Source organism: Schistocerca gregaria, chromosome 6 (genome assembly GCF_023897955.1).
Source record: "Schistocerca gregaria isolate iqSchGreg1 chromosome 6, iqSchGreg1.2, whole genome shotgun sequence".
NCBI lineage: Eukaryota > Metazoa > Arthropoda > Insecta > Orthoptera > Acrididae > Schistocerca > Schistocerca gregaria.
This window is the reverse complement of record NC_064925.1, coordinates 48,612,102-48,756,280: the sequence shown is the minus strand read 5'-3', so window position 1 is coordinate 48,756,280 and position 144,179 is coordinate 48,612,102. Positions and strand designations below refer to the sequence as shown.

Here is a 144,179-nt window from a genome sequence, read left to right as displayed (position 1 = left end):
TTTATATTTTAATATTAAATGTATAAATTGTGGGGAAAGTAAGTATATGAATTTTATAATGGACAAAGGCAAAGCTAACTGACATAATGCAAAGCTACAATTGTGTTGTATCGGCTCACATTGAATATGGCATCAGAGGTATGTAATTTTTTATTAACTACTTGTATTATGTTTCTTCAGGACTATGTTTGGTCTGTATCTGTTTAAGTGTACTGCACAAGTTTCTTGGAAAACTTTGTTTAGTACCTCTGCTTGGTCATTTAGAAATTCATTTGAAGATGCACATTTGTGAGAATAAATTTCAGTTTCTCAAAATAGGTACATTCTTTTACTCTTGTTGGCCAGGTGAATTTTTTGTAGGTTGTGTGCTATGGCACTTGATATTTATCTTGAGCTACATGTAAGGCAAATGTGGTTTTTGCTTAAGTTTTTGGGTAAGGCTTCAGACTGTCATCTGTGCTGCTACCTGTAGTTATGTCAGTATATCCTGCTGCGGTTGATTGTGAAAAGCTGAGTTGGTGGAGCAGATGATCTGTATGGCTAATAACAACAATGCTTTAGTTGAAATGATTGCAGAAATAAATATTATGTTTTGATATAGTATTTTCATAACAGTATTCATTGTGTGTACCTGTGTTCTGGAAAAATTCAGTTTCACTACATGAACACGTAATTGGTTTAACACACACTTTTACAAATAATATACTCCTGCAGATATGGTCTGACTATGCAAGTAAAGAATATAGTTTTTGTTTTCTGTTTAGTAATGAAATGTAGTTTATTATACAGGCAACTGACAATACATAGTAAACAAAAGGAAGAAAGTGCATATTGCATAAAAATAAACAGCCTTTCATTTAGTTGTGATGGTGGATCGCATCTTCAAGAAAAAATGATACAGTAGTGACTAAGGAATGCCAGACAATTTAAAAATAAACATGACACCAGAGTTTTCAAAACAAGGGATTACGTCTCAGCTTGAACACAGTTAAAATAGATTTAATGAAATGTATAAACCTCTCTGGATTTTTATTCTGTCTTCTGTGATGCTTGTACACATATCACTAACAATTTAAATGTAAGACTGTAAATCACAAAATTTAAATGAACTGAAATGGCCAGAAAACACAGTAGTTGCTGGAAGGATGTGTTCTTTCATAACTCTTAGTGGCACTTGCTTAATACACCTCAGAAAAATGTTAAAAAAACTTCTTGGTTTCATTTGTACTGTAAATAACCATTTTCCTTTTACATTATTTCCTCTGCCAAATTTGTTTTTCCGAAGACTCATTACACCAATTTCAACAAAACTGTCACCAAGTGGCTCGCTGCTCTTTGCATGGTTCGTGCTTGGCCAACGTGGGTCCTGTAGTCTTTGCAGCATAGTTCCTCTTCCATGCTGCACGTCTCTCCTCTTGATATTTATTTTCCCCTCCATTGGGGGACATGGCTGGGATGTTGCTGGAAATGTGTTCTGCATTTTCAGTGGACAATTTTGGAGCACTCCCTGCACTGTTTTTTGTTCCTTTTCTCCTTTCTTCATTCAACTTCTCCTGTCTTCCACCATTTCAGTGGTTGAGGTTCCTCTTTTCTCTTCTTCCTTTGTGTGCACTCCTGAAGGGCAGCCCACATGTCTGATGCATAGCAGGCCACTGGGTAACATGCAGCTCCCAGCCCTGGGTTGACAGGTAGGGTTTGCACGTACACGCTGGTACAGGCCAGACCCAGGGAGGGGTGTTTGTCTTAGCTGCTACCTTCCCAAATTCCCAATTGGTCCCTCTGTCAGGTGTTCAGGAGGTGTGACGTGAAGTGCGAAAAATCACCTAAGATGGATGTGCCCCCTAGTGAAGTGTACACTATGAGAGACACTGGCATTCGTGGGGATGAGCAATCATCTTCTTAAAAATCAAAATCTACTAAATGTCAACTGAATGAGGATGATGAATCAATGACCCTCCCAGCTGCACCTTGCTGCTCACGTGGGACTACCCACCTTAATGTTGTTGTAGTTAACACTATCCTTTCTCATTTGACCTTTTTCCTTTGTTCCATCTACATACCTACATCCCTCCACCACTCCATGGCACCAGGGCAAGACTTCCTCCAGCTTATTGGGAAGCTCTATCACACATTTCTGCTGCTCGGTGACTCGAATACACATCATCCACTTTGAAGTTCTCCCAGGACCTATCAGAAAGTTGGCCTCTTAGCTGACCTTCTCAGTTAACTTAATCTCCGGTACTTTAACACAGAAACACCCATCTTCTTTTCAAACTCCACGCACACCTATTCCCATTTCAACCTATCCCTCTGCACTGCCCAGCTTGCCCATTGTCTAGAGTGGTCTATTCTCTCTGATGCATACTCGAATGACAATTTCCCAGGTGCTCTCTGAATTCTGACTCCTACCTCACCTACAAACTCACCCAAACGACAGCTTTCTAAACCCAACTGGAGGCTTTCTCCTCCATGGTGACTTTTGATGAACATTTTCCCAGTTGCGGTGAGCAGGCAGAATATCTCACAAACATTAACTTTACTGCTGCAGAATGTTCCATTCCTCACACTTCCTCTTTACCATACCATGTTGCGTACCCATGGTGGACTAAGGCATTCCAGGATGCAATTCACGCATGGAGATGTACTCTCCGCATGTTTAACTATCATCCTGTGATGTCAAAATGTGTTCATTATAATTTGCATGCGCAGTGTTGCTATGTTCTTTGGGATAGCTAGATTTCATTCACATGGTCTTTTACAGTTCTGCTCCCTCTTCCATTGCGTGGGGAAACCTCTGATGGCTCTCTGGGACCAATACCCATTCCCCAATTTAGAGCCTGACAGGAGCAGATGATGTCATCATGGACCCGATTGCTATCTCCAATACCTGGGGCACCATTTTGCAGAGATTTCAAGCTCCTCGCAATATCACCCTGCCTTCCCACATTAAAATCAAGTGGAGGTGGCTTGGATGATACCCTCACCTTTTCAGAATCATGAGTGCTACAATGCCACTTTTGCTATGAGGTACCTACATCGTGCTCTCATTTTGTGATACTTCCAGGCCAAACAGTGTTCACATTCAGATGTTGCAACAGCTTTCTCAGATGGGCAAGCACTTTCTGCTTCATACATGAAACCACATCTGGGGAGCTTACACATTTCCCTGACACTGGTGTGAAGCCACTCATATGTACTCAAAGTAAGGACAAACGCCTTCCTTCTCCTTATTGCCCCATTTCCCTCAAAAGCTGTTTTTATGAGTTGGTGTAGCATATGATTCATACCTTGAGTAACACAATTTACCGATCGTTGCAACATGTGGATTTAGAGTGCACCATTCTGTAGTTGACCATCTTGTCACTTTGTCCATCAATGTCACAAATGGTTTTCTGTGGAAATCCTATACCCTGGCTGCATTTTTTGCTTCGGAGAAAGCGTAAGATACCTGCTGGTATCTTCTGTACTCCCTACATGTGTGGCTTTCATGGCCACGTGCACTGTTTCCTTCAGGAATGATTAAAAGACAGAGTTTACAAGGTAAGTGTGGGTTCTCAGACACCTTTATTCTTGCCTCAGAGATACATCCTCAGTGTTGTTCTCTTTGCTATTGCCATTAACCCTTTAATGGCCAGTCTGCTGCCAGGCATCTCTGGCTTCATTCTTGTTGACGATTTTGCAATCTGTTATAGTTCCCCACTGATCCATCTCATTGAGTGAGTGGAATCTACAGTGATGTGATGTTGTGGTCATCTTTACTAGGGGAACATTGACAATGGCTTTCGTTTGTCCACCGACAAAATCATTTGTATGACTTTCTGGTGGTGCAATTGGTTTTTTCCACTGTCTTTACATCTTGGGCCTGTTGCTCTTCTGTTCATTAAAACTACTAAATTCCTGAGGCTCAGGCTCAATAGGAAACTTTCTCGGTCCTCCCTCTTGTCTCACCTGGCAGCCTGCTATATGTGGTCCCTCAATGTCCCACATGTCGTCAGTGGTACTTCCTGGGTAGCAGATCGAAGACTAGACAGTGAGTGTTTCATTTATGAATCTCCGCATATGTCCCTCTTACACCATCTCAATACTGTCCACCATCGTGGCATCCACTTGACCACTGGCACCTTTTATACTACCCCAGTTGTGTCTGTATGGAGAAACTGACTAACTACTGCTGTCCTACCACCACGACTTTCTCCTTAGCTTATGAGCATTCTGTTTGTCTGTACATGTGGCCACCCATGCTATGCCTCCTCCTTCAACGACTCATTTGATCACCAGTATTGGGTGTGTCCATCTTCTCTTACCTCCTGGAGACTGCTTTTGTCCTAAGCTCTGAGAGTTGAACTTCACTTTACCTGAAACTTTCCCTGTGGGTGTAAACCCTTTGCCACCTCAGCTTCGTAAGGCAGTCCACATTCACCTCAGCCTTCAGTCACTTTTTAAGGACACTACTGCAGTCTTACTCTTACACATTCAGTTTCATGACTTCACAGAACTTCACAATAGTACTATTGTGTACACTGACGGCTCTGGCTGACTCTGGTGTTGGGTGTCCCTTTGTCATTGGCACTGACTTTTCTCTGTGTCAGCTTGTGGAACACTGCTCAGTATTGACAGAAGAGCTTTTCACCCTGTATCAGACCATGTAGTACATTCTGAGTCACAGGCTTTTCAACAGCATCATCTGCCCATTCTCTCTCAACGACCTTTAAAGCCTGTGTGATGCACACCATCTATCCCTTAGTGCAACAGTTCCAGGAAATCTGTCACCTGTTCACTCTTCACCTGTTCACTCTTCACAGAGCCCCTGTGACGTTTATGTAGGTTCCCAGTCACGTCGGTCTGACAGGAAACGAGACCACCGATGTTGTGCTGAGGCCACAGTCTTTGCCACGGCCCACTAGTTCCTCCATTCCCTCTGATGACCTCTGTGTTGCCATCTGTCAGCAGGTGGTGTCACTTTGGCATCACCACTGGTCCTCTCTTCATGGGAACAAGTTTCAGGTTTATTAAGCCTCTCGCAGCTCCTCAGCTGACTACCTCTCGGCCCTCTCACTGTGAGGAGATCATTTTAGCTAGGCTGCATATCGGGAAGCCTTTTTAGCCATCAACATTAAGTGGTGCTGCTCCACCACTTTGTACTCAAAGGGCACAACCACTGATGGTCCACAATTTCCATGCCAAATGCCCTTTTTAACCACTTACATTTTCATTCATGTTTGCTGTCTGAGTTACCGGCCATTTCAGTGAATGATGTGCGGGCTGTCAACTGTGTTTTACTTTTTATTCATCGTAGCAGTATGGCAAGAGCCATTTAATTTTTAATTAAAGTTCTCCATTTCTCTAAGGTGTATTTTATAGACCTTACTCAATGTCCCTGTTCCTTAGCTGTCTTCCCTTCCATTGATTGGAATTAAAGTGCAGTTGTTTTTAACTCCTTTCTTTGTCTTCATGTTCTACAGTTCTAATACAAGTACATAGGGCCCTAGTTGTTTTTGTGCCCTAAAACAAAACAAAACAATATAGTGTTCTTCACTTTGTATGAAACACATTTTTATACACTTAACAGTAAATTCTTTTTTGCTCTACTGCTGTTTCCTAGGTTACATGCAATCAAGCTGTGATAAAGTTGCTACACCCTTTTACCTCAGATATGTAATCTGCAATTCCTTTTACAAGACTCAACGTGCTTTCTGAAAGAAAAAGAGAAAAAAAGCTTTTATAAGTAGTGCAACTCCATCAATGCTCATCATTTGTGGAGCTCCACTGCACCTCATCTGCACCTGTCTTATGAACAATTGGAGACATAATCCAATCTTAATTCACACATTTTCTAGCACTAGCTATAAATTGTGTGACATAAACAACTTCACTTCTTCACTCTTGTAATCAGTAAGGACAAGATCATAGACGAAGTTGTTCACATACTGTAGCTAGCTCGTAATTGAAGGAAGTCTGTTGTTCTGCTCAAAATAGAGTGCTTTCTCAGGCTAATGTAATCTGTTCTGTATATCTTATTGGGTATTTACTGAAACACAATGTGCATTATTAACAAGTGTAGTTGCCTCCTCAGGTGTTCAGAGACAGAAAAAATAGAAAGATAATGTTCTAAAATATGAACTCCTTTACTAAAACTTCTCTTTGGTTTGTGGTACATGACTCCCATAATCCCTATTTGGATCTGCTCCATTCAGAGCAATCTATGCAACACATGTTAAATTACTACCTACGTCCTTCAGCCAATAATTAGCAGATCGGGAGATGTTAGTTACCTCAGGCTACAGTAGGGGTTTAAATAGAAATTGCAGCATTCTGCAGGCACATAAAATGGAAGGAAAGACCATTCACTGAAAATGATAATTTGTTAGTCTGTCACCAATACCAAAATTTAAAGTTTTATACATATTTTGTAATAATAATAATAATAATAATAATAATTCGTCGTCGTCGTCATAGACTGATTATGCCTTTCAGCATTCAGTCTGGAGCACAGTTCCCTCTTATAAAATACCTCCATGATCCCCTATTCAGTGCTAACATTGGTGAATCTTATAATGTTAAGCCTATTACTTCAAAATCATTCTTAACTGATTCCAGGTACTTTCCCCCTGGTCCACCGTGACTCCTCCTAAACTCTACTGCTGAACCCATGAGTCTCTTGGATAAACTTGCTTCTCCAAAGTAACAAAGTAGTCAGCTGGATGTATACATTAACTATTTTTAATTTTAATATTAAATTTATAGAATTTAGGTAAAATACATGACACATCGGAGTCACATGTAGAATGAATAAAACCAGAACAACTAACTGACATGATGCAAAGCTACAATGTATGGTGAATGGGCTCAGATGAAGTATGACAACAGAAACTTACAGTGTAACATGACCGCACCATCTAAGCCTGTTCATCCTGACTGCTACATCTATAGAGTTCATTCCCAGTTTTTTGATTTCCTCATTATGGACACCCTCCTGCCATTGTTCCCATTTACTAGTACCTGTAATCAACCTGGCTACTTTCATATCTGTAACCTCAACCTTATTGATAAGGTAACCTGAATCCACCCAGCTTTGCTCCCATACCACAAAGTTGGTCAAAAGATTGCACGGTGTACAGATAACTTAGTCTTGCTACTGACTTCCTCCTTGCAGAAGAGAGTAGATTGTAGCTGAGCGTTCACTGCATTAGCTTTGCTACACCTCGCTTCCACTTCTTTCACTATGTTGTCATCCTGTTAGAATATGCATCCTAAGTACTTTTTCGAGATGCTAATCTCCATTCCATAGTTCATACATTTCTGATCTAGCTCTGAAATGTTGCTTTGCAAACTTTCAATCGAATCTGCCATCACAACTAAGTCATCCGCATATGCGAGACTGCTTATTTTGTGTTCACATATCTTAATCTCACCCAGCCAGTCTATTGTTCTCAACATACGATCCATAAATAATATGAACAACAGTGGAGATAGGTTGCAGATTTGTCTTACCCCTGAAACTACTCTGACCCATGAACTAAATTTATCGTCAACTCTAACTGCTGCCTGACTATCTATGTAAAGACCTTTAATTGCCTGCAGAAGTTTGCCTCCTATTCCATAGATCAGACAATAACTTCCTCCTAGGAAGCCGGTAATATGCCTTTTCTAGATCTATAAAGTATAGATACAATTCCCTGTTGCACTCGTAACACTTCTCCATTATTTGCCGTAAGCAAAAGATCTGGTCCTAACAACCTCTAAGAGGCCTAAACCCACACTGATTTTCATCCAATTTGCCCTCAACTAATACTCACACTTTACTTTCAACATTACCTGAGAAGATTTTTCCCACAACACTGATAAAAGAGATACCTCTGTTGTTGTTACAGTATTTTCTGTTTCCATATTTAAAGATTGGTGTGATTACTGCTTTTGCCCAGGATGATGGAACCTGTCCTGTCTCCCACGCCATTTCAATTATCCTGTGTAACCATTTAAGACCTGACATTCCACTGTATTTGATGAGTTCTGATTTAATTTCATCCACCCAGTCGCTGTATTGTACTGCAGTCTATTAAACATTTTCTCCACTTCATCAAATGTCATCCTATTTCTATCATCATTCCCATCCTATTGTACACTGAAATGTGAAACATTACTGATCGTATTTTCATCTGCATTGAGCAACTCTTCAAAATATTCCCTCCATCTGCCCAAGGCATCAACAGGATTCACCAGCAGTCTTCCTGACCTGTCAAAAATACTTGTCATTTCCTTCTTACCTCCCTTTCGAAGACTGCTAATTACACTCCCGAATGGTTTTCAAGCAGTTTGACCCAAAGTCTCCAACTTGATTCCAAAGTCTTCCCAAGATTTCTTCTTGAATGCTGCAATTATCTGTTTGGATTTGTTTCTTTCTTCAACATAACTTTCTCTGTCTACCTGATTTCCAGTATGTAGCCATTTTTGATACGCCTTCTTTTACCTTTTACAGGCTGCCTTGACTGCTTGCTTCATCATACCTTTACACACTACTGTTCCAAGACATTCTTTAGCCACTTCTAGTACTGTGTCCCTGTACCTTGTCCATTTCTTTTCCAATGACTGTAATCAACTACATCCAACTAACTGGTACCTTTCTGAGATCATTGTTATGTCCTTGTGCCTGATTTCCTTATCCTGCAGTTTCTCCACTCTTATCCTCCTACATATGGACCTCACAATACCAATTTCACTGCGGATTAAATAGTGATCAGTGTCCTCAAAGAATCCCCTGAATACAAGTGTGTCCCTCAAAGCCTTCCTGAATTCCTGATCTGTTGTTTTTATATAGTCAATGACAGATCTGGTTCCCCTACATTCCCAAGTATAAAGGTGAATATTCTTACGTTTGAAAAAGGAGTTTGTGATTACTAAGACCATACTGGCACAGAAATCCAAGAGTTGTTTCCCGTCCCTGTTGGCCTTTATATCCTCTCCAAATTTACCTATAACCTTTTCATAGTCTACTGTTGGATTTTTAATCCTGGCATTAATATCACCCATGAGCAGAACACCATCCTTGTCCTTTACTCTAACAACTACATCACCAGGTGTGTCATAAAAACTATCCATCTTATCTTGATCTGTCCCTTCACAATGCAGATATTTTGACACAATCCTAATTTTCTTGCTAGACACTGTCAAATCAATCCACATCAGTCATTTTTTTACATACCTTATTGCAACTATTATGGGTTCAATTTCTTTCCTGATGTAAAGCCCTACACCCCATTGTGCTATTCCTGCTTTGACTCCTGACAGTTGGACCTTGTATTCTCCCACTTCCTCTTCTTTCTCACCCCTTACCTGAATATCACTAACAGCTAAAATGTCCAGCCCCATCTTACTTGCAGCCTCTGCCAGCTCTGCCTTCTTCCCAGAGTAGCCCCCACTGATATTAACAGCTCCCCATCTCATTACCATTTTTTTTGCCAAGTCGTATCTTAGGAGTCCCTGGTTTGTCAGTTAGAGGTGGGACTCTGTCACCTCCAAAGGTCCGAGGCATTTTGATCTGATTGTTGCCAGCATCGTATTGAAAGTACCAGGGAAGCAGGTTGCTAGCCTTTCTTGCCCCGGGTCCCATAGAGTTTTACCCCTAATGGTTGAGGGACTAAGCGGTGGATTTTGTATTCTGCCATCTAAGCACAAAGGTGACCACGACTCAGAATATGTCCAAGATGGCCAGCCTTATTCCAAAGTAACTGGTATCATGACTGTCAGGACCACTTCTTGGCAACTCATACATTGCCCATGGTTCATGAACTAGGACACGACAACAGGAAACCACACCATGAACCACTTATAGTTATAGAAAAAATTATCGTCTAAACCATTACCTTTGCAAAAGTACAAAAAGTTTTCATGGCATTGTTAAAGGCTGTCTAGAATGTACAATAGCAGTTCATTTAACAGGTAATCAGTTATTCTAAGTCTAATTCTTATATCTACTGAGAAATCAGGTAGTTAAGTGTGTAGGTGTTGATGTATCAGCATTTCAGGGAGGGTAAAAGTGTTTGCTTACAGTAGACACAGGATGCACAAAATGCAAGCAGAACTAATACAGAACTAGAAGTTGTTAAATTATTCAATATGATATGCTCTTTGCTCTTGCAATGTTGTTGTTGTTGCACATGTTGACGCATTTTTTCTGCCATGATAAGTTGTTTGTGTGATGCTTTGACTTCACGTAATAAAAGAAAGACATTGGTTTTAGGGTATTTCTTAGAAAAGTTAGATTCTGTGTTGGCAATGCATCTAGTTGTGTTTCTGGCTAATACAATGTAGGTTGTGTCTGATATATGTAAGTGGTACCCACGATGGTAGCTGCGGGACAGAATGTCGTGCCCTCTGTGTTATGGGTCATACTGTTGGCATTCTGCTGTTTCTTATTTCCATCCTTGTCATGCCCATTGATTCCCTTGCTTGTAACAGTTTACTGTTAGTACCTCCAGAGGAAATACTGGTAAACTCGGTGTGTGCCCACTTTCTGAAGTAAGTGTGTGGTTCACATCTGGCTGCTTCTGTCTGACCGAGGAAAAGTTGTACTTCACATGCCTGTGCAGTATTCTGCACCATCCTTAACAGGCCAACCATAAAACTGTATCCGTGTCATCATAATTCTTCCACACACATGATCACATAGATATTCTTCAGTTCCAGTGCTTGTAACACATCCTGTGTCTTCACTAGGACCAATTTTTCTATAACTGTTCACTTAACTGCACAGGATGTGTCATGGAGCATTGGTAGTATGCATCTACACTTGCTACTAGGTGTCACGGCAACACGTATAGCTAACATAGGTAAGGTGAGATTACAATTTTTCACGTGTGGTACAATACTTTCAAACTTTCTTCCTTCAGCTCTCCTACGTGCTGTAACTCTGCTGTTGAGACTTATCATGGTTTTTGTAGTCTGGCTAGGAACTGTTGAAGCTTTAGTGATGCAGAACTTAATTTCCATGTATTGCCTTATGAGCTGCTGTTTGTCATTTCCACCACAATGCTCACATCACTAAAACTGTTTGTTAACGAGCTCAGTTATCTGACTACAACCATTCTTTCATCCAACAAGTTCAACTCAGTTTGGACCCAATCCAAGCAGTTATTCAGTCAAAGTTACATGTTGCTTAGAGGTTCTGGAAGTAACAAAGTAGTCAGCTGGATGTATACATTAACTATTTTTTATTTTAATATTAAATTTATAGAATTTAGGTAAAATACATGACACATCGGAGTCACATGTAGAATGAATAAAACCAGAACAATTAACTGAAATGATGCAAAGCTACAATGTATGGTGAATGGGCTCAGATGAAGTATGACAACAGAAACTTACAGTCTTTAATTTATTATTCGTATTACTTGTTTTCAGGACTCTGTATGGTCTGTGATTGTATACATAAAGTATGGAAGTTTCTGATAAAAATTTTCTTTGGTAACTCCATCAGGTTATTTTGAATGTAATATGAAATGTATCCTTACAACTGTGAATCCTTAAATTTCTCCAAATAGATTCATTCTTTTACCTTTGTTAACCAGATGAACAACAAGTGACATATCATTCAACCTACAAATACTTCACCTTCAGCTGCAAATGTGGGTTTGCTTAAGTTCCTTGGTAACATTTTACAGTAACATCCATTCTCTTTCCTTAAACTGTATATTGGTAACACCTGCTGCAAGTGATTCATGGAGACATAAGATGACAGTGTAACTGCTTTTTATAGCCACAAACAATGATGTTTTAGTTTTGTTGGTGGGAAAGAGAAATATTGTGTGTAAGATGCCATCTGTTAACATAGCCAGTACCACTGTGTGTAAGTGTGTTATTCCATGAAAAGTCTGTTTAACCACACTAACATGTGGTAATCAGATGTTTCACTATGTTTCAGACATGTTTCTATACATGCTTCTCTGCAAAAGCTCTTCTGGTCCACTGCAGTCTTCTCTGTTACATGCAGTTCACATGTGATAAAGTTCCTACAACTTTTTAGTCAAAGATGCATTAATTATTTAATGCTTACAAGGCCCTGTTAGCTGCCTACAAATAAAGAGCTTTTATGACTGCTGTAAATCATTGTACAGTCACCCTTTTTTCACATCCACTGCACCACAACTGTAGCTTTCCTATGAATGATGAGGATAGTAACTGGACCTCATTCCCAACATTTTCCAGCACTGGCTCTAGATCAGTGTGATATTCACTGCATAATTTCACCCTCATAATCTACAAGGATGACATAACAGAAATAAAGCCATTTTTATGACTTATCATCACACTAGAAAGAAGTATTATCTATTCAAAATAAAGAACTTCCTCAGACTGTTGTCACCTGTTTTAGTATTTCTCATTTGCTACTTTGAAGAACACCAGGTGCAGCATTAACAAGTATGGCTGCCTCCTAAAATGTTTAAAGGCTGAGAAATATAACTCAGAAAACTGAAAGATAATATATCTAAAAATATAAATATTTTTGCTAAATTTTTTTTGGATTAGCAATATATGACCCCTATGACATCCCTGTGGGGCTGCTCCATCCAGATCAAACTGTGTAGCACATGTGAAAGCTATTGGTGATTCTTAAATTACTACCTACTTATCACACCCAGTACCTCTACAAGTTGGGAAATGTTACAGTTACATAGACCTTGGGCAGCAGTACAGATCAAAACAGAAAGGCCAGTACAGTGCAATAGCAGAAAATAAAGAAAGGGCCATCCAGTCAGCATGACAATGTGCGAGACTCTGTCATCAGTACCTTAAATTTGCATTTTAAACTTATTCTCCAGAAACATTTCTCTTCTAAACTATTACTTGTACAGTACTAAAATTGTTTTCCATGTACCACTTAAAAGCATTCTAGAATTCATTATCTCACTCACTTCTCCTTGATTAACAGGTAAACCAAATCAACCAATTCTTTACTTCCTCTGGTAAATAACTCTGCAGTTGTCATATGTACCTGCAGGTCTTTTCCTAGGGTAGGCTGCTAAAAATATGAGCTGAAGTAATACAGCACTAGAAGTTGTGACTATTTGTTGTAGAAATAGTAAACAACCAAGGAGTTCCCAGTTGGAAGGTTTGTAAAAACCCCTTTACCACAGTTTTAATATTGATAAAAACCTTTTCATTAGAAGGAAATACTGTCAACCTAACAAAGTTTATGTTACATGTGTGCCTGCACAGAGAGAGAGAGAGAGAGAGAGAGAGAGAGAGAGAGAGAGAGAGAGAGAGAAAGAGAAAAAGAGAAGAATTGTCTCATTAGCAAAACAGTGGCAAGAGACCGCTATTTGTTGTTACTTACACAGCTGCTTTCTTTGATAATGATCAACAAAAACCAATGAATAAACTGTGTATGATAGTAAATGTTCTGAACGAGTGTTAGACAAAAATTTTTCTCCATTTGAAAATCTTTGTGGCCGCTCCTTTAGCACATCAAATTTTGCACAGAAATTAGAGTCATCTTAGATTTAAAAATCTAGTCAGTTGCCGTATTTCTTTTCTGACTGTATCACTACTAGGCATAAGAATAATACAATTATAAACATGACACGATATGTATATTCTTCTGCATTTGCTGTTGTCTCACTTTAGCTTTGTAGTTTATTAGGCAGACAGGATTTAAATGAGATAGCAGCAACCATGAAAGAATACATGGCAAAATGTTTATATTCATATTATTCTTATGGTGAAGAGATTAATGCTTGTGATTCATATTTCATCAGGTTCCTAATAGCAACCACCTCTTCTCACAGGTAGGAAAAAATTCAGAATGTAGAGTTGGCCATATTGACAAACATCCAAACAGTCTTGCCAGCCGGATTTTTGTAGTACATTGAAATTCTGCTACATTTGAAGATGAGCAATACGGAATTTGTATTTACTTTGTTGGATAATTTATGAAAATGCAGTGGTCAAAACTCAGGGCAGAGGAAAAAAGCTAGTCTCTCACTTTTTTTTTTTAACTGACGCAGCGGTTTTGGCACCAGTATTTATCTTTGTGCCTACAAAGCATGCCTGTGTACTGCTACATGTATTCGATGGCAGTAGTTAGTTGTGGTGGCACCTATCAACATTTTTCAGAACTTCCGCTTGCTTTGCACTCAATTCTAAGCCACAGGAGGTTTTTTGGATTACAAAAACCAGAAAAAAAGTGTGGCTTATATTTGAGTAAATATGGTATGTATGGGATGGTTATAATTCAATTTGGCTACTTCAACCAATTTAGCTGGGAAAATTATTTAACATACAAGCCCCAATTTGGTAGGATTAATGTTCAGGCTGGGCAGTGCAGGATTTGAATTTTTAGAAGTGTTTGTGTCATGACTTGCACTAGGCAGTGATGCCAGTATGGTGGTTAGGGTTGAAATAAATGCATTGTTGTACATTACCGTCACAGATGGTTGATGTGAGGTCTGAGCAAGGTGAGTAATGCTTTACTCACAAAGCTGTCACATTGACACACCTCATTAAGAGTATTGATGCATTAAAGGAATGTGGAAAGGTCCTCTTTCTGCACCATATTGTGATTTTCAAGGATTCCATGAGCTGTGTCACAACAACCGAATTTTCCACAGTCCACTAGCTGAAAAGTGTTGCAAACAATTGTGATTTGATATCTCTGCTGTGAGTTCAGGCTGATGTGAATGCGAATGGTCATCACACTGAGCAAGATTTGTAAACTGAAAGATATACATGGTATGTAAGGAACAGATGTTACAGTCTTGCATTGAAATTAAAACGTGTTTCTTTCAGTGGAGTAGTTATTTCTCCTCTGCATGTCCTTGCAAGTGTTTCCACAAAGTTTGATTACCCTACAGTCGTTTTTATGAGGGTGCTCTGAAGTACTGAAATATAATTTATAACCATCCTTTATTACGTGATGACTTGCTGCTCGGAATGGTAATACTACAATACTCGCATCGATAAAGCTTCCTGCAGCGGAGAGTAGTAATTGTTATTTCATCCAGGAAATTGTCTAGTTTGCCCCCATGATATCTAACAGTACAGACCTTACTTTTGCAAATTTCTAACAGTCATTGCCTGTGATTCTGTATCATCACAGATTAGCATTACTGAGTGCAATCTAAATTTTTGTGATTTTTTTTTTCCTTTCTTTCTTTCTTTTTTTGGAAAAGTTATGTTTATACATCTAAAGGGAAGAGAATTTTTGATTTTGAAAATTTATGTCTGTTTCCAGATTTCTGGGAGTAATAATTTGGCTTTTCTGCTATGCAACAGATTTTTTTAAAAAAAATCTGAGATGATTCACCCACTTCAGATTTTTATCTTTCAGCAACAACCAACTTTTTTTGTTCATGAACAAAAGCTATTTGTGAACAACTCTTTAAAGTCTGTGGATTTCACCATCAGGAGGATGCAATTTCAGAAAATTGAATCAGAATAGTGGCATTCATATGAACTGTAACATTTATCCAGGGACAGATGTGGACAGTGGCCACAATTCATTGTTTATGGACTGTAGACTAAAACTGAGTAACTTGCAAAAAGGTAGGAAATTAAGGAGATGGGCCATGGGCAATTAGAGGTGAGCAGAGATACCCGAGAGCTTCAAAAGAAGCAATAGGCTATGGTTGACTGAAACTATAATACAGATGGAGACAAATGGGTAGCTTTCAGAGATGAAATAGTAAAGTCAGCAGAGGATGAAAAAGGTAAGCAGACAAGGCCTTTTAGAAATCGTTGTATATAACTGGAGATGTTCAGTTCAACTGATGAAAGGAGAAAGTTTAAAAAACTTGTAAATGAAGCAAACAGATGGGAATAAAATATCTAAAAGATGACATTAATAGAAAGTGCAAAATGACTTGGAATGGCTAGAGGACAAATTCAAGTCTTTAGGAACTAGGGGGAAGATGGGTTCTGCATGTAGGGAAATTTAGAATCCTTTGGAGAGAAGAGGAGAGCTGTATGAATGTCAGGAGCTCGGATGGCAAGCTGATACTAAGGAAAGATGGGAAAACAGAAAGTAAAGTGTGATATTTGGTGAGGCTATAGAAGAGAAATGAACTTGAAGGCTATATTATAGAATGGGGACAGGAAGAGATAGGAGTTAAGATGATGGGAGAAGAACTGAACACAATACTGAAAGTTTTTAGTAGAAACAAGGCTCCTGGAATAGAAACACATGGAATACCTTCAGAATTCAAGAACAACTAATAAATCCAAAGAAAGCAGCTGCTGACATATATGAATATTACTGAATTTCCAATTTAATAAGTTATGGTTGTGGAAGATTGGCCCAACTTCTAACATTTTGGATGACTTGAAGTGGTGAAGTATGTGTGCAAACTTATTTGAGATGGTCAGCTGTCTATCCTAGCTGGTTAGCCTGCTACTACAAACTCCCTTTCTCTTCTTCTGTGTGATATATTGCTGGGAAGAGGAATTTCTCAAGACTCTTTCTGCTAATAGAAATAAGTAGACATACACAGTTTCTTTTGCTTCTCTTAACAACGTATATTTAAACTTCAAACATTTAAAAGTTTCACTCTCCACATGAATAAATACTGTTAAGTAAGTCTCCTTGAATGTCCAAATGTTAGAAATGCAATTACATTTACAACAGAGTTGGCTTGCTAACCATGACTCTATTACACAGAAATCATACACCTGTCTTGCCTCTTGCAAGTTAAAGTTAAAAGTTACTCAATCTTTTTTCAGCTCAAATGTTTTTTTGTCACTAACAATAGTCACAGTTACAAAACAATACAGAATAACACAAAAGTTCCTTGGTTCTGCTGTGCTCTTTCATTACAACTTAGGTGGCACAATTGACGAGTACTTGATGGTGTCGTTCAACCACTGTATCTACAGTCTTCTCACAATAACCTTCTGACCTTCACATGCAGACAGGTGACACACAGTAGATAGGGTTCCTTTTTCCCCACTCACATCTAAAATATTGTGTGTTCAAGACAGTGGAAGGCCTAGCGGTTCTAGAATTAATGCTGAAATTCTCAAAGTACTACAAACTTATTTGCTGAAGGATAGAAAAGTGTGAAAAATCAGTTCAGGTTCTGAAGAAAGGTAGGAACTTCAGTCAATACTGACCTTATGGCGAAGTTTAGAAGATACATGAAGGAAAGGCAAACAGATGTTTATAGCATTTGTCCACTTTAAGAAAGTTATCGATTTTTTCTGAATGCAGCTCACATAAAAACTGAATGTCAGCTGAGGGGCATAAAAGGGAAGCAATGGTTGACTAATGCAGGGGACAGTTGACAACCCTGACTTACTTCCTTCTCAGTCTGCACATATGTATCTGGGGAGTAAAATAAATGATGTTGGAAGCAGACAGGTTAAAAAATGAAGATTTGGCAATGGCAAAAAAAGCATTGCTGAAGAAGATATACTTGTTAAATTCAAAAATAAATTTATTTGCTTAGAAGTATTTCCTGAAGGCATTTACGTGGAAAATAATTATAGACAATAAGCAGTTCAGACAAGTTAGACTGAGGTTTTTGAGATGTGGTCTGCAAAAGACTGCTGGAGTTAAGATGGACAGATTGCATAACTAATGAGTTAATGAATTGAAATGGATTGAACAGAAATTTGTGGCAGAACATACCTAAACCAAAGGATTAGTTGCTAGAACTCGTTCTGAGACATCAATAAATAATTATTTCAGTAACTGTTTGTAGTGTGATGGTAAAAACTGAAGGCATCAATACTATCTGCAGATTCATATGGCTGTAGATTTCAATAGTTATCAAGCTACAGAGATCTGCACAAAATTTTAAGATTCTTTTCCCCCTTTTAAAATGGTTTTCTCTCATTGCCTGTGCTTTACTCCCAATAGTATCCTTTATATTTCACATTAATTCCATAGTCAATTCCTGTACTACCTTGGTATTATTCAATATATCGTGTTTCAAATTTATCTGTTGTGTAGTATACCAGTCCACCATTGCCCTATTTGCATCCACTATTGCTTGTACATGCCTGAGCATGCTGTTAACTCCAGAATATTGGTGTAGCATGGTTTGTCACAGCTTTATATTTTCTTCCCTACAGGTAACAATGGAAGTACATAATACATTAGATGATGGCTGGTACCACCTTTTCTGTTGACGAATAATTCTGTACTGCATTATTTAACTGCCTCGATGCATATGCCACCAGTTGTTCCTTGGCATCCATATTCTGGCTGAGAATGCATCCAGTCACCAAATTGGTGATGTCTCATGATAAAATTATCTCTCAAAGTTTGGAAACACCAATACCAAAACTATTGTAAATGTTCCTTTTAAATTTCCAAACACAGTCTGCCATTTAGTACACCATTGAATTTTCACCCTCTTTCCTTAACAGAGGGTTTAAAGACCCAGGAACTTACACAAATTACATGACAAATTATATATAGTAATTGCAAAGTGTTAGAAATATTTGATGTACCTTTCCTGTCCGTTGTTGCTAGAAATAATACACAGCATAAATCAATTGCACTATGGTTTTTACCCCCTCTTAATGAATTACATAACCCAGATATTGCTCTCCTGTTGCTGCAAAGTGACATTTATCAACACTCACTGTTAAACATGCTTAACACACCGTATCGAATACTTTCTCCGAGCTTTGTACATGCTCTTCCATGTCGTTGGTAAAGACAATTGTATCACTAATATGAACCATGCATTGTTTCAGTTTGTCATTTGAGCACTCCATCTAAAGTAGCTGGAACATCCTTGACACCAAACAATACTGACAGCACACACTTGGGACTGAATGCATTTTTTTCCCAGTCTGTTGGAACTACTTAAAACTTGTAATAACCTCTTTTAAAGTCATCATCATAAAGCATTTATACTGTCCCAAACTGTCCAGATTCTCTCTTATAACTGGTTTAGAATATGCATTGGTTTGAGTTACTGCACTAAGATACCTGTAGTGACACCAAAACATATACTGTGTTGTACCATCTGATGATGACTTTTTGGGGAATAATCCAAACAGATGCTGACCACCCCCCCCAACCCCCCCCCCCCCCCCCCGACTGACACTATGTTTAATAATTAATAATGCCATCAGGCAACAGCTGGTGGAGGAACTCTTCCACTATTGGTTGTAGGTATCGTTGGTCCCTGTATGGTTTTCTGTAAACTGTAGTGTTATGACTTGTTTATTATATTTTTAGTGTTGCTGGTAATATTCCACCAGTAGTACACAAATATGTGAATCATAGGAATAAAGTCTTACACCATTGTTAATTCTTCCCATAAGTGATTAAAGTTTTCACATCCAGATGCACTGACGGTTTGCTTATGGCATATATCTCCACTTGATATACCTAACCCATTCTCCTCTGAAATGTCAGATTTGGTAGTAATTGGCAAACTCTTGGACAGACACATCCGTGCTGAAATAATCCCAACTCACTGGAACTAAATAACCTCCATCTTTTTCTCCTACATGTACTATACCACTGCACACAAAATAGTGCAGTGTATGCATTCTGTCATTATATTCAAATGTCTTTTTAGCACACATCATCTCACTCGGTGTGTCGGTATCCTCACTCACAAGGACTGTCTTTCCTATTCCTCCTGGGATCTTATAATGCAAAGTGAGCTTTAGTGGATACATCTGCAGTTTATTTGGTACTACCTTCACAACAGACAAAACTTGGAATGGTGTAACACTTTAGTGGTCATTGCCAGCTGTTACAATTCCTCACTTACTTTGATTGTAGATGCTGAAACATCAAATTTTTCGTAACACTAGGATGCACAAAGCCTTTTCTTATAACTTGGCTGCCTAAGGTGGAGGGGGAGGGGGGGGGGGGATGGGGGTGTTCATTGAGCCCTCAGGTATTAAATAAGTTTACTGATGAAAAATTACAACTTTCAAAATGGTTAATGTATTTGAACTAAGGCTTCGGTTTAATAATGTAGTTAATTGTTATTAGTATTGCATTGAGTGAATAAAAAATTGACAAATTACAATACAAAATACAGATGTGTTCATATACAATAGACTACTCTGAGTCCTCAACTTCAAGGCAATAGACACACTTCACAATTTTTTCTGAATGTGTGTTATGCACATGTTTATGACACTGCACCCAATACTGTTTTGGTTTACTTGGACTGTTGAACTTCTGCTATTTTAATTGTCTGGTCCTCAGTTGGCAGTGTTGATTTCCTGTGGTAGTGTGTCAATCTAGTGGTGGTGTGTTAGTCTTTTGGGGGTTCCATTCTCACCCTTCTCAGCAGGTCTTATGGAAATACATCCGGCACTCTATACTCTGTCTCCTGCAGAATGATTCAGTCTGCTTCAGCATTTGGTAGTAACTCGTAAGTCTGTCCATTGACTTTCATAGATCTATCCAGAAGTGCTTCTATTGCTTTATTCCATGTCTGCGACAAACTGGTAACCTGTTCTGTAATGAGCTCCTCTGTAAGTCATTCAAATGCCTGTGGCTCACTTTATCCCTCACAGTACACGAAGTACATCTCTTCATCATAATTTAATGTAAGAAATTGGCCAGATTGGACCTGACCTGCTTGCATAAGGCAAACTTAGTGTTAGCTTATAAATCACTAACAGATTCTGGCACACCCACAGTTAGTTAGCCCAAAACATCAGTCAGCAAATTAGATGTGAAAGGATCTGTAGGAGGGATAGGGACATCTGACAAGGATTTTACCTGTGCTGTCTCAGCCTGTCCATGCTCATTAATGGCTAGCAAGTTCCTAGTTGCTCCTATAATGCAGTATAACTTAGCCACAGCATTGCATTATTTTTGCGCATCTCAGTTTATTGCCCAAATAGAAATTCAGTCAATTTGTGTGTCAGTGCTATTCTTGATTCTGGCATTTGTGCAATCTCCACTTAATAATACAAAACATGAAGGATAATCACCATCAACATACCATGGGTGACACAGCAAGATTAAGCCTTGACTGATTCAGAGCTCTGCTGTTCACTGTGCGAAAACTTCTACAAGTACTGCACATAACTGGCCCTGTCTTTGTTAGCGCATCTTATACCCAGAAAAATTATGGCATTCATAAAAGCATTCTTTACAGTTTCTCCAACACCTTACAGACTGAAGCCTTTTTTAAGTTACAATGGATGTCCTGGCTACTACATACACCCGTAACGCTGAAAAAGGAGAGGCTGAGAGTGGGAATCACTCACCAAAATTGTAGGAAAGGTGAGACCAAACTTGTGATAATGGCTCACTGCACCTCCAGTGCAAGATGACTTCTGACACCAGACATAACATCTGTGGGGCTGGACATTATTTTAGGTGGCATGTGGGGACAGTAGGTGTCAGGAGGCTGTCAAACTGTCACCCCAGGTGTGGGAGGATAGTGGCTCAGTGAGTGGATTTCTCTCTGATGCCATTTGGCATTTGTAAAACAATTTTGAAACACTAAACTTTTGCCATTCAGAAACTACAATGGTTCATGTTTCGACACTCCATGGCCTTAGTATTGGTAGGTGCATTGGCTGAAGACATCTGCCCCACGGGCACTGACCGAGGTGAGGCTCGTGGGTGTGGCAGCATCACGAGGGCTGGTCACAGCACGAGTCTGTCAGCCCTCGCAGCAGACATGCAGTGTTGTCCGTACTGTCAAAGACACTTAGACACTTCAGAAATGCATGGACGTGGTGTACATTATCACTGTGGTCACCTCGTAGGTTGCACAGGGGTAGGGCAGCAACTTGAAGTGTCGTGTGCCCTCGGGAGCTGGAAACAGGCAGGCAGGCAGATGAGATAGCTCTCCCTTCATGATGATGGAAGAGCAGTGGGAGACCCTCAGCAATTGCAGTGGAGCCCTCCAATTAGTCTGCCAGTCAGTCTCAGATTTGGCATTGCCGGAGGTGTTGCGGAAATGGCATTTGAGTCTCCTAGATGGGAACTGATGCACCATAGAAGCTTGTAGACAGACAGACAGACGGGTTAATGGCGCACCAACGTATGTCCCTCCTCCGGAGAGGTGGGCTGCAGACGGAGCTAGTCACACTGTAAATCAACAGTATTTATGTGAGACTGGCCAGTGTTAGTCATGCTGTCATGATGCACTGAAGATGTCACTTGGCTAACGTTTCCTGTCTGGGCAGCTGTCCTGAACACTCCACCATGTCCTAAGTCTAAATTTTAGGCTCTCCAGTTCGTGTATTTTATAGTCTCAGTTCCCTGGATAGTTGCTTTTGTGTGTGACTTAGTTTTATACTTAATCGTGCACAGTCACAGGAATGATGATACTTACCTCCATGTGATTACCTTTGACTGTGTAGGCTTCTCAGATTGCCCAGCTCATACAGTACATAGCACAGAGTTCGGCAGGGCAGCTGTAATGTCTGCAATATCTTCATCTCTGTGAACTAAAATGTTGTTCGACTGCGTGACTTCACGTGCTTTGCCCCATTTGACAAATTACTGTTGAAGGTGTGTGTGTTCTTACTTCGTTGTACCAAAATATTATTTCATGTTGGAACACTTTGTACCAAAATGCAATCAGAACTTCTTAAAGAATAATGAGTTTCAAATGACATGCAATTGTTAATGTCATTAGACGATTTGATATTTCTTTCAGAGAATAGAAATGCCCCTGCTAATTCATCAAAAGAAATGAAGCTTTTCTTATTTTCCACAGGTGTCTGAATATGTACAATAGGTTTCTGATGTCTTACACGGGAAGGGAATGTGGCTGGATATGAGGCACTTTCTGCATTTGAGACACCCAGTGTTTGACATAAGTGATTAATCCTGGCCTTGACCTGCAGTTCATAATTAGTCTCTTGTTAAAGCAGGTGAATTATCATCATGGGAATGGCTAGTATCAATTGGCTATCTCTCAGTAATGCTGTGGAGACCATAATTCCCATTCTTTGTTTTGTAAGGAGGTGAACCATGACGAAATGTCACTGTTGGTTCTCCAAGTTTCCTCATAGTCCGTAGCTCATTCCCTTTGAAATTCCTCATTTGCGCTCTGCTGTTTTTTTGCCCTAGTCAGATTGTGCTTTGGCACTGCTGTGGCTGGCTGCCTGCCGAATTTGTGAGAGAGTTTTGGTCTGTAGGAGGAACTCTAATTGTGGACATCTGAGAGCATACGGGAGGCCACGCAATTTTGTTGATGTCTGGCGTGACTCTTGTCAGGTGTGATGCATTGTTAAGACTGTGATACCAGCCATGTTACTGTCTCAGTCACAGATGGATCAAAGGGGATGAGGCCTGGTTTTCCATTGAAACTCATATCCTGTGGCTGTCATCAAACTTACACTAAGACATTTTGACCATTATTTTGTGTTACCTGAAGCAACTGGGGATTCCACCATCTGCAGTAATTTGGCAAAGATTATTTGTTTTATTGGCATGTAAATGACTGAAGAAGGAGTAGTTTATTTAATGTTCATTTTATGCTTGTGTTCTGCTTGTACTGTTTATGAGTGTAAACTGGAATCTCACCTTTGTCTGTAAAATTTTGAGCACATAGTCAAATACTGAATCCAAGTAGTGACTTTCAATTAATTAACTGGATTCTTCCTTTCCTCATCACCATGTATGTTAAATGGCAAAGTAGAATTGTAGAACTTAACTTGCTACCTCTTTTGCATGGCTTCAATAATGGAGCCTGACCTGATAAATAATTAAGGCTTGTGGTAAACAAAGGTATTTAAGTATGTTGTTTTAAAATATTATCTGAAATTTGTCAAAGGGCATCACTTTGAGCATGAGATGTGAATGCTCTGTTTAGTATGTAGTGCTGGTATCACAGTGGAAGTTTCTATAATGGGCTATTTTACCCAGTGATGTTAAGAAACGCTTGTTTGCATCAATTTGTCAATTTGTTGGGCTAGTTGATTCTGGGGTGTGAATGGATGTGCTGGCTCATTTGTCATGTAAGGGAATACTGTGAGTTTTGATTACTTTCTGACCAGTGTTGTTGCTCAACACTTGTCTTTAAATATACCCCTATCCTAGTTAGCATATGTTGTGAATATTTTAAATTAATCACTGCTCAATAGCCCACAACAGTGTGTTGGCCATCAGAAGCTGTGTGTGTGTTACTTATTCCTTTATTGTAGTCAATCTACAAGTATGCTACTCTTAATTTGTTATTCTAGGTAGCCAATAAGTTGTCATTTTTGGGGTATTTAGGTGTGTGTGTGTGTGTGTGTGTGTGTGTGTGTGTGTGTGTGTTTGTTTTTGTGTCGGTGTTTTTGTGTGTCAGTGTTTCGGTGTGTCTATATTACCATTGAACTGTACTTAATGTCATATTGTAAATAAAATAACTTATTGGAGGTTGTCGCCGTAAGGTGTTGTGGATGGAGCACTTTCCTGATGTTCGTCTTGTTCTAGTCGATGTGTAAACATGCTAATTACTTTCTCTTTACATGGAGTGTGCCTGCCTTGATGTTATAAGTGACTAAATGTGCCTATGCATATATTTATATTTATGGGAGAACTTAAAGTGAGTTCCCCTGTTGAACTATAACTGTAGTGCAGAAAGATGTTTATTATTGTTCTAGTTCTATTAAATGTCAAGTGTAACATGTGACATTTCCTTGGTCTGTTATCAAATGCCATAATAAATGCAGATTGCTGTGAAGCAATGTGCTATTTCAGTTGTTCCCATGATTTCTTAACTCCGCATTTCTTAATCTAAACACATAATATTTAATTGTTTAAATATTGGAGGGAGACATGTGTCCCACGTGGACCACCATCTTTCTGCTATTAGGGTCAGTGTTACATTCATAAATTCACTGCATAGTGATCTGGTGGAGGCAGGTTGTTGTGTGTTTCAAATAATGTCTTGTAATTTTAATATCATAATTAAGGTCAGTCAGTCCATTCATAAAATAAGAATGTATTGCCAGAGTATCAGGTCTATGGTGAGGTAACTTTCCATGAGCTCCTGCTGTGTGAATTTTATGGACTCAATTGTGGATGGAAACATTTAGATGTGTATGCGTTGCGTAGGACTTTGATTAACACTGCTGGATACGCCTCACAATGGCATTCACACAATTGAGGTCGAAGTTCTCTCATAAGCAGCATTGACAAAAATTGTCTGAATAAGCTGTACATCAGGCATAATATATTTATAGCATTAGTTGCTCAGGGAGTTGGTGTGTGTCACCTGACTGAGTGATGTAGCAGTACAGTAATGTATAAACAGAAGATATTTTAGCAGAGTGGAGTTACCAGGAGGATATTGGCCACTATTATAAAGTGAAACAATCTGTTTGTTCTATCAAATGCTGTGAAGTTAAAATAAATAGAATTAAACACAAGTATCAGTGTCGTCATAACTGCCATGTGCGTCATGTCTACTGTGCAGCAATCCATGTTAATTTAAGTATTAACTGTATTTTTCTTACTTATCACTTCTTCTTCCATGTGTTTTTGCTTTTAGGACGCTTTAATTGGCGAGTGCTAGTAATAATGTACCATAGATTTCCTGTTTGTTTTGAATACAGTCAGAGAGAGTCCCTTTAGTCAGCCATAGTACCAGTAGTGCTAGTGTTTGTTTTGAATACAGTCCAGAGACAGGTAGTGCTATTTTCATTCTTTCTACAAAAAGTGTCTAGTAACCACAGTTCAGTCAACTATCAGCTGCCTTTAGTGAGTTAGCAGTGTAGTTAAAAGTTGATCAACTCTCTACAGTAAATTGATTTCTTAGGATGGATAGGATGTGTGAATGCTGTGTATGGACACTGGAGGAGCTGGCCACTGTTCGCGGACAGTTGAAAGTGTTGATTGGTGCAGTCAGCTGTCTTCAGGTTGCTGCCTCAGTGGAGCTGCAGTGGGGAGTCTGGTGTGTTGCATGGTACACGCCAGGTGTTACATGCTTCACCCACTGTCCCTGCTGTCGAGACATCTTCATGGGTACCAGGTGCGGTTGGGCCACCCTCTCCCCAAGGGGAGTGGCGGGTTCAGCAGCATTGGCAGTGCACGAGGTGGAGGGTCAATGTGGATGCTGACCATGTGGCATTGCCCGCTCTGCCTGTGAATGGACATGTGGCTGCTCCTTCAGCAAGGTCTGAGCAGGCACACGGGTGGAAGGGGTTTATTAGTGATTGGGAGCTCTGATGTTAGGCAGGTGATGGAGCCCCTTACAGAAATAGTGGAAAGCTCGGGGAAGAAGGCCAGTGTTCACTCTGTCTGCTTGCCAGGGGGTCTCATCCGAGATGTGGAGGAGGCCATGCCGGCAGAAATAGTGCACTAGGTGCACCCATGACTGCAAATTGTTGCTCATGTCGGCACCAATGACTCCTGCCGTCTGGTTTCAGAAGTCATCCTCAGTTCATACAGGCAGTTGGTGGAGTTGGTGAAGGTGGAAAGCCTCGCTCGCGGGGTGGAATCTGAGCTAACTATTTGTAGTATAATTCCCAGAACTGATCGCGGTCCTCTGGTTTGAAGCCAAGTGGAAAGCTTAAACCAGAGGTTCAGATGATTCTGCAGAGATGTGGAGAGCAAATTTCTTGACCTCTGCTATTGGGTGGAGAAATGTAGGGTCCCCCTGAATAGGTTAGGCACGCACTACACGCAGGAAGGGGCTACAAGGGTAGCGGAGTATGTGTGGAGTGCACATGTGGGCTTTTTAGGTTAGAGAATTCCCTCCCTAGACCCGACAAGATGCCTCCTGAGATGCGGCAAGGTAGGAGTAGGCAAAATGCAACAGGGAATAACAATATCAATGTGCTAATAGTAAACTGCAGGAGCATCTATAGAAAGGCCCCAGAATTCCTCTCACTAATAAACGGTCACAGTGCCCACATAGTACTAGGGACAGATAGTTGGCTGAAACCAGATGTAAACAGTAATGAAATCCTAAACTCAGATTGGAATGTATACCACAGAGACAGGCTGGACAGTGAAGGGGGAGGCAAGTTTATAGGGATAAGAAGTGTGATAGTATTGAAGGAAATTGATGGCGATCTGAAATGTGAAATAATTTGATCAAAGGTCATGGTTAAAGCAGGCTCAGACATGAATATTGGATGTCTCTGTAGGCCCTCTGGCTCAGCAGCTGTTGTGGCTGAGCACCCGAAGAATAATTTGGAAAATAATTAGAGTAGATTTCCCATCCATGTTATAGTTTTCGGTGGAGATTTTAATTTGCCGGATATAGACTGGGAGACTCAAATGTTCATAACGGGTGGCTGGGACAAAGAATACAGTGAAATTTTTTTTAAAATCTGTAACTGCTCCCTGTAGTTTTCAGATAAACAGAGAACCAACTTGTGGCAATAACATATTAGACCTTCGGTGACAAACAGACCCGATGCGTTTGAAACTGTTAATGCAGAACAGGGAAGCAGTGATCATAAAGTGCTTTCTGCATCGATGATTTCAGCTGTAAATAGAAATATTAAAAAAGGTAAGAAGATTTTTCCGTTCAGCGAAAGTGACAAAAAGCAGATTTCAGAGTACCTGATAGCTCAACACAAAAGTTTTGACTCAAGTACAGATAATTTTGAGAATCAGTGGACAAAGTTCAAAACCATCATCCAATATGCGTTACATGAGCATGTGCCAAGCAAGATCATAAGAGATGGAAAACAGCCACTGTGGTACAACAACCAAGTTAGAAAACTGCTGCAGAAGCAAAGGGAACTTCACAGCAACATAAACATAGCCAAAGCCTTGTAGACAAACAAAAATTATGCGAAGCAAAATGTAGTGTGAGGAGGGCTATGCAAGAGGTGTTCAATGAATTCGAAAGTAAAGTTCTACGTATTGACTTGGCAGAAAATCCTAAGAAATTTTGGTTTCATGTCAAAGTGGTAGGTGGATCAAAACAAAATGTCCAGACACTCTGTGATCAAAATGGTACTGAAACACAGGATGAGAGACTAAAGGCCGAAATGTTAAATGTCTTTTTCCAAAGCTGTTTCACAGAGGAAGACTGCACTGTAGTTCCTTCTCTAGATTGTCACACAGATGACAAAATGGTAGATATCGAAATAGATAACAGAGGGATAGAGAAACAATTAAAATAGCTCAAAAAAGGAAACGTCGCTAGACCTGATGGGATACAAATTCGATTTTACACAGAGTACGCGAAGGAACTTGCCCCTCTTCCTGCAGCGGTCTACCATAGGCCTCTAGAAGAGCAGAGCAATCCAAAGTATTGGAAAAGGGCACAGGTCAATCCCATTTTCAAGAAGGGACTTTGAACAGATGTGCAGAACTATAGATCTATATCTCTAATGTTGATCAGTTGTAGAATTTTGGAACACGTATTATGTTAGAGTATAATGACTTTTCTGGAGACTAGAAACTACTCTGTGGGAATCAGCATGGGTTTCGAAAAAGACGATCGTGTGAAATCCAGCTTGTGCTATTAATTCATGAGACTCGGAGGGCCATAGACATGGGTTCCCAGGTAGATGCCATGTTTCTAGACTTCTGCAAGGTGTTAGATACAGTTCCCCGCAATTGCATAAAGAACAAAGTAAGAGCATATGTACTATCAGATCAATTGTGTGATTGGATTGAAGAGTTTCTAGATAACAGAACACAGCATCCCATTCTCAATGGAGAGAAGTCTTCAGAAGTAAGAGTGATTTCAGGTGTGCCAAAGGGGAGTGTGATATGACTGTTACAATATACATGAATGACCTTGGGGATAACATTGGAAGTTCACTGAGGCTTTTTGTGGATGATGCTGTGGTATATTGTGAGGTTGTAACAATGGAAAATAGTAGTGAAATGCAGGAGGATCTGCCGCAAATTGACACGTTGTGCATGGAATGGCAATTGAATTTCAATGTAGACAAGTGCAATGTGCTGTGAATACATAGAAATAAAGATCCCTTTCCATTTACCTACAATATAGCAGATCAGCAACTGCAAGCAGTTAATTCCATAAATTATCTGGGAGTACGCATTAGGAGTGATTTAAAATTGAATAATCATATAACATTAGTCATCGGTAAAGCAGAGGCCAGACTGAGATTCATTGGAAGAATCCTAAAGAAATGCAATGCGAAAACAAAGGAAATAGGTTACAGTACACTTGTTTGCCCACTGCTTGAATACTGCTTAGCAGTGTGGGATCCATACCAGATAGGGTTGATAGAAGAGATAGAGAAGATCCAGTGGAGAGCATCGTGCTTCATTACAGGATCATTTAGTAATCACGAAAGCCTTACGGAAATGATAGATAAACTCCAGTGGAAGACTCTGCAGGAGAGCCACTCAGTAGCTCGTTACGGGCTTTTGTTGAAGTTTTCAGAACATACCTTCACCAAGGAGTCAAGCAGTATATTGCTCTCTTATGTGTATCTAAATAAGAGACCATGAGGATAAAAGCAGAGAGACTAGAGCCCACACAGAGGCATACCAACAATCCCTCTTTTTATTAACAATACAAGACTGGAATAGAAGGTAGCACCTATAGAGGTACTCAAGGTACCCTCCACCACACACTGTCAGGTGGCTTGTGAAGTATGGATGTAGATGTAGATGTAGATGTAGATGTAGAGCATCTCATAGAAAAAAACTTACAATCAATCTTGTTATACTCTAGAAGTTACTATAAATGACTTCAATCCTTTTTTCGGCTTTTGAAAAAGAAAAGAAAGATTTTACTGACATAGGGAAACCTTTTTAGAAATGCAACAGTCAGTCATTGACATGAGCTAGTGTAGTTGTACATGTACAACATTCTCTCTTTATTCTTGCGAGATGGATCCTAAATCTACTTTACAGAGGTGAACATACATTATTAAAGTGGACTGATGTCACCTTTCTTTCTGCCTTGATCTTTCAGTTAAAAGAAACTCCACCTCAGTAATGTGGAATGTTATTGATAGGTCACTGCTTAAAAAGATCCTTTATCAGATACTGTGCTACTTTCAAACCATTATATAGCATAATGCCTCTCATCCTCATTGGCATTCACCTTGCCTTCAGAGTGGCCTCTCACTTGGCTATGTCAGAGTGGCATCTCAGTTGGCTAAGCATGCAGTTTAACATAGGGAACCAAAATCTACAATGTAGTGAAAGAAAGATTACTGAATATCATAAAGAAGACACATTAAGCAGGAAATGGGCACAATTAAGACACTGGCACAGACCTTTTGGCCACAGCCTTCACAGGTAAACACACACACACACACACACACACACACACACACACACACACACACACACACACACACACACACACACAGCAAAGCCATTTGTGTGTCTTTTAATTGTGCCTGTCTGCAACTCTACAAGTTTTATTTGTGGTAAGTAGCAAACTGTCTTTTCCTACATTATTGATATTCCTAAGTGTAGTGTCTGTTTGAAATTAATATCTAAGTTGTTACATATTGGCAATAGTTAGCAATAATGAATATTTCACTACCCAGTGGAGATTAAGTTATTCCAATTTAATTTGACTGTATCTTGTGTGTTATACACAAGTTACAGGACAGTTTGGTTAAAATGGTCACAAAACACTGTCACATCCTCTCAGAACCATTTCTTTCTTTGCCTCCTTTACCATATGGTTTACAATTAAAATCTGTCCGCATCTGAAGAACCTTACATATTACGCACTTTGTCCCACACTGTTTTCAAGATGTAAGAAGATTGTTAATGAACAGAACATGACATCCTGACCTCATGTGTAGCTCGGTCGAAGGATCCTAGCTCAGTAAGTGAGCAAGAAATCTTGGGCGATGAGTTCAAATGTCTTTTCTCAAAACACAGTTTTCAAACCTTAACACCATAGAGCTACCAGTTACTCTCTGTAAGAAGTGGTGGACTACAAAGTGGTGCAGCAGCTGTTGTCATAGGAAATCTGGACAGGAACAGAAATGATTAACAAACAAGAAAACAAACAGAAGATTTACTTAACTTTAATTTCTCCAAGTGGCTTGTTACAAATAATGCAGTGAGAAATAGCGTCAATCACGGTGCCGTAGCCATGACTAGATGACGTCTATGTAGTATGGCGTAGCTAGGAGGCTCAGAGTGCAAGTGGGTCATGTCGTTGCCACTGGCTGTTGTATATTGTGGCAGCAGAGGGAGCCCAGACATGCTGGAGGTGTGCTTCAGTGAACGTGGACCGTCGGATCCAGCAGATTCTGCAAAATTGCAGTTGTTGTCTGACAGAAACTTAAATTCCATTGCAAACTTTATGATTCCTGTTGGGTGGTATAGATACATGATACCTCACAGGTGTCTCTCCTTTTGCACCACTGAGATTCATTACTGCCTTGATCAACCCTAAAATTGTGCACGTGACAGGACACAGTCACAATATTACCTGCCGACGTATAGTCTAGGTAAATGTAATCTGACATGGAAACTTCTTTCTCCACAGTGGTTTCTTCAACTTTCATTATCTGTCATGAGCGGATTGGTGAAGTTCCTTCATTGTTACACCCGCTGAACGTGACATCACTGATGACCACAACACTACTTCATGTGAGACAGAAAGACTTTATCAATAAAAATAATCAGAGTGAACAAAAGAGAATTTGTGTGTTCCAAAAGTGTTTCCCGTATGTCCTCATAAAATAGAAAATGGGTTCTGCTATGTCTGCTCTGTTCTACTCTCATCTGTTGCATCAACTACTGCTCATGTTGTTACTGCAGTGAGGAACTGTCTCCTCTAGGATTATTTTCTGGGTTCTCAAGCATAACCCTCCACCATCTTCATGCCTCTTTGTGGCACAAACCTACTCCCGTAACTGTTATAATGACTTTGTGAGTGCCAGGGCCTTTGTCTCTGAATGATACCCAGTTTTGACATCCTCTCTTCCATTACCTGTTATTTGGTGTGTTTGGCAGGGGGCAGACCTCTGGTAGCTTTGGTTCTTACTTGTGATTTGTCAGTTGCTAGTCGAGATTGTCAAGCTCTATCTTCTATATGGGACTTTGGAATGTTTAATCCTCATCGTTGCAATGACTTGAAAGTCTAATGTGCCTTATCCCTACAGATATCTTTGTCATATGTATGGTAATCAGCTATGCAGGAGTATATGCTTCTTCAGAAATAGTGATCTTTGTTTAATTGTATATCCAAAAAAATGGGCAGCACTTAAACAATGAGATGGTTTGAAATTTCTAATCCTGGTGTTGTGTTCGACATGAACTTGCATTGCTTGTTACCAGAAGGCAGAAAGCAAGTATTGACAAGAATCTTTACAGATGTAATGCTCATAAGCAAGAGGACGGATGCTTGTAGCTGTCAGTTTCTCTTACTGATACATGTGCGGCAACCTCAAGCTCGTGATCGATGTATCTTTGGGGAGCCTGTGGGCAGTATGACTATTAAAGAAAAGTATGAGGATGCGTATCATTATTGGCATTCCAAAACGCCTGATGCTTACAGACCAAGAGAGAGTGAGATTTCTGTAAAAACAAACAATCTTGCTCGTGCAAGTTTTCCTGATCTTTTGAATTGTATTATGAATATTTTGCTTCTGAAAATGATCCTAGTCGTGGGTATGCTTGTTCAAGATCTTGTAATTTTTTATGTCATATTAGAACTGTCACTAGCATGTCTACCTGTTGTTCTGGCTTTCTCTACTGATGTCTTGAAGGGCTAGTAAGTTCTGTCTTCAGCATCCAGCTCAGAGTTTTTGTTCCATCTCCTTTGTTTGGGTTGGAAAAATTCTGATGGTGGGAGGGGACTTGTACACATGGTGTCACAGGACTAGCATTCTCCTGGTATAGCTGCTGTCTGTCTTTAACCACCTCAGAATGCTGGGACACTTATAAGGCCTTATCTCAAACAGTTGTAGGAATTTGCAATGTCCTGCTGATTTTGTTTATTACCATGATATTGACTCGCAAAGTGAAGTCCAATCAAGAGGAAAGTCTTTCTATTATTCAATATTCCTCATGTTAATATATATATATATATATATATATCCCATGTGGAAGTTTCTTTCTATTTTATTTATATATATATATATATATATTGATGTTGACAGTAAGCTAATCACTCTCCAAAGCAAGGATGAATGTTCCAGTGTCAATCTCATTTCTTGTCCTGACATGCAAGATATGTGAAGTGGTTTCCTCATTCCTTTAATTTTTCATTGAGACCCAACAGTCTAGATAGATAATGAATTGAACTGCACAAAAAGGTAAACCTTGTGCTAAACACTGGCTTTTGTTGAGTGTTATGACCACACTTAGGTGTCAAAGCTTAAGAGTAATGCTTGAAACAGGGTAAGAGTTGCTGTTTTAATGAAGATAGAATAATCCTCTAAATTAATTTTTGATGTTGTCTTCAAAGGACATTGGCTTAATAGTGGGAAAGGAACCTCTGTCAGTTTGGGTGCATACAAGGAACACAGGGAGCAAGTTTCTGCAGTTATCTCAATTTTTCTTTCATCAGGTGCCATGCCAAAGAAAGGAAAGTCCTGCAGATCATCACAAAACATTCAGATTTGTTTTATATTATTTATTTAATTTTACGTGTCTAATACCATACGACCAAATTGAGGAGCAAATCTCAAAAGTTGTGGAATGTTTCAGTATATGAAATTACAATATTTAAAAACAATACTGGATAAAATAACATATTTATAACCCCAAAAAAGGCCAGCAATAAGGTCATGTAAACGCAGTCTACAAGATAACACAGGAATCAGCATAATTTTTCAAGGAACTGCTTGACAGAATAGGAGTGACTCGTGTGGAAACTTCACAGTTTTGATTTGAAAGTGCATGGATTACTACTAAGATCTTAAAACTCTTGTGGTAGCTTATCAAAAGTGGATGCAGTTGTATATTGCACACTTTTCTGCACTAGAGTCAAGCAAGTGCAATCCAAATGCAGATAGAATTTCAGCCCCGCGCCGCCCTTAACCCCGCGCCGCCCTTAACCCCGCGCCGCCCTTAACCCCGCGCCGCCCTTAACCCCGCGCCGCCCTTAACCCCGCGCCGCCCTTAACCCCGCGCCGCCCTTAACCCCGCGCCGCCCTTAACCCCGCGCCGCCCTTAACCCCGCGCCGCCCTTAACCCCGCGCCGCCCTTAACCCCGCGCCGCCCTTAACCCCGCGCCGCCCTTAACCCCGCGCCGCCCTTAACCCCGCGCCGCCCTTAACCCCGCGCCGCCCTTAACCCCGCGCCGCCCTTAACCCCGCGCCGCCCTTAACCCCACGCCGCCCTTAACCCCGCGCCGGTTTGCCTTCCCCCCCCCGTATTGTAATGATCTTTCAGATCAGGGTGTTAATGCTGATCATAGAGTTATGAAGAAGGAAACTGACACTTTGGTGCCCACACGCATGTTGTTCCTGACTTTCAATTGGTTAACATGTCCTACCAAGAAAAAGGCAGGCTATGAAGTCAGCTCTGTACACCCTTAAATTCACAATCAACTGTCTTCTAACAAATGTCACCAGTTCAATCATACTATCACATCATGTAAAAATGCAGCCAAATGTGTCACTTGCAGTGTGGATGCACATGAGGGTACCTGTACACCTCCTTCCTCCTGCTGTGTTAATTAACATGGTGAACATGTTGCTTCTTCTCTTTCTTGTCCCATCTATCAAGACAAGTGGGCAGTTGCCTGGAACTGTTGGCAAGCCATAAACTGAATGCCCCTTCGTCTGGAAGCTGCAGCACTGTGTTATCCTCTCCCTATCCGACAAAAAACATGCTCGGTCTGACCAAGGTCATGACTTCTCCACCGTCAACCCTTTCATTATTCAGAAAGGTGTTGACGCAATCGTAGGTCCTGTAAATTCTTGTTCCAGATTACAAAATGGCACCTTGTTGTTAAAAACAGTCAATGCCCTCCAGGCACAAATATTGCTGCACACTTCACTGCTACAAACATTCCCTGTCTGGGTGGAACTGCACCGCACTTCAACAATTCCTCACATGGGGTCGTTTATACACCCTCCCTCGGTGGATTGTATGACAAGGAAATTCAACACTTCCTGTCTGACCAGGGTGTCATGGCTGTTCATCGAGTCACAAAAAGGGTTTACAAGTACATCGTTCCAACCCGAACTGTCTTGTTGACATCTGACGGAGTTCAACTCCCATCCAACATAAAAGTGAGTTATGAGATAATTTCCGTTCGCCCTTACCTCCTGAGCCCTACACATTGCTATCAGAGTCAGTGGTTCAATCATACCAGCCACTCCTGCTCCAATCTGGCCAAATGCATTGTGTGGCAATGATGCCCATGAGGGTGCTTCTAAACCTCCATCCCCTCATTGCATCAACTGTATGGGTGACCATGCTGCTTCCTCTAGAGATTGCCATATTTTGTTAGACGAACACCTCCCTACTCTCACCTGCTCACTCTTCATTGGGTTCCGCTCAATCTCGAGCCCCAAAATCAGACACCGGGACTTCCAAAAAAGAGCCTAGTCTTGAAGATATTTTACGTACCCCAATTTCACAACCATTGATTCCTCCTTCATCTAATCATCCTGTTTCCAAGAAGGCTAATAAGAAACCCAGTTCCTCTCCTTCTCTGCCACAGCATGTCTCATCTACAGCACCACCTGGCGGTAACTGCCCCCGGCCGTCTTCTGTGTCGCCGAGGCGCACTGCTGCTGGCCAATCAACCAGCTGATCGCTGGTGGCAGGAGCTGCTCCCGAATAACCTATGGATCAAGATCTTCAGCCTTCGGCTGAAAGCCATTTCACGCTGTCGGTAGCAAGCTCTGAGTAGTCGTTGAGTTGAGGGCAATCTTGGTCACATTCTTCCATTTTCTGTCCACCCTATGTCCATTATCCATTGGAATATTTGTGGCATTCAAACCAATCGGGATGAATTGTCAATCCTCTTATGATCCTACTCACCGGTCATCTTCTGTCTTCAGGAAACAAAAATGCGTCCCCACGACCGCTTTGTTATTCCCATTCTCAGCAAGTCCAATTTGATCATCCCTCTGTTGAAGGCACTCCAGCACATGGAGGACTCATGATTCTTCTCCATGATACTGTCCATTATTACCCAATCCCCTTAAACTACTCCTGCCAAGCTGTCACTGTCCGTCTTTCACTTTCTGGATACATCTTCTCTCTTTGTACTGTCTACATTCCATCATCCACACCAATGGCATGAGGCCCCATCCCCCCAGTTCCTTCCTCTTCTTGATCAACTTCCACCCCCTATTTGCTGGTTGGGGACTTCAATGCCCACCACCCACTTCAGGGATCTTCACATCCTAGTCTGTGCGGATCACTATTGATAGACGCCTTCCACCAAGCGGATCTTGTTTGCCTCAACAATGGGATCCTACCTTTATATCTGCCTCCACGACAAATTTCTCTCACTTGCACCTTTCGGTCGGTATAGTTACGCTAGCCCAACGCTCAAATGGTTTGGTCATGTTGATACACACTTGAGTGACCACTTTCCATGTGTCCTTCGATTGAAACCACAACTGCCATATATGCGCCTGAGACACTGGAAGTTTGCCCAAGCCGATTGGACACTTTTTTCGTCTCTAGCAACATTCGATGACCATCACTTTGCTAGTGTCGACAATGAGGTCACTCGTATTTCAGAAGTTATTCTTACAGCTGTGGAATGTTCAGTACCTTGGACCTCTGAAATGCCCTGGTGCCCCCCACTTCCTTGGTGGAATGAGGCATGCCGTAACGCAATACATGAGCGGCGACATGCTCTTTGCATTTTCAGACACCATCCTACTTTGGCCAACTGTATCCACTAGAAGCAGTTCCATGCTTGATGTCGTCGTGTCATCCACGATAGCAAGAAGGCAAGCTGGGACTTCTTTACTAGCTTTTTTTACATGTTCACTCCCTCCTTGGAAGTTTGTAGTCAGATTCGGCGGTTATCTGGAGCTCCTAGTTTCTCCCCGGTCTGTGTGCTCAATGTAATGCAATATAAATTAGTGGACACTGTCACAATTTCTAATTCATTGGGTCAACACTTTGCTGAGTTTTCGAGCTCTTCAAATTACCCACCAGCATTTCTCCCGAAGAAACGTGCAGCGGAAGTGAAACCTCTTGCCTTCTCCTCTCAAAATTAGGAAATCTACAATACTGTTTCCTCCACGCAGGAACTGCAACATGCACTCTCTTATTCTCACTCTTCCACCCCAGGACCGGATGGTATCCACATCCAAATGTTTCTGCATTTATGATACCATTGTCTCCGCTACTTCCTTCACCTTTATAATCGAATTTGGACCGACAGTACTTTTCCCAGAGGATGGCAGGAAGCTATCATTGTTCCTGTTCCGAAACCTGGAAAGGGCAATATCTCCCCTCAAGCTATTGCCGCATTTCGCTCACAAGGAGTGTATGTAAGGTTTTAGAGCGTATGGTGAATTGCCGTTTAGCCTGGTGGCTGGAGTCTCACAGTCTTTTAACACCTGCCCACCTGCATCATTCTGCAGTTGACCATTTGTTGCTCTCTCCACGTATATCATGAACAATTTTCTCTGGAAACGCCAAACAGTAGCTGTATTTTTTGATCTGGAGAGAGCATACGATACCTGTTGGAGGACGGGCATCCTCCACACACTGTTCTCTTTGGGCTTTCGAGGTCGGCTGCCCCTTTTTGTCTGTGAATTTATGGCAGAGCACACATTTAGAGTGCGGGTGAACACTACTATCTCCCGTACTTTCTCCCAAGAAAACGGGTTACCCAGGGCTCGGTGCTAAGTGTTTTACTGTTTGCCATTGCCATAATTCTAATTATGGACTGTCTCCTTCCCGATGTCTCGGGCTCCCTCTTTGTGGACGATTTTGCAGTCTACTACAGCTCTCAACGGACCAGCCTTCTTGAACGACGTCTTCAAGGATGTCTCGATTGCCTCCACTCTTGGAGCATCATAACAGGCTTCCGCTTTTCTCCCAGTAAGACCATTTGTGTTAATTTTTGGCATCATATGGAGTTTCTTCTACCTTCCTTACATCTAGGACTTTCCAACCTTCCGTTTTTGGATGTCACTAAATTCTTGGGTCTTGCGTTTGACAGAAAGCTGTGCTGGTCCTCCCATATTTCCTATCTTTCGGCTCGCTGTCTGTGACCCTCAACACCCTCCATGTCCTGAATTGACCTCCTGGGGAGCGGACCAAGTGGTCCTTCTCTGCCTTGTTGGCAACACCCCAAATCAATTTCGGCTTCCTAACCAGTGTTCAGATTATACTGCGGAGCTTTACGCTGTTCTCCAGGCTGTCCAATACTTCCATCGCTATCAGCGGATACAGTATGATATGTGCTCAGACTCCCTCAGATCTCTCCTCAGTCTCCAAACTCTCAACCCCGTCCACCCTCTGGTCTACCAGATTCTGGACTGCCTCCACTTGCTCCACTTGTGGGGCATCTCTGTGGCATTCCTCTGTATCCCAGGATATGTTGGTATCTGCGGAAATAAGGCAGGCAATATAGCAGCCAAAGGATGCAGTCTCTCTTCATTGGCCAGCTATTTGCATGATTCACTTCACCGATCTACAGAGTGTTTTATGTCATCATGTTGCTCTTTCATGGCACCTGCATTGGTCGACATTTCCAATAATAAATTGCTGGACGAGATAGCTCTTCCTTGTGCTTGGACCTCTTCCTCCTGAACTCATCGTCGGGAGTTTTGTGCCCTAAAACCATAACAAAAGAAAACTTTCATTAACTTTAAATAGACAGTTTGGATGATGACTAGTCACCTAACACTTGTACACTGAAATGCCAAAGAAATTGGTTTAGGCATGTGTATTCATATATGGAGATACATAAACAGGAGAATATGGTGCTGCAGTCGGCAATGCCTATGTAAGACAAGAAGTGTCTGGCACAGTTTCTAAATCAGTTACTGCTATTACAATGGCACATTTTCAAGATTTGTGTGAGTCTGAATCTGGTGTTCTAGTTGGTGCACAAATGATGGAACACAGTATCTCCAAGGTAGCAATGAAGTGCAATTTTCCCATACGGCCATTTCTGAGTGTACTGTGAATATTAAGAATCTGCTAAAACATCATTTCTGTGGCTTGAAAAAGATTCTGGAAAAACAGGGCTAATGACATCTGAAGAGAATCTTTCAACATGACAGAAATGTGACCCTTCCACAAATTGCTGCAGATTTCAATGCTGGGCCATCAAGTGTCAGCTTGTGAGACATTCCTCAAAACATCATCAGTATGGGCTTTTGGAGCCAAAGGCCCACTCATGTAACGTTGATGAATGCACAACACAAAGTCTTACACAATGCCTGGGGTTGTCAACACTGACATTGGACTGTTGATGACTGGAGACATCGTGCCTGGTCAGACGAGCCTCAGTTCAAATTTTATCAAGCCGCTGGACATGTACGGGTATGGATGTAACCTCATGAATCCATTGACTGTGCATGTCATGAAGGGACTCTTCAAGCTGATGGGGGCTCTGTAATGGTGTGTGGTGGGTGATGTTGGAGTGATTTGGGACCCCTGATATGTCCAGATATGATCTGACAGGTTACACATACATAAGCATCCTGTCTGATTACCTGCATTCACCCATGTACATTGTGTGTTTTTACGGAATTGGGCAATTACAGGTGGACAACATGATGGCCCACATGTCTGAAATTGCTGTAGTGTGGCTCAAGAAATGCTCTGGCTGCCAAACTCCTCAGACATGAACATTATAGAGCATACCTGTGATGCCTTGCAATGTGCTGTTCACAAGTGTCTCCAACCCCTCATACTTTTACAAATTTATGGACAGCACTGCAGGATTCATGGTGTCAATTCCCTTGCATTGAGTCCATGCCATGTTGTGTTGTGGTATTTCTGCATGCTTGCATGAGGCCCTAAATGGTATAATGGTATAATGGTATTAGGCAGGTGTATCAGTTTGTCTCTTCAGTGCATTTGTAGATCAAAAGAACCAAGCTGGACCACCCATCCAGTGACAGTTTCAGTGAAAACATAAGTCACCTCATAATTTACTTTCTGTAGAAAAACTAAATTGAACACTGTTCATTACTACAGTTACTATAAACATTTAATGTTGCACTAATTCTCAAAACACATCCACTAATTGTAAGTAGGTAAACACTGTTTATGTTCTCACAGATACATCATAAGACATTTTGTTGGCCAGAAAAATGACACTGGAATACTAAATTGTGCCAAAAATTGTAGTGGTCAGTGTTTTATATTCTTTTTGCCTAAATTGATCTGTTAGAACAGAAACTTGCATCATCATCTTAATTGTGTACTCTCTAGGTATGAATGTTACTATATAACAACATATACTCACAAAATGACTGGAGACTCAATACATAGATGTTGCAAGTGTTACTGATGATGGCAAACTGAAGATTATTTTTTTTTTAGGAAAGACATATTTATAAACTCACGTAAAGATATTTTGTGTAATTATGTCTTTGTTTATAAAATAACTAGGTTGAAATTTGTGGAATTTGAGGGTTTATATGTTTAGGCAATGATTTGGTTTATGTAATGAATGCATAGTTAGCAAAGTAATAAGGTTATGTAACTAATTTGTACATGTAAACTGTGAATTATCTGTGTACAAGTTCCTTAATTTGGGTTTAATTAGAACAGAAAATAAAGTTTTCAGTGGGAATTGTCTAAATACTGCACTACAACTGCGAAATCTCAAGTACATGATTTTCAGCTCATCTTATATCAGTGTTTTGCAATGATGAAAATTCTCTACCAGAACTCTTCCTTAAATTTAAATCTAAACTGTGTTCATAATCACAGCAGGATCAGGGACTATTTGGAAACACAGAGTATTTTTAATAATATTTGCATTTAAAATATGTGTTGAGGTGAATTGAAACACATTAAACACATCTAAGAGCATTTTACTAAGAAAAATACATTTATATTAATTCATCTGTTAGCCAATTACCGTTTTATTATTCCCAAAATGCTTTATTAATATTCAACCTCTGAATGTATTAATGCTTTATTAATACAGTACGATGTTCCTCAAAACAAATCTCGATACTCGTTATTGAATACCATATGTTAGTTCATGAGGTGTCGGTGCCATAGAGTTTTAAATATCATCCTCACTCATCTAAAAACATCTTTTTTCAACTTCATTGTACGCTTGCTTGGTTTGGATGTATCTATGATTTTGTGTCAGTATTGACATGTGCTCTTGACCAACACTATGACATTGCCTAGGTCATCGGTGAAGTTGGCCATGGGACTCAGTGGAACAACTTTTACAGTCCCCTCCAAATATTTGAAATAGTCTGCCGTAACATCTCTGTTCACTTCAGCTTTCCTTTTTGACTCTATTTTACAGAAAGGTCATTGTTACTTGACAGCAGATTCTTTTTTTTACCGTCTCCTATCTAGGGCTATCGTCTACTGACCTCTCCTCTAATTTACCACTTTGGTTTAAGTAACACTTCACAATGCCCTTAACTTCACCATTTGTAATTAGCTGATATCATTCTGCACTTTTAAATAAGCCACTGATTTTTACCACAAAGCCAGTTTGCCCCTATATTTTCAAAGGATTTGTATTATATAACCTCCTTGCTAGTGTACAATTGGGTATTTGATGTAGTTTAGATGCATTCCTTAGAGAGATTTTACATGCCTTGACTTAATTAACTGCCTTCTGGGGATTTCCTCGCTGTATCGTTGATAGCCAACTGTCCAGATCTTATCCTAATACTATGATATTATCATCTATTGTCTTCATAATACTGTAAATTTTAGAAATTCTAAACTGTAGAACTGTCATCATACCTCATTACAAAAGTGTGTGACAATTTCATATAATCCTTTATCAGTCTATATACAACAGTTGTTCAACAAACAAATTGATATTCGTATCATGAATCTAACAGAGGTTCACTGGGCATAGGTTTAGATTCAAACTTGGCACATTGTTCAATATATAATAAGCTTTATAACTTAAACACACACTGTACTATCCAGATTTAGAATGCACACTCTGATTTGGACTTTGAACATTGATATCCCCCTTCCCCCCTCCTCCCCCCCCTTTAAAAAAAATCACTCCTCACTCTCTTTCTCTCTACTAGCGTCCAGTAATCAAGGTTGCATATCTGCCTATCTCCCAAACACTTTTGTCAGAGTCTATGGTTGTAATAAATTACAGTTTCAACTTATGGAAAATTTACAAAATGCTGTATATCAGCAAAACATAATGTAATCTTAACACAATATAAATTTATACTCCTCATTGATGGAATATTGGAATGGGAGCTATTCCTGAACTTTACTTTATTACTAAAGAACACATTCTTGTTGTTCTTCTTGATAGAATACTAAACATTTAATTCATTTGTTGGAAGTGATGAGTAATTAATTGCTTTTTGATGTTGGGTACTTGTGTCTTAACTGCATAAATAATTTGAGCATTACATTACTTTTAAAACAGTATGTGCAAGCAACAATATAAGTTTTGTTACCTGTTCAGTGAGTTATAATTTCGTTATATCTTTCACTTACACTACCACAAATAACATATATTACTCAAGTTACATAGGTGTTACATGTCAACAAACAACATAGTTGCATATATGTAGTTTTTTGTCAGCTACTTCATCAAATTCTTTCCATACAACCTTGTTAACTGTAGCAGTGCATCTGCAAAAGAAATAACTACAAAGATGGGTTTCTAAACATCACAACTTCATGTTACACTTCTCCTAATCCACATTATTAATTTTCTTACTACAGATTCATTTTACTCCAGTGCTTCATACTCCTCACTACATTTCGATGATTGTGATGCACAGACTCATTTAAAAAAGACTAGTATCACCCCACATACACAAAAAATACAATTATTAATACATCTATCTTATCATAAACATGACAAACATAACCGAATGTACTTCAGTGCTCTAGCAAGAATATTATTTTACTTTAAACCACATATTTTTCTCTAGTTTCTCTGACAGGAGTATCACATCACAAGTATAACTCTTCATTGACATCATTAAAGGCATCAGTATTTAAATTCCTTTTCCTCCCTTAACTCCAGCCTGAACAGCAATATGATAAAACCTTTTAAGGGAACTGTACATTACAGGTGCCATTAAAAACCCTGCCTCTGCAGCTGATTTACCAACTGCTCCAAATGTCTGCACAAATGGTGGGCCCAGTCCACTGCCTGACTGTTCCAACATACCACCACATCTCATGGGCCTGGCCAACTGCGCCCTCTCACTGCTGTACTGATGTAACTGGCTGACTGCTCGCCTCACAGCTCAACCTCTCATCCTCACTGCCGCACCTGATGTGAGTGGATTTATGCTGCAGTCCTCATTCAAAATTTCGGCTAAGTAGTGAAAAAAACTAGTAGAAACTCATAAATTTCTCTCAAGAAATGTGCCAGCAATTTAGAAGACAGAGTAATTGTTTTTTCTGTGTGTTGCATAGTTATCACTCATTCTTATGAAACCTGCACAATGGTGAAGGAGTCACCCAATTGCATCATATCCTTCAATCATTACTCAAGAACTGTGCACTCTGCAGACTGCGGTGAATCATATTTGTCACCCTGATACCAACTGAAACACAAGTTTGAAGCTTCTATACTCCACAAATCTCTATGCAAACCCATTAACTGATGAAGTCTTGTATACACCAAGGTAGTGAGTAGATTGATTGTTGCTTCCTCTGAAGATGACCGGTTAAGCTAGAGACACACACAACTAAACCACACTTGCACAAAAGCTTTCAGGGAAAGAAACAGAGATTTTTAAACCTTAGCTAGCATCTGTCTTAGTTGTGCATATGTGTAACATAACATGTCATCTTAATGGTAAGTAGCAAACTATCTTACCCATTACATTGTTGATTATATATATAATATTAAAAACAAAGATTCCAAGACTTACCAAGCGGGAAAGTGCCATTAGACAGGCAAAATACATAAAACACACACACACACACACACACACACAAACAATATTTCTAGCTTTTGCAACCGACAGTTGCTTCTTCAGGAAAGAGGGAAAGACAAAAACCTGGACGGTGTAACACTGTGCCAAGATGTGCTGGCCGTGCACCAAGGCATGTTTAGCCACAGGGTGATCCTCATTACCAACAAACACTGTCTGCATGTGTCCATTCATGCGAATGGACAGTTTGTTGCTCGTCATTCCCACATACAAAGCGTCACAGTGTAGGCAGGTCAGTTGGTAAATCACATGGGTGCTTTCACACGTGGCTCTGCTTTTGATCGTGTACATCTTCTGGGTTACAGGACTGGAGTAGGTGGTGGTGGGAGGGTGCATAGGACAGGTTTTACACTGGGTGCGGTTACAAGGGTAGGAGCCAGAGGGTAGGGAAGGTGGTTTGGGAATTTCATAGGGATGAAAAAAGAGGTTACGAAGGTTAGGTGGACGGCGGAAAGACACTCTTTGTGGAGTGGGGAGGATTTCGTGAAGGATGGATCTCATTTCGGGGAAGGATCCCTGCTGGAGATCCACATTCAGAGTCTGATCCAATCCCGAGATGTATCTGTGTCACAAGTGGGGCACTTTCAGGGTTCTTCTGTGAGAGGTTCTGGGTTTGAGGGGATGAGGAAGTGGCTCTGGTTATTTGCTTCTGTACCAGGTCGGGAGGGTAGTTGTGGGATGCAAAAGCCGTTTTCAGGTTGTTGGTGTAATGATTCAGGGATTCAGGACTGGAGCAGATTCGTTTGCCACGAAGGTCTAGGCTGTAGGGAAGGGACCGTTTGATATGGAATGGGTGGCAGCTGCCATAATGGAGGTACTGTTGCTTGTTGGTGGGTTTCATGTGGATGGATGTGTGAAGCTGGCCATTGGATATATATATATATATATATATATATATATATATATATATATATATATATATACAATGGCCAGCTTCACACATCCGTGTGTATATATATATAATATAATATAATATGGGAATGACCAGCAACAAACTGTCCATTCGCATGAATGGACACAGGCAGACAGTGTTTGTTGGTAATGAGGATCACCCTGTGGCTAAACATGCCTTGGTGCATGGCCAGCACATCTTGGCACAGTGTTAAACCATCTGGGTTATCTGGATACTTCCCACTAACACCAACCTATCCAAACTCCGGAGATGGGAACTTGCCCTTCAATATATCCTCTCTTCCCGTTATCCACCAGGCCTCAATCTCTGCTAATTTCAAGTTGCCGCCACTCATACCTCACCTGTCATTCAACATCATCTTTGCCTCTGCACTTCCGCATCTACTGACATCTCTGCCCAAACTCTTTGCCTTGAAATATGTCTGCTTGTGTCTGTATATATATATATATGTGTGTGTGTGTGTGTGTGTGTGTGTGTGTGTGTGTGTGTGTGTGTGTGTGTGTGTGTGTGTGTCTGCGAGTGTATACCTATCCTATTTTCCACTAAGGTAAGTCTTTCCGCTCCAAGGATTGGAAGGACTCCTTACCCTCTCCCTTAAAACCCACATCCTTTCATCTTTCCTTTTCCTTCCCTCTTTCCTGACGAAGCAGCCGCCGGTTGCAGAAGCTCAAAATTTTATGTGTAGTGTGTGTTTGTGTGTTATTTTATTGTGCCTGTCTACCATCTCTTTCCTGCTCAGTAAGTCTTGGAATCTTTGTTTTTATTATATACAATATCAGTGGAGTTCATTACAGTAAATTCAGTTGACAATAATTAACTTAGCTGATTTACAAAGATGTCTTGCAAGGAAATTGTGACATGTAAATAATCAATGTCCTTCAATACCTACAATTTCCATTGAAGCACATAATACAGTTGCCAAGTCATGGCTCATCTTCTAGTGTGACAGCAGTTATTTGAAGTGGTGCTTACATTCTCTTCATATTGGGGACACACCTGTTGTCGTATAATCCTAGTAAGCATACTAACTTCTCTGCTGTTACATTCTAGGCCGACAGGTTGTTGCTTGAAGTTACACTGGAAAACAGACGACCATTAATCACACCTGTGTTCGATAAAAACTAATAAGTGAGGCACTTTACTCAATTCTGGGGCTACTCTTCATGCAGCATTGGAAACTTATGTTGAGGTGCTCAAAAACATAACAAAAAAAGTGCTTTGCGATGAACATATGGTGAAGCTCAAGTGAAAATCATCCTTATTTCATTCGTGAACTATAAAAAACAATTCAGCCAGTTTAAAGAAAGGGCTTTTTGACAGAAATTCAATTTTTTTTTACAGGCTCAATGGGCCTGGCCAACCGCACCACATTGCTGCCGCACCTGATGTGCCTGGCTGACCAAACCACCTAGCAGCCACACCCTATGGGCATGGAAAACCGCACCGCCTCGCCTCCGCAACCGATGGGCCTGGCCGCCACACCGCTGGGCCTGGCCACCAGCACCGCCTCACAACAGCACGAGATAGGCCTGGACATCGGCGTGTCCTCACGACTACACTTGATGGGCCCTGCCGAACACACTGCCTCATTTCCCCAACCGAAACTGGTGGGCCTGCAAGACTGCAGTGCCTCGTCACCGCAAACCTGATGTGCCTGGCCTATCGCACCCTCAGGGCCTGGCTTGGCAGCACAGCCTCACAACTGCATAATATGGGCTTGGACATCTGCAATACCTCACGACCGCACCTGATGGGCCATGCCAACAGCGCTGACTTCTGACCGAATCAGGTTGGCCTGGCTTACCTTGCTGCCGCACCTGATCCTCCTGGCCGACCGGAGTGCCTCACTGACACACCTGATGGGCTTGCCTGATTGCAGTGCATCGCCGACTCACCAGAGGCGCTTGGCTGACTGCAGTGGAAAGCCGCTGCACACCTGATGGGCCTGGCCGACGGCAGTGCTTCACGACCGCACCTGATGGGCCTGGCCGTGACCAGCTGATGGACCTGGCCTACCTAACTGCCAGACTACCACACCCATTGCGCTTGACCTACCGCACTGCCTTACGAGCACACCTCATGACTCTAGACCAACACATGGCCTTACGACCGTACCTGATGTGCCTGGCCGACAGGTCTTCCTCACGGGCCTGAGTGACATCGTTGCCTCACGACCCACCTAATGGGCATGGCCAACCTCACTACCTGACGACCACACCCCATGGGCTTGGCCGACCGCACTGCCTCAACCACACCTGATGAGTCTAGCCAATCACACTGCGTCCTGACCGCAATCGATGGGGATGGCCGAACGCACTAACAGAAGACCACACCTGAGGGAACTGGCCGAACGAACTAACAGAAGACCACACCCAAGGGAACTGGCTAACAGCACTGCCTCATGACCGCACCTGATGGCAGACACCACAGCCTCACGATTGCACACGTTGGGCGTGGCTGACAGCACTCCTTAGGATCGCACATGATGGGCGTGGCTGACAGCACAGTCTCATAACTGCACCTCATGCGGCTAGCCGACAGTACTGCCTCCATTCCGCACCTCATGGGCTTGGATGACCCCACTTCATTACGGCCACACCTCATTGGCCTGGACGACCACACGGAATCGTCTGATTGGCCTTTCTGACTGTACCTGATGGGGATGGCCGATCCAACCACACGACTACATATTATGGGCCTGGCCAACTCCACTGTGTCACTACCAGATCTGATTGTACTGGAAGAAAGCATTGCCTCATGACTGCACTTGATTGGCCTGGCCGACAACACTGCCTCACAACCGCACATGATGGGCCTGGCGGACCAAACTGCCTGATGGCAGCACACGATGGGCCTGGGCGACCACATTGCATCATGTCCGCACGTGATGTGCTTGGCCAACAGCTCTGCTTCAAGATTGAATGTGATGAGTCAGGGAGACAGCACTGCCTTGCCGACAGCACTGCCTCACAACTGAACCTGATGGGCCTTGCCGACAGCACTGCCTCACGACTGCACCTGATGGTCCTTGCTGACAGCACTGCCTCACAACTGAACCTGATGGGCCTTGCCGACAGCACTGCCTCACAACTGAAACTGATGGGCATTGCCGACAGCACTGCCTCACGACTGCACCTGATGTGCCTTGCCGATGCACTTAATGAAGAGAGCACACGATGGGGCTGGCCAACCACACAGCCTGAAGACAGCACACAAGGATTCTGGCAGACTGCACAACCTGATGAAGGCACACGAGGGGCCTACCTGACCACACTGACTTATGGATAGCACCTCATGGATCTGGACGACGCACTGCCACAAGATTGAATCTGATGGGATAGGGTGACAGCACAGCCTGACGACCTTAATGCCTCACGTCTGCACGTGATGGGCCTTGCCAACAGCACTACCTCACGTCTGCACCTGATGGGCCTTGATGACAGCACTGCCTCACGTCTGCAACTGATGTGTCTTGCCGGCCACACTGCCTAATGACTGCACCTGATGAGCCTTGCCGACAGCACTGCACCTGATGGGTCTTGACGACAGCACTGCCTCACGACTGCACCTGATGGGCCTTGCCGACAGCACTGCCTCACGACTGCACCTGATGGGCCTTGCCGACAGCACTGCCACACGACTGCACCTGATGGCCTTGCCGACAGCACTGCCACACGACTGCACCACATGAGGCTGGCCAACCGAACTGCCTCAAGGCCGCACCTGGTGGGCTAAGATGACCCCACATCATTACGACCACACGTCATTGGCCTGGATGACTACACCAAATCGCCTGATTGACCTTTCTGACTGTAACTGATGGGGCTGGCTTGTCCAACCACAAGACTACAACTAATGGGCCTGGCCAACCCCACTGTGTCACTACCGGATCTGATGGACCTGGCCGAAAGCATTGCCTCATCACTGCACTTGATGTTCATGGCCGACCTCAATGCCCCACAACTGCACTTGATGGGCCTGGCTGAAAGCACTGATCGCGACTGCACTTGACGGGCTGGCCGAAAGCACTACCTCTCGTCTGCACTTGATGGGCCTGGCTGAACGCACTGCCTCTCGTCTGCACTTGATGGGCCTGGCCGAATGCACTGCCTCCCGACTGCACTTGATGGGCCTGGCGGACCACACTGCCTGATGGCAGCAGACGATGGGCCTGGCCGACCACATTGCCTCATGTCCGCACATGATGTGCTTGGCCAACAACTCTGCTTCACGACTGAATGTGATGGGCCAGGGAGACAGCACTGCCTTGCCAACAGCACTGTCTTACAACTGAAGCTGATGGTCCATGCCAACAGCACTGCCTCGAGACAGCAACTGATTGGCCTTGCTGACAGCACTGTCTCACTACTGCACCTGATTGGTTTTTCTGACAGCACTGCCTCACTACTGCACGTGATGAGCCTTGCCGACAGCACTGCCTCATGACTGCACCTGATGGGCTTTGCCGACAGCACTGCCTCACATCTGCACCTGATATTCCTTGCCTGCAGCACTTCCTCACGACAGCACCTAATATTCCTTGCCTGCAGCACTGCCTCACGACAGCACCTGATGGGCCTTGCCGGCAGCACTGCCTCACGACAGCACCTGATGGGCCTTGCCGGCAGCACTGCCTAACGACAGCACCTGATGGGCCTTGCCGGCAGCACTGCCTAACGACAGCACCTGATGGGCCTTGCCGGCAGCACTGCCTAACGACAGCACCTGATGGGCCTTGCCGGCAGCACTGCCTAACGACAGCACCTGATGGGCCTTGCCGGCAGCACTGCCTAACGACAGCACCTGATGGGCCTTGCCGGCAGCACTGCCTAACGACAGCACCTGATGGGCCTTGCCGGCAGCACTGCCTAACGACAGCACCTGATGGGCCTTGCCGGCAGCACTGCCTAACGACAGCACCTGATGGGCCTTGCCGGCAGCACTGCCTAACGACAGCACCTGATGGGCCTTGCCGGCAGCACTGCCTAACGACAGCACCTGATGGGCCTTGCCGGCAGCACTGCCTAACGACAGCACCTGATGGGCCTTGCCGGCAGCACTGCCTAACGACAGCACCTGATGGGCCTTGCCGGCAGCACTGCCTAACGACAGCACCTGATGGGCCTTGCCGGCAGCACTGCCTAACGACAGCACCTGATGGGCCTTGCCGGCAGCACTGCCTAACGACAGCACCTGATGGGCCTTGCCGGCAGCACTGCCTAACGACAGCACCTGATGGGCCTTGCCGGCAGCACTGCCTAACGACAGCACCTGATGGGCCTTGCCGGCAGCACTGCCTAACGACAGCACCTGATGGGCCTTGCCGGCAGCACTGCCTAAAGACAGCACCTGATGGGCCTTGCCGGCAGCACTGCCTAACGACAGCACCTGATGGGCCTTGCCGGCAGCACTGCCTAACGACAGCACCTGATGGGCCTTGCCGGCAGCACTGCCTAACGACAGCACCTGATGGGCCTTGCCGGCAGCACTGCCTAACGACAGCACCTGATGGGCCTTGCCGGCAGCACTGCCTAACGACAGCACCTGATGGGCCTTGCCGGCAGCACTGCCTAACGACAGCACCTGATGGGCCATGCCGGCAGCACTGCCTAACGACAGCACCTGATGGGCCATGCCGGCAGCACTGCCTAACGACAGCACCTGATGGGCCATGCCGGCAGCACTGCCTAACGACAGCACCTGATGGGCCATGCCGGCAGCACTGCCTAACGACAGCACCTGATGGTCCTTGCCGGCAGCACTGCCTCACGACTGCACCTGATGGGCCATGTCGACAGCACTGCCTCACGACTGCACCTGATGGGCCTTGTCGACAGCACTGCCACACGACTGAACCTCATGCGGCTCGCCGACCGTACTGCCTCAAGGCCGCAACTGGTGGGCTAAGATGACCCCACTTCATTACGACCACACCTCATTGGCATGGATGACTACACCGAATCGCCGGATTGGCCTTTCTGACTGTAACTGATTGGTTGGCTTGTCCAACCACAGGATTACATCTAATGGGCCCGGCCAACTCCACTGTGTCACTACCGGATCTGATGGTCCTGGCCAAAAGAATTGCCTCGGGACTGCACTTGATGGGCATGGCCGACCACACTGCCCCACAACTGCACTAGATGGGGCTGGCCGAACGCACTGCCTCTCGCATGCACTAGATGGGGCTGGCCGAACGCACTGCCTCTCGTCTGCACTTGATGGGCCTGGCCGAACGCACTGCCTCTCGTCTGCACTTGATGGGCCTGGCCGAACGCACTGCCTCTCGTCTGCACTTGATGGGCCTGGCCGAACGCACTGCCTCTCGTCTGCACTTGATGGGCCTGGCCGAACGCACTGCCTCTCGTCTGCACTTGATGGGCCTGGCCGAATGCACTGCCATTCGTCTGCACTTGATGGGCCGGGCCGAACGCGCTGCCTCTCGTCTGCACTTGATGGGCCCCGCCGAACGCACTGCCTCTCGTCTGCACTTGATGGGCCTCGCCGAACGCACTGCCTCTCGACTGCACTTGATGGGCCTGTCCGACGCACTTAATGATGAGAGCACACGATGGGGCTGGCCAACCACACTGCCTGTAGACAGCACACAGGGTTTCTGGTAGACTTCACGACCTGATGAAGGCACATAAGGGGCCTACCCGACCCAACTGAGTCATGATCGCACCTCATGGATCTGGCCATCAGCACTGCCTCACGATTGAATCTGATGGGATGGGGTGACACCACAGCCTCACGAAATTAATGCCTCATGTCTGCACCTGATGTGCCTTGCCGACAGCACTGCCTCATGTCTGCACATGATGTGCCTTGCCGACAGCACTGCCTCACGTCTGAACCTGATGTGCCTTGCCGACAGCACTGCCTCACGACAGCACCTGATGGGCCTTGCCGGCAGCACTGCCTAACGACAGCACCTGATGGGCCTTGCCGGCAGCACTGCCTAACGACAGCACCTGATGGGCCTTGCCGGCAGCACTGCCCAACAACAGCCCCTGATGGGCCTTGCCGGCAGCACTGCCCAACGACAGCCCCTGATGGGCCTTGCCGGCAGCACTGCCTAACGACAGCACCTGATGGGCCTTGCCGGCAGCACTGCCTAACGACAGCACCTGATGGGCCTTGCCGGCAGCACTGCCTAACGACAGCACCTGATGGGCCTTGCCGGCAGCACTGCCTAACGACAGCACCTGATGGGCCTTGCTGGCAGCACTGCCTAACGACAGCACCTGAAGGGGCCTCCCCGGCAGCACTGCCTAACGACAGCACCTGATGGGACTTGACGGCAGCACTGCCTCACGACTGCACCTGATGGGCCTTGTCGACAGCACTGCCACAGGACTGAACCTCATGTAGCTAGCCGACCGTACTGCCTCACGTCCGCACCTGGTGTTCTAAGGTGACCCCACTTCATTACGACCACACCTCATTTGCCTGGATGACTACACGGAATCGCCTGATGGCCCTTTCTGTCTCTAACTGATGGGGCTGGCTTGTCCAACCACAGGACTACATCTAATGGGCCTAGCCAACTCCACTGTGTCACTACCGGATCTGATGGACCTGGCCGAAAGCATTGCCTCGGGACTGCACTTGATGGGCATGGCCGACCTCACTGCCCCACAACTGCACTAGATGGGTCTTTCCAAAAGTACTGATCGCGACTGCACTTGATGGGGCTTTCCAAAAGTACTGATCGCGACTGCACTTGATGGGGCTTTCCAAAAGTACTGATCGCGACTGCACTTGATGGGCCTGGCCGAACGCACTGCGTCTCGTCTGCACTTGATGGTCCTGGCCGAACGCACTGCCTCTCGTCTGCACTTGATGGGCCTGGCCGAACGCACTGCCTCTCGTCTGCACTTGATGGGCCTGGCCGAACGCACTGTCTCTCGTCTGCACTTGATGGGCCTGGCCGAACGCACTGCCTCTCGTCTGCACTTGATGGGCCTGGCCGAACGCACTGCCTCTCGTCTGCACTTGATGGGCCTGGCCGATCGCACTGCCTCTCGTCTGCACTTGATGGGCCTGGCCGATCGCACTGCCTCTCGTCTGCACTTGATGGGCCTGGCCGAACGCACTGCCTCTCGTCTGCACTTGATGGGCCTGGCCGAACGCACTGCCTCTCGTCTGCACTTGATGGGCCTGGCCGAATGCACTGCCTCTCGTCTGCACTTGATGGGCCTGGCCGAATGCACTGCCTCTCGTCTGCACTTGATGGGCCTGGCCGAACGCACTGCCTCTCGTCTGCACTTGATGGGCCTGGCCGAACGCACTGCCTCTCGTCTGCACTTGATGGGCCTGGCCGAATGCACTGCCATTCGTCTGCACTTGATGGGCCGGGCCGAACGCGCTGCCTCTCGTCTGCACTTGATGGGCCCCGCCGAACGCACTGCCTCTCATCTGCACTTGATGGGCCTCGCTGAACGCACTGCCTCTCGACTGCACTTGATGGGCCTGTCCGACGCACTTAATGATGAGAGCACACGATGGGGCTGGCCAACCACACTGCCTGTAGACAGCACACAGGGTTTCTGGTAGACTTCACGACCTGATGAATGCACATAAGGGGCCTACCCGACCCAACTGAGTCATGATCGCACCTCATGGATCTGGCCATCAGCACTGCCTCACGATTGAATCTGATGGGATGGGGTGACACCACAGCCTCACGAAATTAATGCCTCATGTCTGCACCTGATGTGCCTTGCCGACAGCATTGCCTCATGTCTGCACATGATGTGCCTTGCCGACAGCACTGCCTCACGTCTGAACCTGATGTGCCTTGCCGACAGCACTGCCTCACGACAGCACCTGATGGGCCTTGCCAGCAGCACTGCCTAACGACAGCACCTGATGGGCCTTGCCGGCAGCACTGCCTAACGACAGCACCTGATGGGCCTTGCCAGCAGCACTGCCCAACGACAGCCCCTGATGGGCCTTGCCGGCAGCACTGCCTAACGACAGCACCTGATGGGCCTTGCCGGCAGCACTGCCTAACGACAGCACCTGATGGGCCTTGCCGGCAGCACTGCCTAACGACAGCACCTGATGGGCCTTGCCGGCAGCACTGCCTAACGACAGCACCTGATGGGCCTTGCCGGCAGCACTGCCTAACGACAGCACCTGAAGGGGCCTCCCCGGCAGCACTGCCTAACGACAGCACCTGATGGGACTTGACGGCAGCACTGCCTCACGACTGCACCTGATGGGCCTTGTCGACAGCACTGCCACAGGACTGAACCTCATGCAGCTAGCCGACCGTACTGCCTCACGTCCGCACCTGGTGTTCTAAGGTGACCCCACTTCATTACGACATCACCTCATTTGCCTGGATGACTACACGGAATCGCCTGATGGCCCTTTCTGTCTCTAACTGATGGGGCTGGCTTGTCCAACCACAGGACTACATCTAATGGGCCTAGCCAACTCCACTGTGTCACTACCGGATCTGATGGACCTGGCCGAAAGCATTGCCTCGGGACTGCACTTGATGGGCATGGCCGACCTCACTGCCCCACAACTGCACTAGATGGGTCTTTCCAAAAGTACTGATCGCGACTGCACTAGATGGGTCTTTCCAAAAGTACTGATCGCGACTGCACTTGATGGGGCTTTCCAAAAGTACTGATCGCGACTGCACTTGATGGGCCTGGCCGAACGCACTGCCTCTCGTCTGCACTTGATGGGCCTGGCCGAACGCACTGCCTCTCGTCTGCACTTGATGGGCCTGGCCGAACGCACTGCCTCTCGTCTGCACTTGATGGGCCTGGCCGAACACACTGCCTCTCGTCTGCACTTGATGGGCCTGGCCGAACGCACTGCCTCTTGTCTGCACTTGATGGGCCTGGCCAAACGCACTGCCTCTCGTCTGCACTTGATGGGCCTGGCCAAACGCACTGCCTCTCGTCTGCACTTGATGGGCCTGGCCGAACGCACTGCCTCTCGTCTGCACTTGATGGGCCTGGCCGAACGCACTGCCTCTCGTCTGCACTTGATGGGCCTGGCCGAACGCACTGCCTCTCGTCTGCACTTGATGGGCCTGGCCGAACGCACTGCCTCTCGTCTGCACTTGATGGGCCTGGCCGAACGCACTGCCTCTCGTCTGCACTTGATGGGCCTGGCCGAACGCACTGCCTCTCGTCTGCACTTGATGGGCCTGGCCGAACGCACTGCCTCTCGTCTGCACTTGATGGGCCTGGCCGATCGCACTGCCTCTCGTCTGCACTTGATGGGCCTGGCCGATCGCACTGCCTCTCGTCTGCACTTGATGGGCCTGGCCGAACGCACTGCCTCTCGTCTGCACTTGATGGGCCTGGCCGAACGCACTGCCTCTCGTCTGCACTTGATGGGCCTGGCCGAACGCACTGCCTCTCGTCTGCACTTGATGGGCCTGGCCGAACGCACTGCCTCTCGTCTGCACTTGATGGGCCTGGCCGAACGCACTGCCTCTCGTCTGCACTTGATGGGCCTGGCCGAACGCACTGCCTCTCGTCTGCACTTGATGGGCCTGGCCGAACGCACTGCCTCTCGTCTGCACTTGATGGGCCTGGCCGAACGCACTGCCTCTCGTCTGCACTTGATGGGCCTGGCCGAACGCACTGCCTCTCGTCTGCACTTGATGGGCCTGGCCGAATGCACTGCCATTCGTCTGCACTTGATGGGCCGGGCCGAACGCGCTGCCTCTCGTCTGCACTTGATGGGCCCCGCCGAACGCACTGCCTCTCGTCTGCACTTGATGGGCCTCGCCGAACGCACTGCCTCTCGACTGCACTTGATGGGCCTGTCCGACGCACTTAATGATGAGAGCACACGATGGGGCTGGCCAACCACACTGCCTGTAGACAGCACACAGGGTTTCTGGTAGACTTCACGACCTGATGAAGGCACATAAGGGGCCTACCCGACCCAACTGAGTCATGATCGCACCTCATGAATCTGGCCATCAGCACTGCCTCACGATTGAATCTGATGGGATGGGGTGACACCACAGCCTCACGAAATTAATGCCTCATGTCTGCACCTGATGTGCCTTGCCGACAGCACTGCCTCATGTCTGCACATGATGTGCCTTGCCGACAGCACTGCCTCACGTCTGAACCTGATGTGCCTTGCCGACAGCACTGCCTCACGACAGCACCTGATGGGCCTTGCCGGCAGCACTGCCTAACGACAGCACCTGATGGGCCTTGCCGGCAGCACTGCCTAACGACAGCACCTGATGGGCCTTGCCGGCAGCACTGCCCAACGACAGCCCCTGATGGGCCTTGCCGGCAGCACTGCCCAACGACAGCCCCTGATGGGCCTTGCCGGCAGCACTGCCCAACGACAGCACCTGATGGGCCTTGCCGGCAGCACTGCCTAACGACAGCACCTGATGGGCCTTGCCGGCAGCACTGCCTAACGACAGCACCTGATGGGCCTTGCCGGCAGCACTGCCTAACGACAGCACCTGAAGGGGCCTCCCCGGCAGCACTGCCTAACGACAGCACCTGATGGGACTTGACGGCAGCACTGCCTCACGACTGCACCTGATGGGCCTTGTCGACAGCACTGCCACAGGACTGAACCTCATGTAGCTAGCCGACCGTACTGCCTCACGTCCGCACCTGGTGTTCTAAGGTGACCCCACTTCATTACGACCACACCTCATTTGCCTGGATGACTACACGGAATCGCCTGATGGCCCTTTCTGTCTCTAACTGATGGGGCTGGCTTGTCCAACCACAGGACTACATCTAATGGGCCTAGCCAACTCCACTGTGTCACTACCGGATCTGATGGACCTGGCCGAAAGCATTGCCTCGGGACTGCACTTGATGGGCATGGCCGACCTCACTGCCCCACAACTGCACTAGATGGGTCTTTCCAAAAGTACTGATCGCGACTGCACTTGATGGGGCTTTCCAAAAGTACTGATCGCGACTGCACTTGATGGGGCTTTCCAAAAGTACTGATCGCGACTGCACTTGATGGGCCTGGCCGAACGCACTGCGTCTCGTCTGCACTTGATGGTCCTGGCCGAACGCACTGCCTCTCGTCTGCACTTGATGGGCCTGGCCGAACGCACTGCCTCTCGTCTGCACTTGATGGGCCTGGCCGAACGCACTGTCTCTCGTCTGCACTTGATGGGCCTGGCCGAACGCACTGCCTCTCGTCTGCACTTGATGGGCCTGGCCGAACGCACTGCCTCTCGTCTGCACTTGATGGGCCTGGCCGATCGCACTGCCTCTCGTCTGCACTTGATGGGCCTGGCCGATCGCACTGCCTCTCGTCTGCACTTGATGGGCCTGGCCGAACGCACTGCCTCTCGTCTGCACTTGATGGGCCTGGCCGAACGCACTGCCTCTCGTCTGCACTTGATGGGCCTGGCCGAATGCACTGCCTCTCGTCTGCACTTGATGGGCCTGGCCGAATGCACTGCCTCTCGTCTGCACTTGATGGGCCTGGCCGAACGCACTGCCTCTCGTCTGCACTTGATGGGCCTGGCCGAACGCACTGCCTCTCGTCTGCACTTGATGGGCCTGGCCGAATGCACTGCCATTCGTCTGCACTTGATGGGCCGGGCCGAACGCGCTGCCTCTCGTCTGCACTTGATGGGCCCCGCCGAACGCACTGCCTCTCATCTGCACTTGATGGGCCTCGCTGAACGCACTGCCTCTCGACTGCACTTGATGGGCCTGTCCGACGCACTTAATGATGAGAGCACACGATGGGGCTGGCCAACCACACTGCCTGTAGACAGCACACAGGGTTTCTGGTAGACTTCACGACCTGATGAATGCACATAAGGGGCCTACCCGACCCAACTGAGTCATGATCGCACCTCATGGATCTGGCCATCAGCACTGCCTCACGATTGAATCTGATGGGATGGGGTGACACCACAGCCTCACGAAATTAATGCCTCATGTCTGCACCTGATGTGCCTTGCCGACAGCATTGCCTCATGTCTGCACATGATGTGCCTTGCCGACAGCACTGCCTCACGTCTGAACCTGATGTGCCTTGCCGACAGCACTGCCTCACGACAGCACCTGATGGGCCTTGCCAGCAGCACTGCCTAACGACAGCACCTGATGGGCCTTGCCGGCAGCACTGCCTAACGACAGCACCTGATGGGCCTTGCCGGCAGCACTGCCCAACGACAGCCCCTGATGGGCCTTGCCGGCAGCACTGCCCAACGACAGCACCTGATGGGCCTTGCCGGCAGCACTGCCTAACGACAGCACCTGATGGGCCTTGCCGGCAGCACTGCCTAACGACAGCACCTGATGGGCCTTGCCGGCAGCACTGCCTAACGACAGCACCTGATGGGCCTTGCCGGCAGCACTGCCTAACGACAGCACCTGAAGGGGCCTCCCCGGCAGCACTGCCTAACGACAGCACCTGATGGGACTTGACGGCAGCACTGCCTCACGACTGCACCTGATGGGCCTTGTCGACAGCACTGCCACAGGACTGAACCTCATGCAGCTAGCCGACCGTACTGCCTCACGTCCGCACCTGGTGTTCTAAGGTGACCCCACTTCATTACGACATCACCTCATTTGCCTGGATGACTACACGGAATCGCCTGATGGCCCTTTCTGTCTCTAACTGATGGGGCTGGCTTGTCCAACCACAGGACTACATCTAATGGGCCTAGCCAACTCCACTGTGTCACTACCGGATCTGATGGACCTGGCCGAAAGCATTGCCTCGGGACTGCACTTGATGGGCATGGCCGACCTCACTGCCCCACAACTGCACTAGATGGGTCTTTCCAAAAGTACTGATCGCGACTGCACTTGATGGGGCTTTCCAAAAGTACTGATCGCGACTGCACTTGATGGGCCTGGCCGAACGCACTGCCTCTCGTCTGCACTTGATGGGCCTGGCCGAACGCACTGCCTCTCGTCTGCACTTGATGGGCCTGGCCGAACGCACTGCCTCTCGTCTGCACTTGATGGGCCTGGCCGAACACACTGCCTCTCGTCTGCACTTGATGGGCCTGGCCGAACGCACTGCCTCTTGTCTGCACTTGATGGGCCAAGCCGAACGCACTGCCTCTCGTCTGCACTTGATGGGCCTGGCCGAACGCACTGCCTCTCGTCTGCACTTGATGGGCCTGGCCGAACGCACTGCCTCTCGTCTGCACTTGATGGGCCTGGCCGAACGCACTGCCTCTCGTCTGCACTTGATGGGCCTGGCCTAACGCACTGCCTCTCGTCTGCACTTGATGGGCCTGGCCTAACGCACTGCCTCTCGTCTGCACTTGATGGGCCTGGCCGAACGCACTGCCTCTCGTCTGCACTTGATGGGCCTGGCCGAACGCACTGCCTCTCGTCTGCACTTGATGGGCCTGGCCGAACGCACTGCCTCTCGTCTGCACTTGATGGGCCTGGCCGATCGCACTGCCTCTCGTCTGCACTTGATGGGCCTGGCCGATCGCACTGCCTCTCGTCTGCACTTGATGGGCCTGGCCGATCGCACTGCCTCTCGTCTGCACTTGATGGGCCTGGCCGAACGCACTGCCTCTCGTCTGCACTTGATGGGCCTGGCCGAACGCACTGCCTCTCGTCTGCACTTGATGGGCCTGGCCGAACGCACTGCCTCTCGTCTGCACTTGATGGGCCTGGCCGAACGCACTGCCTCTCGTCTGCACTTGATGGGCCTGGCCGAACGCACTGCCTCTCGTCTGCACTTGATGGGCCTGGCCGAACGCACTGCCTCTCGTCTGCACTTGATGGGCCTGGCCGAACGCACTGCCTCTCGTCTGCACTTGATGGGCCTGGCCGAACGCACTGCCTCTCGTCTGCACTTGATGGGCCTGGCCGAACGCACTGCCTCTCGTCTGCACTTGATGGGCCTGGCCGAACGCACTGCCTCTCGTCTGCACTTGATGGGCCTGGCCGAACGCACTGCCTCTCGTCTGCACTTGATGGGCCTGGCCGAACGCACTGCCTCTCGTCTGCACTTGATGGGCCTGGCCGAACGCACTGCCTCTCGTCTGCACTTGATGGGCCTGGCCGAACGCACTGCCTCTCGTCTGCACTTGATGGGCCTGGCCGAACGCACTGCCTCTCGTCTGCACTTGATGGGCCTGGCCGAACGCACTGCCTCTCGTCTGCACTTGATGGGCCTGGCCGAACGCACTGCCTCTCGTCTGCACTTGATGGGCCTGGCCGAACGCACTGCCTCTCGTCTGCACTTGATGGGCTTGGCCGAACGCACTGCCTCTCGTCTGCACTTGATGGGCCTGGCCGAACGCACTGCCTCTCGTCTGCACTTGATGGGCCTGGCCGAACGCACTGCCTCTCTACTGCACTTGATATGCCTGGCCGAACGCACTGCCTCTCTACTGCACTTGATATGCCTGGCCGAACTCCCTGCCACCATATTGCATTTAATGGGCCTGGCAGAACGCACTGCCTCTCGTCTGCACTTGATGGGCCTCGCCGAACGCACTGCCTCTCGGCTGCACTTGATGGGCCTGGCCGAACGCACCGCCTCCCCGCCGCACTCGATGGGCCTGGCCGAACGCACCGCCTCCCGGACGCACTCGATGGGCCTGGCCGAACGCACCGCCTCCCGGCCGCACTCGATGGGCCTGGCCGAACGCACCGCCTCCCGGCCGCACTCGATGGGCCTGGCGGAACGCACCGCCTCCCGGCCGCACTCGATGGGCCTGGCGGAACGCACCGCCTCCCGGCCGCACTCGGTGGGCCTGGCGGAACGCACCGCCTCCCGGCCGCACTCGGTGGGCCTGGCGGAACGCACCGCCTCCCGGCCGCACTCGGTGGGCCTGGCGGAACGCACCGCCTCCCGGCCGCACTCGGTGGGCCTGGCGGAACGCACCGCCTCCCGGGCGCACTCGGTGGGCCTGGCGGAACGCACCGCCTCCCGGCCGCACTCGGTGGGCCTGGCGGAACGCACCGCCTCCCGGCCGCACTCGGTGGGCCTGGCGGAACGCACCGCCTCCCGGCCGCACTCGGTGGGCCTGGCGGAACGCACCGCCTCCCGGCCGCACTCGGTGGGCCTGGCGGAACGCACCGCCTCCCGGCCGCACTCGGTGGGCCTGGCGGAACGCACCGCCTCCCGGCCGCACTCGGTGGGCCTGGCCGAACGCACCGCCTCCCGGCCGCACTCGGTGGGCCTGGCCGAACGCACCGCCTCCCGGCCGCACTCGGTGGGCCTGGCCGAACGCACCGCCTCCCGGCCGCACTCGGTGGGCCTGGCTGAACGCACCGCCTCCCGGCCGCACTCGGTGGGCCTGGCCGAACGCACCGCCTCCCGGCCGCACTCGGTGGGCCTGGCCGAACGCACCGCCTCCCGGCCGCACTCGGTGGGCCTGGCCGAACGCACCGCCTCCCGGCCGCACTCGGTGGGCCTGGCCGAACGCACCGCCTCCCGGCCGCACTCGGTGGGCCTGGCCGAACGCACCGCCTCCCGGCCGCACTCGGTGGGCCTGGCCGAACGCACCGCCTCCCGGCCGCTCTCGGTGGGCCTGGCCGAACGCACCGCCTCCCGGCCGCACTCGGTGGGCCTGGCCGAACGCACCGCCTCCCGGCCGCACTCGGTGGGCCTGGCCGAACGCACCGCCTCCCGGCCGCACTCGGTGGGCCTGGCCGAACGCACCGCCTCCCGGCCGCACTCGGTGGGCCTGGCCGAACGCACCGCCTCCCGGCCGCACTCGGTGGGCCTGGCCGAACGCACCGCCTCCCGGCCGCACTCGGTGGGCCTGGCCGAACGCACCGCCTCCCGGCCGCACTCGGTGGGCCTGGCCGAACGCACCGCCTCCCGGCCGCACTCGGTGGGCCTGGCCGAACGCACCGCCTCCCGGCCGCACTCGGTGGGCCTGGCCGAACGCACCGCCTCCCGGCCGCACTCGGTGGGCCTGGCCGAACGCACCGCCTCCCGGCCGCACTCGGTGGGCCTGGCCGAACGCACCGCCTCCCGGCCGCACTCGGTGGGCCTGGCCGAACGCACCGCCTCCCGGCCGCACTCGGTGGGCCTGGCCGAACGCACCGCCTCCCGGCCGCACTCGGTGGGCCTGGCCGAACGCACCGCCTCCCGGCCGCACTCGGTGGGCCTGGCCGAACGCACCGCCTCCCGGCCGCACTCGGTGGGCCTGGCCGAACGCACCGCCTCCCGGCCGCACTCGGTGGGCCTGGCCGAACGCACCGCCTCCCGGCCGCACTCGGTGGGCCTGGCCGAACGCACAGTGTCCCGGCCGCACTCGGTGGGCCTGGCCGAACGCACAGTGTCCCGGCCGCACTCGGTGGGCCTGGCCGAACGCACAGTGTCCCCTCCTCACTCGGTGGGCCTGCCCGAACGCACCGCCTCCCGGCCGCACTCGGTGGGCCTGGCCGAACGCACAGTGTTCCCTCCTCACTCGGTGGGCCTGCCCGAACGCACCGCCTCTCGGCCGCACTCGGTGGGCCTGGCCTAACGCACCGCCTCTCGGCCGCACTCGGTGGGCCTGGCCTAACGCACCGCCTCACGGCCGCACTCGGTGGGCCTGGCCTAACGCACCGCCTCACGGCCGCACTCGGTGGGCCTGGCCTAACGCACCGCCTCACGGCCGCACTCGGTGGGCCTGGCCTAACGCACCGCCTCACGGCCGCACTCGATGGGCCTGGCCGAACGCACCGCCTCCCGGCCGCACTCGATGGGCCTGGCCTAACGCACCGCCTCCCGGGCCTGGCTGACATTGTTGCCTTTCAACCGCACCTGATGGGCCTAGCGGACGGCACTGTATTATGACTGCACCTGATGGGCCTGGCGGACGGCACTGTATTATGACTGCACCAGATGGGCTTGGTGGACGGCACTGTATTATGACTGCACCAGATGGGCTTGGTGGACGGCACTGTATTATGACTGCACCAGATGGGCTTGGTGGACGGCACTGTATTATGACTGCACCAGATGGGCTTGGTGGACGGCACTGTATTATGACTGCACCAGATGGGCTTGGTGGACGGCACTGTATTATGACTGCACCAGATGGGCTTGGTGGACGGCACTGTATTATGACTGCATCAGATGGGCTTGGTGCACGGCACTGTATTATGACTGCATCAGATGGGCTTGGTGCACGGCACTGTATTATGACTGCATCAGATGGGCTTGGAGGACAGCACTGCATTACAATTTATCCTGTCCCACCGCAGGTTCGGGGGTAAGCATATACCCACGGTATTCCTGCCTGTCGTAAGAGACGACTAAAAGGAGTCTCAACTGTTTTAGCTTTTAATGTGATGGTCCCCATTGTGGTTTGACCTCCATTTTTCCAAATTCAGCAGAACTACAAATATTTTGAGGAAGGACACCTTACGTGGTGCACCTTGACACACTTTGTCTTGGTGTCGTCGCTGCACCCTCCATCCTTCATTTTGGACATACACACCTGTTGGGTTGTGTAAGTAACGCCCTTAGTGTCTCACCATCTGCACCCACGATCACTATGGACTACCCATGGCACCCAAAATCCAGCATGGTAACCAGTCCGTTTTGGTGTGGTCGTCATGTACCCTCTATGTTGTAGCCCCCTAACAACACAGGGATCGTACTGCCGATGCCTGAGCTGACACCTCCCCACAAAAGCCAAAGGGTAGATGCTCGTCTCCCTGGGGTATCAGTACTCCCGGCAACGGCCATCCTGCCAGGTGTCCTTTGCTGTGGCTGTGTGGCGCAAATGGGGAGAGCCCCTCGTCGCAGTGGGTGCCATCAGCACAGATGTCCCTCAATGAAGAGGATGAAGTTTCAGTCCAGTGAGGGAACGAACGCCAACGTCTCTAAACATTGTAAGAAAGAATTTAATGCTGTGACATATAACCCCAAATCGTTAGATTCCCTAGCCACGCCATGGGAGATATACAGGGCTGCGAACAGACATTAGCCAGATTCACCGCAATACCAATGGGGGTTCGTTTTTGGGACTAAGCCTCTCACCCCATGTTGGTTCGGGGGTAAGTATAGGCCCGCGGTATTCCTGCCTGTCATAAGAGGCGACTAAAAGGAGTCTCAAAAGTTTCATCCCTATGTGATGGTTCGTTCTCAGGTTTGACCTCCAATTTCAAAATTTCCATTAATAGTGCGTGCCATTTGGGAAGGACGCCTTTTCTATTGGTCCATCGTGCACCACAATCTTGCATGCTATCTGTTGTTGTGTGGTGGGATTTACACCTAGTGTCTTCTGGGTTGCCTCCTTCTCGTCTTGTGTGCAATCCCCTTCTTACCGCCCACGACAACTGTGGACCATTTCAACACCTAATATCCAGCACGGCAGCCAGTCCGTTGTGGTGGGGTCGTCATGTACCCTCTTGGTGGTAGCTCCCTGAGCACGGAGGGATCGCACTACAGATGCGAGAGCCGTTTCCTCTCCATGCATGCCCATTTTGTGAGGGCACGGGGACTCCTGTCAATGGGATATCATCCAGGTACCTGTTGCTTTGGCTGGGTGGCGTCCTTGGGGAGAGCCCTTGTTCGGAGTAGGTGGCATCTGGGTGGATGTGGCGCAATGAAGCGCAATAAATCACACTAAGCTGGTGGTCGCATGGTCACCAGCGTCTCTAAGCGATACAGAGTTGACTTTGATGCTGCACAATACGACCCTCAGTCGTTCCCCTCATTGGCTGCGCCGTGGGAGGGACGCAGATCTAGTGCCAAGCCGGAGCCTTACGTACCACAATACCTTGTCTGCAGCAGGACTGATGGAGACTCCTTTCTTATGACAAAGCCTCTGTTTTTTGTGGAACATGTGGAGGATAAGTTTGGGGAAGTGGCAGGGTTGTCTAAAATGAGGAATGGGTCCATCCTGCTCAAGACATCCTCCTCAGCCCAGTCACGGGCGTTGCTATTGTGTGATAAGCTGGGTGATGTCCCTGTTACCGTCACTCCCCACAGCAGCTTAAATATGGTCCAGGGGATTATTTACCATTGTGACCTATTGTTACAATCCGACGACGAGCTGAGAGCAGACTCGGAATGACGTGGTGTGCATTTTGTCCGTCGTGTACATAGAGGACCCAAGACTAACAGGGTGGGCACCGGTGCCTTTATCTTGGCCTTCGAGGGTGCTGTATTGCCAGAGAAAGTCAAGGTAATGGTTTACCGTTGTGATGTCAAGCCATACGTCCCTCCCGCGATGTGGCGCTTCCAGTGCTGGAAGTTTGGGCATATGTCCTCCTGTTGCCCATGCAGCGCCACATGTCGAGATTGACACCCCTCTCATCCAGATTCTCCATGTGTGCCTCCGCCTGTATGTGCCAACTGTGGGGAACACCACTCTCCATGCTCGGCGGACTGCCCTGTTCTTCATAAGGAGCGGAAAATAATGGAATTTAAGACCCTCGACCGGCTTACTTGGGGGTGTGGCAAAACTGAAATTTGAAAGGTTGCATACTGTCCCTCTTCGAACTTCTTATGCTGCAGCTACATTATCGTCGCCCTCGCAGGCGGCTGTTTTCGCCTCTTCTGTGCTGTCTTCAATGGGCCCTCGGGTCCGTGCATCTCTGTGTGCCCCCCCCCCCCCCCAGCGTCTGGGGACAAGCCTTCCTCTGTTGCCCCCTTAGCAGTTAGGGCAAACCGTCTTCTGTCACTCCCCCCGCACATACTTAGGGAGTGACATCTGCTCAAAAACTGGGGGGCTCGATCCCTCCCCCGACTTCTCCGAAGTCGTTGCCTCTGCTGGTTCCTCTCTTGCGGAAGGGGTCCCTCGGGGCTCTCCCTTCCTTCCCTTCTTCTCCTACCCTGCCGGATGTCAGCCAGTGGCTGAAGGTTTTGGCACCTGCTGGTCGTAGGGCTTCTGTGTCGTCGTCAGCCTCCGCCGCTCCTTCAGGGAAGCTCTCCCAGCCCTCTAACCCAAAGGACAGATGCGAGAAGAAGGAACGGAACGTGTCCAAGAAGAAGGACGTTCCGGCGGTTTCAGTACTGCCTTCTGTACATAGTTCTGGCTCTGGGGATGAGGTGGAGATCCTCGCCTCTGGCGCAGATCTCGCCCTCACAGAACCGTCGGGGGCCTTTCCTATGGACGCAGCTGACGCTCCCCCAGTGGCAGCCGTTGGCTCTGAGGCGCTGTCTGCCTCTTAGTCGCCTTCACGCCCTCCTAGTCCCTTCCTGCTTCCATTCTCCAGTGGAATTGTGGCGGTAATTTCCGCCACCTGCCTGAGCTCCGGATGCTTCTGAGTGTTTCCCCTGTTCTCTGCATTGCTCTGCAGGAAACTTGGTTTCCAGCAATGCGGACCCCTGCCCTTCGTGGTAATCGGGTATACTATAAAACCGCGCGGCCTGTCAACGAGCGTCAGGTGGAGTTTGCCTCATTGTTCACTACTCGGTCTGTAGCTCGCCCGTACCCCTTCTGACGCCTTTAGAGGCAGTCGCTGTCAGGGTAGAGCTCTCGCTGGCTATTACTGTTTGCTCTATTTTCATTCCTCTGTATGGGGAGCTCCCACGACATGGCTCAACTCCCAGCCACCATTGCTGCTTTTGGGCGATTTCAATGCCCACAATACTCCATGGGATGGGACTGTCTCCGATGACCGCGGTCGTGCCGTGGAGAATGTGTTGGCTCAGCTCGACCTTAGCTTCTTGAACACTGGTGCTCCCAGGCATTTCAGTATGGCCCATGGCTCATTCTTGGCCATTGATCTCTCTCTTTGCAGCCCCAAACTTATCCCATCCCTCCACTGGGGAGCGCATCCTGACCCGTGTGGTAGTGACCATTTTCCCTTCTATTTGTCACTGCCCCAATGTCATTCTTCTGGACACCTGCCCCGCTGGGCTCTCAACAGGGCTGACTGGCCGGCTTTCACTTCCACTGCCACCAATTCTTCTCCCCCACATGGTGACATTGATGAGGTGGTCCGTGTCTTGACCACGTCAATCATTTCTGTGGCTGTGGCTGCCATCCCCCGCTTTTCTGGACTCCTTCAGAGGATGGCTGTCCCGCGGTGGTCGCCGGAGATTTCTGAGGCTATTCACGACCGTAGGCAGGCTCTCCAGCGTCATAAGCGGCACCCATCTCTGGAGGCCCTCATCACCTTTAAGAGGCTACGTGCCTTGGCCCGTCGTCTTATTGCCTGGCGTAAGCAGGAGTGCAGGGAGAGGTATCTCTCATCCTTGGGCTCCTGTGTCTCCCCCTTGCTCGTGTGGTCCCGCATCCAGCCGATTTATGGCTACCAGACCCCTATTGGTGTCAATGGAATCTCCCTGGACGGCGCTGTCTGCACGAACTCTGCCGCCATTGCTGACCACCTTGCCGCACACTTTGCTACCAGCTCTGCGACTGCAACTTACCTCCCTGCCTTTCGCTCCTAAAGGAGCGAGCCGAGCGAACGCCATTATCCTTCTGCGCCTGTCGTTCTGAAAAATAAAATATTCCTTTCAGCGAGAGGGAATTCCTCGCTGCCCTCAACGATTGCCCTGATACAGCACCAGGACCAGATCGCATCTACGCGCAGATGCTGAAGCATCTCTCCAGGGACTGCCAGAAACACATCCTCACCATCTTTAACCGCATTTGGAGCGAGGGCGAGTTTCCGTCGCAATGGCGAGAGGGTGTTTTTGTCCCCATCTTGAAGCTCGGTGCAGACCCTCTGGCAGTGGACAGTTATTGTCCCATTACCCTCACCAACCTTTTGTGCAAATTGCTCGAACGTATGGTGGGGCAGCGTTTCTGCTGAGTCCTTGAGTCATGCGGTCTCCTCACTCCATCCCAGGGTGTCTTCCGTCGGGGCCGGTCTGCTGTGGACAATTTGGTGCAGCTGAAACCTGCTATCCGTATGGCCTTTGCCCGCCGTCAGCATCTCATTGCTGTATTTTTTATCAGTGGAAGGCATATGACACCGTATGGAGGCATTACATCCTTGCTACATTGCATGAGTGGGGTCTTCGTGGTCAGCTCCCAGCTTTTCTTCAAAACTTTTTATTGCGCCACTCTTTCCGGGTGCGAGTCAGTGCCGCCTCTAGTTCATCTTATATACAGGAAAATGGGTTCCATGGGTCCCGCAGGGCTCGGTGTTGAGTGTCTCCTTATTTCTAGTGGCTATTAATGGTCTGGCTGCAGCTGTGGGGTCGTCGGTGTCTCCTTCTTTGTATGCCAACGACTTCTGCATCTCATTTAGTTCAACGACTACAGGAGTCGCCAAACACGGGCTCCAAGTAGCCATTCGCAAGGCAGCATCATGGGCTCTGACTCATGGTTTTCAGTTCTCAGCAACCAAGACTCGAGTTATGAACGTCTGCAGGCGTTGGTCGGTCCACCCTCCTCCTGAACTTTACCTCGATGGCCACCTGTTTGAAGTGATGGACACTAGCCGCTTCTTAGGACTCGTCTTTGATGCCTGGCTCACATGGGTTCCTCATATTAATCAGCTGAAGCAAAAGTGCTGGCGGCACCTCAATGCCCTCCGCTGCCTGAGCCACGTATCTTGGGGTGCAGATTGCTGCACACTGTTGCGATTGTACAGAGCCCTTGAGCAGTCCAGGCTTGATTATGGGAGCCTGACCAATGGGTCTGCATCACCCTCAGTGTTGACGTTGTTGGACCATATACACCACTGTGGGGTTCGGATTGCAACTGGCGCTTTCCGTACGAGCCCAGTGGATAGTCTACTGGTGGAGGCCGGGGTTCCCCCACTACGTATTCGCCGCCATCGACTGCTCACTGACTATGCTGTCCACGTGAATTGCTCGCTGGGCCATCCCAATCATTGCCTGCTTTTCCCTACCATGGTCCTTCCTCAGCCCGAACGGCGACCTAGGTCTGGGCTTTCCATTGCTGTTAGCGTCCAGTCCATGCTGTCGGAACTGGGGTCATTCCCTCTTCTGCCTCCCTTCCGGGTCCATGCACCCACGCCTCCCTGGTGTATGCCCCTGCCGTCCGTCCGTCTGGACTTGGCAGGAGGACCCAAGGACTCGATCCCGCCTGTGGCCCTCCGTCGCCATTTTCTTGCGCTCCTCGCCTCATTTTCAGGCCGAGAGACTGCCTACACTGATGGTTCCCTGGTTGATGGTCGTACTGCCTACGCTTTTGCTCACGCTGCCCATGTTGAACAGCGCTCCTTGCCAGCTGGCTGCAGTATTTTTACTGCAGAGCTGGTGGCCATTTGCGCGCTCTTGAGCATATGCGTTCATGCTCAGGTAAGTCCATTGTCATCTGCAGTGACATTCTGAGCAGCATCCAGGCTATCGACTGCTGCTATCTCTCTTCTCCTCTGGTATCCATTATTCAGGAGTCTGTTTTGGCCATTACCCACTCTGGTCACTCGGTGGTCTTTGTTTGGACGCCAGGTCACGTTGGCATCCTGGGGAACGAATGTGTCGACAGGCTGGCCAAAAGGGGGATTGACGCCCCCGCTTTTGAGATCGGCCTCCCAGCTCGTGATCTGCAGCTGTTGTTGCGCCATAAGGTGGTTGGGATGTGGCATGATGAGTGGCGTAGCCTGACATCGCAGAATAAACTGCGTTCTGTTAAGGAGACGACCGATGTGTGGCGGTCCTCCCTGTGGGCTTTTCTCAGGGACTCTGTCGTCCTGTGTGGGCTCCGCATCGGACATACCTACCTGACGCACAGCTGTTTTTGCGTCAGGAGCATTTAGGAGGTTTTTGCACCTTTCCCTTTCTGTGTCTCTTGTCCTCGAGTCACTCATCATTGGTTGCAAACTTTAGTGTGTAGTCGGATGGTTGACTCTTTCCCTTTGTTTTGTTCTCGTGGTCAGTCAACCAGTCTCCGGCCCTCTTCTTTTCTTCTGTTTCTTACTGTGTGGTGTTCATCTGTCCTCTTCTTGTCTGTAGTGTTCTTTGCGGCATTTGTGATCTTTCAGTAACTGGGGGGGGGGGGGGGGGGGAGGGGAGGGGAATCTCCTATACCTTAGGGTTTTACCTGCTCTGCACATTTTCGTCTCGCATGTTTTTGGAATGGGGGACTGATGACCTTAGCTGTTTAGACCCCTTAAACATCCCAACAACCACCACCACAAAAACTAGGCCTCTCTTCTTTGTTCACCATCTTGAAGATAAGATTGGGAAAGTGCCATCTTTTTCCAATAAGAGGAATGGGACTATTCTGATACAAGACGTTTAATCTGCACAGTCAGAGGCGTTACTTGCCTGTGAGAAGCTCGGTGACATCCCCATTAACGTCACTCCCCATAAGTCCTTAAGTTTGGTCCAGGGGATTACCTTTCATAGAGATCTTCTGCTACAGTCTGATGATGAGCTGCGGGAGAACCTGGCACGACGAGGTGTGCACTTCGTCCGTAGTGTCTTTATGGGGCCAAGGATAATAGGGTGCCTTCATCCTGGCATTTTAGGGTGACTGCTTGCCTGAGAAGGTCAAGGTAATGATATACCGGTGCGATGTCAAGCCCTATGTCCTGCCCCCTATGCGATCCTTCCAGTGCTGGAAGTTAGGACATATGTCCTCCAGATGCACTGCCAGCCCCACGTGGCGTGATTGTGGACGATCTTCACATCCTAATGCTCCATGTGCTCCGCCTCCCACGTGCATTAACTGTGGGAAGCATCATTCTCACTGCTCGCCAGACTGTGCAGTCTACCAAAGAGAGCTGAAGATACAAGAAATTAAGACCCTGGACCATTTAACTTACCAAGAGGCAAGGAAGAAGCTAGAACGGCTCAACCCCACATCTCTGTTGAGGAGTTATGCTGCTGCAACTGTACCGCCACCAGTTACTGCAAGACTCCCTTCTCAGTTGCCCCACAGAACAGTAAAGTTACGCCTGCCCCACTGCTGGTAGGGGCAACGCTCTCTTCCACTGCTCCCAAAACACGCGATTTGGGAGCAGCGACCCCAAACAACTATGGACATTCATCCCCACCTCTCAGCTGGAGAGGCACCAGCCCCTCTAGCTGCTCGGCTGGAGAGGCACCAGCCCCCTCTAGCTGCTCGGCTGGAGAGGCACCAGCCCCCTCTGGCTGCTCGGCTGGAGAGGCACCAGCCCCCTCTGGCTGCTCGGCTGGAGAGGCACCAGCCCCCTCTGGCTGCTCGGCTGGAGAGTCACCAGCCCCCTGTGGCTGCTCCTCTGGAAAGGCACCAACCCCCTGTGGCTGCTCCTCTGGAGAGGCACCAGCCCCCTGTGGCTGCTCCTCTGTTGAGGCACCAGCCCCCTGTGGCTGCTCCTCTGGAGAGGCACCAGCCCCCTGTGGCTGCTCCTCTGGAGAGGCACCAGCCCCCTGTGGCTGCTCCTCTGGAGAGGCACCAGCCCCCTGTGGCTGCTCCTCTGGAGAGGCACCAGCCCCCTGTGGCTGCTCCTCTGGAGAGGCACCAGCCCCCTGTGGCTGCTCCTCTGGAGAGGCACCAGCCCCCTGTGGCTGCTCCTCTGGAGAGGCACCAGCCCCCTGTGGCTGCTCCTCTGGAGAGGCACCAGCCCCCTGTGGCTGCTCCTCTGGAGAGGCACCAGCCCCCTGTGGCTGCTCCTCTGGAGAGGCACCAGGCCCCTGTGGCTGCTCCTCTGGAGAGGCACCAGGCCCCTGTGGCTGCTCCTCTGGAGAGGCACCAGGCCCCTGTGGCTGCTCCTCTGGAGAGGCACCAGGCCCCTGTGGCTGCTCCTCTGGAGAGGCACCAGGCCCCTGTGGCTGCTCCTCTGGAGAGGCACCAGCCCCCTGTGGCTGCTCCTCTGGAGAGGCACCAGCCCCCTGTGGCTGCTCCTCTGGAGAGGCACCAGCCCCCTGTGGCTGCTCCTCTGGAGAGGCACCAGCCCCCTGTGGCTGCTCCTCAGGAGAGGCACCAGCCCCCTGTGGCTGCTCCTCTGGAGAGGCACCAGCCCCCTGTGGCTGCTCCTCTGGAGAGGCACCAGCCCCCTGTGGCTGCTCCTCTGGAGAGGCACCAGCCCCCTGTGGCTGCTCCTCTGGAGAGGCACCAGCCCCCTGTGGCTGCTCCTCTGGAGAGGCACCAGCCCCCTGTGGCTGCTCCTCTGGAGAGGCACCAGCCCCCTGTGGCTGCTCCTCTGGAGAGGCACCAGCCCCCTGTGGCTGCTCCTCTGGAGAGGCACCAGCCCCCTGTGGCTGCTCCTCTGGAGAGGCACCAGCCCCCTCTGGCTGCTCGGCTGGAGAGGCACCAGCCCCCTGTGGCTGCTCCTCTGGAAAGGCACCAACCCCCTGTGGCTGCTCCTCTGGAGAGGCACCAGCCCCCTGTGGCTGCTCCTCTGTTGAGGCACCAGCCCCCTGTGGCTGCTCCTCTGGAGAGGCACCAGCCCCCTGTGGCTGCTCCTCTGGAGAGGCACCAGCCCCCTGTGGCTGCTCCTCTGGAGAGGCACCAGGCCCCTGTGGCTGCTCCTCTGGAGAGGCACCAGGCCCCTGTGGCTGCTCCTCTGGAGAGGCACCAGGCCCCTGTGGCTGCTCCTCTGGAGAGGCACCAGGCCCCTGTGGCTGCTCCTCTGGAGAGGCACCAGGCCCCTGTGGCTGCTCCTCTGGAGAGGCACCAGGCCCCTGTGGCTGCTCCTCTGGAGAGGCACCAGGCCCCTGTGGCTGCTCCTCTGGAGAGGCACCAGGCCCCTGTGGCTGCTCCTCTGGAGAGGCACCAGGCCCCTGTGGCTGCTCCTCTGGAGAGGCACCAGCCCCCTGTGGCTGCTCCTCTGGAGAGGCACCAGCCCCCTGTGGCTGCTCCTCTGGAGAGGCACCAGCCCCCTGTGGCTGCTCCTCTGGAGAGACACCAGCCCCCTGTGGCTGCTCCTCTGGAGAGGCACCAGCCCCCTGTGGCTGCTCCTCTGGAGAGGCACCAGCCCCCTGTGGCTGCTCCTCTGGAGAGGCACCAGCCCCCTGTGGCTGCTCCTCTGGAGAGGCACCAGCCCCCTGTGGCTGCTCCTCTGGAGAGGCACCAGCCCCCTGTGGCTGCTCCTCTGGAGAGGCACCAGCCCCCTGTGGCTGCTCCTCTGGAGAGGCACCAGCCCCCTGTGGCTGCTCCTCTGGAGAGGCACCAGCCCCCTGTGGCTGCTCCTCTGGAGAGGCACCAGCCCCCTGTGGCTGCTCCTCTGGAGAGGCACCAGCCCCCTGTGGCTGCTCCTCTGGAGAGGCACCAGCCCCCTGTGGCTGCTCCTCTGGAGAGGCACCAGCCCCCTGTGGCTGCTCCTCTGGAGAGGCACCAGCCCCCTGTGGCTGCTCCTCTGGAGAGGCACCAGCCCCCTCTGGCTGCTCCTCTGGAGAGGCACCAGCCCCCTCTGGCTGCTCGGCTGGTGAGGCAACAGTCCACTCTGGCTGCTCGGCTGGGGAGGCACCAGCCCCCTCGGGCTGCTCGGCTGGAGAGGCACCAGCCTGCTCAGTCACTTAGTCACAGGCAACATGTGACTCTGTGAAGAAATTTGCTTTTTCTGTGCGTTGATGCCCCTACAGCACACGCTTGTACAATCCTCCAATGGAATTGTGGCGGTTATTTTAGCCATCTTTCTGAGCTATGTCAGCTTCTAAGCATGACACCTGCTTTCTGCATTGCCCTCAAGGAAACCTGGTTCCCAGCAATGCGGACCCCTGTCCTCGTGGATAAAGGGGTTATTACTGCAATCATAGCACTTACAATTGTGTGTCAGGTGGAGCCTGCATGTATGTCCTTACCTGGGTATATAGTGCTCCGGGGCCTTCGAAATATCATTGGAAGCTGTGGCCGTCCACGTAAAGACTACCCAGGACATAACCGTCTGCAGTGTCTATCTCCCTTCATGTGGTACAGTCTCCCTGACCGTATTGGCTGCACTTGTCGACCAACACCCCACGCATTTTCTTCTCCTGGGGGATTTTAATGCCCACAATCGCCTTTGGGGTGGAACAAAGGTTACTGGCCGAGGCAGAGAGGTTGAGAATCTCATCTCCCAACTCGACCTCCGCCTCTTAAAATCTGGCGCCGCCACACATTTCAGTGTGGCGCATGGCATGTTCTTGGCCATAGACCTGTCTTTGTGCAGCCCAGGGCTTGTACCATCGGTCCACTGGAGAGTCCATGACGACTTGTGTGGTAGTGACCTTTTTCCCAACTCCCTTCCACTACCCCAGCGTCGCTCCCATGAACGCTTGCCTAGATGGGTATTTAGCAAGGCAAACTGGGACACATTCTCCTCTACTGCCACTGTTGAATCTCTCCCCCAGGGTACCATCGATGTGGCGCTTGGGGCACTGACTGCAGCGATTGCGATTGTTTCCGCTGTGGAACATGCCATTCCTCGCTCATTAGGGTGCCCCCGGCGAAAGTCAGTGCCTTCGTGGTCTCCGGTGGTCGCTGCAGCCATTACAGAACGTCGGCAGGCTCTTCAGCAACATAAGCGGTAACCATCTTTGGAGAACCTCATTTTATTCAAACTTCTCCGTGCTCAGGCCCAGCAGCTGATCAAAAGGCCTCCCAGGTGTGGATGAATATTGGATGCATCTTTGAATTGCAGCACTCTACAGGTGTTCCAGGGCTTACCATCAACGGGGCGCTATCCACCAATGCCAATGCAATCGCTGAGCATTTTGCACAGCACTATTTTCGGGCCTCTGCATCGGGGCATTACCCACCTACATTTCACGCGCTAAAACGCCACACGATAGAAAGACGGCTTTCTTTTGCTTCTCGCCGCCCTGAGGCGTATAAGGCCCATTTAGTTTGTGGGAACTCCACAGCGCCCTGGCACAGTGCCACAATACAGCCTATGGGCCAGATGGCATCCACAATCAGATGCCCGACGGGCCTGGCCGACCTCACTGCATCAGGACACGGCCAGACGGGCCTCACTGACTGCACTGCGTCAGGACACGGGCCGACGGGCCTCGCCGACCGCACTGCGTCAGGACACGGCCAGACGGGCCTCGCTGACTGCACTGCGTCAGGACACGGGCCGACGGGCCTCGCCGACCGCACTGCGTCAGGACACGGCCCGCCGACCGTACAGCCTCCCAACTCATGGGATTTGACTGTCGGAACGGTTTGCCATACGGCCTTACCTGATGGACATTGCATACCACACTGCTGCACCTCCTCATGAGTGCATCTGTTGGGCCTGGCTGTCTATTCTGCTTCCTGACAGCAACTGTTGTTCCTGGCTGACTATTCTGCTTCCTGACAGCAACTGTTGGGCCTGGCTGACTATTCTGCTTCCTGACAGCAACTGTTGGGCCTGGCTGACCGCCATGTCTCCCAATCGTACTTGATTGGCCAGGCTGACTGGTCTGGATTGTGACAACATTTGATGAGCCTGGCTGACCACAATGCCTCTCGATCAGACTGGCTGAGTGCTCTGTCTCTCTGCCTCACCTGATGGGCATGGCTGATCTCTGTTACTTGCGACTGCTCCTGATGGTCCTGTAGGAGTGATCTGCCTTGGCGCACCTCCGGTTTTCCCTCGTTCACAGCAGCACATAAAGACAACACCTGATGGCCCTGTCACACCGCTCTGCTGCTCCACCTCAAGACCACAAACGATGGGTCTGACCGATTGCACTGCACCACTGACTCACTGCCCCACCTGATGGGTCTGGCCAAGCACACTGTGTCACCAGCTCACGACCACTCTTGATGGGTCTCCTGACTGCACTGCCATTCCATGTAACCACCCTATTTATTGGGCCGTGCTGACCACCCTGCCTCACGCCCCCCCCCCCCCCCCCCCCCCCTGGAGGGCTTGGCCAAATGCACGTCCTCGCAACCCCACCTGATGGTCTTTGCCGAACACTTTGCCTAGCGCCCACATCTCCTTTGCCTGGCCAACCGTTATGCCTAGTTCCCCCACTGGACCTGCCTGGCCCACTACTCTGCCACAGTACTGCACAGGGTTTGGCTTGCCAACCACTCAGTCGCACAACCCTACCTGATGGGCCTGGCCGACCACTGTGCCTCATGTCGCAATGATGTGCCTGCAGACCACACTGCCGTACTGCCCCACAACCATACCTGTTGGGCGATGCTGACTGCTCTGCCTCGTGTCCACACCTGATATGCCATGCCAACTCTTCACCTCACGACCCCACATGATTGGCCCAGCCATCCACACTGCCAGACCACATGAAGGGCCCAACTGATGGGCCTAGATGAGTGCAGTACTGCACCGCCTCATGACTTCATCTTATATACTTGTTTGATTTCAGTGCCGCACTGCCGCATGATGCCAATTGATGGGGCTGGCTGGTCACACTGCGTCACAACCCTTCCAGATGTGCCTCACCGACCACACTGCCTCTTGTCCCTACCTGATTTGCCTGGCCGACCGTGCCACCTCACGACCCCACCTAATGGGCCTGGACGACTGCACCTTGTCACGACCCCACCTGATGGACCTGGCCAATTGTGCATCATGATGTCCTTACCTGATGGGCCTCACCAAATGCCCCCCTCACAACCTCACTTTATGGGCTTGGCAGAGCCCACTGCTTCACAACCCCACTGCTCCACATTCTCACTTAATGGGCCGTGTTGGCTTCACCGCCTTAGACTCCACCAGATGGGCCATGCTGACTGCATTAACTCATACACCGCATGATGCGCTGTGCTGAGTGCACCATCTCACTGTGCTCCCCCACATGGGCCTAGCCTGACCACATGACCACACTGCCTCACGACCCCACCTGATGGGGCTGGTCGACTGCATCACCTCACAACCTCACCTGATGGGCCTGGCTGATCACACTGCCTCTTGACCGCACCTGAAGGGACTGGCGGACTCCACTGCCTCACAACCACACCTGAAGGGCATGGCCGTTGCACTGCCTTTGACCCCACCCCATTGTCTGGGCTGACCACACTGCCACAACCGCACCGGAAGGCCTTTCGACTGCACAGCGTCACGACCCACCCTGAATGTCCTGGCTGCCTGCACAGCGTCTCCACTGAATCTCTTGTGTCTGGCCGAGTACACTGCCTCACAACCACACCTGATGTTTCTGGCAAACTGCACTGCCTTGGGAGCGCAGTACCTCATGAGCACTGTGCCTTGTGAACACAGGTCCTTGCGAGTGAAATGCCTTGCGCCCAGCCAATTGCACGTGTTAGTGGCAGCTGCAGTCCTCATACATCAGCCCACTAGTTACTATATTCCCTCCGATGGTCTTTGTTGTCGTTTGTCAGGCAGTGGTGTCCGTTTTCCATCACCAATGGTGCTCGCTTCATGGGAACACTCTTCAGTTTATGAAGCCTCTCCCAGCATCATGGATGGTGTTTTCTCACCATCTCACCAGTGGGGATGAGATTATTGTAATTCAGCAGCATATCATTAATGCCTTTTTAGCCATCGTTGTTTGCGGGCTGTAACTGCCTTTTACGTTTTATCTGCAAAGCAATAAGTCGAAGACCATTTAATTTTTAGTTTATGACATACATTTCTGTATGGTGTTTTTTTTAGCCTTTTTTACATGTCCATTTCTAGTGGTCTCTTATTCTGACCATTTGGGGCTGACATATAGTTGTTCAACTCCTCTCTTTGTCTGTTTTTTGTAGTTCTGACTTGGATTAATATGACCCTAGCAGTTTTTTGCGCCCGATTGGCCTGGTCGATCGCACCTAGTACGGCTGACCCTGCAGCTTTGCCACCATATCCACCAGACCTTACCTGTGGCATGACTGTGGCACCCGATGATAACTTTTAGTGCACTGACATCTGTTGTTTAAGCTACATGTCATCTTAGGTAAGTTTGTCATTCCCTTTCGATCTAGTTTTTTGTGTTCCTCTATTTCATAGCAAATGTTTTACATGTAGCTTTGTTCCAGTGGAGTTCACTGGCATCATAAATCATATTTGAGTAATTTTGTGTGTGTGTGTGTGTGTGTCTGTGTGTGTGTGTGTGTGTGTGTGTGTGTGTGTGTGTGTATGTGTGTGTGTGTGTGTCATGCTTCGAAACAGGCAGAATCGTACCTCATTCTGTACAAACACATTTGTGTAATAAACACTTTATTTGTTTGAATCTGTTAGTTTTACATCCACAACCTGAAAACAAAACAATTTATTATGTTGTGTTAAAATAGTATGTTGCCAACAGTGATACACAGCGTTCAGTGTTATATATTGCCCTACTATATATAGTGTGCCAGTCACAAAAAAGGGAGTTCATTTATAGTAAATGTTAATGTACTATAATTTTTGTTATATATGTGTTTCAATTTGGATCAGTTTGAGAGAATCCTTGGAAATGATGTATAGAGTGATGACACTATGAACAGCATCAGGCAACTTTCACTAACAGCACTCTGTCTGGCTTATTCCTGAAATGGTGTGACTGGTGAGGATTCAGGTGATGAAACTATTGCAGATTTAGATAATTTTCAAGGGAAACAATTGAGAACTGGTAATGAAGATCAAGTAATTGAATGTGTTAAAAGAGAACAACTAGTTATCGAATGTGAACACACTGAGAATGAACGGAGCAAGAGGAGAAATGGTAAGTGCAAGGGAAAGCAGACAGAATGAAAATGGTGGTACTGGGAGAAAGGTAACTTGGCTGAGTTTAATTAAGATTGGTGTCAACAATATTATGTTCCCAACAATTCAAGACCTTTTCAAATGATCTGGTCATTTTTAATAATGACTGTTACAGTCACATACCAATATGTTTCCAGTTTATTAGACTTAGTGATGTGACTTCAATTGAAATTAGGTCATTTATTGAAGTAATTTCAGTTAGCAGTTATACTGAAGAATTGCGGCAGAACATGTTGCTGCATCTTTTTTCCCATTGTGGATTCAAAATCATAGTAACTAAAGTAGACTTATTACTTACGTGACAGTGATGATCTAAATAAGCCAAACAGGCTGACTGACATGAGGCAGTTATTTCACTTGCTTGCCAAATGATTCCAAAACAATCAATACACTCCATGAAGGAAATCAGAGCACTGATAAAAGAATGGTGCCATATTTCAGTAAAAATTGGTGCAGGCAGTTCATTGTAGAAAAAAAAGTATAGTATGGCTACAAAACTTGGACTGAAGCTGCGAGGACTTGATACTTTAAAAATATGTATCCTTGCCCAAATTAAAGTACCACCATACTGCAGAACTACAAACAATTGGGCTTAGGAGCAAGTATCATTCGTCAGTATTATTCAGTGTTGCTGAGTTTGGGGAAATACTATTTTCCCCTGGTTTTGACAATTGCATCACATCATTTTCCTTCCTTATTAAATTATATGATAAAGGAATCCAAGATGCATGGACAATTGAATGGAAGCTGATCTCAGATTCCCCTACTGAACAAGAAGAAGATGAAGAAATCTGCTCGGGAAACAATTAATTTCAAGAGTCACAAGCCAAGCAATATAGTAGTTACCAGATGAAATTGGAATAGCGTGGTCACAATTTTTCCAGCTCCACAACAGTAAAACCACTTCACATAGTGAAAAATATTTTTGAAGAGTGAAAAGAAAAAATAATGATCTAACAACCTCAAATGATTTATCTTTGCTATGAAAATGCAGGAGGAGTTAATTGTGCTGATGATAACATAAGCCTGTACAGAACATTTGTCAGAGGGAAAAAATGATACTTCACTTTAATAGTGCACTGCAGTCATACAGCTGAACAAAATGCGTGACATGTACATAGATAATGAGAAACTGGTGCATCTTGAATTTTGATGCCATATTGTAACATCCTCCCTGGAAACAAATGCCTAAATATGCATGTGTAAAAGGAAGCCATCAAAGACAGAGCATCAAGACTCCAGAATTCACAGAAGAGATCACTGTGTGATGGTCCAAGAGAAACAGTCTGACTGCAACCTTTCCCATGCAAAAACCAAAAGATATGTAAAGTGAAATGTGGTGTACATGTAAAAGTGTTCATGATGTATAATACTATGTGATTGCTGAAACGTTTGTTTGATGTAGCGCTAACTTCTATTAACTTTGAAATGTCATCAATTTCCCTAGAAGTGTGTCCCACAAATGTAATTATGATACACGACAGACAACCTACATATAGGACACCCTCTTAATCACATAATTAGTTCTTAAGCATTAAACTCGTTCTGACAGGTCATATGATACCTATGTAACACATTTCTGTAAGGAATACAGAAACATAAACTTCGCAAAGGAAGAGAAAACAAATTAAAAACTGTGATAGGTACATCACACCCTCGCTGTTATGGCATGAAGAAACAAATATTGTCCACTTGAAAATCATTTCAGTCCATAATATCCATTAATTTAATGTATGAGACTGCCACAAGGGACTGAGAGTTTTGGATGGAGACAAACTAACATAAGAATAATAAACATCCCTCAGAAAATTATACAATATAGAAACCCTACAAAGAAAAGAAATGGTATTGATGACCTCAGAAACTTGGTAGAACTACCCAACACCATAACACCACATGAAAAACTACACTATTCCAATTAAGTACTTAAATATATTCAGTTCACCTAAATACTTAGTAAAAATTATTCTATTCTCTATCTGCAGCAAAATATATTTGTATTGATGTCTTTAACTTACCTGCATAGCTACTTCCAAAAACTTTGGGGAAAGGTGTATTATGGAAAAAGAAATAAAAAAGGTTATGTATACACATTTCAAAAAACTGTTGTTTTTGAGTTACTAACGAAATTTTTGTAGCAAAATAGAGACTTATAATAAATGCTTAAAATATCATCTGCTTCTTTCTGAACACGTATGTACTCATCAAATAGTGAACTGTTGCACAATTTCAAATAGTTTTGAATGCTTTTGTGGTCTTCTGTGTCACATTGATGTATCATTTGTGCATTGTGATCAGGTGGATGAACCAGTTTTTAAGCTATCCCCAGAGATAATACTGCAAAAGATTACAGTTTGAAGAACGTGCAGGCCACAGAACTGGTTCTCTCCACCTGTCCATCCATTCAATACAATCAGAACACTGAGACTGGAATGTAATGGTGCTCCATCAGACATAAGTCACATGTTCCTCAATAGCCAGGGCCTGTCATAAAGTAGGCAGCAACTGTAAGCTGTACTAGGAAAACATACAGTCCTACCAGACCTAAGATTCCAGCCCACACATTAAACTGATATTGATGTCTAGTCTTCACTGCAGTATACCTATGATGTTGGTTGTGTAGGATGTAAGACAACACAGTGGATACTGGAAACTTCATCTTTGCTTTTGAAGTCGATTTGTTGCCTGAGAAAGTTGATGGTGTATCACTGCAGTGACAAGGTGTATGTTCCTCCTCCCACAAGGTGCTACAAATGTTTGCAATTTGAACAAATGTTTGCAATTTGAACAAATGTTTTTGTGTTGCAGTGGCAGTTCCATTTATACTGATCGTCGATGTAAGTTAGATTCGAGCATACTTTGTGCTATCACTGTGACTGTGTCACTTATGGGGAGCATGATTCCCTTTGTTCACTGGGCTCTATATTTGTCCAGTGGGAAAAGAAAATTCCAGAATACGAGCCCCTAGATTGACTTACAAACTGACAAGATGCCAAGAAGAAATATGGTGCTATACATCCTACATGTAAGACCGTGATTAGCTTGTAGGCTAGGGCTATAACTTCATCCTCTGTTATGCCCGTACTCTCACTCTCCATGTCTTCTACTTCGCCATGAGGCTCGAGGTCCTCCTCCTACAGCTGCCCACACAAAGTTTGGGAGTGCTGACTTCCTACCCACTGTGAACATCAGTCTCCAACCCTTGGCTGGATAAACAACACTCTCCTCCAGCATTCCCTGTAAGGGAGGGATCTCTTTGGATGCTCCCTTCCCAGGACTCTCCTGACCTGCAACCAGAAGCCAGTCAGTGGTTGAAGGAGCCACATGTTGCAGGATGTAGGACTTTGTGTTCCTCCTCTGTCCCATAAACTGGGGCATACAAGCCCTTGAAGAAGGCAAAACCATCTGAGAATGAGGAGGATGAGTAAAATGAGTACCATGAGGAGGATTAGGAGGGTGAGGACAAGGACAAGGACAATAAATAGTGGACATCCAGGTGGCTACCATGGAGCCAGACTGTGCATGTTCATAGCATCCATGGTGGACTATGTGTTTCTGGACACCTCTACAAACCATGATTCAAAACAAATGTGTATTGATGACATATCCTCGCAACCAGAGGGAGCAGGCAGCCCTGCAACATGACCTGTCTCCTTGGTCCCTTCATGCCTCCATGGAACACTGATAGCATAGTACTCCAGTGGATGTGTAGCACTTTTCTGCCACCTGGCTGAACTACAAACTCTCTTATGCATCTCCCCTGTCTTTTTCATTGCCCTCCTGGAGACATTTTTCTTGGCAATGTGGGTCAATTCCATCTGCAGCTATCAGAGCTATTTTAACTATTGCACTGACTATAAAAGAATGTTAGGTGTTGTTTGCACATATAATCTTGACTTGTGAGGTGGAACTATGATCACTGTCTATGGTAAAGCTGTTGAAAAATTCACTGTAGAGCTCAATCATTGCCTCTTGATTACTGGTGTTCCCACTCAATTTATTGTGGCATGTGGGCCTTAATCAACCTTTGATGGTTTCACTTCCTTCTCCTGTCCATCCACTGAAGAGACCATTAAGACTAATGTAACCAGCTGTTTTCTGACCTCCTTCACCCTACCACAGGGTCACACACCTGAGTGTCCACCCATACAGGCTCCCTCTAAAGCTTACTGTGATTCTTTCACCACTGCCATCGCTCTTTTCACCTTGCATTATTGCTGCAATTATGTATTACATAAAACATCAACAAAAGCAGTTGTTGTTCTACTTCTCACAAAATGGAACCCTGAGAGCACTCGCTATACAGTCATTACAGTACTATTCAGTCTGTTATTGCTGTCTGGAAAGTGCCTTTAGATGAAGTGTTTTCTTGCTTTCAGCAAAGTGCTAATGTCATGCACTGTAATGATGAATCACAAGAGTCGGTTCTTTTGGCATTATACGTTTTCTGTAATCAGAGCTGCATGTACGGGGAAGTAGAGGGTGGGGGGGCAGGTGGACTGGGGTATCTGCCGCATGCAGCAATTTCAGGGTGCGACATATTCATATTGTTGAAGGTAAAAAACCTTGTTTCATAAGGTTGACAGGGTGAGTGGATATCAGCATTGTTATAATTATTAGCAGAATCCATAGGACCAGATTATCAGAGTGGAAACAAATGCCTAACAGGTAGCAAAGGTTACATACCATATATACACAAATAATCCGCACCCTCGAATAATCTGCACACTCCAATTTTGAGGAAGAGTACAAAAAAATATTTTTTCCTTTAGTTTGTTTTATTTACAAGGAAAAAATTTGTTCCAAGGTTACGATGTGTTCAAAAGTGTGTAAAATAACTACTGGTTTGAAGCAACGCTGCCGTACAGGTTGATACATCGTTAAAATGCAGCTGGCCAGCCGGCAGGCGGGCGACAAGCAGAGTGTAGCTGGCCGGCTGGCCCATTGGATGATCAGGTGGCCGGGGAATATTATCACTGCCATCCAGGACTCTACGCATACCTACAATAGAAAAAAAAAGATTAATTATCTTGTTTAAGAATTTGTTAATAAGATATGTGCAATAACTTATTTTAGTCAATACCAGTACGTTTCCTCTCTTACCACACAATTCATCACTTTCATCGTCATCACTAGTGGGAGAACGATTGTCATCTTCACCATCTTTCCATAGAGTGTCTTCATCTGTTCCATCCAGTGAATTTGCGATTCCACATTTTTTGAAGGATTTTTCCACCAGTAGTTGCGAATGGACCCCATGCACTCTTCACCCATTCACAAATCTGGGACAAATCCGGCCATTTGAATTTTCCACTAGGCGTGAGTTTATGGTTTTCATCAGCCATCCGTTGCGTATATCACTGTTCAAGTGTAGCTTTGAATGGCGTGTTTATACACGCATCTAGTGATTGTAGGATGGATGATAGTCCTCCTGGGATAATGACCAAGTAAGTTTTCCCTTTTTGTAATTTATCTTGCACTTCCTTAGTTGTATGTCCGCAGAAGCTGTCCAGGACCAACATGTTGTGTAAATTCCGTAATGCACCAGAACGACATTGCCAAACATGTGTTACCCAGTCAATTATAAGTTCATTGTCCATCAACTGTTTTGGATTCACTCTCACTTATACCAGTATGACTTTTATTGATATTTTTGGAATAGTTTTCCTTTAAAATATCACGCAGGTGGTAGCTTTTGTCCATTGTCAGTTACACACAACATCACTGTACATCTTTGTTTCCCACTGCCGCCAGTTCATATTATGATGCTGGATTCTCCTTTCCCGTTCACTGTCTTGAGCGGCTATTCGAAATAGACTGGTCTAGGCTCCGCATTACCAATTTGCAATAATATATAGGACTGTTTATGGTCTAGATTTATCACATAACAATGAAAATTCACTTTTTTTCCTCTTGTAATCATCTGGAAGCCGCTGAGCAATAGTAGTTTTCATCCAGAATCCTAAACCATTTTGGTTGAAAAATCTTGATAGCCAGCCCTGGCTCGCTTTGAAACTGGTAATGCCTAGTTCTTTGGCTAAAGACTATGTTTTAAGTTGGTCCATTTCACTCATCGCTGCACATCCGTATTGTCACTTCTGATCTACATAATCGCAGAGCCTTTTCTCGATGTCCCGATGCTTTGCTTTTTGGCCGCAAAATACCCAGCAATTACTATTAGTTTCTTGAAGCTGTTTTATTTTTTCACCAGTTGCGAATACAACTCTCACTCATGTCGTACTTTCTTCCTGCTGCACGGTTTTCAGTATTCTTGGCTTCTTCAATAATTTCACTTCTTCTTCAGCAGTGTCTGAGCAAGAATGAGAACATGTAGCCATAATTAACAAGTTTGAAGATGTTAATGCTTCACTCCTAACGTGCTACTGATGCATCACGGGCTGAGGCCACAACAATGCAATAGTATAATGGGATGTATTGTTGGATGTGGAGCAGTACGAACAATGTGCACCCCGTGCACCCCAGTTTCTCAACCCAAAATTCAGGAAAAACATGCCCGGATTTTCGAGTATATATGGTATTATCTTTTCAGTGTATCCAAGAAAATGAAATTTTGGCAGAAAATTTTTGTCAGATCTCTACACTACTAAGAGTGAGTCCCTGGTTAGCAGAAGCTTAAGTTTTATTCTAGAAATAGTATGGAAAACTGGTCACATGATCACGCAATAATGCCTCACCAGAGAATAAAGGCAGGATAACTGAACCTGTGATTCTGTCAGGATTAATGAATTTAACAGGAGAATAAGTTTTGACAATGACAGGAATATTTAAGGGATTAGTGATGACACAGTTGGAATGAGGAAGGAGAAGAAACAGGAACATTAAACAAATAATATAGAAGAATAAAAAAATTCCACATTTATATAAAAATTTCATACTTCTACTTTTCAATCTCATGCATGAGAAACTGGAACACATAAATGAATTGTGAAACTATTTTCTAACATAAAACTTTTTGCTTGTAGTGAGTCTGATAGGGGTTTGATATTGGTATTTTGTGAATTATGGTCCGTCATGCTATTTATATGGTAAAGTATAAATAACGTGACAGACCAGAACATATGAATGAATTGTGAAACTATTTTCTAACATAAAACTTTTTGCTTGTAATTAGTCTGATAGGGGTTTGATATTGGTATTTTGTGAATTATGGTCCATCATGCTATTTATATGGTAAAGTATTAATAACGTGACAGACCAGAACATATGAATGAATTGTGAAACTATTTTCTAACATAAAACTTTTTGCTTGTAGTGAGTCTGATAGGGGTTTGATATTGGTATTTTGTGAATTATGGTCCGTCATGCTATTTATATGGTAAAGTATAAATAACGTGACAGACCAATAATTAGATTAGGAAATGAGACACTTAAAGTAGGAAAGGAGTTTTGCTATTTGGGATGTCCAACAGCCACACAAATTTTGATCAGTTTCTGGCATACAGAATTTCACAGATACCCTGCGTGAGCATGTTAAATAGCCACATAATATCAAGCATGAATTGAAAATGTAATTTATAAAGTGACATAGCATCAAGAAATATGCTGCATAGATTCTCAGTTATCATTGGAAGGGTGCTGGGAACCATGTGTTGTACTGAAGCAGATTCAGAATTTATCTGTAGGTAAATTCCAGTGAAATTAATGGTGTAAAATTACTTTTGAGTTACTTCAAACAATGGAAAATCCAGGATGGAATAAGAACAATATTATGGAAAGGATAGATTACTACTCACCATGCAGTGAAGATGGTGAGTTGCAGATAGGCATAACAAAGAGATCGTCAAAGCAGAAAGTTTTCAGCCAAAAGACCTTCATTGGAAACACACACCATTGTTGACTGAAAACTAGCTAGTTTGACAGACTCCTGCTTGTCTATCTGCAAGTCAGCACCTCCACTATTTGAGTTATTCAGTTTCACACAAGTAAATAACCAAAATTTTCCTGCCCCATAAAGTTCTTTTCATTAATCATGAGCCAGTGATAATGCAACACATAGTCTACAACAATGGCACTAAAGGGAAATGAGACAGTGATAGTGAAAAGATACAGCAGCAGTGGGAAGGAATGAAAGAAATAGCAGTAGTAAGAGAGAGCAAGAGGGATACAGTGACAGCAAGAGAAAACAGTAGTTTTAGGATAGAGTGAAGGAGGCTGTGATTGTAAGACAGGAGACATTGACATTTAGAGATACACACAGAGATAATAGACAGTGAGTTGGGTTGAATGAGTGAGAGAATGGGCAAGTGGGGGTGGATGGGCATGAGCAACTTGGAACATAGTGAATAGTGTTTTATTCATCTCATAACATACCATTTCTAATCATATAATTAGTGTACAGGAGACACATAAAAAAATGGATAACATAACTTAAAGAATAATTGGTACAAAGAATTTTAATATTAATATTAACTTTTATTTTTCTTTCCTCCCATTTTGAAGGACAGCTACATTTACACACTAGACTATGTGTAAATTTATTCTGCTCAAATGTTCAGTTCATCCTTCATGAACTCCTCAACAGTGTAGTAACAGCATTTGACAAGTATATCATATAGCTTTGTTTTCAGTGTCTCTAGGTTCATACTCAGAACATTCTTCCCTTTTAGCTTGTTATGAATTTTCATTGACATATACTGAGGAGACTGCGCATATAGGTTTAAGCGATGGGTGGGAAGCATAAAATTGTCTTTTTTTTTCTCATGTTATACATGTGATTGAAACAGTTTTTCTCTAATAACTCTAAATTGCTGTGTAGAAAGATGATAATATCATAGATGTATAAGGAGGGAACTGTTAATAACTGTTGTTTTTCAAATAGTGGGTGACATTATGTCCTTGGATGGCCAGTACACATGCTCCTTATTATTCTTTTCTGTAACTTTAGTATGCGCAATATATTGCTTGAATTTTCCCAAAAAATAATACCATACCTTATAACTGATTGAAAGTAGCTGTGGTATGCAATTTTCCTTGTATTCATGTCTGTTGCACCAGTTAACATTTGCATAGCAAATGCAAAGCTACATAATTTGTTTAACAGGTGGTCAACATGTTTATTCCAATTTAAATTTTTATCTAGGTTTAACGCTAAAAACATCACAGATTCCACTTCTTCTATATCCTGATTTTTATGGGTTATTTTAATTTCTTGGGGCTTTGGCTGTTTTGTTCTGAATTGGACCATGTGGGTTTTGGGGATGTTCAGTCTTAATCCATTCAGTTGGAATCATGTTTCTAGTTTGTTCATTGTGTTTATTATGTAAAGAGGGATGTTTTCTGGCTCCTGGTTTTCAATTAATATAGATGTGTCATCTGCATCCCTACAAAACCCCTGCTCCCAAACCCTTACCTGAAGGCTCTCATCACTAATAGACCTATATGCAAGGCCTGTCCTATACATCCTCCCACCACCACCTACTCCTATCTGGTCACAAGCATCACATATCCCATCAAAGGCAGGGCTACATGTGAAACCAGTCATGTGATCTACAAGGTAAATAGCAGCCTCTACCTGCAGTCTATGTGGACATGACAACAAGTTGTCTGTTCACAAAAAACTGTGACTAGATATTATCTGGGCCAGCCAGTTGTTGAGTATGCTGTCCAAAACCATGTTCTTCATTTCAGTGGCTGCAATACTTCACTGCCTGTGCCACCTGGATCCCTCCGACCACCACTAGCCTTTTTGAACAGCATCAGTTGGAACTCTCCCTACAATACATTCCATGTTGCTGCAAAACTCTGGGCTTAATCCACAGTCATTGTTCTTTGCACTTCTATTCACTTCCCTGTTCCAATTCCAGCCCCACACAGCCCTCTATTCCACTAACAGACCCATAGTCTTTATACTTCTGCCCTTTTGTGCTGCCTCCGCCCATCCCCCCCCCCCCCCCCCCCCCCCTCGATACATACACCCACACTTTCCCGCTGTCTAATCTCTTGACACCACCTAGCTGCCCAACTGTATCCTCACCTGGTACCTGAATGTTCCCACAAGCAGCACTTTAACATCCCCCACCACTACCCTGCTATCCCTCCCCCCCCCCCCCAGCCCCCCCCCCTTATACACATCACACAGTTTGCTTCTCCCACCATGCACTGTTGCAGTGTGTAGCAACACTCCTATTATAATATTGTCAAACTCTACAATTTGTTGATCAAGGTAGAAACCAAGAGTGAATTGTAGAAATGGCATCATTCATAATTATTAACATGCAGACAGCATGCAATGTACCAACAATAGCTACTAAGGAATGTGATTGGTCATAATCTGCCTTCAAAGAAAAGCTGCACAGTTGGGCACATGCTTGATGTGGCTTCTGGCTTTGAAACGTGGAAAATACTATGGATATCTATCATATTTCTGTTCTCTCTCTCTCTCTCTCTCTCTCTCTCTCTCTCTCTCTCTCTCTCTCTCTCTCTCTCTCTCTCTCTCTCTCTCTCTGTATATAATGCTAATGATGAAGAATGTTTATATAAGATTATTTTTCCTTTCGTCTGTGATCAAGTCCCATAATTTGCCAAAAATTTTCTTCTCTTCAGTTGTAATAAATATTGAATAATAGTAGCACTTCTAGCACTGCATTACATTAATACAAAATATTTGTTGTCAGCAACATTATCCTGCAAGGATTTTGTGTGTGATCTTTCAAACAGTCCCAAAGAGGGCTTCCCACTGTCAAGTTCATAGTCTTTTATTGCTTATTGCTGCAAGTTCAGATCACACTGAGCTATTGAGATGTCCAACATAAGGGTGATTGTAGGGGTTCACCCTGTTAGAGCAATAATGAAATGCGAACATTGTTGCGTATTAATCTTTTATTGGCTATTGATACTGTTGTCATATTTAGTTTGTACCAATATTTTATTTCTCAGAAGCAGCATCTCTTAAAATGTGCAGTTCTAATTTAAGCCTATGCACTGTGAATCATGGATTTGTGATTATTGGATCCACCTTGAATATTTAAAATTTGTTACTGAAAATTCTGTAATTTTTAATTTGGGTCTCTTGCCATTAACATTGGCATCAACTGAATCAGAAAAATTGGATGATAAAAATATGTCAACAGATCATGGAATTCACAGCAATTTGTCTATAACTGGCATTACAAATCTTGATTAAGTTAAACTTCAGATTATTAATACCTGTTAAGATAATTGAGTTTTTGCTAATGTAAATACGTTTCTGAAAAGTGTAAAAATAGCTCTTTAATTTTAAATTGGTCTGCACTGTACACTAATGCGATGATGAGATGCACAGCTGTCAATGTGGAACAGTCATTCACAGGCAACCTCAGGGGAACCTGCTGCACTTCACCTGTATAAGGCCTACTTAGGCATTCAAAGCTCTGTCTGAGTTTACCCTTATTTCTCTTGCACCTCGTGGGACAGAAATGGATTTTATGAAGTTTTCATTTCCTCCTCCCCAGTGGAAAGGGTGGGCCGCTGGAAGGTACAAACATCCAATGTCACAAGAGGGCTCACGTAGCCAGTGCTCCTGACTAAGGCGTTCATTCTGACAGTACAGTATCTGGTGACAGAATGCTTGCTACTCACTAGAATGTGTCCTTAACAGTGAAAAGGAAGGAGGGTAGGTTTGAGAAGTTTTCAGCTTTCTGGATACAAAATTGTTTCAAGGGAACCTGTTTCTCCTTACAGTTAGTAAACCATTCGTGCAATGCTACAATGCTGGTTGAAACTTCAAACTCCCAGCAAGTCACTAACCTGCAAAGAGCTAAATGCCTTAGGTAGTATGCAATAACCACTGAACAGCACAGCACCTCGAATTATGGCAAAGGTGTTGTGACATGCAGGAATCTAGTTGAGACTCCCGAGGTGAAATTGGAATGTGAGTAGTCTCCAGAAGGTATTGTCAATGTGCAAAATGTTCTGAAGAGGGTAGATGTTGATCTTACAAATCTGACTCCTTTACCCTGACATTCAGTAGCATGAAACTTCCCAAGCTTGTTGAGGCAGGTTTCCTTCATCTCAGCATGCAGGCTTATGTCCCCGACCGAATGCACTGTTTTAAATGCCAGAACTTTGGGCATACTTTCCTTTGATGCAAGGGAATTGCCACTTGTGGCAAAGATGGGAGGGCTGTCCATGAAGGATTCAGTTGTTCATCTCCTATGAAGCATGCTACACAAACAGAGGTGCCTAGTGACAGCACTAGTACCTGCATCTGGTGTTGCACTACTTCTGCTGCAGTTATTTCAAAGCCCACCGCTCCACTGAGGCTGAGGATGCCACTGTTGTGGAGCTCCCTGCCCCTACACAGGTCAGACATGGTCCACCATCCAGTGCTGATAGTCCCATAGTCACATTTGTGGTTCCAGTGCCCACTCAGAGCAAAAAACCTGAGAAAAAGCTTCAGCCAGTGTCAGAGCCAGGAAGTCAGCTGTCCGAGAGTGTGAAACTCATCCTGTCTTACATACCTCATGGTTATTCATCAGAGCTAACAGAACTCGATATCGGACTGGGGTGATCGTCTCACTACATAGCGGAGCCTCTTGAGACAGTAGGCTTCCCTCTGGGATGGAAAGACAGGGTGAAAGTGCAACCTCCATGTTAAATGGCTCCCATTTTCCAGTGGAACTTTAATGGGTTCAGGACACACATTGAAGAACTGAAGCTCCTAACAGAGGAATGACCAGTGTGGATGTGTTTACAAAAACTTAATTTTAAAGTTTCCAGTATCCCTGCTCTATGCACCATACAGTGTATAGCGAGGATGACCTGACTGGGAAAAGGGCCAAGGGAGTCATTTTTGTGTTTGTAAATAATGCACACCTCTCTTTACCCCCTCTCTGGCTACTGACTTGCAGGCAGTTGTGGTCGAAATTGGTACATGTCAGTGTATCACAGTTTGCTTTTTGTATTTGCATCTGTCTGATCCAGTAGATTCTACAGACCCTCACAGATCTTAGGGAACAACTCCCCCACCCTCTCTCCTCTCAGGAGACTTCTATCCTTGTCACATCTTGTGGGGTTTGACCTGTACTTGCCCCCAGGGTCAGCCTTTGGAGGGCCTTGTGACATCCTGAGAGCCTTGCATCCTAAACCCTGGTACTCACACTCATTTCTGTATTGCTACTGGGTCATTCTCAGCCGTTCACCTCTGTTCTGCTCTCCAGCCTCTCCAGTCTTTGCAGACTCTGTCCAGTTGTAAGCCATAGATGACCTTCATTCCAGTGACCATAGCTATTGCCATCAGTTGCAACATCTTAAAATTGCAGAGGGTAGAGGAGTGTGCTGAAAAGAAGAGCTTTTGGTTGTATTCTGAATTTACCTGATCTGCATGTGAGGGACACCATTCTACATTCTAGAGGCTCACTGATTTTAAGGGCATCATTTTCGACTCCAAATTGTCATGGTTGCCATACCTTAGAGGTCTGCAAGCTAGAACCCTCAAGGAACTGAACATCATTGAGTGCCTCAGCCAAAGTCTCAGAGAGTGGACAGGACAGATCTCCTCAAGATTTCTTTTACTTTCACATGATCATGGCCATACTGAGGGTGCACAGTGTATAGATTCTCTAGTTCTCCTCCTACAAAGATTATGGATGCTGTGCATCATTAGGCATTTTATGATGTCTTACATGAAGACCACAAGTATGTAGCTGCCTCTGGGAGTGGATCCAAGCAGGGGGACTTGTTAATTTGGTCATTTGCCCAGATCTGACTAACTTAAGATTTTACTGTTTTCAATACACAATTATACGTGCAATCTTATGCTATCTGGAGCAAATAAGTTCTTCCAGTGCCAAATTTCTTGTCTGTTCCAATTCTCTCAGTGCTCCACACTCTCTACACCATTTCTACACAGCAGATAAGGTAATGCAGAATATCCGGGATTCCATTATCAACAAAAACTGCTGGGAAAGAGGGATGACTCGCCTGGGTAGCATGGCATCTGCATATTGTGGGCAGGTCTAGCTGTGAGAGGTGTGCTGGTCGTGGTGTGCAGAACACCATGCACAATATTTTATGGGACTGAGTCTTATATTCTTACCAGTGGGCTGCAGCTGATTTGCAGACAGATCTGCCCTCTGTTTAAGTAACATTGAAATGAATGTGATTTAAGATTAAAAGTTTTATTAATTGTCAAACATTTTTTTCCAGTTGGCTTTAATCTGTTAACAGAGTGACTGACTCGCACAAGTTCTTTGTAAGTGGTCAGCCAGTCACATTCCCATGTGAGTTTCTGTCAGCTCTTCTGTATTTTGTTTTACCTAATTTTTAATTTTGTATGTAACTACTTTCCTTATTTTTAACCTGCTTTAGAGCATGCAAGATACAGTGACTCTGTGGCCATTGCAAGTGCAAGAGCATGCAACAGTTTCACAGTTTATCTCCACACGGTTCTGTTTTACTGAGTGAAAGTACCCACTGAGCACCTATAAGATTCTCTTATCTTCAGTTTTTTGTTTCTTCAGAGGAATCCTGAGTCAATCAGGCTGAGTATATGAATGAATATGGAGCATGTTTGCCATTGTGCATCAACAAATGACAAGAAGTTCTTTGAAGAGCTGTTGTGTAATTTGAAGATCAGGGCACAATATCTGATTGCACTGTAACACAATTCTTTAATAGCACTGTAAATTGTAATGGGTATGTTTAGAAAACTTTTAATCCATATGTAGATCAACTCTCACAAAATGAGTGACTAAATGGATGTATAACCAGGTTATTCCAACAGCACACACTGCTTCTCCAGACACCTCAAGTACTCTAGTCAATGACTGGTAGAGGCAGTGTGATCTCCTGGCCTTCACCGTCACCTGATCTTTTTTTCCTGTAAAAAAAATTAATGGGTCAGGTGTACTCAAATATCTAAAACAGAATGCCAAATACATAGTAGCTGCTGTTTCTCAGGCAGAGCTGCTTTAATTGACAAACTGTTTGACAATTTGAGCACAGCATTTTATTACCATCAGGTCAATCCTGTGGTACTTACAGTAAAAACTGTAAGTAAATCCCAGGCTAGTTTCATTTGGCTCAACCTGTAAACTTCTAGATGCAGTAATTCTTGCCAAGACATTGTGTTGCATACTGTCTGTGTCATTGCAGATGTAACAGCTTTTTTTTCACATTCCTGTCAATGTATTTGAAAGCCTCTATTTGTAAGCAATGGTTACCAGTTGGTCTGTTAATTGTGGGACAACTACTAAGTGGCAGACTGTTACTGTTTTGTGTCAAGAAGGTAGTCGAATGTTCCAATGCTGTAGCTGTGGTGTACACTAATTTGTTTTTCTGTTTCCCATGCTAACAATTCTTCTTGCCATAAAGGACTATCTGCATCTCTTCTGAGCTTGAAGTGATGTTCTAAGGCATGTTGACAGGCTGAATGGTGTGCACGAGCTTTTCACGGCTGGAGACACAGTCAATTCTGTGGAACTGCACTAAGACAGGGCATCTACTTTTACCTCCACTGTGCAGGTTACTCTGCATGTTGATTTATTGTAATTCAGAGGTGCAGGTGTGGTGCAAAACTATTCTGAGCCGGTTTTTTCTTTGTAATATAAATATTTTTACTATTTGGCTCACTTTTTTCGTATCAAAATATCTTTGTTGCTTCAACTAATAGTTCGTGTTAGGAGTGCAAAACATTGTGTACTGATGGTGGGTTGTCAGCATATGCTGTTGCAATTTCACCTCTCTTCATTAATTGTAACACCGAATTAAAAGTTGCAACCACTTTGTTTTTGCAGATGTCTTCACGGAACAGCCCGACAAGACATTTACGTCTTGTACACCGCCACTTATTAGCGCCACTTTTGCAAGCTTATGCAGGAATTGGTGCAGCTCAATCAAATTGGCAAAGTGGTGTGTACAGTCATGCAGAATAACAGGTTCACACAGGAATATGAGTTACTGACTTCACCTTAACTGTGCCAGATTGAAGTGATGATTGGTGATCATAAATTTATGAACTGGTTTCCTAGAGTACAGCAAAAACTGTTTCAGTTCAGTACCTCCTGCATTTCGAGAAACGGACCACTGTAAGTATTGAGTTCTGTAGATTACAGTGTCAAATGTCATGTGGTCATCACATTAAAATTTTTATTTGTGCAGACACATTTATCTAATTGGTATATTTCATCGACACTATTGTCAGTTATGTCAAAGTACCGCATATGAAAATATATGTAACATCTATTTCTTTTTATCATCCTTCATCTTTATTTTATTTTCTGAAGTCCCAACAGCAGTATTATTTACAGAAAAAAATGTGTGAATTGGATTTTTTTCTGTTTATGGAAACCAAAGGAATACCCATTAGTTTGTGCCAAACATATATCACCTAATTTTTGACACCACATTTGGGGTCATATCTTGTTGAGACATGAAAATCTAATACTTATAAAAAAATTGCACTAAGGATTGGACAAAACATTTTTTCTAGTGCAGTCTTTGACCACCCCTGTGTGTCACCTCCCCATTCATATCTGTCCCTCTATGTCCTCACAAAAGGTGAGCCACACTCATCCTCCCTTTCTAAACTTCCCCAACCTACCTCTCCTTGTGAATGTAATTAATAAATCCTAAAGCTAGGAATAGTTTTTTTCACTTTTAATACTTTGGCAGTATCTGAATGTCAGCTGTAGGTAATTAGTGACAACTGTTCTGTCTCTTTGTAATTTTGTTGTTTTGTTGAATGAGTTTTCCCTTTGATACAATTAATAGTGTTACAATTTCATAGTAATATATTTTACTCAATTGAGCTTGGTACCTCACAACACTAGCTTCCTTAAAACATTTAATTCATTGGTAAAATGTGCTTCCTCTTCTTCATATTATTATTATTATTCTTCCTTGCCTACTTTTTCTGTTGCTTTCTAATTTGCAGCCAGAGATTCCTCCCTTCAGCACTCCTCTTACAAATCATAATTTTAGGTAGGATTGTTTTAGTCATCTCCATATTTTCCTATCTGTATTTGTAAATGTTTCATAAACAAGTATCATATCTAATTAATTGTCTAGTGAGCTTTACTTTGTGTTGGGAACTTTCAGTAGTTCTTTCTTTCCTATGCTTTGTAGAACCATCCCCTTTGCTTTTTTCTCAGTCCAGCAAGTTCTTGTATTTCTCCATATAACAGCAGTGTCACAGCTTTTAAGCAAGCTTTCTTGTGCCTCGGTAATATCCAGGTTGTACATCTGTATGTTGGTACACTCTTCACATAGCTCTTTAGAAATCTTCTCATTGTTTGGAAGCTGTCTAAGTTGCACATTAGTATGCTGCATATTCTGTACAAGAGTCTTTGTACAAACAGAAATTGTGTTGTTATCTCTGTGTTAAGATCATCAAATCTTGTCATGGTTTGTAAGGTTTTAATTTTGGAATGATCAGTGCCTTCCTCACTTGTAGGTGCTATGTGGAGAGTGACCTCTTCAAAACTTGGTTTTCTGTATGGGGTCAGAAATGATGCACTTCCATAAAGTTTCACAGAGGAGAGATTACAGCTGTGGATCATATGTTTGTTACACAGGTAATCTCAACAATATCAATTCATCAATGAAAGTTTACAGCTATGGGTAGCAAAGAATGGCATGTAGATAGCTACAAATAATATCATTATATGTAGCCTCGCATTCTCAATAGTGCCGGTGACATTCCTTTCAGAGATACTGCACTAGTTTAACAGAAAACTCTGGTGCATCCTGAAAGGATATATTGTATATTCATCTTAAAGTTCTTATTAATTTCAAGCACTCTTCATACTTATGTAAATGACACAGTGTGGAGTGTTAAATAGGTACCTCAATAATGGTGCTTGGTATCCATTGTTAACAAGACAGGGGTGCTTCTGGAGAAATGAGAGCACAAGAAAGATTTTTTGCCTTATGGAGGAGCTCGTCCACCAGGAGATAGTGGAACAGTTGGCAGCCAGGTGAGGCTGCAGTGAAAATCCCAAATTTTTTTATGTTATCAGTGATCAAACTACTGTGGCTAGCATGTGGAGGATGCTCTAATATACCTCTAACTGATGAACTAAGATGTCAGTGCATCATTAGTGAGGCATGTGCTTCTATCCCAGTTCTATGAGGGTAATTAAACAAATAAAATAATCTCCCATGCCCCCCTGATGACTATATATATATATATAATAGAAAGAAACTTCCACATGGGAAAAATATATTAAAAACAAAGATTCCAAGACCGAGCTTTCGCAACCGGCGGCTGCTTCGTCAGGAAAGAGGGAAGGAAAAGGAAAAATGAAAGGATGTTGGTTTTAAGGGAGAGGGTAAGGAGTCATTCCAATCCTGGGAGCGGAAAGACTTCCCTTAGCAGAAAGACTTCCCTTAGGGGGAAAAAGGATAGGTATATACTCGCGCGTGTGCACGCACACACACACACACACACACACACACACACACACACACACACACACACACACACACACACACACACGCAGACATATTTAAAGACAATGAGTAAGGACAGAGATGTAAGTCAAGGTGGAAGTGTGGAGGCAAAGATGTTGTTGAAACACAATTGAGGTATGAGTGGCGGCAACTTGAAATTAGTGGAGACTGAGGCCTGGTGGACAACGAGAAGAGAGGATATATTGAAGGATGGGATGGGAGGAGAGGATATATTGAAGGGCAAGTTCCCATCTCAGGAGTTTGGATAGGTTGGTGTTGGTAGGAGGTATCCAGATAACTCGGACGGTGTAACACTGTGCCAAGATGTGCTGGCCGTGCACCAAGGCATGTTTAGCCACAGGGTAATCCTCATTACCAACAAACACTGTCTGCCTGTGTCCATTCATGCAAATGGACAGTTTGTTGCTGGTCATTCCCACATAGAAAGCGTCTAAGTGTAGGCACGTCAGTTTCTAAATCACGTGGGTGGTTTCACATGTGGCTCTGCCTTTGATTGTGTACATCTCCCGGGTTACAGGACTGGAGTAGGTGGTGGTGGGAGGGTGCATAGGACAGGTTTTACACTGGGGGCAGTTGCAAGGGCAGGAGCCAGAGGGTAGGGAAGGTGGTTTGGGGATTTCATAGGGATGAACCAAGAGGTTATGAAGGTTAGGTGGATGGCGGAAAGACACCCTTGGTGGAGTGGGGAGGATTTCATGAAGGATGGATCTCATTTCGGGGCAGGATTTTAGGAAGTCGTATCCCTGCTGGAGAGCCACATTCAGAGTCTGATCCAGTCCCGGGAAGTATCCTGTCACAAGTGGGGCACTTTTGGGTTTCTTCTGTGAGGTGTTCTGGGTTTGAGGGGATGAGGAAGTGGCTCTGGTTATCTGCTTCTGTACCAGGTCGGGAGGGTAGTTGCGGGATGCGAAAGCTGTTTTCAGGTTGTTGGTGTAATGGTCCTGGGATTCAGGATTGGAGCAGATTCGTTTGCCATCAAGGCCTAGGCTGTAGGGAAGGGACCATTTGATACGGAATGGGTGGCAGCTGCCATAATGGAGGTACTGTTGCTTGTTGGTGGGTTTGATGTGGACGGATGTGTGAAGCTGGCCATTGGACAGATGGAGGTCAACGTCAAGGAAAGTGGCATGGGATTTGGGGTAGGACCATGTGAATCTGATGGAACCAAAGGAGTTGAGGTTGGAGAGGAAATTCTGGAGTTGTTCTTCACTGTGAGTCCAGATCATGAAGATGTCATCAATAAATCTGTACCAAACTTTGGGTTGGCGGGCTTGGGTAACCAAGAAGGCTTCCTCTAAATGACCCATAAATAGGTTGGCATACGAGGGGGCCATCCTGGTACCCATGGCTGTTCCCTTTAATTGTTGGTATGTCTGCCCTTCAAAAGTGAAGAATTTGTGGGTCAGGGTGAAGCTGGCTAAGGTGATGAGGAAAGAGGTTTTAGGTAGGGTGGCAGGTGATCGGCGTGAAAGGAAGTGCTCCATTGCAGTGAGGCCCTGGATGTGCGGCATGTTTGTGTATAGGGAAGTGGCATCAATGCTTACATGGATGGTTTCCGGGGGTAACAGACTGGGTACGGATTCCAGGCATTCGAGAAAGTGGTTGGTGTCTTTGATGAAGGACGGGAGACTGCATGTAATGGGTTGAAGGTGTTGTTCTACATAGGCAGAGATACGTTTTGTGGGGTCTTGGTAACCAGCTACAATGGGGCGGTGAGGAAGTTTGGGTTTGTGAATTTTAGGAAGTAGGTAGAAGGTAGGAGTGCGAGGTGTCGGTGGGGTCAGGAGTTTGATGGAGTCAGGTGAAAGGTTTTGTAGGGGGCCTAAGGTTCTGAGGATTCCTTGAAGCTCCGCCTGGACATTAGGAATGGGATTACCTTGGCAAACTTTGTATGTAGAGTCATCTGAAAGCTGACGCAGTCCCTCAGCCACATACTCCCGATGATCAACTACCACGGTCATGGAACCCTTGTCAGCCAGAAGAATGATGATGGATCGGTCAGCTTTCAGATCACGGATAGCCTGGGCTTCGGCTGTGGTGATGTTGGGAGTAGGATTAAGGTTTTTCAAGAAAGATAGAGAGGCACGGCTGGAAGTGAGAAATTCCTGGAAGGTTTGGAGAGGGTGATTTTGAGGAAGAGGAGGTGTGTCCCACTGTGATGGAGGACGGAATTGTTCCAGGCAGGGTTCAATTTGGATAGTGTCTTGGGGAGTTGGATCATTAGGAGTGGGATCAGGATTATTTTTCTTCATGGCAAAGTGATATTTCCAGCAGAGAGTACGAGTGTAGGACAGTAAATCTTTGACAAGGGCAATTTGGCTGAACCTGGGAGTGGGGCTGAAGGTGGGGCCTTTGGATAGGACAGAGGTTTCGCATTGGGAGAGGGTTTTGGAGGAAAGGTTAATTACTGAATTGTGGTGTTGTGGTTCCAGATTGTGTTGACTACAATTTCGAGGTGTTGGGGGGAGTGGAGCTGGAAGTGGGAGATTTAGTAGATGGGAGACACTGGGTCTGTGTGCAATGAGAGGAGGTTGAGGTTTGTTGGAAAGGTTGTGGAGGGTGAGTGAGTTACGTTTCCGGAGGTGGGAAACCAGGAGATTGGATAGTTTTTTGAGGTGGAGGGTGGCATGCTGTTCTAATTTGCGGTTGGCCTGTAGGAGGATGCTATGTACAGCTGGTGTGGATGTGGGAGAAGTAAGATTGAGGACTTTGATTTGGGATAGGAGTTGAAGGGTGTGTTCATTGGCCGAGTCGATGTATAGGTGAAGGATTAGGCGGGTGAGGGTTTTGGATTGTGCTGTTTGGAACTGGTATAAGGACTGATGGAAAGGATTGCAGCCAGAGAAGGGAACTTTAAGTGTGAGGCCTTTGGGGGTAATGCCAAATGTCAGACAAGCCTGAGTAAATAAAATATGGGAGCGTAATCTGGCTAGGATGAAGGCATGTTTGCAGAGGGAATGTAAATAAAATTTAATGGGGTCGTTGTAGGGATGTTGTGAGGTTGACAACGTATTAGAAGGTGGAAAGGGTAACACGAGGTTAAAGTGAAAATAAGTTATATATATATATATATATATATATATATATATATATATATATATATATATATATATATATGACAAAGGTGTGAAAAAAGTCGAAAAAGTGTTGGTTTGAGATGAGCTATGTTGAACCTGTGCTGAACTTAGGTTGGTGAACAACAATGTGTGCAAAGGTTAGGTAGTTATGTAGTCTCCAGGTGGGGAAATTTAGGAAAATTTCGAAAAAAAAAATTCTCCAGAAATGTTTCGAAAGAAAAAAAAATTTCAAAAAAGGTTCGAATAAAATTTTTTCCGAAAAAATAAAATTCGAAAAATTTTTTCGAATAAAATCTCGAAAAATATGCGTGTAAATGTATTCAAAGGACTGGTTGTGTACTGGAAGGTTATGAGAATGAGGCTAACAATTGTTTGGTGAAAAAATAATAACGTTTAAACCTGTGGGAAGCTGCTAAAAAAATGATCGGTTATGTGGGAAAAACGGGAATGGAAATAAAACGAAAGTTGTTGGAAATAGCTGAGATGGTTGTTTAATGGGTGAAAGGAAGTGAAACGGTGAAATAGTATTCACGAGTTTACACGAAATGTTTGTAAACTTGGAACAGTGGATTTTATAGCAGCGGTTATGTTGAAAGCGTTAAAAAATTTTAGGTTAGGGTTTGGAAGTAAGTTACGTATTATTGAGTATAATTAGGCAGGATAAAATGTATGGTAGATTACGGAAAAAGGGAAGATGAATACAAAGTGGAACTACTTGTACAAACAAAAAGAGAAAGTAAGATGATAGAGAAGATTTCGAAATGCAACAGAGACAATAACAAACGTAATTGTTGGGTTCAAATTAATGATGAAGTAAATAAAATAGAAAGAAACTTCCACATGGGAAAAATATATTAAAAACAAAGATTCCAAGACTTACCAAGCGGGAAAGCGCCGGTAGATAGGCACAATGAATAAAACACACAAACACACACACAGAATTTCGAGCTTTTGCAACCGGCGGCTGCTTCGTCAGGAAAGAGGGAAGAAAAAAGAAAGATGAAAGGATGTGGGTTTTAAGGGAGAGGGTAAGGAGTCATTCCAATCCCGGGAGCGGAAAGCCTTCCCTTAGGGGGAAAAAAGGATTGGTATATACTCGCGCGCGCGCGCACACGCACACACACACACACACACACACACACACACACACACACACACACACACACACACACACACACACACACACATATCCATCCATACATACACAGACACAAGCAGACATATTTAAAGGCCACATACATGTATGTGCACATGGATATGTGTGTGTGTGTGTGTGTGTGTGTGTGTGTGTGCGCGATGTACACCTGTCCTTTTTTTCCCCTAAGGGAAGTCTTTCCATCCCGTGATTGGAATGACTCCTTACCCTCTCCCTTATAACCCACATCCTTTCGTCTTTAACTCTCCTTCCCTCTTTCCTGAAGAAGCAACTGCCAGTTGCTAAAGCTAGAAATTCTGTGTGTGTGTGTCTGTGTGTTTTATTTATTGTGCCTATCTACCGGCGCTTTCCTGCTTGGTTAGTCTTGGAATCTTTTCCATCCCTCACCCTCCCACTACCACCTCATCTCCTCCTCTCCCGTACTGCCACCATTATCACACATGTCTTAAAATTTTATATTTCTGCAGCACCTGTTTCCAGTTTGGAAGAATTCAGACATAAGGCAGAGTTCTAGAAAGTGGCATATTTAGAACATTCTGTTACTGTATCCTTGGTCATAGTGAAAGAAAGTATACCATCATCTATAAATGTTAGTGTACATTGCATAGTAATGAGCCAGGTGATAGCACTCATGGGTGACTAGTATGCACTCCCAAAGGATCAGGAAGCAGAGAAGCTGAGCCATGTAATCACACATTGAGGATGTTCTGTCACAGCCATGCTCATGACACTTGTGCACGTTGTTGAATCACTACATGACAGTCGGCTCTACAGAAATTGGTGGGCATTGGAAGATTGAGACCCTTGGATACTCAAAGCTGTGCTCAAGATATGTACCATAAATGTTAAGAAGAGATGGCAAAATTAAAGAGAAGCCATTTCATCTGAATTGTTTGAGCAGTTTGTGAGGCCAATGGAAAGGCCTTTCTGTCAAGGATTGTTGCTGGTGATGAATGCTACAAGCAAAGGACAATAGCTTTTACAATCTGGAAATACTTGGTCTTACAGAATACTGGTACAGGGCCTTAAAACATGATGACAAGCTATGTAGGAAAAATACATGTAAATGGAATGTTGACTAATAATGAAACTGAATTCAAACTCTTAACAATTGAACAAAAATGGTGGGGAAATTAGTTACTAGCTAGAGGTAGACACCACCAGGCATAACTGCCATCTCTGGCAGTTGAAGCCAGAATCCAGCTGTCATGCTGAATGAAAGCAGCAGTTGGGAGAGGGCAGGGAATGTGAAGTTGTAACACAACACAATTATGGAAGATATGAGCACTGTATGGAGGGGAGTAGAGAGACTAGATGGAGGTATGAAGACTGACAGGTGCAGCATAGGCTGACTGTGGGCACGGGAGGTGAGGTGGGAGGGAAGAGAAGCAAAGAAGGGAAAAGGCAGAGGATTGTGTTGGCACACGATGAAGGTGAGATGGTGTGAGTATGCAGCATGTGGTGGAAGAGGGTGTGAAAACTGTTGGGAGGAACCCGTGGGGAGGGTAGGTTATTTATTGTCCCTACACCCTCCCTCATACCCCCCCCCCCCCCCTCTGACCCACCAACAGTTTCCACCCCTTTCTCCTAATGCCTCCTTACAGTTTGTAATCTTTTACCCTCACTGTGTGTGTCCTATGCCATTACACCCACTCATGTTTCCCATTACCTGCTTTTCTCATTTTCCACTCACCATCCCCCCACCCTGCCCTGTAGTCTCTTCGGCACTGCACCTTCAATCTTCATGCCTCCCTCTAGTCCCTGCATGCTCCACCAGACAGAGCTCACCACTGCTTCCACCCGTATCTCGCTATCATTTTTTTATTCCCTGCCCCCTGCACATTACTGCTTCTGTTTGACATGAGAGTGGCATTGCAGTTCAAGCTTCCAGATATTGCTGTCATGTGTGTAAGGTGGGCATGCTGGTGTGAATGAAAGTGTGTCTTCATTTCTGTTGAATGTTTTGGGCAAAAGTAGAATCCTAACAATCTTTTCATTGTATTTGTCTGCAACTCATCATGTCATCTTTAAGATGAGTAGAAATGTATCCTTTGGCTTTTCCAACTTCCAGTTTCCGTTGTTTGACAGATGTAGAAGTGATAATTATTTTCTGCTGAAAATTACAGCTTGGTACTTGTATACCTAAAAACATTAACCCATGATAATTAATTGTAGAATTAAGGTTACTCTACACTGTTCCACTGTGGAAAGTGTTATTGGTGTGTATTTAAGGATAAGGGAAGCTAAGAAATGTTACAATGTTGAATGCAGAGCTTTTCCTCAAATTGTTGTAATTGAGTGTAGGATTAAGAAATGTCCTAACCATAATTGCCATAGTTATTGATTTAAATGGTGGTGTCTAGTGGAGATCAATTAAGCATTCCACAAAATGAATCTTAGTTACCATTTTTTCTTCATATCATTCAAGAAAGTGTCTTCATGACATTACCTTGTCAAAACAAATATTAATTCTCAGTTTCACTTACTAACTTAGATAGACACTATGAATGTGCCAACAAAACTGAAAAAGGCTGTATTTATCAGAGGCTACACAGCATCTTTCCTGGTGGCAAGCACAGGAGTGAGAGAAAAACTGCACAATGTGAGACTGTAGCAGGCATTTAAAACTGCATCATGTGTGTTAGCCTGTACTCCAGCACCCACAGTAGCCTTATCACTCAGCCATCTAATATTGTGACATTTCAGGTTTATTACTTGATAAACATTTCTACAAAGATAATAATTTAACCATTGAAAACAAATAAATAAATATTTTAACTGCTCATCAAAAAATTATTTGTTTGAAAGAAAAAATTAAAATTAACAAAATTTGCAGGCAGTCTCGTGAGTCTCTTAGCTCCCAGCAATAAAAGCCTATTCCAAAGAGGAAAGATTTGAAATAGTAGCAATATGTATTGAAGAAGTTATTCAGAACTTGCATTATTTGTGTGAATCATTGAATTAGTTTTTCTCAAATGAACAGCAAATTAAATATCAGATTAAATTGTGGATCAAGAACCCATAAATGGGCATCACATACCCTTTTACCATGTTGGCAAAAGGGTATGAAATTTCTGTTGAACTGGTGTCTGCTTCGTTCTTTGAAGAAAATGCTAGTTGGAAACCATTAACAGAATTCATGCACATATTATGTATCATCCCAGGGCTTGCAAATATTTTTTTGAGCATGTACTTGCTTTCCATGTATTGCCAGCCTTTGCAGCATTACTTCATTTCTGTGTTGTTTGATTTTACTTCCACTATCTTTTTCCCCCTCTTCCACTGCATTGGATTGTTTTCTCGTTACTGGTCCTGCTTGGACCTCATTTGTGATTTATCTTTGAATTACAACTTCTAGTATATTCTACAAAATATCATCAAATAAACATATGGCCCCATTCATGGGTTTCACCCACCACCTGTTTTCAAAATCTCCAGAACTCTGGATTGTGCAGCAAGAGACACTCAATGTGGAGGGTGAGTTTTGGTGGTGGTGTTGGTGTTGGTGGTAGTGGTGGTGGTGGTGGTGGTGGTGGCGGTGTGGTTGATCAGGGGGGGTATGTAATTAAGAACCTGCAAAGTGGTGGCCTCTTGACCCAGCAGGGGTCGCACTGTCTGTGCCTGAGCTGAAAGCTCCCCAAGGAGTATGTGGACAGCACAAATGGGCTACAGGACTTCGAGCAGGGATTACTGACCAGGTAGCCATTGCTGAGTCTGGTTGACAGCAGTGGGGATAAGCCCCGTTCAGAGATGGTGGCATCATGGCAGATCAGCCACAAATTAAGTGGGTGAGGTTATCACCCATAGGGCCCCAACAGTCTCTATGAAAGAACAGTCTTCTTTCAATGCAGAGAGGCGGAACCCTAAAATTTTCCCTTTGCTGGGTACACCTTGGGAGGAATAAAGGGCTAAGTGCTAGCAGAGCAATACTCCGTGCCATATTTTGATCTACAATGTTGTTTTAGACTCTGTGTATAACAAACTTGTATCTGTTAATACCTCTTTGGAGGTTGTTGCTTCTTGGTTAAGGGCATTTCAGATTATAGCCATCTGCAAAGTTTACCTCCGTTCCAGTGGTGAAGTGTTTCAGAACACATTGTTCGCATTGGTATCTCAGGTGCCCCACCTTTATTGGTCTTGGGTAATTCCAATGCCCACAACCGTTTGTGTGGTGGAACCATGGTAACTGGCCATCGTAAAGACTTCTGAAATTTACTTTCACAACTTGACCATTGCTCTCAACTTATGGCAGCCTAACACACTTCAGTGTGCCACACAAACCTTCTCAGCCATATACCTTTCCATTTGCATCTTTTGCCCTCTCCCATCCATCCACCGGAGAGTCAACAATGACCTATGTGGTGGTGACCACTTTCCAAACTTCCTGTCCCTCACTTAGTATCACTCACCCGGATGCCTGTACAGGTGGGCTCTCAACAGTACTGGCTGGGATGTTTTCACTTCTGCTGTCTACCTTCGCTCCCTACTGCACGGAGATATTGGTGGGGGAGTCTAACATACGACAACAGTCATTCTTTCAGCAGCTGATTTAGTGATCCACTGTTCCTTCGGCCTGCCACAAATGAATACAGTAAATCGGTAGTCCTGAGAAATTGCAGAACCCGTTAGAGATTTTATATGGATACACTCCTATGCCACAAGTGGCACCTGTTAATGGAGCACCGCATTTCCTCCAAGTGTCTCCATGCCTAGGTCCTCCACCTAATGAAAAGATGAAAGTGAGAATGCTATATTTCTATGGTCAGACCATGTACCTCTCCTTTGCAGGTCTGGGTTGAGATCAGACCTCTGGATACTAGACACCTGCAGGTATACCTGGTATTAATTTGAGTGGCACTGTCTATATTGACAAAGGTATCATCACTGAACATATTGCTCTGAACTGCTCTCGAGGGTCAGAGGCTGAGAATTACCAACCTGCCTTTAGTGTCCTAAAAGAGTGGTAGGAGCAGAAGCAAATATCTTTTACTACATGCCACCTGGAGTCATATAATGCTCCATTCAGAGCAGTAATTCGTCAGTGTCCTGGACTGCTGTCCTGATACAGCCCCAGGACTGGATCACATTTACACCCAAATGATCAGGCACATACCAAATGATCAAACACATATCCTCACCACTGTTAATCACATCTGGAGCGATTGAAATGGCGAGAGAGCATCATTGTCCCAGTACAGAACTGTGTAAGTGGCCTCTAGAGATTGACAGTTATCGCCTGATAAGTCTCACTGATGGTCTTTGTAAGTTGCTTGAACGTACGATGAGCTGGCAGCTGTGTTGGTTCATAGAGTTTCATGATCTTCCACCTCTTTTCTAGGGTGGTTTTTCCTGAGGCCATTCCAGTACAGATCATCTGATTTACCTGGGGTCAGTCATCTGAAGAGCTTAACAGCTTTTTCCCACTGTCAACATCTTACAGCTGTCTTCTTCAGTCTGCAAAAGGCCTATGACACCACACACCACATGGCAACACCACAGGCTTGGTACCATAAACGAGTAGGGTCTCCAGGATCCACCCCCAATTTTAATCCAGAACTTCCTGTCTTACCTTATGTTTTGGGTCTGAGTTGGTGCTTCAAACGGTATCCCCCGTACCCAAAGAATTGCATCATGCAGGGCTGTATACTGAGTCTCTGTCTCTTTCTAGTAGTAATCCATGATCTTTCAGCAGCTGTGAGTTGATCAGTATCCCTAACCTTGTATGCTGATGACTTTTGCCTCTACTGTGCCTCCTCTAGTCTGGATTTTGCTGATCGTTGACTGTAAATGCCATATGAAAGGTGAAGGCACTAGTCTTTTTAGGACTGGTCTTTGATTCTCGATTGACCTGGGTTCCCCATCTTTGCCAACTTATCAAAAATTGCTGGCTGCACCTCAACACCCTTTGTTGCCAGAGTAAAACCAGGTGAGTCACAGAACACTGTAGCCTTCTGCAACTTTATAAAGCCCTGATACAATTCCACCTTGTTTATGGGAGTCTGGCACACAGTTCAGCATCATTGTCAGCATTGTTCATAGTGGATTTGGTAAACCACTGGAGTTCGACATGCAACAGGAGCTTTGTCAAACTTGCCATGTGAACAACATATCTGTGGACCCTGGGGTTCATCCATTGTGGATCAGACACTGACAGCAGCTTGCTGATTACACTACCCACATCGGTAGTGGCCTTAAGCAATTGAGGTGTGACCACCTCTTTCCAAACACAGTAATCTATCTCCCACAACGGCAGCCCCAATCTGGGATTACGATTGCAATCTGCATCCAGTTTGTCCTCTCTGAACTTTAGTTATTTCCTCTCCCACTTCTCCTCTGGGCCCTCTCCAATATGCCTCCACACTGCATCCGTCAGCTACACATATCACAATGTGCAAAGACTCAGTTCATCTGGAGGCCCTCCACTGTAAACTTTTTTCCATTCTCAGTGCATCCCAGGACTCAGAAGTTGTCTACGCTGATGGCTTGATGGCTGCTGGTTATGTAGGCTTTGCTTATACTTGTGCAGGAGATGCTGAACTGCTGTCTTTGCCACACGGCTGTAGTATTTTCACTGTGATGTTGGTCTCTGCCTCTTGTGCTCTTGACCATATCCGATCCTGCACTTCCTGAACAGTTTGCACACTCGACCACTGCTACCTCACCATCCCTTGGTTATTGCTGTCCGCGATTCCCTGTATGCCCTTAAATGATATGGAAGCTCAGTGACCTTTGTCCAGATCCTGGGTCATGTTGGGACCTTGCTGGAAGCCTGAAAACAGACTTCTGGTAAACTGACTCTTGAGATGGGTTTTCTAGAGACAGACCTCTTATACGTATTACACCATCAAGTTGTAGGTTGCCGGGAATATGAAATGGCTCGCTCTGACTTAAGCAAACTAGCTACGGGTGATAAAGCAGACCATGAATCTGTGGAGGGCCTCCATGCTGGCATGTCACAAGGCCTCTACCTTTGCTGGCTCCATATTGGCCATACTTGTCTGACTGATAGTAACACCCTCCATAGTGAGGACCCATCCCTTTGTTGTTATGGCATCCGTATGACAGGGATCCAATTTTTTCTAAACTGTCCCAACCTAGCTGCCCGATGGAAGTCCCATAGTCTCCCTGACTCACTACCCCTGTGTTAGGAGACAATGCCCCAGTGTCTGATTTAGTTTTATGCTCTATTTGCAAAGTGAGCTTCTACCACTCTCTTTGAGAAGGGTCACTTGAGCTTACCAGCCCATTTAGGGTTTGGCAGCAAACTCTGTCTTTTCTTCTGCCGAGACCAAGCTGCAGCTATCTGGGCTTGGAGATCTGGCGCAGTCCTGACTTACCTGCTCTGACTCAGTTACTGCCGTTAGACCCATCCTCATGTGTTCTGTACAACTTGTTCATCTTTTGTCTCTCTGTGCTTTGCTGGCTGCAGTGGCTATGTAATTTGTTCACACCATAAACAACAGTGAGAGCCTCATTTTCTATTTGAGAATAATTGCACTGAGATTGAGTAAGCAACTTTGAGGCAGAAGCAATGGGTCTGTCTTGTGCACCAATTCTGTGTGAAATCACCGTGCTGATTCCTTAGCAACAAACATCGACTTTTAAAAGTACTGGCTTTGCAGCATCAAAATGCACTAAACATCTGTCACTAAGCAAGGGATTTTTGAGTTTCCAAAATCTGCCTTGACGGTTTTTTGGCCAAACAAAAGGTTCATATTTGTGATGCAAGCTATGCAATGAAGCCACAATTTGTGTGGCATTTGGTATGAACCGAATGTAGTATGTCTCTTGTCTAGTACTGACTGCGGTGCAGACACAATGTAAGGGACAGATAGGTCACAGATTGCAAGCAAATGATATTGGAGGGAGGTGCCCACCCTAATTTTTTTATCACAAAATCTAAGTACTGAAGCTCAGTCTGAAAAGTCACGCTTTTCGAGATGACACTTGAGAAAAAAAAAAGAGTACACAAATTGGCAATGTGTTCCTCTGGTGTATGACCTGAGATGACAATATCATCAGGGTAGTTCAAATAAAAAGGCACTTTTGCAGTCATCTTTCCAAGTAATATTGAAAAATAGTGGGTACAAAAGTGTTGCTAAAGGCCAAATGCAAAACTTTGAACAGTCCTAAGTGTGATTCTTCATCCAATGGAATCTGGGAGTAGACATCAATCTAATCTAGCCTAGAAAAGTAATGTCCTGCACCAGGCATGTTCACAGGTTCCTCAGGCTGAAGTAACAGACAAGTGTCAAATGCTGTCTGTAGTTTGATTGTAGACATAGTCATCACAAATGTGAATGCAGTCAGAAGGCTTAGGCAACAAAACGTGATGACTTGCCCATTGACTAGCTTGAATGGTAGCAGTTACATAATTATCCTCCAGTTCTTTCAATTCGCCAGCTGTTTCACCTCTAAAAGCAGTTGGAGCAGGGTGGCTCTGGAAAAACTTCAGCTGTGCCCTGTCTTTCAATGTATCATGTGCTACAAAGTTATTAGCTTTTCTTACTCCTTTTTAAAAAACAGTTCACGATATCCTTTAAGCAAGCTGGCAACACTGTCTTTTGGTGCAAAAGCAGTTACTGATAGTATGTTGTCTTGGATGGTAAGTCCAAGGATATCAAAGGCATCTAAATAGGAATAGACAATACAAATATTAAAGAAGAACCAAAAGAAAAAGATAGACAGAGACTGACAAAAATACTGAAAACAGAATTGACAGCAAGAAACAAGACGAAAGCTATAAATACTTATGCTATACCAATATTGATCTACTCATTTGGCGTAGTGAAATGGAGTACCACAGACCTAGAAGCACTCAATACACTTACACGATCACAATGCCACAAATACAGAATACATCACATACATTCAGCAACAGAAAGATTCACATTCAGCAGAAAGGAAGGAGGAAGGGAATTTATTGCCATAAAAACCCTACATTATGTACAGGTAGACAATTTAAGAAAATTCTTTCTAGAATGGGCATAAAGTAGCCAAATACACAAAGCAGTCACTCATATAAATACATCGGCTACACCACTGCAATTTCATAACCACTACTACAACCCTTTAGATCACATAACATCAGCAGATACAAAGAATGTAAATTGGAAAAAGAAAACACTACATGGAAAGCACCCGTATCGTCTAACACAGCCACACATTGATCAAGACGCACCCAACACATGGCTAAGAAAAGGCAGTATACACAGTGAGAGGAAAGGATTCATGATTGCAATACAGGATCAAACAATAAACACCAGATATTACAGCAAGCATATTATTAAAAATCCCAATACCACAACAGATAAATGCAGACTTTGCAAACAACGAATAGAAACAGTAGATCACATCACAAGCAGATGTGCAATACTAGCAAATACAGAATACCCGAAAGACATGACAATGTAGCAAAAATAATACATCAATGACTTACCATACAACATAAACTAATAAAACAACAAGTTCCCACGTACAAGTACACACTACAAAATGTACTGGAGAGTGATGAATACAAATTATACTGGAACAGAACCATTATAACAGATAAAACACCACCACTTAACAAACCTGACATCATACTCGCCAATAAAAAGAAGAAATTAACAACTGATCGAAATATCCATACCCAATACAACATATATACAGAAGAAAACACGAGAAAAAATTGAAAAACATATATATACAACTACAGAAATCTCTAATTATTGATACATGTTCAATTACCAGAAAGTTCCTAAATGCAATGTAACATATACTGTACAGTTAAAAGGAAGTTACGCTTAATCAAGGTCCACATCACTATACATTGTTAACCAGACATAACGTCTGAGACAGGAAAGAGAAATAATTATACGCAATGTTTAGCACACTGGACTCGCATTCAGGAGGATGACGGTTCAATCCCACATCCGGCCATCCTGATTTAGGTTTTCTCTGATTTCCCTAAATCACTCCAGGCAAATGCCTGGATGGTTTCTATGAAAGGGCATGGTTGACTTTCTCCCACGTCTCCAAATCCGATAAGACTGATGAACTTTCAGTTTGGTCTCTTCTCCCAAACAACCCAACCAACAATAATAATAATTGAAATTTTTGTTGTTCGTTAAAAAATGTTACGTTAAAAATGTATCATAGAAACACAGCAGAGCACCTATGATAAAAGTGGTCATTGAAAAGAATTGCACTTACAGAAAAGTCTTAGAAATGATGATGTAGATAACTCTCCAGTGTACCTTATATATATTTTTAAAAATTGAGTTAATTTCTTTGTCATGTTGTTATATGTATTCCTGTCACATTAATTAGAATGGAATTGATTCACCAGTACAATCAGAAATAGTAATTTGACTTTTCCATGCAGCAGGTACTGGAATTGTGCTCTGTGTGGTACAATATAATGCACTGGTGAATTGCAATACATGCTGATTTTTGGAAATGTTTTTAGTATGCACATCCCTTGAGACCTTCTTTCAGTGTCAAAACACACATTTCTGTGTTAACAGATTCAGTCACATGGTGAGCATGTGAGAGATGATGATGATGGGAAACCAGCACATGTCCCAGGACAGCATCAGATACAGCTCAACCACTGTAGAGAGGGCTACCATGAAGCCTGAGGGTATCAAAATTGCCATCTTCACATATTGAGAATGTGTCCAGGCCATTGTGTCTGTACTGCAGTAAATCGAAGCTGGAAAGTACCATGACTTTGACCACATCAGTGCCAGGTATAGAGCAATGAAATACTATCACTAATTTGATTTGACAAAATAAGAAATAATATATTTGGATAAACACATCCTGCACAGTACATGTTCCAGTGAATTATGATAAATATGAGGCTTAGGGGTATTGAAGTTCTGTTGGAAGTGTGTTTATTAATATTTTGCTGAAGAAAACTATAGCCAATCCATTCCAGCTGACTTCCTTCAGGTAGTAATGAAGAAGACAGCCAATACCAAGTCATGAGTGAATTGCAGTTACCTGTAGTTCAATTTTAGTTACATAGCAGAACAATGGTTTTTTATGGCCATTTCTTATGATACTTTCTCAACCACCTTCTAGGACTGGTAGCCATATCTGATGCCATATGCTGTATCTTTTTCAACCAGTATACATAGTATAAATTTAATTTATTTAATGCATATTAGTCATTTTCCAGATATTCAGTTTTTCTTATTACGTAACAGCCTTTAGTTAGAAAGCTACATATAATTACAGAGATTCAAAATCCCTGTGACTAGCATTTCCCAATTCTATTGCATTTGAATTGGAGTTCTTGTTACCACATTAGCTGTTTCCAGAAATCTGGTTCTCTTCTTAAGCTTTTCTTCTATTCTTCTCTTCTCGGGCAAAGAAGTACATTGACAGTATTGTCAGTAGATATGCTATGAACTACAATTATTAACCAGTATTGTGATGTAATATGTTCAGGATGTATTGGTTTCTTTGTCAAAATTTTCATTTAATAAAATTTACGTACACTATATTGCTTCTCTGTGCCAGTTGTCATCAAACTTAATGTTAATTAAGAAATAATGTGGATGGGGTGAAATTAAGAAGATAGATTCCCTGTACTTATTCATTTTTAAAATTGTGTAATGAATTTTGCAGTAATCTTTTAGTTGCAGATATAATATTCACAGATGGCACAGTTGGTAGTAATTACTAAATGAGAGCTTGAAGTTGTTAACAGGAAAGACAGTTACCTGTGAAATTACCTGCTGGAACTTCTTGCAGCTTGCTGTCTTCACTTGGAGCTTTCTCTCCAGTCAGCTGGATCTGCCCCATCTATCTAAAAGAACGGAAGGTACAGGAGATTAAAACATCTAAGCGCATCCCCTATGGTGAGGCCAAGAAGCTCTTTAAGGCCATGCAACCTCCTGTGTTATCAACATCTTTCGCTTCCGCTCTCAAAGAACCGGTACAACTGGCCGCTGTTGGTACACAAACGGAGGTTGCTAGTGTTAGCACTAAAACCTGCACTTGCCATTGCACTTGTGCTGCTGCGGTTGTTTTGCAATCTGCGGCTCTCCCCGCTACATCGGACAAGGCCGTGGTTGCTGACATTGAGGTACTTCCAGCCTCCCCCCATATGGCGCCTTCTGCCCAGGCGAGTCAACCTCCAACTGTTGACAAGGTTCTGCATTCCAAGCCCCCCAAGACAAAGCCTCAGAAGATGAAGGTTCTGCCACCTGAGGAGACTAGTCAGCGTCGGTCCGATGACGAGGCCACCGTACTGTCTGACAACTCACGTGGGTCGTCATCGGAGCTTATGGACATTGATGTCGACCGGGGGCGATCTTCTCGCCCCAGGAATAAATCTCCAGCCAGTACGGTCTCTCCTCCAAAGCACAGAGGCAGGGTGAAAGTTCAGCCACCCTGATCACTGGCTCCCCTATTACAGTGGAACCTGAATGGGTTCAGGACGCATGTGGCCGAATTACAACTCCTTATACGAGAGTGCCCCTTGTGCTTATGTCTCCAAGAGACACATTTTCGGGCCACTGATTCTCCTTCTTTACGCGGCTATACCGTATATCGAAAAGATGATCTGACGGGGCAAAGGGAAAGGGTGGTGTTGCGGTTTACGATAAAGCGCTTAGAGGCATGGACTGCAAAGACGGGTTTTACCTTTTCTGCAGACAAATCTGTGTCTGTTCATTTTAATAGTACTCGGCGTCTTTTTACCTCCCCTGAATTGCGTCTGAGGGACACCGTTCTTCCTTTCAGAGACATTGTGAGGTTCCTGGGCCTCACTTTTGATTCCAAGTTGTTGTGGTTGCCTCACGTTAAAGACCTCAAGGTGCGGGCCCTGAAGGCACTGAATATTTTGAAGTGTCTGAGCCATCGGTCCTGGGGAGCAGATCGGGCGCGTCTGCTGCAGTTTTATAGGGCTTTCGTCCGATCGCGTCTTGACTATGCTTGCACCGTGTATGGGTCAGCAAGGCCTTCGTATCTGAAGATCCTTGATGCAGTACACCATGAGGGTATCAGGCTGGCCACTGGTGCCTTCCGTACCAGTCCCATCCCCAGCCTGTGTGCTGAGGCAGGGGAACTGCCACTCGCCATCCAGCGGAAACTCCTCATGGTGCGACGGGTGTGTCATTTCCTTGCCTGTCCTACCTCCCCTGCGTACCCTACCATTTCCCAACTGCCTATGGAACGTCTCTTTTCCAGTCATCCCAGGGCAACAAGACCATTTGGGAATCGTGCCAAGCATTTGCTCGAGTCCCTTGGTGTGGAGCGTGTGGCCCCCCAACGACAAGGTTTTACTCGCCTGGCTCCCTGGTTGCTCCAGAGGCCCAGCATCCTTCTAGACTTGTCGGAGAACGGAGGAACTGCACTCCGGCGTTTGTTTTTACCTCCTTATTTTACGATATTTTAAACCAGCATCCGGACCATGTACCTGTATTCACAGATGGCTCTAAACAGGGGGACTCTGTTGGTTGTGCTGTTGTTTTCCCTGATCGAGTTGTCAAGTTATGGCTTCCTGCGGCGTTTACCATCCTCGATGCCGAATTGTTTGCAATCTTGCGGGCATTGGAGCAGATGAGATGTGTTACCAGTCTTAAGTTCCTCATCTTTTCTGACTCCCTGAGTGCCCTTCAGACCATGCATTACTTGTACCCAGCGGATACGGTCGTCCAGAACATTCATGATGCCCTACTCCACCTGCAACGGCAGGGGAAGGAGGTTTCTTTCTGCTGGGTGCTGGGGCACGTGGGTATTAGGGGAAACGAACTGGCGGATGTGGCTGCCAAAGATGCATGTTCCCTCCCTCACGTTGTTGAATGTGCTGTCCCCCTCCATGCTGTAACCTCCCTTTTGCGTTTTCGTGTTATGCATCAATGGGAAGAGGAGTAGTTGGCAGTTTCTGACAATAAGCTGCGTCTGGTAAAGGCCACTACGCGACCATGGCGTACGTCCTACCAGGCATACAGGCGGGATGAGGTTCTCCTCACTCACCTCCGCATTGGACACAGTCCCTTCACGCATGGTTTTTTACTCCGGCGGGAGGACCCCCCAATCTGCAATGCTTGTGGCGTCCAGATTACTGTCTGCCACATTTTACTTGACTGTCTTTTATTCTCTGACCAGAGGGCGGTGGTTTCTTTGCCACCAGATTTGCCTTCTATTTTGCAAGACGACGCAGCGACTGTGGTTAAGGTCTTACTGTTCTGTGTCCTGTCCAATCTGTTGCCTCGGGTTTTAGGGAGAAGGTTTTAATGTGCTGCTGGGTGACTGGCTCACCCAGGTTTTAGGTAAGAGGTCCACCAGTCACGATTACCTCCTTGTTTCCCTTCAGTATCTGTTCTCTTTTCCTTGTGTTTCCTTTCCCTTTTAGTGTGTTTCTTCTCCTCTTGTTTTGCCTCTGTATGTGCGCATTTGGAACTGCGTCTGGCCTGTGTCTTTTAGCCGTTCTCCTTGTTCGGCATCCGTCTTTGTCCCTTCACCGCTTGTGTTCCTGTTTCTATGCGTTTGGGCGCTGATGACCATGCTTTTTAGCACCCGTAAACCTCAAACACACACTCACACTTCTCTCCAGTTGCAGTAAAATTTCAAGTGGTGCTGCATCTATTGGACTCTACAGGAGAGTTCTAGGTGAATAATACAGCAATTTGCGTACTGTGGATGGAAAGGAGTTGGCAGTTCTTCTGCTACTGTGCTCTTACCACAGGGAAAGGGTTGGTTATCCTTACCAGTGGTATCCATGAAACTTAAACTTCAGTTCAGCAGCAACAGAAACATGTTTCTGAATAATTGGGCAGGAGCAGTGATAGATGTGAACTTATTGGCTTTAAGAACTTGGTTTTCTTTCACCTGATTGAAGGGAATGAGAATTTATACAGAAAATAATCCAGGGCTCTGTATAAATGGAACACACAGTACGCTTGTTGGAGAATGAAATCAACTAATGCTAACTGTTGTTGCATCCCATTGCATCCCATTTTCAAAAAAATTTGTTCTATGCTCCACCCTTACACCAGACTCTTTTTGTTGCTTTGCTAATGCTCATTTGCACCAACCCTTTTACGCCACCTACCAGGAGGAGAACATGGTTCTGAAAACTAACAACATAGTTTTCTTTTCACTGTTGGTGTTATTGCTGTTTACTAAACAGGTACTTCATGTTATCTATTTATCTACTGATAGTTTTTATTAAAGTGTACACATTCATGTGCCATAACATAATTGGGTAGAACAAGAGATCCAAAATTGTAGCTGTTGGTTGCCTCTTGCACTTAAGTTTGTGAATGGTATTGATTACTGCAGTTTGTTTAAGGTCGTTATAATTTCGAAGATGATGTAGTCATCTGCTGTTATTGGACTATGTGCAGATATACTTTGAAAGTTCTATCTAAAAAACCACTTGATGGTCAGTTTCAAAAACTACTGCATATGGGCAGCTGCTATCGTGGTCCCTGTAGAAGCTGCAGAAAGGTATCTCTTACTAAAATGACTGAATATTTGGTGTCCTGGAGTACACTACAGTTACAGGTCACATCTCGATGGTGTGTAATACTTTCATTTTGATATAAACTATGATTGTGGAGCTTGTATTGTAACAAGTAGTGATGGTCCAAAATACCAGAACATGGGCCATAGGCATCTAATATTACAATATTTAAAAATGTGGTACTACTAGTGGCTGAAGGGAATTACATTCACCAGAAAAAATTAAGGTACCATTCATTCAGATCTATCCCTTGACCTTATGATGGCACAATCTGTTTCATATTTCAGACTAGAAAAGTAGAAGAATTAACAGAAAGGAAAACAAAAGCTGAAATAAGATGATGGACAGTTAGCTATTTCTGGGAAGTTTTATTTTGAGGATTATTTCAGTTTCTAATGTGATGATAGCCTCAAGACACTGGTCACAAGCATGAAAACTGATTCAGTTTCCTAGTGTAAACACCTCTTGTATATCACAAGTATTAGATTGCAGACTCTCTCTTCTGACCGTAATGGCAGTACATATGTTTAGGTGTCAGTGCTTGTAGTTACATGATGAGAGCAATATGTTCAATTTAAGAATTCAGATTCTCTTACTTATTTGGTTTGTGCACCAATCTGCTTCTGGTTTCTCCAGCTGTTTTGAAAAGTTGGAGAGTGGGTCGTTAATTATTACACTGGACACAAGATGTTATTTGTTTGTTTATTTCCGAAAGTCATGCCATCTTTTCATAACTGCTGCATGTCAATCACAGTTTGTTGTGCAGCATAGCCAAGCATCAATGCATAATAAGCTATTAGCTTCCATCGTTGACGTCTCTCTCTAACCAACTGACAAAGCATTTCCCTTTCTTTACACACAGAATTGGACACTTTCCGATATATGGTAATGCCATAATTACTAGACATTTCAACAGTTTTGTTTTAATAAATTTAATTCTTGGAATTATATGATTGTTTGGTTAGTTGTCTTTAGTTTTTATAATAAAACATATGAAGAATTGTCATTTATGCAACCTTAATTAAGGAAGTCAAATTTGGTTGTTAATCGGTCTTGGCACAATTTAGTACTATAAATGCAGTCGTGAAAATGTGTCTTGGGTTTTCATGCACTAATAAATGTTTAAATAGATATATACCTACTCTGTTTTTCCTCTGAACATAAATATAAAAATTGCAGAGAAATTATATTACAAGGACATAACATTTTTCTGTTATGTGATAAAATCAGTTTAGTTACAGTGTGTTGGTTTGGATATCCTGTGGTCTAAATTTGGAAATGTTGTTGCAATGTAAAGAAAATGACAGTGGTGGAGGCGGTGGTGGTGGCGGCAGCGGCAGCAAGAGGGGAGAGAGAGAGAGAGAGAGAGAGAGAGAGAGAGAGAGAGAGAGAGAGAGAGAGAGAGAGAGAGAGAGAGAGAGAGAGAGTTAAGTTTATTTAATATCTCTGTGACACTCTCCCATGGATCAGAAAAACCTGTGAACGTTTGTGCTGCTCTTCTCTGTGTACATTAAATATAACCTGTTAGTCCTCTTTGGTATGAGTCCCACACACTTCAACAATATTCTAGAACCCGTCACACAGATCATTTGTAAGCAATCTTTTTTTGTAGATTGATTGTACTGTATTCCACCAATAAACAGAAGTCTATCACCCACTCTACCCCTGATTGAGCCTATATGATTGTCCCATTTTGTGTTCCAAAACATGTTACGTACATGTCTTTGTATGCATTGGCCAACTCCAGCAGTGACTCATCAGTATTACAGTCAAAGGATACAACTTTTCATTTTGTGAAGCGCACAATGTTACATTTCTGAATATTTAAACAAAGTTTCCAATCTTTGCACCACTTTGAAACTTTATCAAGTTCTGACAGAATATTTATCCAGCTTCTTTCAAACAGTTGTTCATAATAGAAAACTGCATGATCTGTAAAATGTCTGAGGCTACTAGAAGTACAGTCTGCAAGGTCATTACTATACATCATGAACAACAAGGGTACCAGCACATTTCCCTGTGGTACACATGAAGTTACTTCTACATTTGACAATGATTCTCCATCTGAAATAGCATGCTGTATCTCCCTACCAAAAAGTTGTCAATCAAGGCACAAATTTCACTTTCTACCCCATACGATTGAACTTTCAACAGTGAGCTTAGGTGTATTACTGGGTCAAATGCTTTTTGGACAACTAGAAATAAAACATCTATCTGACTGCTTTCAGTATGTCGTCGGAGAAAAGTGCAAGCTGGGTTTCACACAACCAGTGTTCTCAGAGCCCATACTGGTTGGCGTCAAGGAAGTCATCCTGTTAGAGATACTTCTTACCTTTGAACACAGAATATGTTGAGAGATTCTACAATATATCGGTGTCGAGGATATTGAACAGTAGTTTTGTGACTCACTTCTATTACTCTTCTTGTAGCCAGGTTTGACCTGTGACTATTTCCAATAACTGGGCTTGGTTTTTGGTTCACAGGATCAATGATAGATTATAGTTTGAAGAGAGCTAGCTAAGCCACAGGTTCAGTATAGAATGTGGCAGGGATTCCATCAGGCCCTGGAGCTTTGATCAGTTTCAACAATTTCAGCTGTTGCTCAACATCAATCACTTGCGCTCATACTTGTTTCATTCATCTTTTCAGTTGTACAAAGATTAAATTGGGGCACTTCTCCTGGGTTTTTTCCTTTGAAAGGAATATTTGAAAACAGTTTTATGTATTTCAGGTTTTTGCTTGCTACTCCCAATTGAAGTTCCTGCTTCATTCTCTAGGGACTTGACAATAATTTTGGTGCCACAAACAACCTTTACATAAAACCCAAACTTCTTTCAGTTTTATGAAGTATTTTTTGACAATAATGTGATACAATAGTCATTGGAAGCATCGTGCATTGCTGTCTTGGTGTTCTGAATGCATTTCATCTGGCATCTCTTTGTCTATAGACCTATGCTTTATTTTACACTTACTTTCCAGTAATCACTGTTTCCTTAGAAGTTTCTTTACAGTGACTGTATAGTATGGAATTCCCTTGCATTATGAACTGTTGTGCTGGGTACATATCTATCCAGCATGTCATCAGCTATTCCTTTAAATTTGGGCAATAATTTTTTTGTGTGTTCCTGAACTGTGCTGAAAGTTTAAAGTTCCTCATTGCGGTAGGGCACTATTGATTTCTTATCTAGTTGCTTTATGATTGGGTAGTAAGTGAAAATTCAAAGTGCCAAATTTTACTTGCAACTAACATAAGAAACTGGGAACCTGTTGTTCAATTAATTAGATACATATTATATATGAAATGGGAGAATGAATTTAGAAGTGACGGCATGCACAGAGGATTACAAGCAGTCATTATTCATACACTGAACTTGTGAGTGAAATGGGAAGAAATGGGTATGATTAATAAAACCTGTGCTGCACTATGGAGGGTGGGGGATGTGGTATTGACCAAAGAAGGAAAACCTTTCTAAGCAAAATTGCTTTATTTTATGTTTCTAGTATTCAGTATCATTATTTTTTCTGATTTAAAAAGTAGTCACTTGCAAACTAACAATTTAAAAAACGAAGCAACTATTGTTTTAAGTGTCTGAATTATGTCAGAACCTTTTTAAAATCAGCTGCAGCAAATTTTAGAAACCTGCACCCTCTCCCAAATCCTTTTCTTATGTTCTGAGACAGACTTCAGAGCTAAGATATTTTTACTGTACCGCTAATTTTACAGCTACTCCTGCTTTCAGATGACTGCAGGAAGCTTTCATGGGTGTCGGAGACATCCTACAGAAGCATTCTCTGGTAAAAGTAGACACAGATACATTTGGTCAGACTGAAGGTGCTCGTGCAGCAGTCGCAATGCTACCTTGACCAGGAATTTGCCTAAGGCTGCTGTCCTTGGTAGCCCTGCCAACACAAAAGAGTGCTACAGCTGGAGGTGAGTCCTGTGTGTGTGTTTCTAGTAGGGTTTGAATACAACAAACACAATAGCTTGCAAGACAAGTTTTCTTTTAATTATAAGGTGTGAAACTTTGTTTCCGCGGCTTGCTGATAGGTGGTGACAACGGTAAGTAGCAGTTGAAAGAAACAGATCGCAGCCATCAGGCAGTTACCTTGGACCTTGGGCAACATAACTTCATTCAAACATTAGTTGATTTGTGTCTGTATCCTAAAGTTGTTCTCGAATGAAAATGTCAGTTTATGAGCCTAATTCTCGTCATTTGCTGGAGGTGTTACTGTTTTGTTTCAATGAGAAGAAAACAGTGGTTGAGTCTCATTGAATGTTCTCAAGTACATATAGTAATGATGCAATTAGTGAAAGAACATGTTGTGAGTGGTTTCAATGCTTCAAGACCATTGATTTTAACATCATAATCTGGTATAGTGGTGGAAGAGAGAATGTTTCCAAAGTTGTAGCATTGGAGATATTACTGAGTGAAGAATCGCATCAAAAACTAGAAGACTTGGCACAATTAGTGGGAGTGACACAGCAAGCCATTTCAGAACGTCTCAAGTCTATGGGCAGAATTCAGAAATGCAATGCAAAAAATTGTGGGAATATCCCGGCCTTCTTCCACATCGATGGCCGAACTGAATATTCATGGCTCCAAGATCATATTCTGCATTTGGTGGGACCACTTTGACATCCTGTACTATGAGGTGTTAAAACCAATTGAAACAATCACAGGTGCTCATTATCAAATGCAGTTAATGTGTTAGAGCAGAGCATTAAAAGACAAATGGCCGCAGTACATTGACAGGCAGGATATAGTGATTTTGCAGCATGATGATGCTCGACCCTACATTGCGAAAGAGGTCAAAATGTACTTGGAAATGTTACAATAGGAAGTCCTACCTCACCTGCCATATTCTCCAGACGTTGCGCCATCTGACTGTCAACTGTTTAGATCAATTGTGCAGGGCCTGGCTATCCAACACTTCTGATCTCATGAAGAAGTCACAAATTGGATCGATTTGTGAATTGCTTCAAAAGATGAACATTTTTTGGACACGGGATTCATACACTCCCGAAAGATGGGAGAAAGTAGTGCCCATCAATGGAAATACTTTGAATGATATGTGTGGAACCAATTTGCTTCATTAAAGCCCCCAATGTTGGGGAAAAATGACAGAAGCAAAGTTCTACACCATTTAATATTTCTGTATTTACACCCTGGGGCATTGTACTCTGTATGACAGTCTGGATTTATTTCATTTGTTTCCAGTAAATAAAAAAATTAAATAAAAAAGGCACCTGTCATTGTTGTACATGTGAACACTTCTGTTAAAAGATCTGTATGTTTCCTACATGTCACAATGGGGATATTGAGTTCGCCATATATTTAAAATATTAAGATTGTTATGTAGAGAAAAAAAGAATGTTGATAAAATACTTTTTACAATAATTTGTTTCATATAGTAACATTTATAAAAGGAAAAGTTTGGTTTTTATTTATTTACGTATTTGAAAAACCTTTCATCCAGGACTGTGCAGACTGTCTCTTACAGGCTTTTAATATTTTCGTTAGATATAGTTTGTCTTGAGTGAAACTACTGTATTGTTCCACTTTAGTAAACTGCAGGTGGAGCCACACCACCATTCTCAAAAAAACCGTATTATTGTTAAGTGGTTGAATCTGCTTCAATTTATCATCTAACATAAGTGAATAACACAATGGTTAGTTTAATGCAAAAATATCTTGAGTGTAATTATTTATAATTACCTCCAATTTGACCACAATATTTTTACCTTGTGTGTGCATAAAAAATTTTCATATTGCACTTGCACTTCAAATAGTTAAGTACACCATTCATCCAAAAAGTACAGAAACTGATTTTATTGCTGGTAAATTAGTATCATCAGTGGAGTATTAGGGTGGCAGCTTGAACTAACAACATTCAACAATAGATGCGCATCTGACCAGTCAGTTGTGAGCAGGCTGTGTTGAACAGTGGGAAGTGTGGTCACATCTCATCAGCATTGTTGTTGTCACAAATCAGACTAGCAACATCCCTAAACTGTGTTCGTAATAGGTTCTCCAGAATCCTATTAAAAAGAGAAGTGTGTGTGCAAAAATTGTCCCACAAACCTTGTTTCCAAGAAAAAACTATGATGCTTGGACGCTTTTATGTGATGATTGAAATGCAAAATGAGGGCATTTGTTTTTTTCAAAAAATTAAGACAAGTGATGAGACGTAGTTGTTGTAATCTGAGAACAATAATTTTCTGCTCAAACAGTACACACACTAGGAAGACAAAGTACAGCAGAATTAGCAATGCACAAGTGGCCATGGAAGACCGGTGCTTTGGCCTGTGTATTCACTAGTTCCTACAGGGGGCACAGCTGACAGGCAACTGGTGTCATATTAGCATGCAATATGGTCTCTAATGGCAGAATCAAACACAAACATCACACGCAAACTACGAAACGATGTACACACAAAGTTCATAGTTACAGCACACCTCTTCCATCACAAAGAAATGAGCAGTGTTTTCACATCAGTTTCTTTTATGGTCAACGTAAGTCTTCAAATTGTGATACACTGCCATCAGCATGTAGGGTGGGAAGTGGTGAGACCACAAATGAGAGCGGTGCACACACCCCCGTGAGAGGCTGAATTATAAGACCAGTGTTGATGGCTCCATATTAGAGTTCAGCCACAGGAAAGGAGACTGCAGTGGAGGCATTGCAGCAGGCAGCACTGGCTGTGACGGATGTGGCAGCAGCATTGGTGTCAGCTTTGACGGCCTCCGACAGGTTAATGGACGCCCACAACAGATGAGACAGTTGTGATAACATTGGCAGTTGTGGCAGAGAGGTGAGGGCCCCAGCCACGGAGTAGCAGCCAACTGGGCAGACGGAGGATGTGGGTGTGGTGCAGTTGCGCAGCTGCCATGTGGTGATGTAACTGGTCAACTTGTCACGTTGCCCTCCCCTTGACTGGATGGATAGTGCAGAGGTGTGGGTCACAGGCATTCCGATTACCTCTGATACCCGTTATGCCCAAAGGTCAAACCTGTGATCCCAACAACAGCCTTGCCGAGTAAGAAGTTTTGTGGCACTACTACTGGTGGATGGCCTGGCATTAGCCAAAGCAAATGTCACAGAGTCTGAGGCTGATGACTATGCGACAACTCTGGCACACTGTTATCGCAGCCGGGGGTGGACCTATAAGAACCGAGGAACTAGTCGAGAGCTCTTTGCATGCCCCAAACACATTTGTTTGTATGAATCTTAAATGTTTGTACTAATTGTTCTGATTCCCCTTTGATTGAGCATGGAAAGGAGGAGCTGCAACATGTCGAACACCACTTTTATACAAATATCTTAAGGTTTCTCAGGTGTGAACTGAGGAACATTTTCTGTAAGTGATATGGAAGGCCTTTCATTGCAGAAATATTGGATAAAGCTGAAATTATTGCACTGGAGAAGTAGATGGACAATGCACCACATATGGAAACCCAGAAATTTATGAAAGATCCTGCAAAATTTACACAATTTTTTTTCCCAAGTGTTTCGTGGATCTGGCCACGGTGACAGGGAAGCATGCAGAGCCTCCTGACGGGTGGCCCACTGTGTGTGGGCCATTACACTCGCACCATTTCCCCATCAGTGCCTAGCCAAAAAAATGCCTACTTGCTAATGCTTTTGTACATGATACACCTTAGTGATACACATGCAATAAACACACAACCTCACACTGAAGGATGGAGGGTGCTACAACCTGGGAGCAGTGTTCTCTGTAGCCAACATCAGCACACCATACCAAACAGAAAGATGGATTTGTAATGCAAAATGATATCTTAAAGGATCAGAAGCATTGCCCAAGAGGCTTATCTGGCCAGTCATGTTGCACAAAAGAAACAGCTTTGCTTAACACGGTATTAGTAGCTGCCATGGCTGCAATTTTAGTGCTAGTAGTAGTAGGGGAACCATCAATAACATTTTGATCTTCCATGGCTATAAGATAACAGGGTAATTCCTATTTACCAATGTCTGGATCCATACCAAATGGCAACTGCAATAAGGCACCACCATTAGCATGTTGCACCATAAGGTGGTACTGAATCTCATAATTGAATCACAATAGGAAAAGAGCCCACTGCTGAAAGCTATGTGTGGCTTTTCTGAAAAGGATGCCAAAGGGTTAAAAAGAGACAATAGTGGCTTTTGGTCTGTAATTGGGTGAAACTAAGAACCATATAGAAAAATATGAAATAATTTAGAGCATAAACGATTTCCAAAACCTCTTTCTCTGTCTGAGAAGAAAACTGTCATGCTTGTTATGCTGAATTTAAGGAGGCGGGGTCATATGCAATATGGCATTCCGATCTGTCTCCATACTTGTGAGCAAGGGTGGTGCAGAGTCAGAACTGAGATGTGTCTGTCACAAATGAAAGTGGCTAGCCCTGCTGAAAAGTGACCAAACGAGGAGCTGACTGCAGCTTAAATTTAATAAACTTTGATGCCAAGTCACAAGCCAGGCATTAGTGGAAAGGAACATCATTAAGTAATAATGGACACAATGGTTGTGTCACATTAGTAGTGTCCTGTATCGATTTGGAATAGTACACGGTTTTGCTTAAAAATGCCTGCAATTCCTCAAGGGATGTGGGATATGGCAGTGCAGCAATAGCATCAATGTGTGGGTGAAATGGTTGAATTCCAGCTCATGACATTAGAAACTCCACTACAGAGTGAAAATTTCATTCCGGGATAACGGCTGGTTGAGAAAGCTGTGTCTTGTCCAGATTGCACTTTTATCTTGCAGACTGTAAAACGGAAAATAGAGCATGAATTTTCTGCAAATGTCCCTCTGAAGAGGCACCAGACGCTACTATGTCATCTAAATAGTTGAGGCAGTCTGACACTAATGCAATAAGTTGCTGAAAAATGCATTGGAAACTAGCTGGTGTGCTTGCTACACCAAAAGGCACAGACCAGTATTTGTAAAAGGCCCAATGGGCTAGAGACAAGTGGAAGATGTTTAGATTACTTGTCAAGTAGCAGCTGTAAATGTGCCACTGCTTTCAAAAATAAGGCTTCCAATAATTTTGCTAACAGCTCGCCAGGGTACAGCAAGGGGTAGGTATTGATGACTGTGCAATAAGCAATAATAGCTTCTTCTTTTTTTTTAAAGTCATCATTGAGATGTAATTTACCAGCATGCTTTTATACTATCCTTAGTGGTGCTGATCATTCACTCAAAGAAAGAGGTCTAATACCATTAAGGAATTGAAGGTTATCTAATTTTGCTTTTATTTAACCACATAAAGTTACAAGTACCAGGTGGAAGCAGAAAAAAATGAGGATTGGCATACTGTATTATTGTAATACTAGCTTGAAATTATGTTCCACAATCCAGTTCTGGAGAATACAGATCACAAAATTTGACACAGTGAGCGTCTAACTGTTGGTATGGAACATGTCTGGAACTAAATGCAGTTCACCATGGATGGAGAATCCATACAGTTCGAAAGTGTCAAAAGCAAACTTTTTTTTTTTTTTTTTTTTTTTTTTCAGTGTAAGCATTGTCCACAGCTAGAAATGTTAATGAACAAACCATAGCATTGTGTGTCACAGGTGCAGAAAATGGTCCAAGAATGGGAATATGTTGTTTGTTACAACTCGCAAGCCTCTGTGGCAGCATGTTCAGAGAGAGCGAGTCCCCCTTCTGGCTGAGCCCCCTGACGACATAGGGAACACACTACTGATACCTGCGCTGTTTCATCACTTTGTGTGCACCAAGGAGTGGTTGCTTGTCATACTGGAGCATTGAAAGTATCAGCAATGACTTCTGTGCTAGATAGCTTGCTGTTTCTGTGGTTGGGTGGTGGCCACGGGCAGAGCCCCCGATACGAGTGGGTGGTATAGAGGCAGATGATCGGTGCACAAAGCATATCGAGCTGCAGAAATCTGGCCCTTCTCAAGTGGCCATCACTTTGAGTGGTGACTGATCATTGAATGCTGATTTTTATGACCCTGCACCCTTCCCTTCCCTGGCTACACACAGGGAAGAGGGCCTCGGGATGAAACCCATTCCCATCTATCTATTTGTACTAGGGCGGGTAGGGACACATTCACAAACACTAAGGCACTGATTTTTGTGGAGTATTTCGTGGACAGGTTTGATGAAGTGGACTCCATCAGTAAAATGCAGTAGGGCATACTGTTCATCAAAACTACTTCTGCTCCCCATTCTGCAGCCGTTAGTGCTGGTGATCGCCCTGGTGATAAGCGGTGTCAATTACCACTTACCAATCTCTGAAAATGGTCCAGAGAGCGATTTTATCCTACAAAGTGACGAGGTACACCATGCAACCTGGAATAACATGGCATTCATTTAGTTTGACATTTGTAGAGGGCCATAAAGACGACCACATAAATTCTAGTACCTCTACTCGGGCTTTCGAGGGAGATACACTGCCAGAGAAGCTCAAGGTTATGTGTTACCTATGTGATGTGAAGCTGTGTATCCTGCCACCTGTGAGGTGCTTGCAACACTTACATTACATTTTTGGCACGTCTTCCTGCTGTGTGTGTGTGTGTGTGTATGTGTGTGTGTGTGTGTGTCAGGTATTCCTGCCTGTCATAAGAGGTGACTAAAAGGAGTCCCACCCCCTCATGTGGGTAGTTAGGGCCTGCGTCCGGAGACAGATGGTTCCACGGGCTATATTTGCGGTCCTTTTGGTTTGTTCACTTCTTCTGGTTTCTTCCTTCCTTTTATTGGTTCCTTTCTTTGTATTTCTCCATCTCATTGTCTCACTTCCTCTTTCCCTTTCCATTTCCTCCTTTCCGTTTCCTCCTTTCCGTTTCCTCCTTTCCGTTTCCTCCTTTCCGTTTCCTCCTTTCCGTTTCCTCCTTTCCGTTTCCTCCTTTCCGTTTCCTCCTTTCCGTTTCCTCCTTTCCGTTTCCTCCTTTCCGTTTCCTCCTTTCCGTTTCCTCCTTTCCGTTTCCTCCTTTCCGTTTCCTCCTTTCCGTTTCCTCCTTTCCGTTTCCTCCTTTCCGTTTCCTCCTTTCCGTTTCCTCCTTTCCGTTTCCTCCTTTCCGTTTCCTCCTTTCCGTTTCCTCCTTTCCGTTTCCTCCTTTCCGTTTCCTCCTTTCCGTTTCCTCCTTTCCGTTTCCTCCTTTCCGTTTCCTCCTTTCCGTTTCCTCCTTTCCGTTTCCTCCTTTCCGTTTCCTCCTTTCCGTTTCCTCCTTTCCGTTTCCTCCTTTCCGTTTCCTCCTTTCCGTTTCCTCCTTTCCGTTTCCTCCTTTCCGTTTCCTCCTTTCCGTTTTCTCCTTTCCGTTTCCTCCTTTCCGTTTCCTCCTTTCCGTTTCCTCCTTTCCGTTTTCTCCTTTCCGTTTTCTCCTTTCCGTTTTCTCCTTTCCGTTTTCTCCTTTCCGTTTTCTCCTTTCCGTTTTCTCCTTTCCGTTTTCTCCTTTCCGTTTTCTCCTTTCCTTTTTCTCCTTTCCTTTTTCTCCTTTCATTTCTCTCCTTTCATTTCTCCCCTTTCATTTCTCTCCTTTCATTTCTCTCCTTTCATTTCTCTCCTTTCATTTCTCCCCTTTCATTTCTCTCCTTTCATTTCTCTCCTTTCATTTCTCTCCTTGCCTTTTTCTCCTTGGTTTCTCTGGTCTGTGACTCGGCGTGAGACAGTCTGTCCTTTCTTTCCCTCTCTCCTTTCTTTTTCCTCCTCTTCCTTCCTCCCTGTGGGTGCCTGAAGGCTGACCCATGCATTTGCACGCGTAGCCTGTGATGGGGTAACGTGTAATTCCCTGCCCTGCGTAGACAAGTAAGGCACGCACGTACCCCCTGGTAAAGGCCAGCCCAGGGAGGGGTGATTGCCTGCGCTGACACCTTCCGACCAAGCCGATTGGTCCCTCCGTCCGTTTCTCAGGAGGTGTGACCTGAGGTGTGAACAATCACCTAAGGCGGGAGTGCCCTCTGAGAGGGTCCCCACAAGGAAGGAGCACGCCATCGGAGATGCTGGCAATCATGGGGGATTCCTCCGCAATGGATTTCTCTTCTTCTTCCCTCTCGACTTCTGCCCAAAAACGGAAACTTGACCAGCCAGCAGTGACAAAAGTACTACGGCCTGCCCCACAGTTCCTCGTAGTTTCTCGATCTGAGGTTGGAAAAGATTTTTCCTCTGTCATACCTTTCATTATCCAGAAGGGCGTAGATGGCATAGCCGGATCAGTCAAGTCTTGTACCAGGTTGCGTAACTGTACCTTGTTACTAGAAACTGAGAGAGCCTTTCAGGCACAAAAACTGCTTCGGGCCACACTCCAGTACACGTTCCCTGTCCGGGTAGAGGCTCACAACACTTTAAATTCGTCTCATGGTGTGGTATACACTAGATCACTCGATGGATTGACTGACGAGGAGATTCAGTCTTTCCTCGCTGTGCAGGGCGTGACGGCTGTCCATAGGTTCATGTAAAAGTTCAACAATGACCTTGTACCGACCCAGGCACTTTTCTTGACATTTGATAGTGTTCAGCTGCCATCACGCATCAAAACGGGCTACGAGGTTATTTCTGTTTGCACCTATGTCCCGACACATATGCACTGCTACCAGTGTTCGCGTTTTCATCACACTCGCCTGTCTTGTTCCAATGCAACTAAATGTGTCACTTGTGGCAGGGATGCCAATGAGGGTGACCGTCCACCTCCCTCTCCTCGTTGTGTGAACTCTCAGGGTGACTATGTCCTCCCGCGACTGTCCCATCTACAAGGAAGAATGCTGTATACAAGAAATTCGGGTAAAAGAGAAAGTGTCCACCTCAGCTGCTTGCAAGCTATTTGCAAGTAGGACGCCCACGCTGCTCCCAGCGGGGAAATACAGTACTGCCCTCACCTCTCCTCAGAAGGCTGCCCTGCTGTCACAACTTGGACTCTGGACATACCATCTGTGCATCCCAAGGTCGCCTGCTCTTTTTCAGTTCTGGATCTTGCAAAAGCTTGCTCTCCCTTTGTGCCCTGCTCTACTCAATCTCCAAAAGAGAAAAAGAAGACCCCTTAAGTATTGTAAAAGACCCTCTCCTGCCACTCCCTCCCCTCTAAACCCAGTGCTGTCACCCCCTTAGCAAACTGAATCTGACATCTTACCTATGGATGTCACCCCATCCCTGTCAGTGATCTTTTACCTGGTGCTGTGACCTCCCCTCAGCTTCCTTATGTCTAACTTGGACTCTTGCACATGATAATCTGTCAGAACTGCAACAGATGTTACTGTCGTCTACTGGAAATACAACACCTTCTTTCCTCTTACTCTGTTTTCCCTCTTGCTCTTTTAGAAATGCCCTTCTGTGATGACCACTTTCCTGCATTTATTCATTATCAACCATTCCCCATTGCTTGCAGATGTTGCACAATGGTGAAATGATCACAATTCATCACATTTGCCAGTTATTCAGTACACAGACATGGATCATCTTGGATTAATGCGTAAATGTGTAAATGATCTTCATCAGAATTAGAATGTCTTCCTGAACATAGAGAGTCACTAATGTGTGCTTAGAGCGTCACTAATGTCAAAACAATCCTCCTCAGAATGAGAAAATCATTTTGTTGCCTTGCTCATCCCAGTGGCATTATCCTTGTATACAGCACAAATGTTTCTGGCTGCCTTAATTGCTGTCACTTCTCTATTGAAACACTGCTAGCCCCAATGATAATGTTTCGAGGGGGTATGCAATTTAGTTTGCACCCATGTCATTTTGAATGAAACCCCCTTTGTACCATACTGGAAGAAATAGTGGTATGAGCACAAAAGACACCTGCAATCCCATTATCTGTGTCTACGTCCCACCAGGAAGGCACTTCCTTATGTTGACCTGCATACCTTAATACAGCAACTCCTGCCACCCATACCACCTCCTTGGAGACCCGAATGCACAGCAGCCTCTTTGGAGCTGTGTTACTTTCAAGGGTATGTGTCTTCTAATGGACCAACTTATTACTGACTTTGATTTGTCTCTTCTCAATGATTCGTCCCCTTCCCAATTCACTGACGCTCGTGGCACCTTTACTGCTATCAAGCTCATGATCTCCTACCCTGCTGTCATGGCTTCTGTGCATTGATCACCACATGGTGATCTTTGTGACAATGACTACTTTCCAATCATTCTGTCATTCCCCTGCTACCATCAGGAGTCAGTGCCCCATGTTGGGCATTCCACAGACCCACTTAGCCTTTACATACATGTGCTGTGCACTTTGACACATCTCTCTCAGGTTACATTGATGTGGTCATGCAAGATGCCTCTACTATCCATCTATCCACAGGTCCCACTCATTGGCAGGTCCCCCCAGGGGGCTCGCGGTCCTTTCGTGAGTACGTGCGTGGCGAGCACGGGGCCCCGAGCTATTGCAGCCTTCCTTCTTTTTCCGGGCTGCATTTCCTTTCCCTTCCCCTCCTTTCCTGTCCGTCATCCTTCCCTCCGACCTCTCCTCTCCCTCTCTTGGTGTCCCTACTTATGGTGTCCCTCCTTATGTTGGCCCTGCTATTCTCCTGGTTCTGTTGACCTTGCAATTCGGCCTTGTTCTGTAATTCCTTCATCCTTTTGGTATTCTCTGGTCCCCTCTGGGGTTTGACCTCCATCACTAAATTTTCTTCCGTAGTGTGAGCCATTTGGGGAAGAGCACCTTACCTAGTGTCTCCGGCGTGTGCCATCATCATTGATTCCATCGTTTCCTTTACGTCGTTGTTTGACGCTAGGGTCCATAGCCAGCACGGTAGCCAGCCCGTGTGGTGGGGTCGCTATGTACCCTTTTGGTTGAGCCCCCTGAAAACACAGGGATCACACGTCTGATACCTGAGCTGTGACCTCCTCATGTAAGCCTAGGAGTGGTTGCTTGTCGTCCTGGAGCATCGGAACTCCCAGCAATGGCCGCCGTGCCAGACGGCCCTTGCTGTGGCTGGGTGGCGCCCATGAGGAGAGCCCCTGATCGGAGTGGGTGGTATCAGGGCAGACACTATGCTCATGAAACGCATAAGAGTCCACAATTCTGGCCGTTCTCCGGCCGTCTCTTTGACTGGAAAAGATTCTTCACGTGCTGCTTCCTCTGCCCCTTCCGCCTTCCCTTCCGTGGCTACCCCCTGGGAGGAGGCCCAGGCTCGTCGGCTGGGGGCGAAACCTTTCCCTCGCTATCTGGTTTGCGCCAGAACTGATGGGGATACTTTTACTCATACGAAACCTATGTTTTTTGTTGAACACATCGAAGACAAGTTTGGCGAGGTGGACTCTATCAGCAAGATGCGGTCTGGGTCGCTGTTGATTAAAACTGCTTCAGCTACCCAGTCTGCAGCTCTCCATGCCTGTACCCATCTTGGTACGATTCCTGTGTCAATTACCCCACACCAGTCCTTGAACATGGTGCAAGGTGTAATTTTCCATAGAGACCACCTCCTTCAATCTGATGAGGAACTTCGGGACAATCTAAGCCGGCGGGGGGTTCACTTTGTTCGGCGGGTTCAGAGGGGTCCGAAGGACAACCGCGTTGACACTGGTGCCTTTATCTTGGCCTTTGAAGGGGACACCCTCCCTGAGAAGGTCAAGATTATGGTCTATCGGTGTGACGTGAAGCCATACATCCCACCACCTATGCGATGTTTCAAGTGTTTGCGTTTTGGCCACATGTCTTCGCGCTGTTCGCAGGCCCCCCTCTGTGGTGACTGTGGACATCCGTTCCATGAGGGAAGTTCCTGTGTTCCCCCTCCTGTGTGCGTAAATTGTCATGGGAATCATTCTTCACGGTCACTGGATTGCCCAGTGTATCAGAAAGAGAAAAAGATACAGGAGTATAAGACTCTTGATCGTCTCACCTATACCGAGGCCCGTAAAAAGTATACACGCCTTCATCCAGTGACCCTGACAACTAGTTATGCTTCAGAAGTATCTTCACCCCCTCCTCCTCATTCCTTACCCCAGTCCCGAACCCCTTTCCTCCCCCCTCCCCCTGCAGTTCCCACACCATCCCCTCCTGGCACCGCTTCCTCTCCCCGGCTGGAGAAGTGTCCTGCTTCTTCGGCGTCTGCCGGTCATGGGCGCCCCTCGCGGGATCCCCCTTCCCGGCACCTTCCAGGCCAAAGGTCTGCTGCCACGCGGCCACCACGAGAACCCCCAGATCGCCCGCTCTCTTTCTGTTCCCGATCTTGCTGTGGCTGGCTCCATTTTGTTGCACAGCCCTCCACGATCCCAAACAGAAAGAAAGAAGAAGCACAAGTCCCGGGACAAGGAGTCTCTGGTGTCGCCAGAGGTCTCGTCCCCATCTTCACAACCTGACTCTGACCTGTTATTCATGGATGTCGCCCCCCTCCTTGTCGGTGACGGGTGGTGACCCACCGGCATGACTGACATTAGCCTGTTCACCCCCCAATTGACTCATCGTTCTTTGGCTATCCAATGGAACTGTAATGGCTATTACCGTCACCTACCGGAGTTGCAATCCCTTCTTTCGTTTTACTCTGCGGCTTGTGTGGTTCTCCAAGAAACTCATTTTACTGGTGGTCACTCACCAACCCTCCGTGGCTTCCGTGCTTTCTGTCGAAATCGGGTCGGCCCCCTAGGGGCGTCTGGCGGAGTTTGCACGTTGGTCCGAACGGACATTGCCAGCACGTGGATTCCTCTCCAAACTACATTGGAAGCAGTTGCTGTTAGGATCCACCTGGACTCTGGGGTCACAATTTGCAATCTGTATCTTCCTCCTGACAGAACTCCTACACCTGCCTCCTTAAGTGCCCTCCTTCAGCAACTTCCTCCTCCCTTCCTTATACTTGGCGATTTTAATGCACATCATCCCTTGTGGGGCAGTGCATTTCCATCTAGTCGGGGTCATCTCATTGACCAGTTTATTACCGACCACGACTTGTGCCTTCTTAACGATGGCTCCCCTACCCATTTCAGTGCCGGTCATGGTAGCTTTTCTGCCATTGATCTTTCTCTCTCTTCTCCCTCCCTCCTCCCTTCCCTAAAATGGTCACCACACGACGACCTTTGCGATAGTGACCACTTCCCGTTGATTCTCTCGCTCCCTTCCCGCTTCCCCATGGACAGATCACCTCGTTGGTCCTTCCAACGTGCCAATTGGCCTCTGTATACTGCACAGGTCGTTTTTTCTCCTTCATTGTCGGATGGTATTGATGATGTCATACGTGACATGTCTGACGCGATTGTTCACACTGCTAGCCTTGCTATCCCGCGCTCATCTGGACCATTTCGCCGCCGGCAGGTCCCTTGGTGGAGTTCGGACATTGCCGTTGCCATCCGTGATCGCCGTCGAGCTTTGCAACACCTTAAGAGGCATCCATCCGTTGCCAATCTTATTACCTTTAAACGCCTTCACGCAAAAGCCCGTTACTTAATCAAACGGAGCAAACGGATGTGTTGGGAACGCTTTGTTTCTTCCCTCGGTTCTGCTGTCCCTCTGTCGCGGGTATGGGCTACACTTCGCTCTCTCCAAGGTTGCCATCGGCAGTCTACCCTCCCGGGTCTTCACCTCCCGGATGGCCTTTGCACGGACCCGTTGATTCTCGCGGAACACCTTGCGACCCATTTTGCAACAGCGTCGGCATCAGCCTCCTATCCGGCTGCTTTCCTTCCTCAGAAACAGCGGGCCGAAGCTTCCGCCTTATGTTTTACCCCCAGCCAGTCAGAATCATACAACGACGCTTTTACTGAATGGGAACTTCTTTCCGCACTCTCCTCTTCTCATGATACGGCCCCTGGCCCAGACTCCATTCATAACCAACTGCTTCAACATCTCAGTGCTCCACAACAGCGACATCTTCTCCGGGTATTAAACTGTATTTGGCTCCAGGGTGACTTCCCTTCTCAATGGAGGGATAGCATCGTGGTTCCCGTCATTAAGCCCGGTAAGAACCCCCTGTTCGTCGACAGCTATCGGCCAATTAGTCTGACGAACGTTGTTTGTAAGTTACTTGAACGGATGGTAGCCTGTCGGCTCACTTGGGTCCTCGAATCTCGGCGTCTGTTGTCCCCTTACCAGTGTGGCTTCCGAGAGGGACGGTCTCCGATCGATCATTTACTTCGCTTGGAATCCGCAGTTCGGCAGGCCTTTTCCCAGCGCCGCCATTTGGTTGCTGTATTTTTCGACCTTCGCAAGGCCTATGATACGGCTTGGCGCCATCATATCTTACTTACACTTCATGAGTGGGGTCTTCGGGGCCCACTCCCGATTTTTATCCGCCAGTTCTTGTTTCATCGTTCGTTTAGGGTTAGGGTTGGTACAGTTTTAAGTTCTCCACGAACCCAGGAGAATGGCATCCCTCAGGGTTCCGTATTGAGTGTACTTCTGTTCCTCATTGCTATAGATGGACTTGTGGCCTCCGTCGGTCCTTTGGTCACTCCTGCTCTGTATGTGGATGATTTCTGCATTTGGGTTAGTTCCTCTTCGATGGCCGCTGCAGAGCGGCAGCTCCAGGGTGCTATACGGCGTGCCTCTGCATGGACCATCTCACACGGATTTCAGTTTTCTCCTTTAAAATCGCGAGTGGTCCACTTTTGTCGCCGTGTGACAGTCCACCCCGATCCAGAGCTCTATCTCAATGCACAACGATTACCTGTGGTCCCACAGTTTCGTTTCCTTGGCCTTCTTTTCGACAACAAGCTCACTTGGCTGCCTCATATCAGACGCCTGAAGATAGGATGTTTCCGTAAACTAAACGTCCTTCGCTTCCTTGCCCACACATCTTGGGGTGCTGACCGTTCCACTCTCCTCCACCTTTATCGGGCCTTAGTGTTGTCTCGCTTGGACTATGGTTGTCAAGTTTACGGTTCAGCTGCCCCTTCTACATTGCGCCTCTTGGATCCGGTCCACCATCGTGGTATCCGTTTGGCCATCGGTGCCTTCCCGACTAGCCCTGTTGATAGTCTCCTGGTTGAGGCTGGGATCCCCCCCCTTTCCGTTCGGCGCTCCCAGCTTCTGGTTTCGTATGCAATTGCTGTCCGTTCCTCTCCCACTCATCCTTCCTATTCTATCCTGTTCCCTGCCCAAGGAAGTCGCCCACCTGACTCCTGCCCTCAGGCGGGTTTACCGGTTGGGCTCCGCCTAGCGTCTCTTCGCCATGATTTTCAGCTTCCTTCCTTTTCCTGTATCCCACGTTCCCTCCCCAACACACCTCCTTGGTTAGTTCCTTGGCCCCGAGTTCGGATGGATCTCTGCCGAGGTCCGAAAGATTCCGTTCCCCCGATGGTGTTCCGTTGTTTTTTCCGCCGCATTTTATCTGAGTTTCGGGATGCTGTTGTTTTTTACACTGATGGCTCTAAATCTGCTGATCGTGTGGGCTATGCCTTCACCTCCTCTGTAGGCATGGAAAATCATCTCCTGCCAAATGCATGTGGGGTGTTCACTGCGGAATTGATGGCGGTCTCCCGGGCCCTGGCCTTTATTAAACAGTCCAAGCTCAATCGCGTTTTGTTATGTACAGACTCAATGAGTGGCCTTCAGGCACTTGACCAGTGTTTCTCCCGTCATCCCTTGGTCTCCTCCATCCATGACCATCTCGCTGATCTCCACCATGCTGCTTGTTCTGTTAGCTTCCTTTGGGTCCCTGGCCATGTGGGCATCCAAGGAAATGAGCTTGCTGATCGTTTGGCTGGGGGAGCAGTCACTTATCCCCCATTCCCTGTCACCCCTCCTGTGGCGGGGATTTACGGCTTCATCTCAAATCCCACTTTGCGCAATCATGGGCCATATCCTGGGAGGCTACCTCCTTGTCTAATAAACTTCGTGCGATTAAGGTGACACCTGTCCCATGGCGTTCTTCCTTACGCCTCTCGCGAAAGGACCCAACCACCCTCTGTCGTCTTCGCATCGGCCATACCAGGCTGACCCATGGTTTTCTTTTGCGTGGTGAGCCACCCCCACTTTGTGGTTGTGGAGCTTTCCAGTCAGTGGCCCACATTTTGGTGGAATGCCCCCTTCTTTTAGCTCTGTGTACTAAGTACAGACTTCCCTGCACTTTACCCTTAATATTAGCAGACGATTCCCGGATGGTTGAACTGGTTCTCAGTTTCCTCCGTGAAAGTGGTTTTTATTCTCAGTTTTAAGGATTTTCATCTCCCTCTGGAGTAGGGGCAGGGCGGTGAGAGTTGGGATGTCTCCCACTGTAGGCTGTGCTTGGAGATTCCTGACTCCCCTCCCTGGCCATGTTCCTTCTTTTTTCCCTTTTACTGTTTTTATCGCCTTTTAGGTTTGTTTAATCCCTTCTACAATCCGCCCTTTTACACTCTGGTGGTTGAACGCTTTTAAATAGCATGTGGTCTTGCTTGTACTGCATCACAGGTGGGATATTTCCTCTCTTGAGGTTGCCCGTTTACTGACTTCCCCTCCTTGTATTTTTATCATTGACGACACAACTGCACTTTTTTAGCCTTTTACCTTTTACCTTTTACCTTTTATCGTTTTTGACTCTTCTGAGCTGTCCCTCTGTCGGAACTGACCGCCTTTGTAACAAGGGACTGATGACCTTGCTGTTTGGTCCCTTCAACCCCAATCAACCAACCAACCAACCAACTATTGGCAGGTGGTACCGTGGTGGACCTTGGATGCGACAGTTGCTATCTGGGGCTGCCGACGGGTGCTGCAACAATTTAAATGACATCCATCACAGAACAAATTGATCACTTATAAGCATATCTGTGCTAAGGCACACTACCTTATTAAGAAGAGTAAAAAGGAATGCTGGGAGTGCTATGTTTCCTCCCTGGGGTCGTGTGCCACTTCATTGCAGATTTTGTTGAAGCTCTGTAGCCATCTGGGCTGCTAGCAACAATAGATTGCACAAGGTCATATCCTCCAGGTTGCTCTGTATACTGATCCATTGGTGCTTGCAGTACAGCTCGCAACACACTTTGACAGCATCCGCGTCCTCATCCTATCTTGCTACCTTCCTCTGGCAGAAGCACTGAGTTGAAGGAACCACCTTATGTTTCAGCTTTGAAGAAGCTGAATCCTACAATGGCCCCTTCACTGAACGGGAATTCTTGCAAGTTTTTACCCCTTTACATGACACGACCCCCACACTTGGATTCCAACCAGAACCAGATTGTCAAACACTTGGTCATTACCGAGAGGCATCATTTACTCAGGATCTTCAACTGTATTTGGCTCATGGGTGTCATTCCTTCACAATGCCAAGACAGCATAATTATCATAAGTCCTTAAACGTAGGACGAACCCAGTGTCTCTTGTCAGTTATCACCAGATTAGCCTGACAAAATGCTTTGTAAATTGCTCAAGAGGATATTAGCTTCTGATTATGTTGTGTTTCAAATCTTGAAGCCTTTTTTCCCCATATCAGTCAGATTGGAAACAGAAATCCAACAGGCTTGTACTAAATGATGTCTTCTTTGACCTACTTAAGGTGTACTGTGTGGTTCAGTACCATCACATTTTAGTTACTCTCCACGAGTGGAGCTTTTGTGGCACCTTTCCTATTTTTCTCCAAGAGTTTTTATTCCACCAGCTCTTCAGAGTCTGAGGTGACACTTCATTCAGCAACCCTCAGATCCAGTAGAATGGCATCCCCCAGGATTCTGTGGTCAGTGGCACACTCTTTTTCACTGCCATCAATGGGTTCGTAAGCATTATTGTGTCCCTGGTTGACCTGGTGTCACATGTCAGTGAATTTTGCTTCTGGTGCAGCCCCTATGGAGTAGTGTCTGCTGAATGTCAGCTCTGAGGTTCCATCCAACTGGCCTCTGCATGGGCTCTCCCCGACAGCTTCCAGTTTTCCCACTACAAAATGTGGGTTAGGCATTTTTGCTGCTGACCCTCAGTATAAACAGATCTGGGACCTTATTTAGACAACCAATTCCTTGATTTTGTAGCACAGTATTGTTCCTCAGGTCATATTTATGATAAAAGGCTGATGTTTCTGCCCCATATTCTGCAGATGAAGACTCTGTGCATGTGGTAGCTGATTGCTCTCTGCCCCTAGCCCACACATCCTTGGATGCAGACCATGCTTCTCTTCTTCATATTTTCTATACTCTGATTTTGTGCACACTAGATTATGGTTATCAGGATCATGGCCCAGTGGTTCCTTCCATTCTGAAACTGTTCGACCCTGGTCACCATTATGCGGAGCATCTGGCTGTCGGTGCATTTTGCGCTAGTCCTTTAGACAGTCACCTCACAGAAGTGGGGATTCCCTCTCTACAAGTGTGACAGAGACAACTCCTGATTTCTTATGCAATAGCCTTTTGATGATTCCCTGACCATCCCTTGTATCCCATCTTCTTCAAAAACAAGGGATGTCTCCCTCCTGCACCCTGCCCTTGGGTGGGACTGCCATTTGGAATGCATCTCACTTCTCTCTGTCAGGATTTTCATCTCCACTCACTGGAAAATGCCCTGTGTATTTCCTCACTCCCCCCCCCCCCCCCCCCCCATCCATTTGGCCCCCTTTGATGTTGCCTTGACCACGGATTAAGACTGACCTATTATGGGTTCCTAGAATCTCTGTCAGCCCGACGAGATTCTGGCAACTCATACATTCTATCCTTGAAGATTTCCCGGGTCCTGTCATGTTCAACACTGTTGTGGTTGTTGTTGTTGTTGTGGTTGTGGTCTTCAGTCCTGATACTGGTTTGATGCACCTCTCCATGCTACTCTATACTGTGCAAGCTTCTTCATCTCCCAGTACCTACTGCAACCTACATCCTTCTGAATCTGCTTAGTGTAGTCATCTCGTGGTCTCCCGCTACGATTTTTACCCTCCAGCTGCCCTCCAATACGAAATTGGTGATCCCTTGATGCCTCAGAACATGTCCTACCAACCGATCCCTTCTTCTGGTCAAGTTGTGCCACAAACTTCTCTTCTCCCCAATCCGATTTAATACTTCCTCATTAGTTATGTGATCTACCCACCTAATCTTCAGCATTCCTCTGTAGCACCACATTTCGAAAGCTTCTATTCTCTTCTTGTCCAAACTATTTATCGTCCATGATTCATTTCCATACATGGCTACTCTCCATACAAATACTTTCAGAAATGACTTCCTGACATTTAAATCTATACTTGATGTTAACAAACTTCTTTTCTTCAGAAACGCTTTCCTTGACATTGCCAGTCTACATTTTATATCCTCTCTACTTCGACCATCAGCAGTTATTTTGCTCCCCAAATAGCAAAACTCCTTTACTACTTGTTCAACACTGATGGTTGCAAAATGATAGATGGGGGCAGGTGTGGGAAATGCTTTTACATCTCCTACTGCATGGAACACCATTAACTGCTGGTATCCTGTAGTGTGTTCACATCAGAGTTGCTTGCCATTTGCAGGGCCTTCCATTTTGTTTCTTAGGCCTCCCTGCATAATGTTTTAATATTGCTGACTCAATGTGCAGCTTGCAGCCTATAGACTGATGCTGTTCTAGTCACCTTTTGGTATCTGCTATCCGTGGCCTTCTCTCTGCCCTTGCCTGTGGTCCTGCCCTGTTGTCTTTCACTGGGACCCATGTCATGCAGGCATCCCCAGGAATGAACTAGCTGACCATGTGGCTGGAGATGAAGACATGTAACCGCTTTCCCTTTTATGATTTCTGGTGCAGCTATGCAGGTCCATATCAAATTGCACTTTTTCCCAATGACATCTGGTGCTCTATCACTATCAGTAATAAACTATGCACAGTTGAGGAGACTACTGCAGTTTGGCACTCTTGCTTACACTCTTCTCGGAAGGAGTCCACTGTCTTAAGCCGTCTACACATCTGTCATACGAGACTCACCCATTGTTTTCTATTGCATAATATTGGTGGAATGTCTCCTTCTTTTGGCCCTTAATGCTAAATATAGTCTTCCAGATTCCTTGTGTTTAATATTAGCAGACAATTCACTGATGGGTGAACTGGTCCTAAGTTTCCTACACGAAAGTGGTTTTTATTATCAGTTACAAGGTTTCGCTTTACTCGTGGACCAGCAGCAGGGTGGTTATGTTTGGGGCCCTGCCTTCATTCTTTCTATGTCTGAGACCCATGGCTACTCGCCAATGCAAAGACAGCTCGTTTATCCTTCTGTTTCTCCAGATTCAGATTTGGCCTACCCATTTGTGCCAACCACTGTGTGTGCTTTCTTCCTCACATTATAATGTGACCACACTTCAGTGCATCTACCCACTTTTAGCAGACCCTGTATATTATGCAAGTAACCATTGAATCGAGGGTCTGATGACCTTGCCAATTACTTCCATGACTTGCTCTGAACCAATCAATCAAACAGAGAGGGAGAAAACAGATCCATGTAAGTCTGAGAACTGACCACCTGAATTCTTAGTGGTTTGTTAAAGCACATTAGCAAGTTATCAGCTATTCAAAAACCCTGCATTCTACCGTCTGGCAGCTGTAGTACTGTACTTCCTACATCTTGCTCCGTACACCAACACAGGGTGCAGTGGTAGAATGTTTTGTGTCTCACGGAACAGGGATCTCGGCTCGACTACCCAGATCGTGAGAACAGGATAGAAACACTATAAAAAACCCTCAGTATCAAAGTGTGCTGTGCGCTGATGGGAAGTGTGACTGTTGCCGTGGAATAGTCTTTAGTAGGCAATCTCTGGGGAACCTGCTGCACCTCAGTTATATAAGGCTTCCTGAGGCACATGGGGCACTGTCTGAGAGTACCCTTATTTTCCTATCAGCTCATGGGACCGAGATGGAATGCTCAAAATGAACAGCAGAATATTAAGGTATGGCTTATGGCTATCTAACTGAACACAGTGTAGTGAGATACAAGTGAGGGATGAGCTCAATACAATTGGAGATTTAAAGTTGTTGCCAGAGTTCTCCCACACTGTTCTTTCTCGTAGGTGAAATACTGACATCAGAGGACCACTTGTGGGACAGTAGGGATGCTGGGAACTCTGCTTGTGATACACTAGTCTGCAATGACCTGCAGTTTTATAAAGGTATGTGAGCAGTGCTGAGCCTTGACTGAGCTGTGTTCGAAGTATTCTCAGTCCAGGCAGAAGTGTTTCTAAATCTCAGCCCCAAGGATCAACATGACCATTCTACAGGCTGATTATGAGCTGACAAAGCTTTCAAGTTGATACTGTTATTTGATGGTTTGTCTTTCTGTCTGTCTGTCTGTCTGTCTGTCTGTCTCTGTGTTACCTGTATGACATCAGTGTGGAGGTAAGGAGATTATGACTCCTCACTGTGTCGTCAGTAGTGCAGTTGTCAAGCATCTCATCTTAATTGTTTTCCATGAAGTGCCCATATGGTCCTAGAGACAGTTACCCTGTGGTTAGCTGCATGGCTTTGAAACAGTTTACATTTCATCAGTTATAAATCTTGTATAGCTCCTCCTATGTCACAGATGAATCACTACCAACTGTAATTTCGAATAAATTAAACACACAGTAAAATATTCTAAAGTGACAACCGTATAGTGACATCAGGATATTGGTATTGACCCTAATGTGTCTCCTTCATTCTGACTGAGGTACTACAAGCTCTCTTCATATTAATTAATAACCAGTACCTCAGTGAGAGAGTATGATATCTGAACCAGCAATAGACTGTCTGAAACCTGTATACAAGACATGTCAACCTCAATTGGAGTGATCTGCAAAGTTATAGCAGTTGTTTGTGAACAATCTTTATGTGCAGTAGACATGTTGTACTGGTCTTGATCAGGTTTTCAATGCTACATTTGATTGGGTTAATGTTTGCTGTGCTGCAAGTAGGATGAGATCTTTTTAGTTTTATTATTTAAAAATCCTTAAATTACAAAAAGAAAAAGATAAAATCACTCTCAATGCACAGTATGAACTAGTGGTGAATATTAACACACAAGAAGTTGAGAGACGAACTGTAGCTGGATGTGGTACATATCTAACATAGTATTGTTTATTATTGCTTTGATGAACTTCTTAGGGAGGGCCAATCAGCGAAGGGAGAACTATAATCTGATGTGTGTTTCTGAAACACTTGTCTGCATCCATTGTGTCTTCAGTGGGTATAACTAAATTGTTAACAGCCTTACACAACTAGAGCTTTCAACACAAAAACTGTCTTAAGTGGACTGTGCCTACTCACATAATGTCTAAGTATTTTTAGACATTCTGACCACTTGCAGTATTACTCACAAAGAGAAATTTGAAAATAATATCACAAATAGGTTATCAGTATTATAAAGAATCCTGTGGCTGTCAAAATACTTTCAAAAACTATACCATTCAAACAATTTTCTTCAGAAAAAATATGCCCATTTGGGGTGTAGTTTGAGTGTGAGGCCATTTTCTCTTGAAATAAACAGGAAGGGTGCACCTAAATGTCTTCAAACCATTGCGCAGAATCTGTTTTTGGTTTTTATCGTGGTCTTCAAGCTTCTACAGAATGTCACTTGCAGGTGTATGTCGTGAGATCCAAGGAATTTGCAAAAGCAGTGGTTTCCTATTTTTTGAAATAAAAGATGAGACATTTTGTGGTTTTAAATGATACTCCAACTTAAACAATGGAAACTCCATGGTGGAATATTTATAGTGTTAGGAAAGACAGATAGCTACTTACTGTAAACAAGACACAATAAGTTGCAGACAGCCACAATTGAAAGGCACTTAAATAAAGCTTTTGGCCACAGCCTTTATCAGTAAGAGAGACACACATCATTAGTATACACAAACAAGCACACGTCATGTACACGACTGCCAACTCCAGCATCTCAGGCCAGAGTGAAGGCATGCTGGAGTTGGCAGTCATGTGCCTGTCTTTTCCTACATTGATAATGGTAGAGCTTCAGGCAGTTACATTTGACAAGAAACACTTGTGGCCTCAAGTGAGGATTATGCAATAAGTTTCTCTATGATAGGCCATGTGGATAGACAGATCCTAAATGTTACATTTTTGCAATGATTAACCAGTATCCATCATAGATTGTGACTGTTCGCATGATTTTGTGTGATCCATTTACCTGAAGGTACTATACAGTATAACAGAATAAGGTGACTGTTGAGGCTTACAGACTGACATTCACTCTTGGTCTGGAACCAGTCTATGTTGATGCACAGACAATACTCCCTGTGTTTCCAGATCTTGTATCTTGTAATGTACTCTAAGACACTCTGGTCATTGTGCTTACTTCAAATCAGGTCTCATCGCTGAACAAAATTCTAATCCTGCCAACGAAATTCCAGACAGGAGACATGTCAAGAGATGCTGATCACTATTTTTTCAACCTTTTTCCCAGATTAAATACCAGATCTTCTCACAGTGTCTCACAATGTGAGGACAGACTACATAGTTGATGGTGAGCCATTTGTCAGATGGGGACTTGAAAGATGGTAGTCCAGTTGGTGTCAGTGGAGAGTTGTAGGCTATGTGCCAGTACAGTGTTTCTTCTTCTTTCTCCTTCTCCACCTCCTCTCATTATATATATATATATATATATATATATATATATATATATATATATATATATATATATATATATATATATATATATATATATATATATATAATCACACACTTCTGGAGAACCAGCACCAGCCTTACTGGACCTGGAGTAATCAGTTTCATTGGACTGTACAATTTGATACCCTTTTTTAGAATGTAAATAATAGTTCAAATTTTTCTACTCAAACATCCACTGAATTTTGTCTTTCACTAGTGAAAACAAAACATTCATGAGAGAATGTAGGCAGGAAGTTGAATTTCAAACTTAAGTACACATGGCACAAAGCTTAACAAAACAGGAATCTTTATTCAAACCAACAAGGGAACAAAATGTGTATGGAAGATCAAAAAGTAAATAATAAATGAATGTCAGTGTTACAAAGTAAGTGATGATGATGATAATAATATAAAAGCTGGGTTTCTTAATGCCCTGTTAGTGTCAGTGGTATCTAGGATTAATCTGCATTCCCCATTCAGCAGATGTG

At 45.5% G+C, this 144,179-nt stretch overlaps 3 protein-coding genes across 3 annotated transcripts; 1 reads left to right on the top strand and 2 right to left on the bottom strand.

Moving 5' to 3' along the window:
- Positions 1-49,378: 49,378 nt before the first annotated feature.
- On the bottom strand, positions 49,379-50,494 carry LOC126278718 (uncharacterized). Its single transcript, XM_049978993.1, has one exon. It carries the CDS (start codon positions 50,492-50,494, stop codon positions 49,379-49,381), a length of 1,116 nt encoding a protein of 371 aa, XP_049834950.1.
- A 9,736-nt stretch (positions 50,495-60,230) lies between these two features.
- Positions 60,231-62,234, top strand: LOC126278717 (uncharacterized). The gene has a single exon (XM_049978992.1). The coding sequence runs from the start codon at positions 60,231-60,233 to the stop codon at positions 62,232-62,234; it is 2,004 nt and encodes a 667-aa protein (XP_049834949.1).
- Positions 62,235-62,399: 165 nt separating this feature from the next.
- LOC126278716 (basic proline-rich protein-like) lies at positions 62,400-112,623 on the bottom strand. The gene is made up of 4 exons (XM_049978991.1): positions 112,554-112,623; positions 83,050-83,184; positions 70,681-73,044; positions 62,400-62,899 (listed from the first exon to the last, which is right to left on the bottom strand). The coding sequence occupies exons 1-4, from the start codon at positions 112,621-112,623 to the stop codon at positions 62,400-62,402; spliced, it is 3,069 nt and encodes a 1,022-aa protein (XP_049834948.1).
- Positions 112,624-144,179: the final 31,556 nt, after the last annotated feature.

Excerpts from the sequence above, each read along its gene's own strand:
- LOC126278718 (XM_049978993.1), bottom strand. The coding sequence starts at position 50,494 with ATGGCCCATCAGGTGCTGTCGTTAGGCAGTGCTGCCGGCATGGCCCAT.
- LOC126278717 (XM_049978992.1), top strand. The coding sequence starts at position 60,231 with ATGGGCCTCGCCGAACGCACTGCCTCTCGGCTGCACTTGATGGGCCTG.
- LOC126278716 (XM_049978991.1), bottom strand. The coding sequence starts at position 112,623 with ATGGGGCAGATCCAGCTGACTGGAGAGAAAGCTCCAAGTGAAGACAGC. Across the intron at positions 83,185-112,553 it reads GCTGCAAGAAGTTCCAGCAG|GTATGCGTAGAGTCCTGGAT; the intron begins GTAATTTCACAG and ends TTTCTATTGTAG. Across the intron at positions 73,045-83,049 it reads TTTTAACGATGTATCAACCT|CCGAGCAGCCCGAGGGGGCT; the intron begins GTACGGCAGCGT and ends GTGCCTCTCCAG.